Source organism: Anomaloglossus baeobatrachus (genome assembly GCF_048569485.1).
Source record: "Anomaloglossus baeobatrachus isolate aAnoBae1 chromosome 7 unlocalized genomic scaffold, aAnoBae1.hap1 SUPER_7_unloc_3, whole genome shotgun sequence".
Classification (NCBI taxonomy): Eukaryota; Metazoa; Chordata; class Amphibia; order Anura; family Aromobatidae; genus Anomaloglossus; species Anomaloglossus baeobatrachus.
In genome coordinates, this window is record NW_027441817.1 from 394,118 (window position 1) to 538,296 (window position 144,179).

Genomic DNA, 144,179 nt, shown 5'->3' on the forward strand with positions numbered 1-144,179 from the left:
TCAGGAACATACAAGTAAGGACTCGAGTTGCCTGTCAGGTCGGTACCTAGGAGCAGAGCAGAGCAGAGCCAGCTGCATAGTTCACACCGCAGCAGGGCCACAGACACACAGTGCAGGCAAGGAAGCCAAAACGGCCCGGCTGGGTGGGAGAAACCCTGAACCCCTCACAGACTCCGTGGACAGTACTCTGCTGAATACCATCATCAGTAAAGGACAAAGAAACTGCAAAACCGTGAGTCTGCCTGTTTATTGTGCTCGTGTCCTGCACTCCCCCCATAGACTAACACACTGCCCCGGGGAAAAGGCTCTACCCGTGGGGAGCCGTCCCATCTCAAGCTGCCTTCCATCACCCCGGAGGTTCTGCAGCAGCGGTGGTCATCTCTGATCACATTCCACGGGTGGCGTCACGAACATAACCCCCCTTTTTATTGTGGAACCAGGGAGCACAGACTGGGTCACGACACCGTGATCCCCTTTCCAGAAGCGACCCCTTGGCCCGGTTCTGGGTATCCCCTTAACCCCTGGCGACACATGAAGTCTCTTTTGGACCATGTTTGGAGAATTCTTCTCAGTACAGCTTCTCCTCGCTGGTCCCGGCTCTAGTTCAGGCAGCTAGGACTATTATTCTCAGAGTGCCTCTAGAGCTGGCCTTCAACCACGTCATTAGTGGTGTTATATCTGTATCATTCACCAAGGACCAGATAAGCAAGACTTTCTTATGGGTCTAAAGGCCCATTTACATGCAACAACATCGCTAACGAGATGTCGTTGGGGTCACGGAATTCGTGCCGCACATCCGGCCTCGTTAGGTACGTCGTTGCGTGTGACATGTATGAACGACCATTAACGATCGAAAATACTCACCTTATTGTTGATCGTTGACACGTCGACCATTTCCCAAATATCGTTGCTGTTGCAGGACGCAGGTTGTTCGTCGTTCCTGAGGCAGCACACATCGCTACTAGTGACACCCCAGGAACGACGAATAACAGCTTACCTGCGTCCTCCGGCAATGAGGTGGGCGAGTCCTTCGGCTGCTCTCCTCCCCTCCGCTTCTATTGGCCACCTGGCGTGTGACGTCGCTGTGACGCCGCACGAATCGCCCCCTTAGAAAAGAGGCAGTTCGCCGGCCACAGCGATGTCGCTGGGTAGGTAACTATAGTATGCTGGGGCCTAGCGATATTGTGCGCGATTTGCCCGTGACGCACAAACGACGGGGGCGGGTACGATCGGCAGCGACATTGCTAGCGATGTCGTTGCGTGTAAAGCCCCCTTTAGTTGTGTGTTGTCCAACAACTGGGTTTATTCTTCTAATTGTGGAAAGCCCCAGGCTTCAAAGTAGACTCCTAGGACATGGGGAACCTTCTGTATTGGGAAGTCTTTGAAGTTTGATCTTCTGAGATGGGACTCACCTAGGACACCATGTCTTCATGAAGAATATTGAAAAATCATTCCCTGGACAATACGTGAAATACCTTCGCTTCTTCATATCTACATATTCACTGGTTACACATTAGTACAAGTACAAATCATCTTACATTTAGAGAAGTTTTCTACCTATATTTCCAAAATAGGCTTGAAAAATGAGTAAGTTGTGAAGAGCGACCGGCCTCTCTGATTGTTACTCATCCAACGCCGCTGCAGAAGCGGAAATGATGATATTCTGCCATCAGTCACCTCACTCTGCAGACAATCACTGGCTTCAGTGGTCAGGCAATTGTGTGAACAGGATATCATCAGCTCTAGTCTGGGAGGAGAGAGGTTTAGAGAGGTAAATTACAATTATTTCCCAATTTTATAGCAATCCTTTATAATGGACAAATTTAGGCAGAAAACCCCATTAAGGCCATTTTCACATATTGCATAAAAAAGCACTTGTTTTGCGTTAAAGTTTAGGAGCTTTTTTTCTTCATTGGTTAGCTGAGGCGAGGCGAGCACTCGGTATTCCCTCCTGACCGTGGAGATCTGCTCATAATCTGCAATGACCAAGAACCTGTCAGGATTGAGCCAAGAGTCCTGCTAAAGATCTGTCTGCAAATAGGGCACCATAATATTAATAGAAACCAGAAATGTCACTGTCAGGTCCCTGTACACCGGGCACCATAAGACCATTAATAACAGACATTGGAGACTGTGGCCTCCAGCACAGCGAAGTCTGCACCACCAGGAAGAGCAGAGTCTTCTTCTCAGATGTCTGTGCTGATTATTTATCGGATTGTTATCTTGTTTCTCTATAAATATAAGTGATGACATCAGTAATCAATGTCCATAATTATTTATTTCTATATTATATTTCTTCCTATGATTGCAATATTCATTAACAGACCATAAAGAGTCCTCAAGACACAATAAAAATTGTAAATGTGGATGATAGGAGGAGATAAAGTATTCCTGTCATTCACAAAAAACCTGTAGGAAAATAGGGGCCCAGTTAGAAAAGCAACCTGAAAATTCTGTAAAGAAGCAAATACTCAGCCCAACTGCTTATAAAGACAGGAAAATCAACCATCACTTCCTGTGGAGCGACAAAAACTCACCCCCTCTGCCTATAAAGAGATAAGGACCCGCCCAACTTCCTGTAGAGAGGTAAATAGCTTCCTCCTCTTCCTGTAGAGAGGTAAATAGCTTCCTCCTCTTCCTGTAGAGAGATAAATACCTGCCTCCTCTTCCTGTAGAGAGATAAAGACCTGCCTCCTCTTCCTGTAGAGAGATAAAGACCTGCCTCCTCTTCCTGTAGATAGAGAAAGACCTGCCTCCTCTTCCTGTAGAGAGATAAAGACTTGCTTCCTCTTCCTGTAGAGAGATAAATACCTGCATCCTCTTCCTGTAGAGAGATAAGGACCTGCCCAACTTCCTGTAGAGAGATAAGGACCTGTTCCCCTTCCTATAAACAGATAAAATAAAGCAATAGAGAAGGGTGTTCAATTGCCGCGCCAACAGATCACTCCTTCAGATGATGAAGACCAATGTCACTTTATTTGCATATAGGTCTAAGCGTTTCAGGAGCACCTGCTCCCTTCCTCAGGACCGTCAGGTTAAAAATAACATCAAATCAGATTTGATGTTATTTTTAACCTGACGGTCCTGAGGAAGGGAGCAGGTGCTCCTGAAACGCGTAGACCTATATGCAAATAAAGTGACATTGGTCTTCATCATCTGAACGAGTGATCTGTTGGCGCGGCAATTGAACACCCTTCTCTATTGCTTTCTGTTATCTGCCACTGGGTGGCTGCAGCCGTGGATCGTGTTGTACATGCACATATAGTAGTTGTGACTGTCACAACTACATCAGGTGAGTAGGATTACTCCCCCGTCCCCACCCCACACATATTGGGGTAAGACCCTATTTGCGCTTGTTTGTCCACAGCTCTTTTCTATAAACAGATAAAGACACTCCCCTTCTTCCTGTAGAGAGATAAAGACCTGTTCCCCTTCCTGTAAAGAGATAAAGACCCACTTCTCCCTCCCTATAGAGACATAAAGACCTGCCCCCTCTTTCTTTCTGTAGATAGATAAGGACCCACTCCCCTTCCTGTAGAACAATAAGGAATCGTCCCCACTTCTTGTAGACAGATAAAGACCCACCTCGTCTTCCTGTAGAGAGACAAGGACCTGCCTCTTCTTTCTGTAGAGAGACAAGGACCCACCTCTTCTTTCTGTAGAGAGACAAGGACCCACCTCTTCTTTCTGTAGAGAGACAAGGACCCACCTCTTCTTTCTGTAGAGAGATAAAGACCCGCCCCTTTTCCCGTAGACAGATAAAGACTATAGACCCACCCCTTTTCCTGAAGGGATAAAGCCATATCCCCTCTTCCTGTTGAGGGATATAGACCCACCCCTTTTCCTGAAGGGATAAAGCCATATCCCCTCTTCCTGTTGAGGGATATAGACCCGCCCCCTCTTCCTGTAGAGGGATATAGACCTGACCCCTCTTCCTGTAGAGGGATATAGACCCGTCCCCTCTTCCTGTAGAGGGATAATGGCCCGCTTCCTCTTCCTGTAATCTATCTCTCCATTTCTTCTCCTGCAGACGGTTCACATCTGACAGATTGTGGGCATGGAGTAGAGACACCTCATAGTTTTGCACGTCTCAGGGCTTTTCCCAAGGATAAGATAACATGGTTTTTAAAGTAAAGTGATTTGCAGATTTCCTATTTATTACAATATCTATCAAAATAAGATCACGTTGTCTGAAAGGTCATGGAACATTCCCCAATAATCAGTCGTGGTTACTTGTGCTACTCATGAACAGTGACGCACAGAGTGCTGAGCTGGGAGATGGTCACCCACTGTCTTACAAGCTGAACCCCGATAAATGTCATCAGTGCTCTCTAAATGAGGCCACCAGGAGTGTTGGATACGACCGTCACATGAGAAAGTCCCTGATGACTTTATTTTCGTTTGATAGGATATTGGTAGAGGATGAGATTGGACCAAGGAGGAGATTTTTATTCCATGGTAAGGGCCGGGGGTGGACAAGGCTGAGATAAAACAATTCTATGTGAACGAGAGGGAAGGAGCCGGAGTCGGAGAGGTTCAGTCCTATTGAGCGTTGTTATTTTACATTCCAGGAAATGTTTGGGATCCACCTTTCTAAAACTAGAAAACCCCTTTATTAAGGGATGGGGAGTAGGATAACCCTGCACATGGCCATCTGTACATTCAGCCTGATAGTGCAGGATGGTGTGAGCACCAACAGTGCCTCAAGCAGCGTGAGCTCTATATATAGGGTCCTGGCACCGATACCAGGAGGCAGATCAGGCATTACATCTTGTTTGGACAGTCAAATCTAGTTGTTTTTGCAGTGGAAAGTAATATTAGTCAATGTCCTCCTGCTACCTCCAGAGGCTTGATCCTTATACACTTATTATTGGCACAGATCATTCCATGGATGTAAATGATAAGACTGTAAAATCAACACCTATCAAATGAAGGGTCAGATGAAGGGCAGAAGCCTGGGTAGATGAAGCTATAAAGCTGCACAGTGGTAGACGTCCTCCGCCACCCCTCATATAGGGGAAACGTCCGATGGACACATATTTACTGCTGCTTCTCTAGTTTCTACGGACGATCTTCTTGTTGCAGCAGAATTCATAGGATTGAACACAATGATTTCAGCTCTGAGGGTAATCAGGTTAATCCTCATGATACTCACTGGGATGTCGGGGACCCTCCTAAACTCAACAGCTGCGGTTTTGTATTTTGGCCTCTGGAGGAGGATGAGTGATTGGTGCAATTACAATGGCATCCTGCTGGTTATCAGCCTCGTAAACCTTTTCTACCAATGGTGTCTGACTGTCGATAATGTTTTCAAATATTCTGAGATATATGAAATGTTTGACGAGAGATTGTGCCTGATCCTCTTCAGCCTCCAGTTCACACTGGTCGGATTCAGTCTGTGGAATACCACTTGGCTGTCTGTACTCTACTGCGCCCGGCTGGTCAGTTCCCCTCACTGGTTGTTCCTCCGGATAAAAGAGAAGTTCTTTTCCTTTCTTCCACAGCTGATGGCAGGGTCGGCGGTGTGGTCGGTAGTCATTACTATGCCACTATTCTGGGCCACCAATATGGAAACTGCTGAGAATCAATCTGAGGAGGTGACCATATGCAGCAGGAGCGTGGATGTGGACTACATCATCTCCAGCCCCGTGCTCGGATTCTGCATTCCGGTCTCTATGACTTGTCTCTCCATCGGCCTCAGCGTCAAGACTCTGGTGAGACACATCCACACCATGCGTAATTCCCACATTTCATCCCCCCAGGTCCAGGGCCATGTTCAGGCCATCAGGATCATGATCATCCGCGTTTATTTTGAGATATCGTTCTTCATGGTTATTATGCTCGGGACGTTCACATCATTGAGCTCTAATTCTACCATGATGGCCATCCGCTGGCTCAACGCCCTGAGCTACCCAACTTCTCAGGCTCTATTATTAATTTTTGGAAATCCCAAATTAAAGAAGAAGCTATGTGATTGTCTTACATTATGGAAATGACGGCAGAATATATTGTACTGGATTATTAATGATAGAACAGGAGTCCGAGCTATGTCTGGAGACTATTAGTTTTCCAATACTATGGACCACCACTCTTGAAATTCCTCATCATGCAAAAGACAACTCAATGTGATAGCTTTATTGTAGACTATTGCAGAATTATCTGTGTATATCTTCTAACCATTCCTTGTCTATTAGGCTCCTTATTCTATTACTATTGGGCTTATTATCATTACTCAGGGCACATTTGAAGAATGGGGCTGAGTGATTCCCGTCTGTCATCTCCGTAGCTGCTGGGACATTACCAACAATGGCCTTATATGTTATTGTAGACATCTTATTGACTGCCATAGTGTCATAGTTTTAAGGTTCGAAGAGGACACAAGTCCATAAAGTCCAACCTATAACCTGACATGTGGATCCAGGAGAAGAAAAAACCCCATGGGATGGACAGTAAGCTACATATTAGAGAACAACTCCTTCCCAACTCCACACACATCTATATATATATAGACCACTGCGCAACCAGCTCCGTCCTCACCTATTGTACCATCACCCATTCCCTGTAGACTGTGAGCCCTCGCGGGCAGGGTCCTCTCTCCTCCTGTAGACTGTAAGCCCTCGCGGGCAGGTCCTCTCTCCTCCTATACCAGTCTGTCTTGTACTGTTAATGATTGTTGTACGTATACCCTCTCTCACTTGTAAAGCGCCATGGAATAAATGGCGCTATAATAATAAATAATAATAATATATAATTGTGCCTTTGGGTCTCAGCTCAGTGCGTACTTTGCTTTGTGTCTTAGGGTTAGAGTTATATTGCACTTTTATAGTGGCTCTAATGACCCTCAGGAGATAGAGCGGGTTGGGACGAGGGCCTTCTAGTTGTCTTCGGCACTATTGAGCTGGGCTCTGTGGTTATGTTGGCACAAAATGTTGCGTTGGATTGTCTTGATTGGTGGAAAATATGAGACTTTATACCATGACTGGTGGTAAGTTGGTGCCAGATCCTTTGTTCCTCTTTGATGTGGTCTAATGTAATTCAGAAGAAATACTGAATCGGAAAAGTGAGCAGAGGACTCACAGATCAGAGACATTGCTGTGGGAATCAGGAGAGTGCAGGGAACTGAACCAGTCACTGAGACATTGGCAGGTGATTGAGGAAAACCTCTTTCCAGTGAGAGTGACCTCCAACCTGAGAAGTAGCCCCTCCACATGTCCCAGCCATTCCTGTATGATGTGCAGTAATTGTAGCCATTGTGCCGATGCCCCGACAGAAACAACATTTCCTTCACAGAAGACTGAGACAGTGACCATAACCGGCCAGGGGATCTCGCGCCATGTTCCCGGTGAGATCGGCACATGTTGTGATGGGACTGATTTGTTCCCAGTGCACCAGGCATGGATTCTGTTTCTCGATATGTGACTCCATCATAGAAACATTTGTGTTACTGGATTAATTAACCTCTGCTGTTTAATACCGTAGAAGTGCCAGTGCCTCAGCTGAGTATAACCATGGAGCTTTGCGACTTGTCTGCATTGGACTCTGTGTCCGTGACCATTCCTGATGGATTTTCATCGGCCTTCACAACCCTTCACCTGGGGCATCATATGTCCAATATAGGATTTAAGACCAGAGCGAATAACTTATACTGCTTGAAGAGATATTAACAGATCAAACCAAAAGAAAAACCTCTAAAACTCAAAAATATTAAAAAGTCAAAACGCAAAAGAAAAATAGTGGTGTAGCGGGAAGTGAATGTGGCGCCCTGGACAAGCCAGGGGCCACAGAGAACAACACCACCACACCCCACACTCCCAGTCAGGCACACCAAAGTCAAACAAAACCCTTGTTGCCTTCCTCCAGGGGCTGATGTTCACACCAGGGGGTGGGCCAGGTGGTTGGCCCCGCCCACCGAGGAGTTCACAGTCCTGGAGGCGGGAAGAGTAGTGGAAGTTTAGAGAGATAGAGTTTGGAAGTGAAAGTGGAAGGAAGGAAAGTGGTAGTAGAGCAGACTGAAGTGGGTCCGGATATGTGGCCCGGACGGATCAGCAAGGTTGTCAGACGGTGGTGACCGTCTGCAGGAGTGGCCTATTGGAGCTAACCGCAAGGACCGTGGACGGGCGGTGGCCCGGCGGTACCGGACCGGTACGCAAAGAGAAGCCAGCACCATCCGGCAGGGGCTTACGGACCCCGGCAAGGCTAGGAGTCGCCGTGAATTTGCCAAATCCGTTAGCGAAGGGAACCTCCTGGGTTTCCCAGCAGCCAAGTCCCGACAGAAGGCAACCGTCCAACCTAGAGAGGGAAACACAGTCACCGCCAAGGCTAAAGTTCCCAGGGCCAGAGCCTGCGGGCAAAAGGGGCTCCTTCAGCCCATATCCAAGCTGGGGAGCAGGTTACTGGTGGGAACCCATTGGAACCGTTACACTACATAGGTGCAGGGAAAGGCAGTCACCATCAACCTGCCGGGAGAAACAACACCGCAGCCGTCTGTGGGACCCGTCCATCCAGCCGTGTGTTTTACCAAGAACTGTGTCCTCATCATTGGCTGAGTGAGTACCACCGTGCCGTGCGGCACAGCACTGCCCCCGCGACCCTGCACCTCACCAGGCCCCGTAACCCGCCTGCCATCCATCCCTACCCCATCACCGGGCCCCGGGACAACCAACCCCCTACCCACGGAGGGGAGAACTAACATCCAAGCTGCTCCCTGTCACCGCTCCCGGGATCCCTGTCCAGAGCAGCGGTGGTGTCACCAATATCACCACAACCGTGGGTGGCGTCACGGACAATAACCAACTCCCCACAATCAAAACCCCCTTTTCACTCACGGGTGAGGAATGCCGCTCGAGTCCCCGGGATCCGGCCTACCGCTCGAGCCACCACCGAGCAGCAGCAGCAGCCGGACCCGAGCAGTGGGAGAGCGCAGCGTCCCCTCCTCCGCCCGCGACATGAACACAATGTAAAGGTAGATAGGTCAAACATGCAGTGATGGCCCCAAAATAGGCGGTGTGACCCAAATATTAATAGCAGAGGTAATAAGGCTCACCCTCCACGGAGGTTAGACATCCTAACGTTTGTGTTGCCCCCATTCCACTGCGCTTAGATGCCCCTGCCTGCCACACAAAATAGTACCGACCACCAGGATACCTCAATAAAGTGCTACTGCAAAAAAAAAATGGAAAAATGGTCCAGTATGAGATGAATCACCGAGTATCTGGTCAGTGCTAAAATAATATGCTGAACCGACAATAGCCCAACAATATGCAGCAGTCCCAATGCCTAAAATTAGTCCCCCAGAGAACTCAACGCAGCAGACCCAAATTGTTGCAGAAAAGACAGAGACCATTAAAGCCACCAATCACCAGAATTCTCCTATATAACCTAAAGCCAGTGCTATACTGGCACTACCAGGCTGATTCTATACATACCTGTAGTGGTCAGCTCGGATGTTTAGGTTTTGAAACACAAGCAAGTAAAGTTTGTAAAATGAACAGTTTTTTGATTGACAGCAGCTGCCGATCAGCTGATAGCTGTGGTGGGTATTCATAGTGATTCCTGCCCCCGGCCTGTCCGTCCTGCCCCTATCTGTTATACTGTATATGCTATTTCTATTATAGAATCGTTTTACTAAGTGCTAGAAGGACCTGTGCTGATGTCATACCCATGTGACCGGAATAGGCGGGGCCTCAACTAACAAAAATAATGTTGCTTCCTGGTATCATCTATGTTGCCTGAGGCCCCACCCCTTCTGGTCACATGGTTATGACATCAGCACAGGTCCTTCTAGTCCATTAGTAAAATGAGTCAATAATAGAATTAGCATATATAACAGGGGTAGGAGGACAAGCAGGGGGCGGGGATAACTATGAATGTCACGCCCAGGGAAGGGGGTACTCAGTCCCGGGCGGTAGCAAATGGGAATGTCACTCTGGTGGCCGTTGCCCGGTTCCGTGCCCTGGGGTTTCTTTTGTAAAAGGGGGTATTTACAGTAGGGGTGAAAGTTAGTGTACGTGATGCCACCTGCGGGTTGCGGTTACGAGTGTAGAACCGCCACTGCTGAATGTGGGTATTCCGAAGGATGGTGGTGGTTGCAGCAAAGGTGTTAGGCCCTCCGTAGGTAGGGCCGTGCCTGGGAGATGTGAAAGGCAATAACGGAGACCACACCAGGTTGTCTTGAACAGTCTCTACTCACTCAGACCCTTGGATTACTGGTTCAGGTCCACTGGAGTATCAGTGCCAATGGCCAATGTAGTGACCCAGGTTGCTCTGTCCCCGGAACTCTCTGTTGGTTTGGTCACCATAGCATGGAGCGTCCCTTTCTGGGTACAGTCTCCTTCTCCATACAGCGGGCAGTGCGGACCCTATGGGGAGGTAAGTGTCCGAATCCCGATCCTAGTTTACTACTGATGCCCCCGGATTATTTGGTTCGGTGAAGCCCATGAAGGTGCCCTCACCGTGCAGGTGATTATCAAGCCGTGTAGAACTGGCGCCTGACCTAGGGCCCTGTGCCCCGTGCATGCTCCGGTCCCAGCGGTATCTGTCCGTACCCGCCCTGGCGACCTCTCTCTCGTGCCCCCGGGTCACCGTTGCACGGACCCAGCTCAGGCACGTCCGCACACCTCACTATGTGCCACTCTTTTCTCTCACTGCTGACGCCTCCCACTAGGCTAGCTAATCCCGGGACTCGTTCCTAAAATAGGCAACCATCCCCTTTCATGTTTAACCCTCTATGCCCGGTGTGGAGTGGAGAACTAGTACTCCAGGTCGAACCAGGGGTTAGGTCCTGCATTCCCAAGAGGATGCAGTTCCTTGTAGTGCCCTGAGTGGCTCAGGGGCGCTACATGAATATGCACCCAAGCTATTAGCTGATCGGCAGCTGCCGTCACTCAAGAAGCTACTCATTTTACAAACTTTACTTTCTTGTGTTTCAAAACCTACACATCCGAGCTGACCACTACAGGTATGTATAGAATCAGCATGACCTTGGCGTCATTAACTATTTATTTATTTTATTTTTCTCTCCCCTTTTTAATATTATATTTAACCCCATCACAAAGCCTGTCGCACGTGCTCAGTATGGCCACATCACTACTCGGAAGGCGTTACCCACCACCGTGACATCAGAGACCTATCGGGTGTGGCAGAGCTCCACTTCCAAAGCTCAAATCTGCTGTCAGATGACTTCATATTGTGTTCACAGATTGCCCCATGTCCACACCGTAGATAACGTACTTGACGGTGCTGAGACTGGAGATCACAGATGCCCATAAGGACTGACCTCTGTCCAATTGGAGACTATATAGTCTACCGGTGCTGAGGATGGGGATCACAGCTGCATATAATTACTGACCCCTGTCCATACCGCAGACCACGTACTTGACTGTTGTTGAGACTGGAGACCATTTGACAGTTGCCCATAATAACTGACCCCTATTCACACCGGAGACCATATACTCAACCGGTGCTGAGACTGGAGATCATATCTGCCCATAATGACTGACCCCTGTGTACACCGGAAACCATATAATATACCAGTGCTGAGGTGGAGACCACAACTGCCCATAAAGACTGACTCCTGCCCACACCGGAGACCACGTACTCAACTGTTGCCGAGGCTGGAGACCATAACTGTCCATAATAAATGACCACTCTCCACATTGGAGACAACATACTCGATAAGTGCTGAGGCTGAAGACTACAGCTGCCAATAATGAATGACCCCTGTCCATATCAGAGACAGCATACTTGACCAGTGATAAGGCTGAAGACCACATGACAGCTGCCCATAATGACTGACTCCTGTCCATACTGGAGACCACGTGCTCGTCCTCTGCTGAGGTTGTAGACCACAGCTGCCCATAGTGACTGACTTCTGTCCATACCAGAGACCACATGCTTGACCAGTGCTGAGGCTGGAGACCATAGCTGCCCATAATGACTGACCCTAGTCCATGCCATAGACCATGTGATTGACTGGTGCAGAGGCTGGAGATCACGTCACTGCTGCCGATGATAATTGACTGCTGTCCATATCAGAGATCATGTACTTGAACGATGCTGAAGCTGAGGACCACAGCTGCCCATGATGACTGACCCTTGTCTATACCAGAGACTATGTACTCGACTGGTGCTAAAGCTGGAGACCAAAGCTGCACAAAATGACTGATCCCTGTCCATACCGGAGACCACGTACTCCACCGGTGCAGAGTATGGAGACCACAGCTGCACAGTATGATTGATACCAGGCCTTACCGTGACCACGTACTCCACCGGTGCAGAGGTTGGAGACCACAGCTGCCCATAATGACACGTTCATATGTGGATAAACCTGAGCTGGGAGGAAATAAATGACACATGAAGAATAAAGCTGGGTGGCTGCTTTACATGTGGGGGTCATATTATTGTACTGGATTGCTGATCCCTACAGACTGACCAGAGTGTGTCCTCACACTTGACCGAGGAAAAGGCGACAGGTGATTTACGTGAAAGGTAAAGAAATGTGTTTGCATCGTTTTAGCCTATTTGTTCTTACAAAGGGCTGCAGAAATTCCATGCTCCGGCAATTTGCATATATTAAAATCCAGGTCCTCTTTTGGGATGTCAATTTCTGACCCTGATAAAAAGTGAGAGTCGTCCATAACTCCATGAACCATTTCTCTCTACAGCTACATGTGCACATCGAGGCGGCCGGGACGTGGGATCAGAAGCTTCTACTGGATCCATGAGTGGTGGAGGAAAGCCTCCTACCCTGGACAATAACAGAAAGAGGATTAGGTGGAGGAGACGAGTTTGCTAAGTGTTTTATTTTTGGAATTTTTCCTTGATCCTTTCCTCGTGTTGTGAAATCTGGAGAAGGCGGTGACCTTGTACTGTACAAGGGAACATGACAGGTGATCGTCTGATGGAGATGATGGAGCTCTTCAACATGAATGAGGTGGCTTCTGTCATTACTGTAGCTCTGGAGATTATTATTGGATTAGTCTTCAACATGTTTATTGTTTCCGTCATCGTCTATGACTTGTACTGGCAGAAGATCATGAGCAGCAGCAGTAAAATCCTGGTGTGCCTCGGTGTGTTGAACATGACTTACAATGCTCTGATAGCTGCCGGCATCATGGATGACTGTATTCAGACCTCGTCCACATTAGACCTGTCCTATCTGTACATCATCTTACTGCTCTGCAGCATCAGCTCTTGTGCGTGGCTGACCGCCGGCCTCGGGGCCTTCTATTTTATAAAGATTTCCCAGGCCAGACTGCTTTCTTGGGTGAAGTTCCACCTTAGCTCCATGGTTTCTTGGATGTTGTTGGTGCTTCTGGTTGTGTCCTTCATCATCAGCTTCTTTAGCAGTTTACTGCTGCTTTCTCCTAATACCAGTTCTCGAAACATTACAGAAAGTCCTCCATCTGTCCTGAAGGTGCTGGCCGGGCAGCGGTCAGGATTTATGAATGCGGTTCTGATTGTTACCTCCATACCTTTCATGGTAATACTGATGTCCAGCATCTGCACCGTATGGACACTAAATCGACACAGTCAGAAGATGGTGAGAGGTGTGGAGTCAGAGGACAGTAGACGGCGGAGGTCATATGAAGCTGTGGTTTGTAGAATGATGCATTTCCTCATTTTCTATGGTGTCTTTTACACTTTACAGTTGATTGTCTATTTTTCTATTATTGCATTCCTTCAGTCGGGATTCTGGGAGGCGTTGATGCTGATGTCGTCCTTCACTCCTGTCCAGTCTGTGCTCCTGGTTCTCGGTAACCCCAGACTTAGAGGGGTCTGTAAGATGATGTTACCCTCTCCTGCCGCTCTCAGTTTCTCCTGGGGAAGTAACGAGGGATGAATGTGAGCAGGTCGGGCAGAAGACATCCTACCAGTGGTTGTACTGGAGGAGAATCGGAAGCTGGTGGTGTAGAAGGTGTATACAATGGACACCGGGGTCACTGGTTGTTGGGATCATCTTTCTGCTATATTATCTATGGCGTTAAGGATCACTTATTGAATACTAAATATTGGGGATGTCTTTAAGACTATAGTGGAGTCTTTTAACCAAAACATGAGAGCAACGTCCATCAGTGTGGCCAGGACTAAACCCTGGACCCGGAGACGTCTTCAAGACTATAGTGGAGTCCTCTGACCAAAATGTGAGAGTGACGTCCATCATTGTGGGCAGGACTAAACCCTGGACCCGGAGACGTCTTCAAGACTATAGTGGAGTCCTCTGACCAAAATGTGAGAGTGACGTCTATCATTGTGGGCAGGACTAAACCCTGGACCCGGAGACGTCTTCAAGACTATAGTGGAGTCCTTTAACCAAAACATGAGAGCAACGTCCATCAGTGTGGCCAGGACTAAACCCTGGACTCGGAGACGTCTTCAAGACTATAGTGGAGTCCTCTGACCAAAATGTGAGAGTGACGTCTATCATTGTGGGCAGGACTAAACCCTGGACCCGAAGACGTCTTCAAGACTATAGTGGAGTCCTCTGACCAAAATGTGAGAGTGACGTCCATCATTGTGGGCAGAACTAAACCCTGGACCCTGAGACGTCTTCAAGACTATAGTGGAGTCCTCTGACCAAAATGTGAGAGTGACGTCCATCATTGTGGGCAGGACTAAACCCTGGACCCGGAGATGTCTTCAAGACTATAGTGGAGTCCTCTGACCAAAACGTGAGAACAACGTCCATCAGTGTGGGCAGGATTAAACCCTGGACCTGGAGACATCTTCAAGACTATAGTGGAGTCCGGTGACCAAGACGTGAGAGCAATGTCCATCAGTGTGGGCAGGACTAAACCCTAGACCCGGCGACGTCTTCTGTCCTCTCCTTACTTCTGCCTTTAGGAAGTTTCCTGTTTTCTGTTTGTTTAGTTTGTAATTTTAATTTCCTCTCACTGATGACAATGACATTTGTAGTTTCAGTCAAACTGAAAGTTGTAAAAGTAAAAAGCAGCAGCAATTGTGGCCTTCCTCCTCCTCCTCCTCCTCCTCCTCCTCGTCCTCCTCTTAAATTTTCACTGTCTAATTTCTTCTCACGTTTTATTGAAAAGTTAAAAGATTTTTCTTTCTTTTGGTGCCCTGGAGATCCCTGTTACCAAATCTGTTTGGGCCCATCTCATCGACTACAAATGTATTACATGTAGGGTAAATGGAGAACACAAGGAGAAAAATGTTTCACTTTTTTTTAACATGTTTTGCTTCATCAGGGAGTGTCTTCAAGATCTCTCCCTGATAAAGCAAGACATTTAAAGGCCCCGTTACACGCTACGATTTATCTGACGATATGTCGTTGGGGTCACGGTTTCCGTGACGCACTTCCGTAGTCATTAGCAACGTTGTTGCGTGTGACACCTACGTGCGACTCCGAACAATCGTAAATAGGGTGAAAATCGTTGATCGCTGACACGTCGTTCAGTTTCAAAATATTGTTCGCTGTTTGGAACGCAGCAGACATATTGCTACAAGTGACACCCTGCCAACGACGAACAACATCCACACGACCGCCTTGGTCAAACAATATATCGCTGAACGATGTTGCGTCGTTTGTGAGATGTGTACGTGTGACCGCTACAAAACTACCTATGAGCGATCACCGCAAATCGTAAAAACGATCTGGGCATGTCACATCGCTAGCGAGATCACAAGTGATGTCACTGCGTGTAACGGGGCCTTTACAATGTGAAATCTTATCATGTTTAAGCATTTAACTCCTCGTGTTCTCCACTTATCCTAATGTTTTTGGACTTGCTTTGTCCATTTAAGCCCAGTTCACACTTGCTGATTGGCTTGTTTCTTTTCCTACCTATGTATTTAATGGATCTAATTCAATAAATGTATCACATGTACAGGATCGGTATGAATTTGATCATCTGGTGCAGTCCCACTCAGGCCACACACGGCTTCATGTTGGGGGCCACAGACCATCATTGTTCTCCACCAGGACAGGTTAGATGGTAGAATGGACAATTTCTGGATTTTCCATCACCAAACCTTTGATACATGAAGACTTGGTGCCCCTTCACCATATAATATGACTCACAAAGCCTCACATTGTGGATGACTGGACAAGGCATGGAAAATATCCTGACATGCAATGTGGAAACCTGGAAATATAACAATTAGTGACAATTTAACGCTTTTTGCAGAATGGCGGAGCTGGAGGCTGATGTGTGAATTCTTCTGGAGGCATGTATGATGCATCCAAGTATAGTTCACCTACATGAATAGGGTCATAGAGCATGCATCCAATCCCAGTGCATCCAACTCCTTGGCATCCAATCCCAATCTCACTGCATCCAGTCGCAATGCATCCAATCCCACTACATCCAATCCCACTACATCCAATCCCAGCGCATTGAATCCCAAAGCATCCAGTCCCAATGCATCTAATCCCAGTGCATCCAGTCCCAATGCATCCAATCCCCCTGCATCCAATCCCAGTGCATCCAATCCCACTGCATCCAATCCCAATGCATTGAATCCCAAAGCATCCAATCCCAATGCATCTAATCCCAGTGCATCCAATCCCAGATTCAATCCCAATGCATCCAATCCCAGTACATCCAATCCCAGTGCATCTAATCCCACCGCATCCAATCCCAATGCATCTAATCCCAATGCATCCAATCCCAGTGCAACTAATCCCACTGCATCCAATCTCAGTGCATCTATTCAGATATAAAGGTTACTCCTGGCCATAGTGTCAGAATACTAAGTCCCCCTACAATAGAATATCTCCGGAATGTTCCGCACTGTTTGAATATATGTATACACCTTCACCGTATACATTGGTTTCCTGTAGCCAGATATATTTATTTATAGAAGAACTATATTTTAATCTTGACTCCGCCACCAGACATACCAATGTTCTGCCAAGATACTGCTATACCATAGCCAAGAGCTGGTGCATGAGGTTAGCAGGGCCGGAATCTGTAAAAGACCCTAAGGGATCGGGACCCTGCACTTATGGCCAAGGTTACGGGGACCATGTAGACTGTGCAGGATCCGACCTTTCTGGCCATCATTCTACCACTCACAAACTAATGGCTTCATAGAAACAATTGCAAAGCCCATAAAACCACATCAAGAAAAGTGGTCAGTAATGACAGCAAAGACTGGGGCAGCTTATCTGTACTTAACCCTCGCAGGTCTGGTGGCAGCACAATTCTCCACTGGATTATGGCTTTTTATATTCCTCCATAGCAGAAACCAGAGGGACTAGAAAAGCCACCAGTTATAGGAGCGTCATGGAGTATATATCTCCGAATCAAGGTGGCCATGTCACTAGCTGGGAACACAAACAACAAATCAAACGGTCTCACAGTAAAATATAGAGCAGGCGAGGTATCGGGGGCCGGGGACTTGTACTGATCCCCACACTAAAGAGAAAAGCGTGGCCACTGATGAGGACCCTGCCCAGACCAACCACCAAACTGCAAGTGTCACAGTCTCTCCATAAAACTGCTGCTTCGTGGGGTGAAATAAGTATTGAACACGTCACCAATTTTCTAAGTAAATATATTTCTCAAGATGCTATTGACATGAATTTCTCACTAGATGTTGGTAACAACCCATCCAATCCACACAGGCCAAGAGATCACCATAGATGTCCATAAATTATGTGTAATAATGAGAAATGACACCGGGAAAAAGTATTGAACCTGGTACTGAAATGTGTTTAATACCTGGTTGTGGTCGGTTTTTGGTGAAATGAAGTTCTTTCCACTTTCGAATTATGGCCTCAAGACTGCTCACTAGAACTGTCAGGAGTTTAGAACTTCTGTAACCAATGCCAGCAGTATGTTCTGCAACAATAAGGTTGTGAAGGTCTTGAGATAGCTCACTGGTTTTACACATCATGAGATGTTTCTTGTGTGACACATTGGTAATGAGACAACGTTTTATCATCAATTGAACCAGCTAATATTTTTTTTCCTTTCTAATTACCGATAGATTTCAGCTGGTTTCAGGACATTCTGTGGTTTTTGCACCTTTCTTTATGTGTTGAATACTAACTCCTGGCATTATTTCTCATTATACACATAATTTATGGGCATCTATGATTTGATTTTTTTGTCTGTGTGGATTGGATGGGTTGCTACTGATATCTGGTCAGAAATGCATGTCAATAACATCTTGGAAATCTATTTAGTTAGAAAATTGGTTGCATATGGTCTTTGTGATCATTACTTCCATTTCATGACTTCTTTAGTTTTTGAAGAACGCACGTCAACATTTAGTGCAGGAACGAGAAGGAAATCCTCACAATATTTATAACAGATAAGAGGTTTGGTAGGTTTTTAAAAACTCATCCAAAATATCACATCTGATAACACAATGGAGGAAACCAGTCCAAGGCTCTTAGATGTTCTCCTGCATCTCAGTTTTCGTTCGCCTTGTCTTGATGTCAACCATTAGTAGAGTTTGGGGAGTAAACAAGGGCCTTCTAGCCCCAGAGGAGGACCATTTTCAATGGAGACTTCTCTGGAAATGATGGGGCCCCTACAGAAATAAGATAAAATGTGTCCATGAGAAAGACAATTATTGAAGCCGCCCCCACAGCTGCCATCTCATCTCAAGGACTATGCTGTGATTGAGCCCAAGGGCTCCTGTCCATGATCTCTACCAGGTGATGGAAACTGAGTATTACTCACAGCAAGTTGGGCTGCAGTGTGTACATCGCCCTGGCCAAAAACTGATGCTCTAGCAGGATACAGCTAAACCCCCACTAAGTGGAGACACCACAGGTGCAGGAGAAGCAGATCACACACACACCTTCATGGAATGGAGGGGAGGTGACTGCTAGATGATAAAACTGCACACAAGTGGCTTGCATAGAGCGCTGTTCACATGCAGATGACACAGTCACAAACCCGCAGCCTATTAGGTAACGCCCTTCTATTAGATCAGGCGGGCTGCCAAGCCGTACTCCACTGTATATCATGCACGGACAGACACTCTACATTGCAAGGCCCAACAGAAAGGGGCCTGGCTGTATCCTGTACAAACAAAAAAATATGAGGTTTTTGTTGGTATTTATGGCCATAAAACGTAAGCCTACACCCTCGTCACGGGACCTCATGTCTGTAGGTCCCTACACTAAATATAAAAAAAGCAACAATAAGAGGATAATGTCCTCCAAAAATCAAGTATTACTCACAGCAAGTTGGGCTGCAGTGTGTACATCGCCCTGGCCAAAAACTGATGCTCTAGCAGGATACAGCTAAACCCCCACTAAGTGGAGACATCACAGGTGCAGGAGAAGCAGATCACACACACACCTTCATGGAATGGAGGGGAGGTGACTGCTAGATGATAAAACTGCACACAAGTGGCTGGCCATAAATACCAACAAAAACCTCATATTTTTTTGTTTGTACAGGATACAGCCAGGCCCCTTTCTGTTGGGCCTTGCATTGTAGAGTGTCTGTCCGTGCATGATATACAGTGGAGTACGGCTTGGCAGCCCGCCTGATCTAATAGAAGGGCGTTACCTAATAGGCTGCGGGTTTGTGACTGTGTCATCTGCATGTGAACAGCGCTCTATGCAAGCCACTTGTGTGCAGTTTTATCATCTAGCAGTCACCTCCCCTCCATTCCATGAAGGTGTGTGTGTGATCTGCTTCTCCTGCACCTGTGGTGCCTCCACTTAGTGGGGGTTTAGCTGTATCCTGCTAGAGCATCAGTTTTTGGCCAGGGCGATGTACACACTGCAGCCCAACTTGCTGTGAGTAATACTTGATTTTTGGAGGACATTATCCTCTTATTGTTGCTTTTTTTATATTATGTGATGGAAACTGAGGAACATCTGTTGACACCAGTAGGACGCAGGTGATTGTGATGATCTCCTCCATGATTTGCCTAGTTTATTTTTATCGATTGCGGAGCAGATAAAATGTCTTATGTAAATCCTTCATGCACGGAGGTCAGATACCTGAACCCGGCAATACGACACGTTGTTATTGTTCTCCGATGCCCGAGTAAATCTATCTCTTCACGATTTGCATTTATCGTCAACCAGGTGGAGAGACTGATCGTCGTGTCTGAGCGCCATTATTCCTAGCACCACCCTACATGCCGAATGTGAGCTCCATACAACACCCGTGGCTGCGGCCATTATATTGGACTGTTGTCACAAAGCAAAATGGTAAAATGCCGGAATTCTCATATTTTGTAAGTAAAAACAAGTAAATGTCAGAATAAATGTTACCTGATATTGGGAAATTATAAGTAAGAACCAGCAAATTGTGTCTAAACTAACTTTTTCAAATTAATTTAGAATTTCTCAAAATTTTAGGATTCTAGTAAGTTTGAAACTTTGGGAATTCATTTTGCGCAAATCCAGCAGAATGACGGCTCACCAGCAGCCACTTTCTAATGTCATATTAGTAAAAAACCAATAGGATGTCATACACACCTAGCCCCTCACCTGTCCCCCCTGAGGCAGCTCCAGTCTGGTGCTCCACCGGATTCCTGAGACAACAGTTCTGGTTCCAGCTCATCTTCACGTTTCTGGTGCTTCCCGTGTCTTGATGCACGTTCTAAAGTCATGTCTTCATAATGAGAATCGGCCCATGGGACACGGGGTGGCACACATGATGACATCATGACTAGCATCAAGGTCCATCCAGCATGGAAAGCACAGGTGAGGAGGTGACCAGAGCTGCAGTTGCTGCCATACAAAGCAAATCAAATTTCCCAGCCAAATTCCAGTGAACATGCCAAATTCACTTTTTACCAATTTGCCCATCTCTAGTCTGTAGACAGGTCTGTATTTGATTTTCTGACCTCATTGAGGCCCAGTGATATTCCAAAAGGTTAAATAAAGCATCGGACAGTCAAGGGTGGGTGGTAGGATGCATTTGTGGCGCCCCTGCGACTCCAGTCGCCACAGAGTATTGCACCTCATTTATGGTGCAGTATTCACCTCGGATAAGGAGGGGGTTAATCACCGGTGTTCCACATTCACACTTACATACAGCTTAGGAGATTTCTCACTAGGGAGCCGGACTAGGGTAGGCAGGGGGTTGGCTATCACGAAGCTTGGGACTTTCCGGTCACTAGGATAACCACCTGGGGGGCGGGTTCCACTTGGGGTAAAGGTAGGAGCAACTCAAACACACCCGGCAGTTAAGTCGGGATGTCAGTTCTGGCGACACGACACCACTTCTTCTCCTTTTTCTTTTCACGGGGCCTGAGGCGGGGAGCGGTACGCATAGCCCACGTTCCCCCTCTCCTGAAGGGACACCCCTTGGATAGAACACTTTCCAAACACCGGTGGCTTCCTCCAACTTATCAGAGGTCGATGGGGCCCAGCACAGCGGTGATCGGTGCCTCCGGAGCATTACAAGGACACCTTGAACCGCAGCAGCCGACTCGGGCTCTTATTACTGGCACCGGCGCCACACACTTCAGCGCCAATGGCCACTGCCACTTCTAAACCCCTCATCATCCTCCCCGGGGCCTGCTCCACCTGTGGGGAGCGATATCTTTTGCTGATACTACCATCAGCCCCGGAGGACAGCGACAGCAGCTAATCCCTGGCCACGTACCGCAGGTGGCGTCACGACAATTATCCCCATCCATCCCCCGTTCCGTGAACCCCTCAGGGTCATGAAACCGGGCAGGCCACCCGTGACATCCACTTGACCCTTCACTGGCCCGGCGACAATTGGCCCCCTCAGGCCCCGTGGGGTGCTCCACATCTCCATAATATTTTGTCTCTGTAGCTTCATCTTACAAAGTACAATGTTAATGAAAAAGCCAATGAACTGCCAGCGAGGGCGAGGATGGGGTGACTTAAATGACTTCTGTGAGGACAATGCTTCCTGCTGTGATGATAAGATATTGACAAACTTAAAGACCGCAAAGGGACCATTCTGTTAAAAGAGGAAGGCATCCTCTGAGCACCCACGAAAAAGAGGTGGCCACCCACAACTAAAGAACCCATTCCACCCAAAATGGCAGTTAAAAGCCGTATGCAGCCCCCGGCCATTGGCTTTGTTCACCCGCAGACCTTCTACATCCTCCAAAACAGGACTCAGATTCCAGTTTTGCATATAGTCAAACTTAGACTTGGAAAAGGAGGCAACTACAGAAAGGACATTACTGAGAGCAAAGCAGAAATCTCTTATTTGGAAACAGGAAAGTGGAATTTCCAAGACGACGTACTGTAGACGATCATAGGGGTCTTCAGCCAGAACAAAAAAGTCTTGGCACTCGACGAGCAGCCACCACCTTCAGGACAGACTGTGAAGACCTTCTCTTGTAGCTTCTCCGCGACACCATAACTCCTGACATGTTTTCCAGCAGTGAAGAAGTTTTTCTGGTGCTTATACTTCTGGAGGCTACAACCGGCTTAGTCTCCTGCTTCTTTATGTTACTTTGCCTCTCTGTTAAGGAATTTAGAAGTAAAAATATGAAGAGCTACTGCAGGATCCTGATTTTCCTGAACATGTCCAACATCTGTTACACTTCTTCCTTAGGTATAAACTATGCAGTCAGTCTCGTGAGGCCAGACCTCTTCTCCAAGACTTTTGTGGCCTTCACCATCTCGTATACGACCTTGTACAGCATCACATCCAGTCTGTGGCTGTCGGCTATCCTTTGTGTCTTCTACTTCATGAAGATCATGCCATCCCAGCCTGGACTGCTCGCCACATTGAAGAGGAGGATCGATGCCATAGTCTGGTGGATGATAATAATGGCAGAAGTTGTGGCACTTGGGGGAAGCTTACTAATAATGCTAATTTCCATTCCACCAAGAAACCAAGGGAATTCATCAGTAATTTCATCTGAAATGGTAGAAGGGACCAATGGTCAGAGTGCGACATTCATGAGCATTGTCCTCAGTCTCAACAGTCTGCCGATCCTGATAATCATGATGGCAACCATTGGCAGCACTTTGTTCCTCAGACTCTACAACTATCAGATTCAGAAGAAGTTGTCGATATCAGGAAACACCCGTGTGAGAGACTATCGGGGGTCCATCCACACCATGATTGGACTCCTGGTTTTGTACACCCTACTCCTACTCTTTGCCATACTGTTGACGTTGAATGTATTTTTATACCTGAGCCTGGGTTACTTCATCTGTGCAATGTTCCTGTTCTCATTCACCACATTACTGTCCGCTCTCCTCATCTATGGCAATCCCAAACTGAAGGAGGCCGCTAAACAGATATTTACTCTCTAATTATTGATATAGCCGGATTCTGGTCTGGAAAGTCGTCAAAGAATGGGGAACAGAAATGTTCCTGTTTTATCACTTCTGGCCCTTAAATATCAATGCTGCATCTTGTTCCCTAGATTTTTAGTTGTTTTATACCTTGGGTTAGTGATTTTATGGGGGGAAGAATTGGATGATGGAGACGTGAAGGTGTCGGAGTGACGATTACGGTGGAAGGCCACAGCTTTCTAGGCTGTTAGGTGTAGAAACCCATAGTGTCCAATATTATACTGAATATCAATGTTCCTGACCCTGATGGATCCCGGTCATCTCCTGAGCAATCTCCATAAATGCCATCTCCACATGTGGGAAAGCTCTTCTCGGGTGGCTCGCCTTCTACCATTTATATTACCAAACAGAATGTATAGGAGAATTCAGATCTTTAAGGTCTTTTAAATGTAAAAATTGTGTCATCTCCCTGATTAAATAATTTTGACAAAGTGTCTGTCGTCCATCAGCGTTCCTGGCCTCGTCGCTCTGGTGGAGTCCCGTTGTTACGATGGAAGGGATCTGCTCTACAGAAATAGAGGCTATAAAGAGTCATTTCACATAAGAATAATTACATTCATCCTTATATTCTGTTTCCGCCGTTGCACACTTAACAATGTAGCATATAAATATATAGAAGTGTAGAATTACTATACTGTAATGTTAACATCGCAATGAAAGAGGCTTTACATCTGTTCATATCTGGACAATCAGCGGATTATCCAGGGGATGGATATGAGACCGTTCCTACCTTTATTTCTTTGTAGGAGGAAGAAGACACAGAGATATTACAGAGACCCAATGATTGTGCAGCCTACCCCTGATAACAGGAGCTCCTGAACCATGGATGCTCCTCATGGGCGGGTCCTTGTCTCTCCTCCAGGCTTCTGCCTCTGTGCTCATGACTTGTACAAGGTGGTGGCCTGAGCTCATAGCATCGGGCATCATAAATCCTCTAATACTGGACTGTTCATTAGATGTTGTATCTCCAATTTCATTATGGTTCTGTGGTCCTGGATTCATTCGCTGGACTAAAAGCTTAACATTAGCCATGACACCGTTACCTCCAGCTCATACAGCATTACGGGGCTCAATCTTTACTTCTTTACTGGAATTGTTACTATAACAAGAACATAAACATCTTCTATATCTAAATTTTATTCCTTATTATCCCTACAAAATATATAAATATGGATTCCCTGCCTGATTTATACACAACACGGATCTCCTGGTAATAGCAAAATGACCAACGGATTCTGGTTTACCTGAAAATATCATGACTTAATAGTGATTTAAGTAATAGTTTAAGTTGTAAACATAAGCAAACAGCATGTAAACTTCAAGAATGATTTGCATACGTCTATGATGCACCTTCCACCTTCTGCCACATAAGGTCCCAGCTTCCAATACCCAGCACTTATCATCCAGAACCCGGCATCCACCACGTAGCGTCAGCATCTAACAAGAGGCATCAGCATCTAACAAGAAGCATCAGCATCTAACAAGAGGCATCAGCATCTAACAAGAAGCATCAACATCTAACGAGAAGCATCAGCATCTAACGAGAGGCATCAGCATCTAACGAGAGGCATCAGCATCTAACGAGAAGTAAAAGCATCTAACGAGAAGCATCAGCATCTAACGAGAAGTAAAAGCATCTAACGAGAATCATCAGCATCTAACAAGAGGCATCAGCATCTAACAAGAGGCATCAGCATCTAACAAGAAGCATCAACATCTAACAAGAGGCATCAGCATCTAATGAGAGGCATCAGCATCTAACGAGAAGCATCAACATCTAACGAGAGGCATCAACATCTAACGAGAGGCATCAGCATCTAACGAAAAGCATCAACATCTAACAAGAAGCATCAACATCTAACGAGAAGCATCAGGATCTAACGAGAAGCATCAACATCTAACAAGAAGCATCAGCATCTAACGAGAAGCATCAACATCTAACGAGAAGCATCAACATCTAACGAGAAGCATCAACATCTAACAAGAAGCAACAGCATCTAACGAGAAGCATCAGCATCTAACGAGAATCATCAGCATCTAACAAGAAGCATCAGCATCTAACGAGAATCATCAGCATCTAACGAGAGGCATCAGCATCTAACGAGAGGCATCAGCATCTAACGAGAGGCATCAGCATCTAACGAGAGGCATCAGCATCTAACGAGAGGCATCAGCATCTAACAAGAAGCAACAGCATCTAACGAGAAGCATCAACATCTAACGAGAAGCATCAGCATCTAACGAGAGGCATCAACATCTAACGAGAGGCATCAACATCTAACGAGAAGCATCAACATCTAACGAGAATCATCAGCATCTAACGAGAGGCATCAGCATCTAACGAGAGGCATCAGCATCTAACGAGAATCATCAACATCTAACGAGAATCATCAGCATCTAACGAGAGGCATCAGCATCTAACGAGAGGCATCAGCATCTAACGAGAGGCATCAACATCTAACGAGAATCATCAACATCTAACGAGAATCATCAGCATCTAACGAGAGGCATCAGCATCTAACGAGAGGCATCGGCATCTAACGAGAGGCATCAGCATCTAACGAGAGGCATCAACATCTAACGAGAAGCATCAACATCTAACGAGAATCATCAACATCTAACGAGAGGCATCAACATCTAACGAGAGGCATCAGCATCTAACGAGAGGCATCAGGAGCTAAGAAGCAACAGCATCTAACGAGAATCATCAACATCTAACAAGAAGCATCAACATCTAACAAGAAGCATCAGCATCTAACGAGAGGCATCAGCATCTAACAAGAAGCATCAGCATCTAACGAGAGGCATCAGCATCTAACGAGAGGCATCAGCATCTAACGAGAAGCATCAGCATCTAACGAGAGGCATCAGCATCTAACAAGAATCATCAACATCTAACGAGAGGCATCAGCATCTAACAAGAAGCATCAGCATCTAACAAGAAGCATCAGCATCTAACAAGAAGCATCAGCATCTAACGAGAGGCATCAGCATCTAACGAGAATCATCAACATCTAACGAGAGGCATCAACATCTAACGAGAGGCATCAGCATCTAACGAGAGGCATCAGGAGCTAATAAGAAGCAACAGCATCTAACGAGAATCATCAACATCTAACGAGAAGCATCAGCATCTAACGAGAGGCATCAACATCTAACGAGAGGCATCAACATCTAACGAGAAGCATCGGCATCTAACGAGAAACATCAGGAGCTAATAAGAAGCAACAGCATCTAACGAGAATCATCAGCATCTAACGAGACGCATCAGCATCTAACGAGAGGCATCAACATCTAACGAGAAGCATCAGCATCTAACGAGAGGCATCAACATCTAACGAGAGGCATCAGCATCTAACGAGAGGCATCAGGAGCTAATAAGAAGCAACAGCATCTAACGAGAATCATCAGCATCTAACGAGAGGCATCAGCATCTAACGAGAGGCATCAACATCTAACGAGAAGCATCGGCATCTAACGAGAAGCATCGGCATCTAACAAGAGGCATCAGCATCTAACGAGAAGCATCAACATCTAACGAGAAGCATCAGCATCTAACGAGAAGCATCAGCATCTAACAAGAAACATCAGGAGCTAATAAGAAGCATCAACATCTAACGAGAATCATCAGCATCTAACGAGAATCATCAACATCTAACGAGAAGCATCAGGAGCTAATAAGAAGCATCAGCATCTAACGAGAAGCATCAGCATCTAACGAGAAGCATCAGCATCTAACGAGAGGCAACAGCATCTAACGAGAGGCATCAGCATCTAACAAGAGGCATCAGCATCTAACGAGAAGCATCAGCATCTAACGAGAGGCAACAGCATCTAACGAGAGGCATCAGCATCTAACAAGAGGCATCAGTGTGTCGCCCTGGGCAAGCCAGGGGACACAGGTCAAACACCACCACACCCCACACTCCAGGTAGGCACATCACAGCTAACCACAAATCCTTGTTGCCTTCCTCCAGAGGTTGATGATGCACACCAGGGGGTGGGCCAGGCGGTTGGCTCCGCCCACCAAGGAGCTCACAACACTGGAGGCAGGAAGAGACCAGGCAGATAGCTCCGGGACGAGCTTGAGTAAACAACAGAGTCTAGTCAGGGAGGAGGAAGTGGAAGGAGTGGAGGAGTAGTCTAGACAGGGTGAAAGTGAAAGTAGAAAAGGAGGAAAAGCAAGTAAAGTAACAGAAGAGAAAGACAGCCTGAAGGGTCCAGCTTTGTGAGGGCCAGAACAGCAAGGTCAGCAACGGCGGTGACTGTCTGGAGGGGGACCGTTTGGAAGTTCCTGGAAGGACCCCGTTGGCTGTGTGCCCGGTGGTCTGGAGCAGTGTTCCGAAGGACAGTCAGCACCAGGGCAGGGGCCTCTCGGACCCCGGCAAGGCTAGGAGTCGCCAGATTTGCCAAATCCGTCAGTGACGGGGACGTAGATCCCCCAACAACCAAGTCCCGATTGAAGGCAACAGCCCAACCCGTATTGGAGAGACACCGCCACCGCCACGGCACCAGTTTCTCAGGGCCAGCGCCTGCGGGCAAAGTGTAGAGCTCCTCCGGCCCAGATTGCAGCCGGGGAGCGGGTAACCGGAGGGAATCCACCGCTACCACAAGTCAAACAAAGGTGCAAGGAAGAGGGACATCACCGTCACCTACCGGGAGTGCAGGTGCAGCCGTCTGTGGGACCGTCCTACCAGCTGTTGGTTTACCGTACAAACTGTGTCCGTGTGTCAGGCTGAGTGAGTACCATAGTGCCGCAAGGCACAGCGCTGCCCCCGCGTCCCTGCGCCCTCCAGGCCCTACACTCTACATCTCATCACCGGGCCCCGGGATCACCAGCCCCTACCCACGGAGGGGCAACACAACACCTGGCTGCTCCGCATTACCATCCCCGGGACCCCCACACTGAGCAGCGGTGGTGCAATCACCACAACCGTGGGTGGCGTCACGAACTATAACAATCCCCACACCCAACAAACACCCCCTTTCACTCACGGGCGAGGAGTGTCGCTCGAGAAACCCCGGGATCCGGCCCACAGCTCGAGCCACCAGGAGCGGCTGCCGGACCCGAGCAGAAGGGGTGAGCGCGGTGTGCTGACACCCTCCTCCCCGCCCGCGACAACTTGGCGTCACGAACAGGATCTTACCGCTCTGCCGTCAGGTAGAGGTGCGCCTTGTTACCGCCGGAGGTATCCGGCAGAAAAATTTCAGAAGCCGCCATCTTTGGCGCGAAAAGTTCCCGCTCGAGCGTCTTCTCGAGCAGTAGAAGCGCGAAGGCCAAAACCCCGCCCCGAGAGAGGAGGGGCCGGAAAGAGCTAAGGGGGACGAAATGGCGGCTGGCCGCATGTAAGCGCGGCTATGGAAGCAGGGACGCCAGGACCCTGCGGCCATTTACTGGTTCCTGGAAGAGGCCGCTGCTAAAGATGCTGAGTCCGACCAGCAACACCGTGGTCCCCGCGCCTGACATGGCGGCGTGGGTGGAAGTCCGGACCGTCCAGCTAAGCAGCCGTCTGCAGGTCCACAGGCGGCTCCTCCTGGAGGAGCGGGAGGCCGACATGGCGGACGTGGTGGCTGCTATGCGGAGATGCGAGGTGGAGGAAGATTTGGAGGAACGGGTAAGAGACCCACGTCCCTGTATTCCCGAGGGATCGGCCGCTGCGGCTGAGGGGCCCGGCCTACACCCGTTCACCCTGCTGCCTCCCCCGCTACCCGCGTTAGCTGCTGCTGCCCCGCCACTAGGCCCGCTACCACCACCACCGGTAGCGGTACCCTGCCAATCCGCCCCGGCGGACCGACCTGCAGCAGAAGCCCGTAACCCCCCTGAATTGCTTCTATGGAAGAAGCCGAAGGCTGAAGCCGTCAGCAAAGATGCACCGGAGGCACGGCGGGGATGCGGCTGCCAGGAGGCAGAGCAGGCCATGTCACAGCAGGGTCCCTCATTACTGAAGGTGCCGGTCGTAGCCGACACGGAGGGACTCTGGCTGGGCCCGTCCCCCGCACACGCTGAACCGGAGCAAACAGAAAGTACTCCCGGCTGGGAGCGACGGCAACAGCAGCTGCGCAGGGAGATCGATGCCCGAGAGGGGTGTAGAGCGAATGTGCATGCCCGCACGAATATGGAGGAAGATGACCCGCAGCTAGCTACCATCGGGGTCCACGGCGGTGCACCATGTGAAGGTGGCACTAGAGCCCCGCGATTGAGGATGGACTGCTAAGCCGGCGGTCCTCCGCCTAAAAGTTGTCCCCGTTGGGACCAGAAATCAGTGTGTTTGAAAGTTTAAAAAGTTTGAACGAATGATAAGAAAAATGACCGAGTACATAACCTGATTGTCTGCAGTGATTGAACCGGCTGGAGCCGGCACCGTTGTCCCCGTGGGGACCGTTTAAAGTTTAAAAAGCATGGGAACTATCCATGGACAAGCCCGTGAACTTGCAGGGCACCACAAACGTTAAGTGGCTTGTAAATATGTTGGGTACCGTTACCGTTTCCGCCATACCGCCTCCGGAGAGGCAGGTTGGAGGGAGGGCCCTGAGCAGAGCAGGCTAGGGCCCAGCCACCAAAGGAACCGGTGGCCACCCTCTGGAGGGGAAGGACAGATCCCGCTCGGGTAACTTGTGCTGGACTGTGGGTCAAGGGGTGCTGCCTGGGTTTTAGGGGCAGCATCAGGGCCAGGTTGCTTGGGTGGGAGAGAGCGGAAACCGTGACCGTATACCGTTGCAACGTTAAAAGTAAATGTGCCTCCCGTCTTGGGAAGAGTTTTGATTAAAAATGTTATTTATGTTTTTGCTTAACCCTGTTATGCCCTTTTTACAGAAAAATAAAACCGGTGTAGGACGGCAGCCCGCGGACGGTCTGCATTTTGCTAAGGGGGAATGTGTCGCCCTGGGCAAGCCAGGGGACACAGGTCAAACACCACCACACCCCACACTCCAGGTAGGCACATCACAGCTAACCACAAATCCTTGTTGCCTTCCTCCAGAGGTTGATGATGCACACCAGGGGGTGGGCCAGGCGGTTGGCTCCGCCCACCAAGGAGCTCACAACACTGGAGGCAGGAAGAGACCAGGCAGATAGCTCCGGGACGAGCTTGAGTAAACAACAGAGTCTAGTCAGGGAGGAGGAAGTGGAAGGAGTGGAGGAGTAGTCTAGACAGGGTGAAAGTGAAAGTAGAAAAGGAGGAAAAGCAAGTAAAGTAACAGAAGAGAAAGACAGCCTGAAGGGTCCAGCTTTGTGAGGGCCAGAACAGCAAGGTCAGCAACGGCGGTGACTGTCTGGAGGGGGACCGTTTGGAAGTTCCTGGAAGGACCCCGTTGGCTGTGTGCCCGGTGGTCTGGAACAGTGTTCCGAAGGACAGTCAGCACCAGGGCAGGGGCCTCTCGGACCCCGGCAAGGCTAGGAGTCGCCAGATTTGCCAAATCCGTCAGTGACGGGGACGTAGATCCCCCAACAACCAAGTCCCGATTGAAGGCAACAGCCCAACCCGTATTGGAGAGACACCGCCACCGCCACGGCACCAGTTTCTCAGGGCCAGCGCCTGCGGGCAAAGTGTAGAGCTCCTCCGGCCCAGATTGCAGCCGGGGAGCGGGTAACCGGAGGGAATCCACCGCTACCACAAGTCAAACAAAGGTGCAAGGAAGAGGGACATCACCGTCACCTACCGGGAGTGCAGGTGCAGCCGTCTGTGGGACCGTCCTACCAGCCGTTGGTTTACCGTACAAACTGTGTCCGTGTGTCAGGCTGAGTGAGTACCATAGTGCCGCAAGGCACAGCGCTGCCCCCGCGTCCCTGCGCCCTCCAGGCCCTACACTCTACATATCATCACCGGGCCCCGGGATCACCAGCCCCTACCCACGGAGGGGCAACATAACACCTGGCTGCTCCGCATCACCATCCCCGGGACCCCCACACTGAGCAGCGGTGGTGCAATCACCACAACCGTGGGTGGTGTCACGAACTATAACAATCCCCACACCCAACAAACACCCCCTTTCACTCACGGGCGAGGAGTGTCGCTCGAGAAACCCCGGGATCCGGCCCACAGCTCGAGCCACCAGGAGCAGCTGCCGGACCCGAGCAGAAGGGGTGAGCGCGGTGTGCTGACACCCTCCTCCCCGCCCGCGACATCAGCATCTAACGAGAAGCATCAGCATCTAACAAGAAACATCAGGAGCTAATAAGAAGCATCAACATCTAACGAGAATCATCAGCATCTAACGAGAATCATCAACATCTAACGAGAAGCATCAGGAGCTAATAAGAAGCATCAGCATCTAACGAGAAGCATCAGCATCTAACGAGAAGCATAAACATCTAACGAGAAGCATCAGGAGCTAATAAGAAGCATCAGCATCTAACGAGAAGCAACAGCATCTAACGAGAGGCATCAGCATCTAACGAGAGGCATCAGCATCTAACGAGAGGCATCAGCATATAACGAGAAGCATCAGCATCTAACGAGAATCATCAACATTTAACGAGAAGCATCAGCATCTAACGAGAAACATCAGCATCTAACGAGAATCATCAACATCTAACGAGAAGCATCAGCATCTAACGAGAATCATCAACATCTAACGAGAAGCATCAACATCTAACGAGAAGCATCAGCATCTAACGAGAATCATCAACATCTAACGAGAAGCATCAGCATCTAACGAGAATCATCAACATCTAACGAGAAGCATCAGCATCTAACGAGAAGCAACAGCATCTAACGAGAAGTAACAGCATCTAACGAGAGGCATCAGCATCTAACGAGAAGCATCAGCATCTAACGAGAAGCATCAGCATCTAACGAGAAGTAACAGCATCTAACGAGAAGTAACAGCATCTAACGAGAGGCATCAGCATCTAACGAGAAGCAACAGCATCTAACGAGAAGTAACAGCATCTAACGAGAAGCATCAGCATCTAACGAGAAGCAACAGCATCTAACGAGAAGCATCAGCATCTAACGAGAAGCATCAGCATCTAACGAGAGGCATCAGCATCTAACGAGAAGCATCAACATCTAACGAGAAGCATCAGCATCTAACGAGAAGCAACAGCATCTAACGAGAAGCATCAGCATCTAACGAGAAGCATCAGCATCTAACGAGAAGCAACAGCATCTAACGAGAAGTAACAGCATCTAACGAGAGGCATCAGCATCTAACGAGAGGCATCAGCATCTAACGAGAATCATCAACATCTAACGAGAAGCATCAGGAGCTAATAAGAAGCATCAGCATCTAACAAGAAGGATCAGCATCTAACGAGAAGCATCAGGAGCTAATAAGAAGCATCAGCATCTAACGAGAAGCAACAGCATCTAACGAGAGGCATCAGCATCTAACGAGAGGCATCAGCATCTAACGAGAAGCATCAGCATCTAACGAGAAGCATCAGCATCTAACGAGAAGCATCAGCATCTAACGAGAGGCATCAACATCTAACGAGAATCATCAGCATCTAACGAGAATCATCAACATCTAACGAGAAGCATCAGCATCTAACGAGAAACATCAGGAGCTAATAAGAAGCATCAGCATCTAACGAGAAGCATCAGCATCTAACGAGAACCATCAGCATCTGAGAGGCATCAGCATCTAACGAGAATCATCAACATCTAACAAGAGGCATCAGCATCTAACGAGAAGCATCAGCATCTAACGAGAAGCATCAGCATCTAACGAGAGGCATCAACATCTAACGAGAATCATCAGCATCTAACGAGAATCATCAACATCTAACGAGAAGCATCAGCATCTAACGAGAAGCATCAGCATCTACCGAGAATCATCAACATCTAACAAGAGGCATCAGCATCTAACGAGAAGCATCAGCATCTAACGAGAGGCATCAGCATCTAACGAGAATCATCAACATCTAACGAGAAGCATCAGCATCTAACGAGAAGCATCAGCATCTAACGAGAAGCATCAGCATCTAACGAGAAGCATCAGCATCTAACGAGAGGCATCAGCATCTAACGAGAGGCATCAGCACTTGACATCCAGCATTCGGGGATCAGAGGAAACCTATCTGAAGATGACCATGAATATTCCTTTGTGGCTCTCCTTCACTCTCTTCGGGTTCCTGGAGAATCTGGTTGGGATTATTTTAAACACTTTTATTGTAGTTGTGAATATAAACATCTTGAGAATTGGAAATGAACTGAACCCGTCCGCTTTACTCCACTTGCTCATGGGTGTGATAAACATATTTGTCATGACGGTGATTATCATCCAGGGTCTGGCCTTTTTAGTCTTCAGTCAAATCTTTTTTATCAAAGGAGTGCAGGAATTTTTCTTGACCCTCATAACTGTCCTCATGTACTTCCAGTACTGGCTCATCGCCTGGCTCTGCCTCTTCTACTTCTCCAGCACAACAACCTTCAGCCATAAGTTCATCGTTTGGCTAAAGAGACATATTCGGCGGCTCCTACCATATCTTCTCCTAGTATCAGCAGCTTTGTCGTTTGCTGTAAGCATCCTATTTATCCCAGAAGGAATTACACAACCACAACCTTCTGTGAACGTCACCCTGGACTCTGGATTCCCTGATTACACGCTCAATACTGTGCACATGATGCTGTTCACCTTCCTTTGTTGCTGGCCTCCCTTCATCATTAGTTTGGTCTCTGCTGGATTCACGGCTTCTTCTCTGATAACACATATTAGGAACATGAAGCGCGGAGTGTTGGGCTTCACCCGCCCTCAGCTGAAGATTTACATCAATGCTGTGAGGACCATGACGCTGCTTATTCTGCTTTCTGTGTCCTATTATTTGATGGTCATATGGTGTTTAGCAATCCCTTATAGATTGGATGATCTGCATTTGCTCAACGGGTTTTTTGGTGTGTCCTTCCCAACCGTAGAAGCTGCCATCATTATCCAGTCCAACTCAAAGCTTAGGAAGACGCTCCGGAGCTGGAGCTCCTCTACATGTAGGAGGATAAGAAAGGTGAATCTAGGATGTGTCCGATGAGTCAGAATGGGGAATAATAATAGGAGAGGGTAGATGACCCTACCGGCTGTAATGCCACGCCGGGAATAGTGGAAAGCCACCGGGTGGAGACCACTTGTCTACATGAAGCTGATGAGACAATATTGTGTGCAGGAGAGAATATATCTGCCACCTACATCATTGTGTGATCCCAACCTGCTCCATCCTTGTAGGAGGCCTCATGTTCTCAGCCTTGTTGGTGGAGGGTCGGATTGGGGCTTTCTTGTAAGATGCATTCCTCAGACATGACGAGGTCCATGCATGCGGGGTCTCCAGGCTTTCAGTTACTTCAGGAACAGTTCTTTTACTTTCTGTGCTATAATAGATGTGAAGATGAAAGAATAAATGGATTCACACTGGATAATGAACTGACTGAAATAATACAATTTACTAAAGTGATAAAATACAGAACAAAAAGACATAAAAAAGCAAAAGATGTAGAATAAACCATCAGCTAGCCAGAATATAAATATATATTATAGTGAGCGTCCACCACCCCCCATACAGAAGCTTTACAACCCCTATAAAGAGGCTCCACTCCTATACAGAGGCTCCACCACCCCCATACAGAGGCTTCACAACCCCTATACAGAGGCTTCACCACCCCTATAAAGAGGCTCCACCCCTATACAGAGGCTGCACCCCTATACAGAGGCTTCACCACCCCTATAAAGAGGCTCCACCCCTATACAGAGGCTGCACCCCCATACAGAGGCTGCACCCCCATACAGAGGCTTTACAACCCCTATACAGAGGCTTCACCACCCCTATAAAGAGGCTCCACCGCTATATAGAGGCTCCACCATACCCTATACAGAGGCTTCACAACCCCTATACAGAGGCTCCACCCCTATACAGAGGCTTCACCAGCCCCTATACAGAGGCTCCACCATACCCTATACAGAGGCTTCACCACGCGTTATACAGAGGCTTCACAACCCCTATACAGAGGCTTCACAACCCCTATACAGAGGCTCCACCCCTATACAGAGGCTTCACCAGCCCCTATACAGAGGCTCCACCATACCCTATACAGAGGCTTCACCACCCCTTATACAGAGGCTTCACAACCCCTATACAGAGGCTTCACAACCCCTATAAAGAGGCTCCACCCCTATACAGAGGCTTCACCAGCTCCTATACAGAGGCTCCACCATACCCTATACAGAGGCTTCACCACCCCCTTTACAGATGCTCCACTCCCTATACAGAGGCTCCACCATCCTCTATATGGAGGCCCAGATAGACCAGAGAGAAGGCTCCATTCCACGGCTCCACATGGCCTCCACCATTCTTGGTCTAGTCTAATTTTATTTCAGCCTCATAACCTCTCTGATGTCTCTGGGCAGAAAGCCAAGCCGAGTTTAGACATTTCTACAATTAGAACGTGAGTCCTAATGCCACTAATTGGGAATTTGGCTTGGTAGCTGGTTTTCCGTGATACCTTCTACTCTACGCTCTAAATTCGAACATTCCTGAGTTTCTCCATGGTAGATCCTTATGTACAGTATATCTTGTGCCATCATTGAAAAAGGTAAGGATTGCACATCCAAAGCTCATACATTGATCGATACTGTGGTACCATGTCACAGTGAACGTCTTACCATGTCCCTAACCTAAAAAGTGCAGCGCCATGCACCAACCACTGCCGAGGCCACAGCGCACCAACAAAGGGAATGACCTGGTGCCCCAAGGCTTCCATGCTGCAAGGCAAAGCCCCCATGGCTCCAGACCAGCGCCCCCCAACAGGCACGCCACCACAGCACCAACACTTATGTATAAAGGGAAAGACCAGGTGCCCCATGACCTCTATGCTGCATGGCAAAGCCCCCATGGCTCCATACCAGCGCCACTCAACAGGCACGCCATGACAGCACTAACACCTATATATGGGGAACAACCTGATGCCTCATGGCAATCATACTGCAAGGCAAAGCCCCCATTGATCTGGGCCAGCGCCCCCCACAGGCACACCATCACAGTGCCAAGGCCTATGTATAGGCAGAACGATCTGGTGCCCCACAGCTTCCATGCTACAACATAAAGCCCCCATTGATCTGGGCCAGTGTGTCCCACAGGCACAAGATCACAGCACCAACTTCTATGTATAAAGGGTGTGACCTGGTGCCCCAAAACATCCATGCTGCATTGGGTGATAGGGCAGGGTGGATTACAGTATGGAAACACCTGTCGGCAGAAAGGCAATGAACACAAGCAAAGACAATCAGAACCAGGTCAGCAACCGAACCTGACTGTGGCTCAGTGGAGAGATACATGAAGCAGAACACACAGGACCTCTGGATCAGATCCGAGGCGTGACATTGGTGTCACAGAACTGTGAGAAAAAAGTGACTCTTGTGGTTTATCGCCACTTGGTTATCAATGTCCAATCATAGTGGAGGACAACATACGAGGCAATGAATATAATGATTTATGGTCCCTTCTACCTTATGCTATAGAGCATGTTGCTAAAAGTGACCAGTAGTGATGAGCAAGAACTACCATGCTCGGGTGCTCGGGAATCATTAAGAGCTGTTGAATGCTCGGGAAAAACTGGAGTACTGGAGTATGATGGAAGTCAATGGGGGACTTGAGCATTTTTCCCAAGAACTCTTGTTAAAAACTGGTCAAGACCCTATTGACTTCTGTTATACTCGATACATGAGGTCTGCGGGGAAAACATTTCTCCTTGCGGAGACTGACACACCAATCTGTCTGCCAGTGAGGAGACTTATAGCTGATGTATATAGTAGATATATAGTAGATGAACTCTAGTGCCACCTATTGGAAGAAACAATCCTAAAAGTCAAAAGTGACCCTCCAAGGAGCCTTGTCAATTCATTAAAGGGCCACTTTTGACTTTCAGGATTGCTACTTCCAATAGGTGGCGCTAGAGTTCATCTACTTCCTTCATGAAGAGACAATTTGCATTCGGTACATGAGCCGCACCCATCTGAGCATTACCTGCACGTTACAAGCACCTGAGCATGGTAATACTCGGTCTTCACCGGTGACCACAAATCTGCTGCTAACGACGAGGAGAGGAAGCCTTCTGTGGCCTGTTCTTTTCATGGCCGGATCCAGCCTTTTTGTACACACTCCGCTGTATTACCTGTCGCCTAATAACTGCTCAGCATTTCAGGATCATTTTGGAGCCATGTCGCACTTTTGGCGGATTGTTATGGTTCCATCATGATGACGAGTCACCAAATATTAGCAGTGCAACCAGAGATGAAGTGGGGATCAAAGGATGTGGGGCCATGGCTCGGTTTTATGCTTCCTCAAAGGAATTCATCTTTTGACAAGATCACATGTTGTGGGAGACCTATCACAGTAACGCCACACCTTTTTAAGATGGTGGAGCCTGTCCTCCCAAGCAAACTATAGCATTTTACTAAACCAGTTTGTGTGCTGCTGTATCCCGGTCCTGCTGGTGATTGTACCACTTTGTGCTTGGAGTTGTACAGTTCTACTATTGTCTTGTTGCTTCCTCCCTGCTCTTATTTTCCTCCTAATCTCTTTTGACTTATACGTGTGTGTGTGTGTGTGTGTGTGTGTGTGTGTGTGTGTGCGCTATGAGACAGAGATTTGGATTTCCCCTATTTATCTATTTCTGTTACTTTTATCATTCCTGCCCCAGCCCTCCCCAGGGGTTGAAGGTGGGGGTATTAGATCAAAGCTGGTCAGGAGCTAGGGCAAGGAAGGCGGCCCAAATATCCTCGCCATCAGAGGTAAATCTGGGATTAGGGATAGCTATGGTCCACTAGCCTGAGTGCCAGGCTAGGAGCCCCCTGTCCCCTGCTCTCCACCCACACCCTTACAGGTGCATTATATTATATGGATAACTACTGGGAGTACATTGTACTATATGGAGGACTAGGTCGGACTCCTTATACCATAGGGAAGGGCTATGGAAGATGCATTATACTATATGTAAGGAAATGTGGGGGCCATTATACTATATCTAAGGCTATGTTGGACTATATATTTGGAGGGCTATTTGGGAGCCATTATGGTATTTGGAGGGCTATGAGTGGGACTTTACACTTTATGGAGGCCTATTTGAGGGCCATTATACTGTATGCAAGTAATAACACAGTGTGAAGGATTGTGTGAGGTCCATCATACTGTGCGGAGGGCTAGTGGGGGCCATTATACTGTTTGGAGGGCTAGTGGGGGCCAGTATACTGTTTGGAGGGCTAGTGGGGGCCATTAAACTGTATGGAGGGCTAGTGGGGGCCATTATACTGTGCGGAGGGCTAGTGGGGGCCATTATATGTTTGGAGGGCTAGTGGGGGCCATTATATGTTTGGAGGGCTAGTGGGGGCAATTATACTGTTTGGAGGGCTAATGGGGGCCTGTAATACTATTGTATGTACTGAGGATTTCGATTGCGTTAGGGCAATGACAACCAGAGACGAGTTCTTGGTGCAAGATGTTTATAATATGTAACCAACAAGATGTACATAAACGGAACAAAACCACAGTAGAACATACACACAGGAAATACCTTCCAGGGTCGGAGCGAAAGGGAATTCCCGGGACCGCGCACCGGACTCCCCCAGGGAGACCACCAAGAGCGAACCCCTATACAGGGACTGTCTGGCAATCACCCCAGAAGCCCTAAATGCGCAGCAGCCGGGACACAAAAGGGCAATAGGTAAGTCCAAAAATGTCCGTACGGTATGAGTCCAGAGCGGTTAAGAAACGGAAGGAACCGGGCAGAAGTGCCGACCAAAGACGGCAAACGGAGTCCGGGCACAGCTAGATGAGACCAGATGAAGTCCAGAGTCGGTGTCGGTTGTTTTTCAAGGGGATCCAAATAACAATCAGGCACCAAGAGCAGCAGGGCAGGAGCACACAGGAAACAGTATACTCGGGCACTGGACTAAGCTTTAGGGGCGGCTTTTATGCAGATGGACAGGAAGTAGGGCAACAGAACAGAAAACTCCATGTTAACAAAGGGCAAGCTCTTTCAAAAGAAAACTGGAAAACCCGGAACTCTGACAGTACTCCCCCCCCAGAAATGGCCTCAGGACGGTTCAGGGCCCGGCTTGTCCGGGTACCGCCGATGAAACTGAGCAACCTTCCGGGGCGCTCGAATGTTACCCACAGGTTCCCAGGAATCGTCCTCGGGGGAGTACCCCTGCCAACGTACCAGATACTGAAGCCGATGCCGATGGAGCCGGGAGTCAATAATGTCCTCAACCACGAACTGCTCCTCGCCGTCAACCATCACAGGCGGAGGAGGAGGCACGATACGACCATGAAACGTATTAGGGGAAACGGGTTTGAGTAGAGAAACATGAAAGACCGGGTGTACCTTTAAATGGTGCGGCAACCTCAGCCGACAGGCCACAGGGCTCACGATTCCGATGATCTTAAACGGACCGATGAATTTCTGCCCCAGCTTCTGCGAAGGAACACCCAATCTCAGGTTTTTGGTGGATAACCACACCGAGTCCCCTACCTTATACATGGGTGCCTGTTTCCGGTGAGTGTCTGCCGACTTCTTGTAACGTTCCTGAGCCTCCACTCGGGTTTGCAAATCCTGAATAGCCGGACCCAGTACCTGGTGATCATGGCCCAGCTGTACCTCCACATCTCTAAGCTTAGTTTGTACCGCCTCCATCTCCTGCTGCAATGAGTTAATCATGGAGAAGAGCTGATCTACTCGTGTCTCAGTCATTGCCCCAGCGAAATCCTTTTTATGGCCTGAGTATAATGTAATACTATTGTATGTACTGAGGATTTCGATTGCGTTAGGGCAATGACAACCAGAGACGAGTTCTTGGTGCAAGATGTTTATAATATGCAACCAACAAGATGTACATAAACGGAACAAAAACACAGTAGAACATACACACAGGAAATACCTTCCAGGGTCGGAGCAAAAGGGAATTCCCGGGACCGCGCACCGGACTCCCCCAGGGAGACCACCAAGAGCGAACCCCTATACAGGGACTGTCTGGCAATCACCCCGGAAGACCTAAATGCGCAGCAGCCGGGACACAAAAGGGCAATAGGTAAGTCCAAAAATGTCCGTACGGTATGAGTCCAGAGCGGTTAAGAAACGGAAGGAACCGGGCAGAAGTACCGACCAAAGACGGCAAACGGAGTCCGGGCACAGCTAGATGAGACCAGATGAAGTCCAGAGTCGGTGTCGGTTGTTTTTCAAGGGGATCCAAATAACAATCAGGCACCAAGAGCAGCAGGGCAGGAGCACACAGGAAACAGTATACTCAGGCACTGGACTAAGCTTTAGGGGCGGCTTTTATGCAGATGGACAGGAAGTAGGGCAACAGAACAGAAAACTCCATGTTAACAAAGGGCAAGCTCTTTCAAAAGAAAACTGGAAAACCCGGAACTCTGACAGGGCCATTATACTGTATGGAGGGCTAATGGGGGCCATTATACTGTATGGAGGGCTAGTGGGGGCCATTATACTGTTTGGGGGGCTAATGGGGGCCATTATACTGTATGGAGGGCTAGTGGGGGCCATTATACTGTGCGGAAGTCTAGTGGGGGCCATTATATGTTTGGAGGGCTAGTGGGGGCCATTATACTGTTTGGAGGGCTAGCGGGGTCCATTATACTGTGCGGAGGGCTAGTGGGGGCCATTATACTGTGCGGAAGTCTAGTGGGGGCCATTATATGTTTGGAGGGCTAGTGGGGGCCATTATACTGTTTGGAGGGCTAGTGGGGGCCATTATACTGTATGGAGGGCTAGTGGGGGCCATTATACTGTGCGGAGGGCTAGTGGGGGCCATTATATGTTTGGAGGGCTAGTGGGGGCCATTATACTGTTTGGAGGGCTAGTGGGGGCCATTATACTGTTTGGAGGGCTAGTGGGGGCCATTATACTGTTTGGAGGGCTAGTGGGGGCCATTATACTGTTTGGAGGGCTAGTGGGGGCCATTATACAGTGTGAGGAGTTATTGAGGCTATTATACTGCATGAAGTGAGGTGTGGGGGTCACAGTTGGGGATCATACTATTTTAGGGTCACCATAGTTTGCCGGGGCAGTTGAGGGGGGTACAGTAGTAAGGGTATAATTCATCGTTTTAGGAACACTTTTGCGGGCATCATACTTTATGGGCTCAATGAAAGGGGAAAAGGTGCGGCATATGATATTATGGGACTCAGCTGAATATTTTTTTTTGGGGGGGGTGGGAGCCAATTTGAACTTCTGCTATGAGGCCCTATGATTTCTATGTACACCCCTGTGTGCTCCCCTGTCTATAGGTGTGTACATTCGATTGCTCTGATATTCCTATGTGATTTGATTACTGGGCTGTAGGTCCACCATTGGCTATGTTCTCACACAGGTCCTGACCCTCTTCAGCTCGCGGCTCATTACTGGGATGTAGGTCCACCATTGGCTATGTTCTCACACAGGTCCTGACCCTCTTCAGCTCGCGGCTCATTACTGGGCTGTAGGTCCACCATTAGCTATGTTCTCACACAGGTCCTGACCCTCTTCAGCTCGCGGCTCATTACTGGGCTGTAGGTCCACCATTAGCTATGTTCTCACACAGGTCCTGACCCTCTTCAGCTCGCGGCTCATTACTGGGCTGTAGGTCCACCATTAGCTATGTTCTCACACAGGTCCTGACCCTCTTCAGCTCGCGGCTCATTACTGGGCTGTAGGTCCACCATTAGCTATGTTCTCACACAGGTCCTGACCCTCTTCAGCTCGCGGCTCATTACTGGGCTGTAGGTCCACCATTAGCTATGTTCTCACACAGGTCCTGACCCTCTTCAGCTCGCGGCTCATTACTGGGCTGTAGGTCCACCATTGGCTATGCTCTGACACAGGTCCTGACCCTCTTCAGCTCGCGGCTCATTACTGGGATGTAGGTCCACCATTGGCTATGCTCTCACACAGGTCCTGACCCTCTTCAGCTCGCGGCTAATTACTGGGCTGTAGGTCCACCATTGGCTATGCTCTGACACAGGTCCTGACCCTCTTCAGCTCGCGGCTCATTACTGGGCTGTAGATCCACCATTGGCTATGCTCTCACACAGGTCCTGACCCTCTTCAGCTCGCGGCTCATTACTGGGCTGTAGGTCCACCATTAGCTATGTTCTCACACAGGTCCTGACACTCTTCAGCTCGCGGCTCATTACTGGGCTGTAGGTCCACCATTGGCTATGCTCTGACACAGGTCCTGACCCTCTTCAGCTCGCGGCTCATTACTGGGATGTAGGTCCACCATTGGCTATGCTCTCACACAGGTCCTGACCCTCTTCAGCTCGCGGCTAATTACTGGGCTGTAGGTCCACCATTGGCTATGCTCTGACACAGGTCCTGACCCTCTTCAGCTCGCGGCTCATTACTGGGCTGTAGATCCACCATTGGCTATGCTCTCACACAGGTCCTGACCCCCTTCAGCTCGCGGCTCATTACTGGGCGGTAGGTCCACCATTAGCTATGTTCTCATACAGGTCCTGACCCTCTTCAGCTCGTGTCTCATTACTGGGCGGCAGGTCCACGATTAGCTATGTTCTCACACAGTTCCTGACCCTGACCAGCTCGTGTCTCATTATTGGGCTGTAGGTCCACCATTGGCTATGCTCTGACACAGGTGCTGACCCTCTTCATGTCGCAGCTCATTACTGGGCTGTAGGTCCACCATTGGCTATGCTCTCACACAGTTCCTGACCCTCTACAGCTCGCGTCTCATTACTGGGCTGTAGGTCCACCATTGGGCTATGCTCTCACACAGTTCCTGACCCTGACCAGCTCGCAGCTCATTACTACGCTGTAGGTCCACCATTGGCTATGCTCTCACACAGGTCCTGACCCTCTACAGCTCATTTCTTGGATCCTTATTTACTTCTTTGCTGAGATCATTAATGGGATCCTAACACACCAATCTAATCCTAGACAGCCCCGCGACGCTTGAGACTTTGCGCCTATGATATGTCCACTTACGACACGTGTCCCCATGCACAATGCTGATGTCCTGGAAGGTCGTGAAGTCACTGCCCCATCAGGCACCAGCACACTACGTTACTGTAATGTTATTCCATCCATATCTCCACCACTGCCTGTGAATAATCCGAATACAAATATATGACGGTCAATCTCATCTTCACTCTCTATGCACAGAACCTCGGGTGTATGTAACTTACACCATAAGCAAATAGCATGTAAACCGGCATGTAAAGCATGATTAGCAGAAGTCAGTACACCCTGCCTTCCACCTGCTGACCCCAATGTCCAGCCTCCTATCCCCAGCACTAGTCAGCCAGCACCCAGCACCCAACACGTGGCATCCAGCAACCAGAATCCACTACATAGTGTCTAGAATCCAACACACGGGACCTAGCCTCCAACTCAACGCACCAAGTAACCAGCACTCAGCACCCACCACCCGGAACCAAGCACTCAGCACCCACTACCCGAAATCCAGCATTCAGCACCCACCACCCGGAATCCAGCACTCAGCACCCACCACCCGGAACCAAGCACTCAGCACCCACCACCCGGAACCAAGCACTCAGCACCCACCACCCAGAATCCAGCACTCAGCACCCACCACCCGGAATCCAGCACTCAGCACCCACCACCCAGAATCCAGCACCCACCACCCAGAATCCAGCATTCAGCACCCACCACCCGGAATCCAGCATTCAGCACCCACCACCCGGAATCCAGCACTCAGCACCCACCACCCGGAACCAAGCACTCAGCACCCACCACCCAGAATCCAGCACCCACCACCCAGAATCCAGCACTCAGCACCCACCACCCAGAATCCAGCACTCAGCACCCACCACCCGGAATCCAGCACTCAGCACCCACCACCCGGAATCCAGCACTCAGCACCCACCACCCGGAACCAAGCACTCAGCACCCACCACCCGGAACCAAGCACTCAGCACCCACCACCCAGAATCCAGCACTCAGCACCCACCACCCGGAATCCAGCACTCAGCACCCACCACCCGGAATCCAGCACTCAGCACCCACCACCCAGAATCCAGCACCCACCACCCAGAATCCAGCATTCAGCACCCACCACCCGGAATCCAGCATTCAGCACCCACCACCCGGAATCCAGCACTCAGCACCCACCACCCGGAACCAAGCACTCAGCACCCACCACCCAGAATCCAGCACCCACCACCCAGAATCCAGCACTCAGCACCCACCACCCGGAATCCAGCATTCTGCACCCACCACCCGGAACCAAGCACTCAGCACCCACCACCCGAAATCCAGCACTCAGCACCCACTACCCGGAATCCAGCACTCAGCACCCACCACCCGGAACCAAGCACTCAGCACCCACCACCCGGAACCAAGCACTCAGCACCCACCACCCGGAACCAAGCACTCAGCACCCACCACCCGGAATCCAGCACTCAGCACCCACCACCCGGAATCCAGCACTCAGCACCCACCACCCGGAACCAAGCACTCAGCACCCACCACCCGGAACCAAGCACTCAGCACCCACCACCCAGAATCCAGCACTCAGCACCCACCACCCGGAACCAAGCACTCAGCACCCACCACCCGGAATCCAGTACTCAGCACCCACCACCCGGAACCAAGCACTCAGCACCCACCACCCAGAATCCAGCACTCAGCACCCACCACCCGGAACCAAGCACTCAGCACCCACCACCCGGAACCAAGCACTCAGCACCCACCACCCAGAATCCAGCACTCAGCACCCACCACCCGGAACCACGCACTCAGCACCCACCACCCGGAATCCAGCACTCAGCACCCACCACCCGGAATCCAGCACTCAGCACCCACCACCCGGAATCCAGCACTCAGCACCCACCACCCGGAACCAAGCACTCAGCACCCACCACCCAGAATCCAGCACTCAGCACCCACCACCCGGAACCAAGCACTCAGCACCCACCACCCAGAATCCAGCACTCAGCACCCACCACCCGGAACCACGCACTCAGCACCCACCACCCGGAATCCAGCACTCAACACCCACCACCCGGAATCCAGCACTCAGCACCCACCACCCGGAATCCAGCACTCAGCAACCACCACCCGGAATCCAGCACTCAGCACCCACCACCCGGAATCCAGCACTCAGCACCCACCACCCGGAACCAAGCACTCAGCACCCACCACCCAGAATCCAGCACTCAGCACCCACCACCCGGAATCCAGCACTCAGCACCCACCACCCGGAATCCAGCACTCAGCACCCACCACCCAAAATCCAGCACTCAGCACCCACCACCCGGAATCCAGCATTCTGCACCCACCACCCAGAATCCAGAACCCAACACTTGGCATCAAGCAACCAGAATTCAGTACATAGTGTCAAGAATCTAACTCAACAGACCCAGCCTCCAATACAAAGCACCAAGAAACCAGCCTCCAACACCTAGTATCCAGCACTCAGCATCCAGCATCCAGATTCCAGCATATAGAAGCCAGCAGTCAGCATCCAGCACTCAGCATCCAGCACTCAGCATCCAGCACTCAGCACTCAGCATCCAGATTCCAGCATATAGAAGCCAGCATTCAGCATCTGACGTCCAGCACTCAGCATCCAGCACTCAGCACCCAGCACTCAGCATCCAGCACTCAGCATCCAGCACTCAGCATCCAGCACTCAGCACCCAGCACTCAGCACCCAGCACTCAGCACCCAGCACTCAGCATCCAGCACTCAGCACTCAGCATCCAGCACTCAGCATCCAGCACTCAGCATCCAGCACTCAGCACTCAGCATCCAGATTCCAGCATATAGAAGCCAGCATTCAGCATCTGACGTCCAGCACTCAGCATCCAGCACTCAGCATCCAGCACTCAGCATCCAGCACTCAGCACCCAGCACTCAGCATCCAGCACTCAGCATCCAGCACTCAGCATCCAGCACTCAGCACCCAGCACTCAGCACCCAGCACTCAGCATCCAGCACTCAGCACTCAGCATCCAGCACCCAGCACTCAGCATCCAGCACTCAGCATCCAGCACTCAGCACCCAGCACTCAGCATCCAGCACTCAGCATCCAGCACTCAGCACCCAGCACTCAGCACCCAGCACTCAGCATCCAGCACTCAGCATCCAGCACTCAGCATCCAGCACTCAGCACCCAGCATCCAGCACTCAGCATCCAGCACTCAGCACTCAGCATCCAGCACTCAGCATCCAGCACTCAGCATCCAGCACTCAGCACCCAGCACTCAGCACCCAGCACTCAGCATCCAGCACTCAGCACTCAGCATCCAGCACCCAGCACTCAGCATCCAGCACTCAGCATCCAGCACTCAGCATCCAGCACTCAGCACCCAGCACTCAGCATCCAGCACTCAGCACCCAGCACTCAGCACCCAGCACTCAGCATCCAGCACTCAGCATCCAGCACTCAGCACCCAGCACTCAGCACCCAGCACTCAGCATCCAGCACTCAGCATCTAGCACCCAGCACCCAGATTCCAGCATATAGAAGCCAGCACTCAGCATCTGACGTCCAGCACTCAGGAATATCAGGAGGAGCCTACCTGAGGCTGACCATGAATATTCCTTTGTGGCTCTCCTTCACTCTCTTAGGGTTCCTGGAGAATCTGGTTGGGATTCCTTTGAACACTTTCCTTGTAGTTGAGAATATAAACGTCTTGAGATTTGGAAGTGAAGGGAACCCGTCGGCTTTACTCCACTTCCTCATCGCTATGGTGAACATATTTCTGCACGTTATGATGATCTCTGAGGAGCTGCTCTTTGTGGTCTGCGGACAAGTCTTCTTCATCAAGGGCGTGGCAGGGTTTTACCTGACCCTCATTACTGCCCTCATGTACTTCCAGTACTGGCTCATCGCCTGGCTCTGCCTCCTCTACTTCTCCAGCACAACAACCTTCAGCCATAAGTTCATCGTTTGGCTAAAGAGACATATTCGGCGGCTCCTACCATATCTTCTCCTAGTATCAGCAGCTGTGTCGTTTGCTGTAAGCATCCTATTTATCCCAGAAGGAATTACAGAACCATTTGTGAACGTCACCCTGGACTCTGGATTCCCTGATTACACGCTCAATACTGTGTTCATGATGCTGTTCACCTTCCTTTGTTGCTGGCCTCCCTTCATCATTAGTTTGGTCTCTGCTGGATTCACGGCTTCTTCTCTGGTAACACATATTAGGAACATGAAGCGCGGAGTGTTGGGCTTCACCCGCCCTCAGCTGAAGATTTACATCAATGCTGTGAGGACCATGACGCTGCTTATTCTGCTTTCTGTGTCCTATTATTTGATAGCAATATTTGGTTTCGCAATCCATTATAGATTGGATGATCTGCATTTGTTGGACTGGTTTTTTGGGGTGTCCTTCCCAACCATAGAAGCCGCCATCATTATCCAGTCCAACTCGAAGCTTAGGAAGACGCTCCGGAGCTGGAGCTCCTCTACATGTAGGAGGATAAGAAACTAAAGGTGAATCTAGGATGGGGGGAGGGGGACAAAATCTAAGAGAAGTTTCAGAATGGGAAAAGACATAGATGAGCAAAAGCGAAGCTCCTCCCCCTGTACTGCTGAAGGCCCCGTGTCCACATGAACCCCAAAATGCTGCGTAGGAGCTGAGAACGTATGGCATATACAGTATATACCGTAGTATGAATGATTCCACGTATCGGAGGCATCACACGAGATTCTCAGCCTGGAGAGCAGAGCTTGGGATCAGGACTCCTGCTTTATTGTAACTGATGCTTGATAATGATATATGTGATATTTTTTTTCCAAAATACAATAAGAAAGCAAAAAAAGTGTATAATTATCAATACTTGTGTGATTTTTACTGACTTCGCCAACTGTCATGGCGGCGTTGGCATCTGTTCAGACTACAGATTTGTTTTTTGTTGCTAACTTCCTGCTCTTGTTTTTCTCCAGAGTTTTAGTTTTCCTTTGTCTGTCTTTATCTCTGTTTCCTTCTCACTTCTGCCTCTTCCTTCAGTGGTGAGAGGAATCAGAATTCAACTGGTCAGGAGTATAGCCATGGACGTGACTCAGGCATCTCCACCACCAGGAGTAACCCTGAGGTTAGGGATAACCTAGGGTCCCCTAGTGTAAGGAACAGCATAGGAGCCCCTGTCCCTCGTTATCCTACAGTCACATTGGGACAAGATGTGGTATAGTCAGGATCCCTCACCTGGGTGCTACTTGTTCTGTTTCTTCAGGAATAGAAAGAGTAACTTAAGCTCATGTATAAAGGAATTGAAGATGTAGGGATCAGTGGATTCAGACTCAGCGGCTGATTGGTGTAATGCAAATGATAATGAAAAACAGCTGCAATAGAAGAGATGTACAATATATCACAAGACAATATGTTATAATCAGCACATGTGCTATGTATATCCTCCATATCTGCGGCAGAACATCTGCCACCCCCTATACAGAGGCTCCACCCCCTATACAGAGGCTGCACCCCTATACAGAGGCTCCACCCCCTATACAGAGGCTCCACCCCTATACAGAGGCTGCACCCCTATACAGAGGCTCCACCCCCTATACAGAGGCTCCACCCCTATACAGAGGCTCCACCCCTATACAGAGGCTCCACCCCCTATACAGAGGCTCCACCCCTATACAGAGGCTCCACCCCTATATACAAATGTATAATCTGTAGGTTGTTCGGGCCGTGTGTAGTGGGTGACTCGTGGCAGGAACAAGAAAAGAGTTGGCTGGGTGGTGGAGCCTCTGTATAGAGGGGTGGAGCCTCTGTATAGGGACAGAGGCTCCACCCCTCTATACAGAGGCTCCACCACCCTATACAGAGCCTCCACCCCCCTATACAGAGGGTCCACCCCCTATACAGAGGCTCCACCCCTATACAGAGGCTCCACCACCCATATACAGAGTCTCCACCCCCTATACAGATGTTCATTTCCCCTATACAGAGGCTCCACCCCCTATACAGAGGCTCCACCCCCTATAGAGTCTCCACCACCCATATAAAGAGCCTCCACCCCCATATAAAGAGGCTCCACCCCCCTATACGGAGGCTCCACCCCCCTATACAGAGCCTCCACCCCCATATACAGAGGTTCCACCTCCCCTATACAGAATCTCCACCCCCCTATACAGAGCCTCCACCCCCATATACAGAGGCTCCACCTCCCCATACACAGAGCCTCCCCCACCCCTATACAGAATCTCCAGCCCCCATATACAGAGACTCCACCACCCCTATACAGAGGCTCCATCACCCCTATAAAGAAGCTCAACCAACCCTTCTCGTAGAGTAGAGGCTAAGGGGGTTTTGCCACTATGGCGGAGCAGAGACTAGGCTCTTTAGACGCTTGAGGGAGATTCCACCACGGTAAGCTGAATCCAGTCACACGCCAGTTGGGATTAACCTATTGCCCTGACGGATTAGATCCTGGCCACTAGAGTCCTATCGGGCTCCTTCAGTTTGGGGCCACTCTGTTTGAGGCTCTGTCTCTAGCCTCACTGTTGTCGATGCTCGATGTCCCAGCCAACTCTTCTCTTGTTCCTGCCACGAGTCACCCACTACACGCGGCCCGAACAACCTACAGATTATACAGTTAGGTCCAGAAATATTTGGACAGTGACACAAGTTTTGTTAGCTGTTTACAAAAACATGTTCAGAAATACAATTATATATATAATATGGGCTGAAAGTGCACACTCCCAGCTGCAATATGAGAGTTTTCACATCCAAATCGGAGAAAGGGTTTAGGAATCATAGCTCTGTAATGCATAGCCTCCTCTTTTTCAAGGGACCAAAAGTAATTGGACAAGGGACTCTAAGGGCTGCAATTAACTCTGAAGGTGTCTCCCTCGTTAACCTGTAATCAATGAAGTAGTTAAAAGGTCTGGGGTTGATTACAGGTGTGTGGTTTTGCATTTGGAAGCTGTTGCTGTGACCAGACAACATGCGGTCTAAGGAACTCTCAATTGAGGTGAAGCAGAACATCCTGAGGCTGAAAAAAAAGAAAAAATCCATCAGAGAGATAGCAGACATGCTTGGAGTAGCAAAATCAACAGTCGGGTACATTCTGAGAAAAAAGGAATTGACTGGTGAGCTTGGGAACTCAAAAAGGCCTGGGCGTCCACGGATGACAACAGTGGTGGATGATCGCCGCATACTTTCTTTGGTGAAGAAGAACCCGTTCACAACATCAACTGAAGTCCAGAACACTCTCAGTGAAGTAGGTGTATCTGTCTCTAAGTCAACAGTAAAGAGAAGACTCCATGAAAGTAAATACAAAGGGATCACATCTAGATGCAAACCATTCATCAATTCCAAAAATAGACAGGCCAGAGTTACATTTGCTGAAAAACACCTCATGAAGCCAGCTCAGTTCTGGAAAAGTATTCTATGGACAGATGAGACCAAGATCAACCTGTACCAGAATGATGGGAAGAAAAAAGTCTGGAGAAGAAAGGGAACGGCACATGATCCAAGGCACACCACATCCTCTGTAAAACATGGTGGAGGCAACGTGATGGCATGGGCATGCATGGCTTTCAATGGCACTGGGTCACTTGTGTTTATTGATGACATAACAGCAGACAAGAGTAGCCGGATGAATTCTGAAGTGTACCGGGATATACTTTCAGCCCAGATTCAGCCAAATGCCGCAAAGTTGATCGGACGGCGCTTCATAGTACAGATGGACAATGACCCCAAGCATACAGCCAAAGCTACCCAGGAGTTCATGAGTGCAAAAAAGTGGAACATTCTGCATGGCCAAGTCAATCACCAGATCTTAACCCAATTGAGCATGCATTTCACTTGCTCAAATCCAGACTTAAGACGGAAAGACCCACAAACAAGCAAGACCTGAAGGCTGCGGCTGTAAAGGCCTGGCAAAGCATTAAGAAGGAGGAAACCCAGCGTTTGGTGATGTCCATGGGTTCCAGACTTAAGGCAGTGATTGCCTCCAAAGGATTCGCAACAAAATATTGAAAATAAAAATATTTTGTTTGGGTTTGGTTTATTTGTCCAATTACTTTTGACCTCCTAAAATGTGGAGTGTTTGTAAAGAAATGTGACAATTCCTACAATTTCTATCAGATATTTTTGTTCAAACCTTCAAATTAAACGTTACAATCTGCACTTGAATTCTGTTGTAGAGGTTTCATTTCAAATCCAATGTGGTGGCATGCAGAGCCCAACTCGCCAAAATTGTGTCACTGTCCAAATATTTCTGGACCTAACTGTACATCTGTCTCTGTTACACACGGCCCGAACAACCTACAGATTATACATCTGTCTCTGTTACACGCGGCCCGAACAACCTACAGATTATACATCTGTCTCTGTTACACGCGGCCCGAACAACCTACAGATTATACATCTGTCTCTGTTACACGCGGCCCGAACAACCTACAGATTATACATCTGTCTCTGTTACACGCGGCCCGAACAACCTACAGATTATACATCTGTCTCTGTTACACGCGGCCCGAACAACCTACAGATTATACATCTGTCTCTGTTACACGCGGCCCGAACAACCTACAGATTATACATCTGTCTCTGTTACACGCGGCCCGAACAACCTACAGATTATACATCTGTCTCTGTTACACGCGGCCCGAACAACCTACAGATTATACATCTGTCTCTGTTACACACGGCCCGAACAACCTACAGATTATACATCTGTCTCTGTTACACGCGGCCCGAACAACCTACAGATTATACATCTGTCTCTGTTACACACGGCCCGAACAACCTACAGATTATACATCTGTCTCTGTTACACACGGCCCGAACAACCTACAGATTATACATCTGTCTCTGTTACACACGGCCCGAACAACCTACAGATTATACATCTGTCTCTGTTACACACGGCCCGAACAACCTACAGATTATACATCTGTCTCTGTTACACGCGGCCCGAACAACCTACAGATTATACATCTGTCTCTGTTACACACTGGGCTTCACTAACTTTCTAAAAGGAACTGTTTCTTTCCCTATCAGCTAACCCCTCCCATTGTGCGCTAGTCCCAACACTTAACCTTAACAGGACAGTGCACATCCTAAAAATGAATACTGCTATACATTATACGTTACATAACATTACCACCACCGCATATCCCAGGATACACTATACACTGCTCAGGAACACATTGCAATATATCACTGTCACAAGGATCAATGTCTACAAAAGACGCAAGACCTTATTCACATTACACTACACAATGCAATGTCTTCAGGGGCAGAGCAACAGCCCACCGCTCTTACATTGCTCCCCTCTTTAACAATGGTCATCCTCAATCATTCAGACTCCTAGAAGACACCAATACACAGCACAAAAACATAAATAACAGTCTCTTTTTTTATGTCCTTTTTCCTTGTTGGCAAAATGGACCTAGTCCCTCTAGGTTGGGACCCTGGAACCAAGAGTTCTACAGCTTTACAAACAGAGGCCATTGGGCTAACACAACAGCAACCCAAACAGTCCATCTGCCTTCAACCCATTTGGGACATCAGGTCTCCATCCCCTCACCCTCCCAACATAGATGCTCAGACAAGTACACAGGTTATAAGGGGCAATATTTGGGATTAAATTAACAGAGTCCATAAAGGGACTGGGCAAAGTCCATGGCTGGTTGGGCAAAGTCCATAGCGGATTAAGGGAAAGTCCATGGCTGTTTGGGCAAAGTCCATAGGGGATTAAAGGAAAGTCCATGGCTGGTTGGGCACAGTCCAGGCTGAAAGGTGTAGGACCCTCTTATTGCTCAAAGTCCCTCAATCAAACAAGGGAATGCGTAACTTGCGCAACTAAACTAGAGGAAGAAGCAACAGACTTTGGCTCTCCGTGGCCAACAACAAGGGGTCCCAGATTCATCTGGTTCGTTAGATCATTCAAAAAAGCCTTCCCTGTCTGGGGACACAACTGGCACAGCAGGGACCCCCAGATATCTGACTTTCTTCTCTTCATAGGTGGGTCCATGAATCGGCCAGGCCCTGGTGCAGATAAAAGACCAGCCCCACAGACAGAGGCCACAGACTCCTATGCCATCTGGACCACTTCAGTCCCTTGAGTGATTGAAAGCGCCTCGAGGACTGTCTCCAGCATCACAGCTGTTCAAACATCCAATCTGCAATTTCAACATTCCCATTGCTGACTATAGCCACACACCAGTTGGAATTAACTCTTTATCTTGATGGTTAAGGGCCTGGCAACTAAAGTCCTGTTCTCCAGCTCCTTCAGTCTATGGCCACTCCATTCAAGGGTTGGTCTAAAACCTCACTGTTGTCCCACTCGATGTCCCAGCCAACACTCAAGGATCATGTTATCTGCATTCTGGTCTCAAAATCTTACTAACGTTAACCCAATCCCAGTCTGTCAGAGCAGCGTCAGGGTCACCCGGCTTCTGGTCACAGTGTTCTCTTTTGCAAATAAACTCAAGATTTACATATCTTCACTGTACACTAAACTTGCCATGGCTGAAATACAATTTACTACACCACCGGTCTAATTTCAGTAACTGACTTTACTTTCTTAGTACCGTATGCTAAAGCAGGAAGAATGGCCCGGTTCAGTCGGAGTCTGCACTGGAGTGAATTTTCTGTTCCTGGTCCCGGGTCTTTGGTAATCAGCTATTGGTACTTGACCACTAAGTCTGGTCTTCCTCTGGAACCAATATTGATGTTCGGTCTTCAGTGCTTCACCATGAAGACTGGTGTCCCTCTGGAGACGGTATTTGGTATTCTGTCTTCGGGTTCCTCTGGGGACGGTATATGGTCATCGGGTTCCCCTGGGGACAGTATTCAGTATTTGATCATCAGGTTCCTTTTTGGGATGGTATTCAGTATTTGGTCATCGGGTTCCTCTGGGGACAGTATATGGTCATTGGGTTCCTCTGGGGACAGTATTCAGTAATTGGTCATCAGGTTCCTCGGGGGATGGTATTTGGTATTCGGTCATTGGGTTCTTCTGGTGATGGTATTTGGTTATCGTATTCCCCTGTGAGAGGTATTCAGTATTTTGTCATCAGGCTCCTTTGGGGACGGTATTCGGTCATTGGGTTCCTCTAGGGCCAGTATTCAGTATTTGGTTGTCAGGTACCTTTGGGGACGATATTTGGTCTTCGGGTTCCTCTAGTGCAGTTGACATGGGTCCATCTGCTTCCCTGCCAGTCATGGTGCCACTCCTCCTCTGCTGTTTGCCGTGCTCTTATCATCATATACATTACTACTGCTATACAGTATACCTTACATAACATTACCAACACCACATATCACAGGTTACACTGTACATTACACATTACATCACTGTACATTATCATTCACATATCCCTATATTCACAAAGGACGCAGGACATTATTCACATTACACTACACCATGTGATGGGGGTCTTCAGGGCAGAAATGTGGCAGCTACAGTCCACTACTCTTATAAAATGAATGAAGGAATGGAAAAACGTTTTCTGTACTTAAAGTGAATGAAGAATTAGAAGATCATCTTTAAGACTTATCACAAGTAATTACAAAAAGGGTCTCGGGAAGTGTCAGCAGAGGTCATCACGGGCGCCCAGGAGCCGGGAAACCTGTCAACTGTTAACAACAGGTTTCTTGTTGCTTTAAGCTCAGGGTTGATGGACAGAGGATAAATCGTGTGGTGTCTGTCTGTCTGTCTGGAGGTGGGCTTCCATCTACATGTCTAGGCATCTCTGGAGCAGATGGAGGAAGATCCGGCACAGGAGTCTCTGAAGACGTATATCAGATATTTGTCTCCGAGGCTCCAATCCTGATCCTAATCCATCTACAAGCAGAAAATAAAGTGGCAATCACCAGTATCCGAAATCTACAGTCCTGAACATATAATTCTGGGAGAGAAGGCTTGTGCTGTGAAATAGTCCTCTGCCCAATATAGATGCAAATATCTATGTAAATGCAGGTGCCGGCAATAGCTGGTGATAACTACTTATCAGAGAAGAAGGTGTCCTGCCATTAGGCTCTGCTGGACCTCAGAAGACGTCAGGATCTCCTCTCACCGATGGCTCTGGAGACCGAGTCCATGGCTGCCCTCACTGTAGCCCTCCTCGAAGCTGTGGTCGGGATCGTCACCAGCTCTTTCATTCTTTTTGTCATTTTGAGAAGCATTTTTAATGGACAATCCTTGAGCACCAGAGATAAAATCCTGCTTGCACTGAGTTTCTCCAACATGGCGTCTCCTATTGTTCTGTTCACCTCTGTTCTTTGTATGGTGGCCTCGTTGACGCTCGATGAGTACACGTCTGTTCTGGAATACACGCTGGTTTTGTACTGTATGAGCTCCAGCTCTTGGCTCACCTTGTGTCTCTGCTTCTTCTATTACATTAAGATCATGCACTTCAAGGCCAGTTATTTCTCCTTCTTGAAGACCAACATTGATCAGTTGGTGCCATGGGCCATCCTGGTGGTGGAGGTCATATCCTTGTGTGCTGGCTTCCTGAATGCCATGATAGAGTTACTTTCAGAAAACTCTGTGAAGAACACTTCCACCAACATCACAGGAGATAACGTATCTTCCAAACCCTTCTATGAAGTCATGTACGTCAGTAACTTTGTATCGTATCCGCTTATGATAGTCACCAGCACGTGTATCATGGTCTCGGTCACCGTGCACATCCACAGGATGAGGAGAAGCATGTCCACCTCTGACACCACCAGTCTGGACTCTCTTCAGCGAGTTGTCAGGACCATGCAGCATCTGGTGGCTTTCTATCTGCTGTTTTTTCTCCTGCTCCTCACTGAATATTGGGCAGAACTTCCACTTCTCTGGCGTAAATGCTCTTATCTGATCGTTCTGCTCACATTCAGCCCCGGACAGTCTTGTATCTTAATTCATGGAAACCCAAGACTTCAAGACTCCTGGATTGGGATGTGGCAGTGCGGCGGGGTGAAGGCGTAGGTCAGGCCCTTGTTCTCTCGTCTTTATCACATAATTGTCTTCTTCTGAATCTCAATAAAGAATTCATTGATGGAAAGACTGGGATTTTTTATTTCTTTAAAGTCTTCTTTTCAAGGGGGTTGTCCCCTGACCTTCGCCACGAGCGCACGGCTCCTCCCAGCTCCCTCCTGCCTGTATGAGCGGCAGTGCTGAGCGCTCTCCAGTGCTGCTGAATGGGCTGCAGAGGTGGTCGGTAACCTAGGAAACGAGCCATAGAAACAATAAAATAAAAAAGGAGTTACTTGTTTAGTAGATTTAGGAAATAAACACATGGGAATAACTATCATTGTGTCTTTGTGTCCTGCAGCTTTATGTATACAGTTACCTACAGACTTAATGACCGCTAAGAACGGCTGCACCAACCTCATCACACATGAATTCCTTGTCATAACCACCCCATCATACCCATCCTCCATCACCCCGTCATACCCATCCTCCATCACCCCGTCATACCCGTCCTCCATCACCCCGTCATACCCATCCTCCATCACCCCGTCATACCCATCCTCCATCAGCCTGTCATACCCGTCCTCCATCACCCCGTCATACCCGTCCTCCATCACCCGTCATACCCGTCCTCCATCACCCCGTCATACCCATCCTCCATCACCCCGTCATACCCGTCCTCCATCAGCCTGTAATACCCATCCTCTATCACCCATCATACCCATCCTCCATCAGCCCGTCATACCCGTCCTCCATCAGCCCGTCATACCCGTCCTCCATCAGCCCGTCATACCCGTCCTCCATCAGCCTGTCATACCCGACCTCCATCACCCATCATACCCATCCTCCATCAACCCGTCATACCCGTCCTCCATCACCCCGTCATAGCCATCCTCCATCACCCCGTCATACCTGTCCTCCATCACCCCGTCATACCCATCCTCCATCACCCCGTCATACCTGTCCTCCATCACCCCATCATACCCATCCTCCATCACCCCATCATAGCCATCCTCCATCACCCCGTCATACCCGTCCTCCATCACCCATCATACCCGTCCTCCATCACCCATCATACCCGTCCTCCATCAGCCCGTCATACCCATCCTCCATCACCCCGTCATACCCGTCCTCCATCAGCCTGTCATACCCGTCCTCCATCAGCCCGTCATACCCGTCCTCCATCACCCTGTCATACCCATCCTCCATCACCCCATCATACCCATCCTCCATCAGCCCGTCATAGCCATCCTCCATCACCCCGTCATACCCATCCTCCATCACCCTGTCATACCCATCCTCCATCACCCCATCATACCCATCCTCCATCACCCTGTCATACCCATCCTCCATCACCCCATCATACCCATCCTCCATCACCCCGTCATACCCATCCTCCATCACCCCATCATACCCATCCTCCATCACCCCGTCATACCCGTCCTCCATCACCCCGTCATACCCGTCCTCCATCAGCCCGTCATACCCATCCTCCATCAGCCCGTCATACCCGTCCTCCATCACCCTGTCATACCCATCCTCCATCACCCCATCATACCCATCCTCCATCACCCCGTCATACCCATCCTCCATCACCCCATCATACCCATCCTCCATCACCCCGTCATACCCGTCCTCCATCACCCCGTCATACCCGTCCTCCATCAGCCCGTCATACCCGTCCTCCATCAGCCCGTCATACCCGACCTCCATCACCCCGTCATACCCATCCTCCATCAGCCCGTCATACCCATCCTCCATCACCCCGTCATACCCATCCTCCATCACCCATCATACCCATCCTCCATCACCCCGTCATACCCATCCTCCATCACCCATCATACCCATCCTCCATCACCCCGTCATACCCGTCCTCCATCACCCCGTCATACCCATCCTCCATCACCCATCATACCCATCCTCCATCACCCTGTCATACCCATCCTCCATCACCCTGTCATACCAATCCTCCATCACCAATCATACCCATCCTCCATCACCCATCATACCCATCCTCCATCACCCCGTCATACCCATCCTCCATCACCCCATCATACCCATCCTCCATCACCCCATCATACCCATCCTCCATCACCCATCATACCCATCCTCCATCACCCATCATACCCATCCTCCATCACCCTGTCATAGCCATCCTCCATCACCCCGTAATACCCATCCTCCATCACCCCGTAATACCCATCCTCCATCACCCTGTCATACCCATCCTCCATCACCCCGTCATACCCATCCTCCATCACCCATCATACCCATCCTCCATCACCCTGTCATACCAATCCTCCATCACCCATCATACCCATCCTCCATCACCCATCATACCCATCCTCCATCACCCCGTCATACCCATCCTCCATCACCCCATCATACCCATCCTCCATCACCCCATCATACCCATCCTCCATCACCCATCATACCCGTCCTCCATCACCCCATCATACCCATCCTCCATCACCCTGTCATAGCCATCCTCCATCACCCCGTAATACCCATCCTCCATCACCCCGTAATACCCATCCTCCATCACCCTGTCATACCCATCCTCCATCACCCCGTCATACCCATCCTCCATCACCCATCATACCCATCCTCCATCAGCCCGTCATACCCATCCTCCATCACCCATCATACCCATCCTCCATCACCCCGTCATACCCATCCTCCATCACCCATCATACCCATCCTCCATCACCCCGTCATACCCATCCTCCATCACCCCGTCATACCCATCCTCCATCACCCATCATACCCATCCTCCATCACCCTGTCATACCCATCCTCCATCACCCGTCATACCCATCCTCCATCACCCATCATACCCATCCTCCATCACCCCGTCATACCCATCCTCCATCACCCATCATACCCATCCTCCATCACCCCATCATACCCGTCCTCCATCACCCCATCATACCCATCCTCCATCACCCTGTCATAGCCATCCTCCATCACCCCGTAATACCCATCCTCCATCACCCCGTAATACCCATCCTCCATCACCCATAATACCCATCCTCCATCACCCCGTCATACCCATCCTCCATCACCCATCATACCCATCCTCCATCACCCCATCATACCCGTCCTCCATCACCCCGTCATACCCATCCTCCATCTCCCATCATACCCATCCTCCATCACCCCATCATACCCGTCCTCCATCACCCCATCATACCCATCCTCCATCACCCTGTCATAGCCATCCTCCATCACCCCGTAATACCCATCCTCCATCACCCCGTAATACCCATCCTCCATCACCCCGTAATACCCATCCTCCATCACCCATCATACCCATCCTCCATCACCCCGTCATACCCATCCTCCATCACCCATCATACCCATCCTCCATCACCCATCATACCCATCCTCCATCACCCCGTCATACCCATCCTCCATCACCTATCATACCCATCCTCCATCACCCCATCATACCCGTCCTCCATCACCCCATCATACCCATCCTCCATCACCCTGTCATAGCCATCCTCCATCACCCCGTAATACCCATCCTCCATCACCCCGTAATACCCATCCTCCATCACCCATCATACCCATCCTCCATCACCCCGTCATACCCATCCTCCATCACCCCATCATACCCGTCCTCCATCACCCCATCATACCCATCCTCCATCACCCTGTCATAGCCATCCTCCATCACCCCGTAATACCCATCCTCCATCACCCCATAATACCCATCCTCCATCACCCCGTAATACCCATCCTCCATCACCCATCATACCCATCCTCCATCACCCCATCATACCCATCCTCCATCACCCTGTCATACCCATCCTCCATCACCCTGTCATACCCATCCTCCATCACCCCGTCATACCCATCCTCCATCACCCTGTCATACCCATCCTCCATCACCCCGTCATACCCATCCTCCATCACCCCGTCATACCCATCCTCCATCACCCTGTCATAGCCATCCTCCATCACCCCGTCATAGCCATCCTACATCACGTCGTCATAGCCATCCTCCATCACCCTGTCATACCCATCCTCCATCACCCCATCATATCCATCCTCCATCACCCCGTCATAGCCATCCTCCATCACCCCATCATACCCATCCTCCATCACCTCGTAATACCCATCCTCCATCACCCCATCATACCCATCCTCCATCACCCTGTCATAGCCATCCTCCATCACCCCGTAATACCCATTCTCCATCACCCCATCATACCCGTCCTCCATCACCCATCATACCCATCCTCCATCACCCTGTCATAGCCATCCTCCATCACCCCGTCATAGCGATCCTCCATCACCCCATCATCACAATCCTCCATCACCCCATCATAGCGATCCTCCATCACCCCGTCATAGCCATCCTCCATCACCCCATCATAGCCATCCTACATCACCTCGTCATAGCCATCCTCCATCACCCTGTCATACCCATCCTCCAGTACCCGTCATACCCATCCTCCATCACCCGTCATACCCGTCCTCCATCACCCTGTCATATCCATCCTCCGTCACCCCATCATACCCATCCTCCATCACCCTGTCATATCCATCCTCCAGTACCTGTCATACCCGTCCTCCATCACCCCGTCATACCCGTCCTCCATCACCCCGTCATATCCATCCTCCATCACCCCGTCATACCCGTCCTCCATCACCCGTCATACCCGTCCTCCATCACCCCGTCATACCCGTCCTCCATCACCCGTCATACCCGTCCTCCATTACCCCGTCATACCCGTCCTCCATCACCCGATCAGCTTGTTACAAGGCCATTGCTTCTTCTCTAACAGTGAACATGTTACTGATACCAAAATAGAAGTAATTTTTGCAAGTTACTTTCCAAAAGGGATTATTGTTTCCACACTCCTTATGGATTAACAATGGCTCTTCTGTGTGCATCACCTGTATGGTAACACCTGAAAGGCAAATAAGTTCTCCAAAAAATTGATAGTTTTTTGACTGTTCTTACAATAAAAATAAAAGCCTTCACTGTCGGTGAGAGCAGTGTGTCGTTTTGTGACGCTCTGGCCTATCAGGTCGTCACAAGGGTGCCGTGCAATCTGCCCTTCTGCATGGTACCCGCTCCTCCTTGGTTATGGGTCCTGTCAATTTGGTGTTGCTACCAACAGGTATACAAAAATCCTGAGGAACACTCTGCACCACACCCACCAGACACCCATTGGGCAGCCTGAGGGGAATAGGGCCACCCTGTTGGGGGGATGGAAGAGGGAGGGAAGAGATGTTAGTAGTTGAGTAGAGTTGAGTAGTGAGACAGCAGTGACAGTGCAGGTCACGCTGTGGAGCGGGGCTCCTGTACCCGTCCCAAGTCCCAGACGGTGGCCTGGCCAGAAGGAGCTGGAACCCCAGTCGCAGGGGGTAGTGACAGGGGGTATGGTGCTGGTGCTGCTACAGAAAGCAGGCCGGCTGCCTTGTGCTACAACCGGGCAGAGGCCAGGGCACGGCGGGGTACGCGGACCCTAGGCTGGGAAGTAGCTTCACGCAGCCCAGTAATTCACCCGACGGAAACGGAATCTTCAGGAACCGTTCCCCACCCGCTCCAGAATCTGGGTACTAGCGCAATGAGGGGGATAGGACTTCCCACAAGTGTCCAGAAAATCCCAAGCGTGAACCCTGTGAGCCACGCAGGTGAGCAGGACCCGAGTAGTATTAGGCAAAAGGGATCCACCAAGTTACACACAGTGCCAAGGGACAAGACTTCAGACCAACCAGCAACACCAAAGAGGCACGGACCCAGCGTGCTCAACTAAGAGAAACAGAGCATTCAAGAGTTTGGTTTACCTGGTGTCAGCGTTAGTGACTTTGGACTGTGTGAGTACCTGATATCCCTTCACCCCCGATGGGTTCCCCACTCCATCCATCACCGGGCCCCAGGACACCAAACCCCCTACCCACGGAGGGGTTAACATCTCGAGCTGCTTCAACATCGTCACCGGGTTCCCCAACCGCAGCGGTGGTCTCTCCCATTACCATACACCATGGGTGGCGTCATGAACATTATCCCATTCACCACCCAAAACACATTTCCCCCTTTTTATTTCCGAGGTAGCTGCGCGACCCGCCTCCGATCCGGAGACCCCTCAAGCCACTGTGGATCCGAGTCTGAGCAGCCCGTCGGCTGTCGTGGGGGCGGCACAGTTTAATGTGCTGTTGGTTACCCGGTATGTAGCCAGATATGTTGGGGTAACTTTGATGTTTTCATGTTGCAATGTATTTGCAATAAAGAGCTTAGAAGGGTTCGATCCCGTCCCAGGAGACCTGTGAGGGCCACACGACTGCTCTGCAATAAAGTCTCAGCAGAACTTGTGATCTACAAGGATCCGACTCTGAGACTTTCTAAGGAATCGCGTCTGTAAAGTCTTTACTGATAATGACCCCCGGACGCTATAATGAAGGCTCATCGGGAAGACACGCTGGGGAGATGTTTCTCTTTTTACCGTCATTTCCATAAGATAAATGTATTTGCAGAAGTAAAATAAGCAGTAAGTAACATATGTAAATCCGCTCTTCTCCGGGTGATTATTTGTAGAGTTCGGCAGATTCATTACATGGACGTTATCATTTCCATTGCAAATCACAGTTGTTGGCGCCCAACAGTCGAGAGTCGCGGTCCATCCACCGAGCCGCCACATGATACACGGGTATTACATGTAACTCTAGAACAGCACCATTTACATATTTCCTACACCAGTGGAAGAAACAGAAGATCTTCCCGCCATCAAATCCTCAGGTCCAAAGACAGCAGAGTCCTGATGAGTAATAATCTATAGTATGATACCAAATTCTGGAGACCTGAGAGCCAGGGACAGCAGAGGCGATTTCTGCTCTTCATGGTGGTCTTAGTATTGGATTCTATTGTGGAGTCCCTGTAAATGGGGTGGGACTTGTGTACACATGCTGGGGGTAGGTGCCGTGGTCACACAAGCCTGAGCTGCATATATTGATCTGTGGTCCCAGGTCCGGTCACACAAGTCTGACCTCCATATATTCATCTGAGGTCCCAGGTCCGGTCACACAAGTCTGACCTCCATATTATTCATCTGAAGTCCCAGGTCCGGTCACACAAGCCTGACCTGCATATATTCATCTGAGGTCCCAGATCCAGTCACACAAGTCTGAGCTGCATATATTGATCTGTGGTCCCAGGTCCGGTCACACAGGTCTGACCTCCATATATTCATCTGAGGTCCCAGATCTGGTCACACAAGTCTGACCTCCATATATTCATCTGAGGTCCCAGGTCCGGTCACACAAGTCTGACCTGCATATATTCATCTGAGGTCCCAGGTCCAGTCACACAAGTCTGACCTCCATATATTCATCTGAGGTCCCAGGTCCAGTCACTCAAATCTGACCTCCATATATTCATCTCAGGTCCCAGGTCCGATCACACAAGTCTGACCTCCATATATTCATCTCAGGTCCCAGATCCAGTCACACAAGCCTGACCTCCATATATTCATCTGAGGTCCCAGGTCCGGTCACACAAGCCTGACCTGCATATATTCATCTGAGGTCCCAGGTCCGGTCACACAAGTCTGACCTGCATATATTCATCTGAGGTCCCAGGTCCAGTCACACAAGTCTGACCTCCATATATTCATCTCAGGTCCCAGATCCGGTCACACAAGTCTGACCTGCATATATTCATCTGAGGTCCCAGGTCCGGTCACACAAGTCTGACCTGCATATATTCATCTCAGGTCCCAGATCCAGTCACACAAGCCTGACCTCCATATATTCATCTGAGGTCCCAGGTCCGGTCACACAAGCCTGACCTGCATATATTCATCTGAGGTCCCAGGTCCGGTCACACAAGTCTGACCTGCATATATTCATCTGAGGTCCCAGGTCCAGTCACACAAGTCTGACCTCCATATATTCATCTCAGGTCCCAGATCCGGTCACACAAGTCTGACCTGCATATATTCATCTGAGGTCCCAGGTCCGGTCACACAAGTCTGACCTGCATATATTCATCTCAGGTCCCAGGTCCGGTCACACAAGTCTGACCTCCATATATTCATCTCAGGTCCCAGATCCGGTCACACAAGTCTGACCTGCATATATTCATCTGAGGTCCCAGGTCCGGTCACACAAGCCTGACCTGCATATATTCATCTGAGGTCCCAGGTCCGGTCACACAAGTCTGACCTGCATATATTCATCTGAGGTCCCAGGTCCGGTCACACAAGTCTGACCTCCATATATTCATCTCAGGTCCCAGGTCCGATCACACAAGTCTGACCTCCATATATTCATCTCAGGTCCCAGATCCGGTCACACAAGTCTGACCTGCATATATTCATCTGAGGTCCCAGGTCCGGTCACACAAGTCTGACCTGCATATATTCATCTGAGGTCCCAGGTCCGGTCACACAAGTCTGACCTCCATATATTCATCTCAGGTCCCAGGTCCGATCACACAAGTCTGACCTCCATATATTCATCTCAGGTCCCAGATCCGGTCACACAAGTCTGACCTGCATATATTCATCTGAGGTCCCAGGTCCGGTCACACAAGTCTGACCTGCATATATTCATCTGAGGTCCCAGGTCCGGTCACACAAGTCTGACCTGCATATATTCATCTGAGGTCCCAGGTCCGGTCACACAAGTCTGACCTGCATATATTCATCTGAGGTCCCAGGTCCGGTCACACAAGTCTGACCTGCATATATTCATCTGAGGTCCCAGGTCCGGTCACACAAGTCTGACCTGCATATATTCATCTGAGGTCCCAGGTCCGGTCACACAAGTCTGACCTGCATATATTCATCTGAGGTCCCAGGTCCGGTCACACAAGTCTGACCTCCATATATTCATCTGAGGTCCCAGGTCCGGTCACACAAGTCTGACCTCCATATATTCATCTGAGGTCCCAGGTCCAGTCACACAAGTCTGACCTGCATATATTCATCTGAGGTCCCAGGTCTGGTCACACAAGTCTGACCTCCATATATTCATCTAAGGTCCCAGGTCCAGTCACTCAAATCTGACCTCCATATATTCATCTCAGGTCCCAGGTCCGATCACACAAGTATGACCTGCATATATTCATCTGAGGTCCCAGGTCCGGTCACACAAGTCTGACCTGCATATATTCATCTGAGGTCCCAGGTCCAGTCACACAAGTCTGACCTGCATATATTCATCTGAGGTCCCAGGTCCGGTCACACAAGTCTGACCTGCATATATTCATCTGAGATCCCAGGTCCGGTCACCCAAGCCTGAAATGTATATATTCATTTGAGATCCCAGGTCCAGTCACACAAGTCTGACCTGCATATATTCATCTGAGGTCCCAGGTCCAGTCACACAAGCCTGACCTGCATATATTCATCTGAGGTCCCAGGTCCGATCACACAAGCCTGACCTGCATATATTCATCTGAGGTCCCAGGTCCAGTCACACAAGTCTGACCTACATATATTCATCTGAGGTCCCAGGTCCGGTCACACAAGTCTGACCTGCATATATTCATCTGAGGTCCCAGGTCCAGTCACACAAGTCTGACCTGCATATATTCATCTGAGGTCCCAGGTCCGATCACACAAGCCTGACCTGCATATATTCATCTGAGGTCCCAGGTCCAGTCACACAAGTCTGACCTACATATATTCATCTGAGGTCCCAGGTCCGGTCACACAAGTCTGACCTGCATATATTCATTTGAGATCCCAGGTCCGGTCACACAAGTCTGACCTGCACATATTCATCTGAGGTCCCAGATCCGGTCACACAAGTCTGACCTGCATATATTCATCTGAGGTCCCAGATCCGGTCACACAAGTCTGACCTGCATATATTCATCTGAGGTCCCAGGTCCAGTCACACAAGTCTGACCTGCATATATTCATCTGAGATCCCAGGTCTGGTCACCCAAGCCTGAAATGTATATATTCATTTGAGATCCCAGGTCCAGTCACACAAGTTTGACCTGCATATATTCATCTGAGGTCCCAGGTCCGGTCACACAAGTCTGACCACCATATATTCATCTGAGGTCCCAGGTCCAGTCACACAAGTCTGACCTGCATATATTCATCTGAGGTCCCAGATCCGGTCACACAAGCCTGACCTGCATATATTCATCTGAGGTCCCAGGTCCAGTCACACAAGTCTGACCTGCATATATTCATCTGAGGTCCCAGGTCCAGTCACACAAGTCTGACCTCCATATATTCATCTGAGGTCTCAGGTCCGGTCACACAAGTCTGACCAGCATATATTCATCTGAGGTCCCAGGTCCAGTCACACAAGTCTGACCTGCATATATTCATCTGAGGTCCCAGGTCCAGTCACACAAGTCTGACCTGCATATATTCATCTGAGGTCCCAGATCCGGTCACACAAGTCTGACCTGACCTGCATATATTCATCTGAGGTCCCAGGTCCAGTCACACAAATCTGACCTCCATATATTCATCTGAGGTCCCAGGTCCGGTCACACAAGTCTGACCTGCATATATTCATTTGAGATCCCAGATCCGGTCACACAAGTCTGACCTGACCTGCATATATTCATCTGAGGTCCTAGGTCCAGTCACACAAGTCTGACCTGCATATATTCATCTGAGGTCCCAGGTCTGGTCACACAAGTCTGACCTGCATATATTCATCTGAGGTCCCAGGTCCGGTCACACAAGTCTGACCTGCATATATTCATTTGAGATCCCAGGTCCGGTCACACAAGTCTGACCTGCATATATTCATCTGAGGTCCCAGGTCCAGTCACACAAGTCTGACCTGCATATATTCATCTGAGGTCCCAGGTCCGGTCACACAAGTCTGACCTGCATATATTCATTTGAGATCCCAGGTCCGGTCACACAAGTCTGACCTGCATATATTCATCTGAGGTCCCAGGTCCGGTTACACAAGTCTGACCTGCATATATTCATCTGAGGTCCCAGGTCTGGTCACACAAGTCTGACCTGCATATATTCATCTGAGGTCCCAGGTCCGGTCACACAAGTCTGACCTGCATATATTCATCTGAGGTCCTAGGTCCAGTCACACAAGTCTGACCTGCATATATTCATCTGAGGTCCCAGGTCCGGTCACACAAGTCTGACCTCCATATATTCATCTGAGGTCCCAGGTCCGGTCACACAAGTCTGACCTGCATATATTCATCTGAGGTCTCAGGTCCGGTCACACAAGTCTGACCTGCATATATTCATCTGAGGTCCCAGGTCCAGTCACACAAATCTGACCTCCATATATTCATCTGAGGTCCCAGGTCCGGTCACACAAGTCTGACCTGCATATATTCATTTGAGATCCCAGGTCCGGTCACACAAGTCTGACCTGCACATATTCATCTGAGGTCCCAGATCCGGTCACACAAGTCTGACCTGCACATATTCATTTGAGGTCCCAGGTCCGGTCACACAAGTCTGACCTCCATATATTCATCTGAGGTCCCAGGTCCGGTCACACAAGTCTGACCACCATATATTCATCTGAGGTCCCAGGTCCGGTCACACAAGCCTGACCTGCACATATTCATCTGAGGTCCCAGGTCCGGTCACACAAGTCTGACCTCCATATATTCATCTGAGGTCCCAGGTCCAGTCACACAAGTCTGACCTGCATATATTCATCTGAGGTCCCAGGTCCAGATACTCCTGTCTGACCTCCATATATTGATCTGAGGTCCCATGGATGTGAAGTCTGTGGTGGGTCTCATCCTTTTGACTCTAATAACATAGACTGGAGTAGGCATACTGTGATTTACCTTATTGACCGTTTCCTGTTGATGGTTTGTTTCTGGAGAAGATAGAATATGGAGACAAGAAACATCATTATACAACCCCTGGCAAAAATTCTGGCCTCCCCCGGCTCTGAGGATGTTCATTCAGTTGTTTACTTTTGTTTATAAAAAGCAGATCACAGACGGCACCAAACTAAAGTCATTTCAAATGGCAACTTTCTGGCTTGAAGAAACACTCAAAAAAAATCATGAAAACATAATGTGCAGCCAGTAACGGTTACTTTTGAAGACCAAACAGGGGGAAAAATTATGGAATCACTCTATTCTAAGGTAAAAATAATGAAATCACCCTGTAAATTTTCATTCCCAGAACTAATACCTGAATCAAATAAAATCTGCTTGTTAGTCTGCATCTAAAAAGGAGTGATCACACCTTGGAGAGCTGCTGCACCAAGTGGACTGACATGAATCATGGCTCCAACACGAGAGATGTCAATTGAAACAAAGGAGAGGATTATCCATCTCTTAAAAGAGGGTAAATCATCACGCAATGTTGTAAAATGTTGGTTGTTCACAGTCAGCTGTGTCTAAAATCTGGACCAAATACAAACAACATGGGGAGGTGGTTAAAGGCAAACATACTGGTAGACCAAGGAAGACATCAAAGTGCCAAGATAGGAAACTTAAAGCAATATGTCTCCAAAACAGGAAATGCAAAACAAAACAAATGAGGAACGAATGGGAGGAAACTGGAGTCAATGTCTGTGACCAAACTGTAAGAAACCACCTAAAGGAAATGGGATTTAGATACAGAAAAGCTAAACAATAAAAAGATGACTGCCTGAAGAGAACATGTAAATTTCCAAGGTCATTGATGATATAGGGCTGCATGTCAGGTAAAGGCACTGGGGAGATGGCTGTCATTACTTCTTCAATAAATGGCCAAGTTTACATTGAAATTTTGGACACTTTTCTTATCCCATCAATTGAAAGGATGTTTGGGGATGATGAAATCATTTATCAAGATGATAATGCATCCTGACATAGAGCAAAAACTGTGACAACATTCCTTGAAAGAAGACACATAAGGTCAATGACATGGCCTGCAAATAGTCCGGATCTCAATCCAATTGAAAATCTTTGGTGGAAGTTAAAAAAAATGGTCCATGACAAGATCCAACCTGCAAAGCTGATCTGCAACAGCAATCAGAGAACGCTGAAGCCAGATTGATGAAGATACTGTTTGTCACTCATTAAGTCCATGCCTCAGAGACTTCAAGCTGTTATATAAGCCAGAGGTGGTGCCACAACCTACCAGTGATGTATTGGACTGTTCTTTTGTTTGTTTGTTTTTCATGATTCCATTATTTTTACCTCATAATTGAGTGATTCCACAATTTCCCCCCCCTGTTTGGTGTTGAAAAGTAACCGTTACTGACTGCACATTGTGTTTTCTTGAATTTTTACTGTGTCTTAAAGCCAGAAAGTCGCCATGTGAAATGACTTTAGTTTTGTGCCGTCTGTGATCCTCTTTTTATAAACAAAAGTAAACAACTGAATGAATGTCCTCAGAGCCACTGGAGGCCAGAATTTTTGCCAGGGGTTGTATCTGCTCTGAGTTTCTCCAACTTCTGATTCTCCATCTTGATGCCCACCCAAATCAAGATGTTGTTCTTGAATCTTCATATGTTCTGGCATGGTGTCATAACATCATTGACTCGTCCTGCTCATGGTTGTCCTCCTGCCTCTTCTTCTATTTCTTACTGTATCACATCTGATATTCCTTTTCTTTCTCATCTCCTAGAAACATTTCCTTGGGATGGCTGCATTGTCAACAAGTGCATCTTGTCGCTTGTACACAACATTTAGGGCTGAAAAGTCCTCTCCTAATCCATCTGTAGGATCAGTGGACATTGCTCTCCGGTGCAGACCAATGACATGGGAGATTGGCTTATTATGAAGGTTCATGTTCCATCCATTGTGTTCAGGCTGAATATATTTATGGATTCTTCTTCTTCTGTAACCTGTGACTCTTCAGTTCATCTCCAGCCAGGATTGGGGCATTGGATCCCTCTCTGTCCCCGTTGTCCACCCTGTAGGGTGATGGGTGCTTGAGGCCTGTGCACCGTCTATTGGTCATCACAACAGCAGGATCTCTGAGTGAAATAAGATAGACATCCCCGTTAACTTTCCTCATACTCTCATCCTACCCCTCTTATAACCATAAATCTTCCTGCCGATGGCGGGAACACAGAAGTCGATTCTTTACAAACTGTATTTAGGATGGTTTGATTCTCACTCAGTAAAGGACAGATCAATAAATGGTAAACTTTTGATGACCCTTGTGGCACGTCTTCACGCCTTTGTCCTGGGACCTTTCTTCAGTTTGGCCTGATGGCTTTATTAGCCCCAATAACAATTGTTTTTCTGTTTTGTCACATTCCTATTGACACTGACCACATTAAAGCAATTCTAAGGACACAAGAAAGTCTACATCTGCAAGTCAGTATGCAAATCCAGTGCCTGGAAACAAAATTGTAATGGTTTCTAGTTTACTAGCGCTCAACCACTGACAATACAACAACCACCAGCACCTCCCGATGGAGCTGGGACTCCTAGCCCTGGGGGACTTCATATTTTTGGATTTATCTGTCGGATTGTTCTCCAATGTGCTGATCACATATATGAGCTGTAGAGGCTGGAGAAGCGGAGGACAGCAGAGTCCGGCAGACACAATCCTCCTCAGTCTGGGGCTGTGTAACCTCCTCATGCAGAGTCTTCTGATGGGCAGCATCATGATCTATCACTTCTGGATTCAGATCTTCCTATCAGATCATTTCTTTCAGTGGTTGTATGGGGTGTACACCCCGATAGCTGCATGTAGCTCCTGGATGACCTCCTGGCTCTGCATCTTCTACTGCATCAAAATTACAACCTTCCAGTTCCAGTTCTTTGTGTGGATGAAGTCCCGGTTTTCAGCTGCTCTTCCTTGGCTAATCATTACGTCAATTGCTTTGTCTTTTGTGGTCATTTCTCCATTATCTTCAAATTTAACCACAAGTCCAAGTTGTGGTAATAGCACAGAATGGAGGAGTAATTCTTTCCTCCTAGTTGTGGAGACCAGCACGTTTCTGCCCATCATTGTCCTGTGGTGCTGCCTGCCATGTCTTCTGATCTTCATGTCCTTAGGTTTGACATTGGCTTCCCTGGTTCTTCATGTCCTTAGAATGAAGAAATCGTCCAGCTTCAGGGATTCACAGATCTCCGCTCATGTTAATAGCATAAAGACCATGGCTTCTCTCCTAGCGCTCTACATTACCTTCTACTCATCCCAACTCATCCTACTGCTGAACGTCTTCACTTTCGCCTCCACAGGATTCTGGTTCTTCCTCCTCTTGCATTATTCTTTCTGCACCCTGCAAGGAATTATCCTGATACTGGGGAATCCAAAACTGTACAACACCTTGCTGAATGTTTACAATCGCATGAAAATAATAAGGAAATGATGGGAAATAAGGGCAAAAAGACACGTAAGTCACAAAATGATTCACAGATCTAAGGAGCTTCAATGATGGAACAACTAGAAAGCTGAACGACCGGGAAATTGTACAATTGTCCTCAGTGAGATAGAAGACATCTTGTATTTGTACAGGTCTTCTCATTTATCTCATCTTTTTCTTCTCATTCCTGTGATTCTTCTCTTTTTTCCTTTCATTGCTTTGAACGGTCTTCTCCATTTTCTTCTTCTTCTTCCTTACGTTTTTAGATTCAATTACTTGGCCTCCTCAGTCTTTAGCTTTTGTTGATTCTTCTGTTTCTCCACTTTCGGCCTCTGATTCTTCGCTTTCTTCTTGTTGTTTCTTACGTTTTTAGATTGAATTATTTGGCCTCTCAGTCTTTAGCTTCTTTTGATTCTTCTGTTCCTCCACATTGGGCCTCTGATTCTTCTTCTACTTCTTCTTGTTCCTTACATTTTTAGATTGAATTATTTGTCCTCCTCAGTCTTTGGCTTCTTTTGATTATTTTTCTGTTCCTCCACATTGGGCCTCTGATTCTTCTTCTACTTCTTGTTCCTTACGTTTTTAGATTGAATTACTTGGCCTCCTCAGTCTTTAGATTCTTTTGATTCTTCTGTTCCTCCACATTCGACTCTGATTCTTCTCCTTCTTGTTCCTTACGTTTTTAGATTGAATTACTTGGCCTCCTCAGTCTTTAGCTTCTTTGATTCTTCTGTTCCTCCACATTCGACTCTGATTCTTCTTCTTCTTGTTCCTTACGTTTTTAGATTGAATTTCTTGGCCTCCTCAGTCTTTAGCTTCTTTTGATTCTTCTGTTCCTCCACATTCGACTCTGATTCTTCTCCTTCTTCTTGTTCCTTACGTTTTTAGATTGAATTACTTGGCCTTCTCAGTCTTTAGCTTCTTTTAATTATTCTCCTGTTCCTCCACATTCGGCCTCTGATTCTTCTTCTCCTTTCTTCATTTTCTTATTTTTTTCCATCTTCTTTATTATGACATGTGCGGTTCATCTTCATAGTGAATTGTTTTGTTTATTCCTTGTAATCTTGTTCCTATCTAGTACAGCCCAAGCCGACAATGTAATGGGGGGATAGAGCCTAAATATCCTTCACATTCTTTTTTAACCCTGTCCATTCTCCAGAAAAGAACTTTTTTTCTTGTTACACTAATTCCGGTGTTGCCGACACTGCAATAGCCGAGCTACTTTGCATTAGTCAAATTCCAGACATTATATAGTAAGAGACTGTAATGATGAGCAAGAAGCGGCAGATCTCCACCTCAATATGTGGGTCCTGATGTATTTAGTCTTTTTTAGTCTTGAAGGAGCAGTATCTATTTCTTTGAATGCATGGATAGTCATTATCAATGTGAAAAGCCTCAGAGGCGGCTGGAGGCTGCCCCCATCAGACGTCATCCATATGGTTACGGGAATGGTGAACATCACTCTGCGGGCTTTTCTGTTTGGAAACTTTTTTGGCTTGTGGTTCTCGGCTTCCTACATGACGTTGGCGTTCAGTGTGACCATTATCCCTCTGCCCTTCCTGATGTTCTACACATTTTGGCTGACCGCCTTTCTCTGTGCCCATTACTGTACCACCATCACCAATTTCAGCCATACCTGTTTTCCTTGGATGAAGAGATGTCTGACAACGTTCTTTCCTTACCTCATCGTATTCTCTGGATTTGGTTCATTGATCATCAGTATTCCAGCAATTTGGATTCTTTTTCTTAAAATTCAGGAACAACATTTAGGGAATACGACACTGACCAGTGTGGTGATAGCATCTAAAAGCATTGAGTACACTGTGATGTCCAACGTGCTGGGATGTTTTCTGCCCTTCATGGTGGTTCTCATCTCGCTCATCATCTCTGTTTCATCCCTTCTAAGACACATATGGAACATAAAGCAGAACAATCCGGAGTCTCTTCATCCTAATCTCCGGCCCTACGTCAATGCTATAATAACAATGATTCTGTTAATAACATTGTCAGGAATATTCTACACGGCAGAGACCATTGTCTTCTACTCCAAGTCAATGAGTGACATGAGTTCCATAGTTAGCTGGTCTCTAATAGTTGTCTTTCCTACAGCAAAAGCCATCATCATGATCCAGGCTAGCCTCAAACTGAGGACAACAATCCTGAGGGCAATCTGTCCAAGCAAACTGGTGAAGAACACAAAAATTCTGGGAACCCTGAACTTAACCCAACAGGCAGAACACTGATCCTAGAGGGTTCACCTAGGAGGAGCACTGTAGCATGCCCTCACTTACATGGAGCCCCTTATTAGTTAGCCACATAGACTGTTACATAGTCAGTCCTCGTACTCCACACATTCATATACTGGGATTGAGCTTCAGGTGTGACTGGTACCATTCCAGATAAACATTACACATATCCTACGAGGAGGCCATGAGGCTCATAGTGTTTGTAGAATGATATGTTCTGGATCCGTAGACATGATCCCAGGATTCCTTATATTATGTTAATTCATGATCATTGTTTCTGATTTTTGTTGCCCTTCCATCCCCCGGCTCCCCCTGTATAGTAGCCCGTCTATAGTGGGCTTTATCAGCAGTTCATCTTCTACTAAAGAAGCTCCCACCAAACCTGTTATTGCCTAAACCTGTGAGAGTGTGCGTGCAGTGCTAGTGCGGTCATGTACTCACCGATCGCATCCTCGCCAGTTCCCAGGTTCTCTTCTTCTGTCTCCCCGGACTACACTGTGCTCTATCGGTGAGCCGGTAGAGGCTTTTACAATGTAAGTCTATGGAGCCTCAGAACCAGGCTGAGAACGAGACTCCATAGACTTACATTGTAAAAGAGACATATAGTCTGGACTTCTCATATTTTACATATACATTAAAGTTTTATATAGGAAGTGCCTGCAAGGACTGAGCCTTTCAAAGAGACCTGATCACACCATATATCCTTCAAAGGTAGATAGAAGGCCGCATTAGATGGATGGAGCCAGCTGCCCTGTATAGATTATTATTATTATTATTTATTTATAGAGCAGCATTGATTCCATGGAGCTGTACATGAGAAGGGGGTTACATACAAAATACATATACAAGTTACAGTAGACAGACTAGTACAGAGGGAAGAGGGCCCTGCCCTTGCGGGCTTACATTCTATAGGATTATGGGGAGGAGACAATAGGTGGGGTGTAGGTCAGGTGGCAGCTCCGCACGGTGGTGGGGCGGCAGCTCCGCACGGTGGTGGGGCGGCAGCTCCGCACGGTGGTCGGGCGGCAGCGAGTTCATTGTAGATTGTAGGCATTTCTGAACAGGTGGGTTTTCAGGTTCCGTTTGAAGTTTGCAAGGGTAGGGGATAGTCTGACGTGTTGAGGCAGCGAGTTCCAGGAGACTGGGGATGCTCGGGAGAAGTCTTGAAGTCGGTTGCGTGAGGAGCGAATGAGAGAGGAGGAGAGAAGGAGATCTTGGGAGGACCGGAGGTGACGTGTTGCAGTGTAGTGGGAGAGTAGTTCAGAGATATACAGAGGAGACAGATTATGGATGGTTTTGTAGGTCAGCGGTAGTAGTTTGAATTGGATACGGTGGAAGATTGGAAGCCAGTGGAGGGACATGCAGAGAGGAGAAGTGGGGTGGTAGTGAGGCGAGAGGTGGATCAGTCGGGCAGCAGAGTTAAGGATGGACTGGAGAGGGGCGAGCGTGTTGGCAGGGAGACCACAGAGGAGGATGTTACAGTAGTCGAGGCGGGAGATTATGAGGGCATGCACTAGCATTTTAGTAGATTGCAATTTAGTAGATGATCCCATACTGCTGTCTATACCCTCTAGATGGAGACATGAACCCATTATATACACCCGATGCACCAGCTCTACCATACAGTGTGCACCGTAGTTGTCTCATCCCCCGGTTGCCCGATGTGGTTAGGACTGTATTCACATCATCCACATCTGGGGTGACAAAAATAGAAACAAAATGATCCAACGAATGGGGATGGAATAGTCTTAAAATATCTCCGTTTCCCTCTTTTCTACCTGCAATCTGTTTTTTAGCTGGATCAAAAATATCTGCGTAACTTATTTGTCTGGTCAAAAAAAAACTTCAGTAACTGAAGCTGCTTTTTCTTTTTTTAATACTTAAGCCGTTGGGAAATGGACACTAACCGATGGTCGTCCATTATGTCCTCCATTATCGGATCCGTTTCTCAAGCACCGCTCATCCCCAGAACTCGTGACAGAGACGTCGCCAGTAAAAACAAGTCCAAAACAAACAACAAATATGGATGAAAAGCAGAAACTAAGGTGGGCTTCCATATTTGCTCTAATTGTATCAGATCTAGTTTATGTAACACTGGACGTGTCACATGAGGAAGACAAGTGGACATCTGAAGTATCTGTCATGGGTCAGTAATGGAGCTTGTTATGGTCCCTTCTCCACGAGTCTTGATGTTGTATGGCAGAGTAACTCATCATCATCATGGTTCTCATCATCATCGCTCTGTTGGCTTCTGCTTGCAGTTATCACCAATGATTGGGTGATTAGAAATGATGAGATCTGTTGTCAGACTTAATTTTAGACCTCGTCATCTTCCACCAGGAAAGCCAAATGAACATGGAAACCAGACACCTCCCAACTTACATTGTTAATCTTACCCATTAACGTCCGTGGACAGTTCAGATGACACATTGTGCTCTCGGCAGCCGTGACACGATCTTCTCATGTCGTCTGCTCGGGATATATCTCGAGTGATTGTTGGCTTTGTTACAGGGTTCACCGGGATCTGCCTGAACTCGATGATCATAGGGGTGAATTTCAGGGACTGGCACCAGGGCATCCACCTGAGTTCCTGTGATTTACTTCTCAGTTTGATCGGGATTATTAATGTCCTTTTCCAGACGGATTTAGTCTTGGATATGATCTTCAGGGGCTTTGAAACTTACATAATGTTGGCCAGAGAGATTCATTTAAGGGTCCTCCACGTCCTGGTATTTTTGGCTTCCTGTAACTACTGGTCCACAGTCTGGCTCTGCAACTACTATTGCCTAAGAATCGTCAGCTTCAGCAATGGCCTCCTGCTCCTCCTGAAGATGAGAATCTCCACATATCTGCCCAAGCTGCTGGTCATATCGGCTGCACTGTCTGTCTGCGTGGCAGTGCCGGCCGTCTGGACTATGTACCTGGTGCCTCCTCAAGAGCTTGAGCTGAACACTTCTTCATCTCACAAGATTATCGCCATAACGTTCCCCTATAAAGTGATTCTTATGTGTGGGACAATTACACCTTTAATTTTGACCCTCATACCCACAGTATTGACTCTGAACTCTCTCTGGAGACACATCATCATAATGAAGAAGAACATGCTAGGGTCAAGCAAAGCTCGAACATGTGCCCACGTCACAGCCACAAGGACCATGGTGCTTCTCCATACTCTCCATATGGTCTTCTACATCTCTTCCATCTCCATCATATTGCACGCATTCAATGTAGAGGACATCTCCCAGCACGTCAGCTGGCTCTTCATATTCTCCCACTCTACATTGCAGGCCATTATAATCATACATGGAAACTCCAAACTGAGGACATCTGGGAATCAAATCATCAAGAAAATTGGAAACTGGTGTTGGACAATTCATGGAGACCACGCTGGATCAGAACTTCACGAATCAACCAGCAAATTTCCAAGTTTTCCTAAACATCCCTGAAGAGATGGGACAAATAATACTTAAAGGGGCCGTCCACATTTGGGGACAACGTTCTTTTACTTTAGATACATGTTTGTGGTTAATAATCATTGATGGAGTTGGGTTTCATTACATGTTTTGCAGTTTGTCTTTTAGTCTTTGTTTCCTGCACATTCTACATTGATGTGGTCTGTGGTGAGAGAAGCTCCGGAGACGTCAGATGTCACCACAGACTGTCCGACAGTCACAGCTCACGCCCCGGACATGTACTCACCGGCGGCTACAGGAGGAAAGGCTCAAAATCCAGAGGGAAAACGGATCCTGGACCTAATTACAAAACAAATATCTCCAAAGATGGAGAACGGCTGTAATGGATGAAGGGAAATGTGTCACTAATGTCCTAATAAATATCCAGAGGTCACATCACACATGGACAAGCGAAGCTGCAAGACTGATGGGGAGAGGATGATGGTAATGATGATGATGATGATAGTGGTGATGATGGTGATGAAGATGAAGTTTATGACAATGATCATGTTAATGATTATGGTGATGATGATGTTTTTCATGATGTTGGTGATGATGATGCTGATGTTATTGATCATGATGATGATGTTTTTCATGATGTTGGTGATGATGACGATGTTATGGATGTTGGTGACGCTGTAATTCATGATGTTGGTGATGATGCTGATGTTATGGATGTTGGTGACGCTGTAATTCATGATGTTGGGGATGATGATATTACTGATGATGTTTGTGGTGATGATGATGATGATGATGATGATTGTATTGATCGTATTAGTGGTGTGATGATGTTATTGATGATGTTGGTGATGATGATGATGTGGAGACACCAGGGTCTGCTTTCCTGGCTGTCTTTCTAAAGACCGCACAGACCAGGGTTCATCCCACTGACCGCTCGCTCTCCTTCCCCGTGGGCAGAGCACTACACAGACAACACAGGGTGCGGGAGCCCGCCATTGGTAAGACTTTATTAATCACCAGTAGAGATGAGTGAACAGATTTGGTTCAATTTCACCAATCTCAGATTCGGTACGAGCATTGGCCGGTTAATTTTGGCTCGGCTACCCGAACACTTTGCTCAAAAGTCAGCAATGTTCAGTAACTGTTCATTTGCACAAAAGACCACTCCCAACCTTATCACAGCCATGTGACGTATTAGCATACCTGTGATTGGCCAGGGAAATGACTGTAAAAAAAGGAAGCAAAAGGGTTAAAGCATGCCATACTTACCAAGTCTCCCCGAGGCTGTAACTGCTCCTGCGGCTGTATCTGCTCCTGCGGCTGTAACTGCTCCTGCGGCTGTAACTGCTCCCGCGGCTGTATCTGCTCCTGCGGCTGTATCTGCTCCTGCGGCTGTATCTGCTCCTGCGGCTGTAACTGCTCTTGCAGCTGTAACTGCTCCCGCGGCTGTATCTGCTCCTGTGGCTGTAACTGCTCCTGCGGCTGTAACTGCTCCTGCGGCTGTAACTGCTCCCGCGGCTGTATCTGCTCCTGTGGCTGTAACTGCTCCTGCGGCTGTAACTGCTCCTGCGGCTGTAACTGCTCCCGCGGCTGTATTTGCTCCTGCGGCTGTATCTGCTCCTGTGGCTGTAACGGATACTGCGTGTGTAACTGCTCATGTGGTTGTAACTGCTCCCGTGGCTGTAACTGCTTCCGCGGCTGTACCTGCTCCTGCGGCTGTAACTGCTCCTGCGGCTGTAACTGCTCCCGCGGCTGTAACTGCTCCTGCGGCTGTATCTGCTCCTGCGGCTGTAACTGCTCCCGCGGCTGTAACTGCTCCTGCAGCTGTATCTGCGGCTGTAACTGCTCCTGCGGCTGTAACTGCTCCCATGGCTGTAACGGATACTGCGGCTGTAACTGCTCCCGTGGCTATATCTGCTCCTGCCACTGTATCTGCTCCTGTCGCTGTAACTGCTCCTGCCACTGTAACTGCTCCCGCGGCTGCAACTGCTCCTGCGGCTGTAACTGCTCCCGCGGCTGTATCTGCTCCTAAGGCTGTAACTGCTCCTGCCGCTGTAACTGCTCCCGCGGCTGTATCTGCTCCCGCAGCTGTATCTGCTCCTGCGGCTGTATCTGCTCCTGTGGCTGTAACGGATACTGCGTGTGTAAGTGCTCATGTGGCTGTAACTGCTCATGTGGTTGTAACTGCTCCCGCGGCTGTATCTGCTCCTAAGGCTGTAACTGCTCCTGCCGCTGTAACTGCTCCCGCGGCTGTATCTGCTCCCACAGCTGTATCTGCTCCTGCGGCTGTATCTGCTCCTGCGGCTGTAACGGATACTGCGTGTGTAAGTGCTCATGTGGCTGTAACTGCTCATGTGGTTGTAACTGCTCCCGTGGCTGTATCTGCTCCTGCGGCTGTAACTGCTCCTGCGGCTGTAACTGCTCCCGTGGCTGTATCTGCTCCTGCGGCTGTATCTGCTCCTGCGGCTGTAACTGCTCCCGCGGCTGTATCTGCTCCCGCGGCTGTATCTGCTCCAGCGGCTGTATCTGCTCCAGCGGCTGTATCTGCTCCTGCGGCTGTAACTGCTCCTGCGGCTGTAACTGCTCCTGCGGCTGTAACTGCTCCCGTGGCTGTATCTGCTCCTGTGGCTGTAACTGCTCTTGCGGCTGTAACTGCTCCTGCGGCTGTAACTGCTCCCGCGGCTGTATCTGCTCCTGTGGCTGTAACTGCTCCCGTGGCTGTAACTGCTCCCGCGGCTGTATCTGCTCCTGCGGCTGTAACTGCTCCTGCGGCTGTAACTGCTCCCGTGGCTGTATCTGCTCCTGCGGCTGTAACTGCTCCTGCGGCTGTAACTGCTCCCGCGGCTGTATCTGCTCCCGCGGCTGTATCTGCTCCAGCGGCTGTATCTGCTCCTGCGGCTGTAACTGCTCCTGCGGCTGTATCTGCTCCTGTGGCTGTAACTGCTCTTGCGGCTGTAACTGCTCCTGCGGCTGTAACTGCTCCCGTGGCTGTATCTGCTCCTGTGGCTGTAACTGCTCCTGCGGCTGTAACTGCTCCCGCGGCTGTATCTGCTCCTGCGGCTGTAACTGCTCCTGCGGCTGTAACTGCTCCCGTGGCTGTAACTGCTCCTGCGGCTGTAACTGCTCCCGGGGCTGTATCTGCTCCCGCGGCTGTAACTGCTCCCGCGGCTGTAACTGCTCCTGCCGCTGTAACTTCTCCCGCGGCTGTAACTGCTCCCGCGGCTGTAACTGCTCTTGCAGCTGTATCTGCTTCTGTGGCTGTAACTGCTCCTGCAGCTGTATCTGCTCCTGCGGCTGTATCTGCTCCTGTGGCTGTAACGGATACTGCGTGTGTAACTGCTCATGTAGCTGTAACTGCTCATGTGGTTGTAACTGCTCCCGTGGCTGTAACTGCTTCCGCAGCTGTAACTGCTCCCGGGGCTGTATCTGCTCCCGCGGCTGTAACTGCTCCCGCGGCTGTAACTGCTCCCGCGGCTGTAACTGCTCTCGCGGCTGTAACTGCTCTTGCAGCTGTATCTGCTCCTGTGGCTGTAACTGCTCCTGCGGCTGTATCTGCTCCTGCGGCTGTATCTGCTCCTGTGGCTGTAACGGATACTGCGTGTGTAACTGCTCATGTGGCTGTAACTGCTCATGTGGTTGTAACTGCTCCCGTGGCTGTAACTGCTTCCGCGGCTGTACCTGCTCCTGCGGCTGTAACTGCTCCTGCGGCTGTAACTGCTCCCGCGGCTGTAACTGCTCCTGCGGCTGTATCTGCTCCTGCGGCTGTAACTGCTCCTGCGGCTGTAACTGCTCCCGTGGCTGTAACGGATACTGCGGCTGTAACTGCTCCCGTGGCTATATCTGCTCCTGCGGCTGTATCTGCTCCTGTCGCTGTAACTGCTCCTGCCACTGTAACTGCTCCCGCGGCTGTAACTGCTCCCGCGGCTGTAACTGCTCCCGCAGCTGTATCTGCTCCTAAGGCTGTATCTGCTCCTGCGGCTGTAACTGCTCCTGCGGCTGTAACTGCTCCTGCGGCTGTATCTGCTCCTGCGGCTGTATCTGCTCCTGTGGCTGTAACGGATACTGCGTGTGTAACTGCTCATGTGGCTGTAACTGCTCATGTGGTTGTAACTGCTCCCGTGGCTGTAACTGCTTCCGCGGCTGTACCTGCTCCTGCGGCTGTAACTGCTCCCGCGGCTGTAACTGCTCCCGCGGCTGTAACTGCTCCTGCGGCTGTATCTGCTCCTGCGGCTGTAACTGCTCCTGCGGCTGTAACTGCTCCCGTGGCTGTAACGGATACTGCGGCTGTAACTGCTCCCGTGGCTATATCTGCTCCTGCGGCTGTATCTGCTCCTGTCGCTGTAACTGCTCCTGCCACTGTAACTGCTCCCGCGGCTGTAACTGCTCCCGCGGCTGTAACTGCTCCCGCAGCTGTATCTGCTCCTAAGGCTGTATCTGCTCCTGCGGCTGTAACTGCTCCCGCGGCTGTAACTGCTCCCGCGGCTGTATCTCCTCCTGCGGCTGTAACTGCTCCCATGGCTGTAACTGCTCCTGCAGCTGTATCTGCTCCTGCGGCTGTAACTGCTCCCACGGCTGTAACTGCTCCCGCAGCTGTATCTGCTCCTGCGGCTGTAACTGCTCCCACGGCTGTAACTGCTCCCGGGGCTGTAACTGCTCCCACGGCTGTATATGCTCCCACAGCTGTAACTGCTCTTGCGGCTGTAACTGCTCCTGCAGCTGTAACTGCTCCTGTGGCTGTAACTGCTCCTGCAGCTGTAACTGCTCCTGCGGCTGTAACTGCTCCCACGGCTGTAACTGCTCCTGCGGCTGTAACTGCTCCTGCGGCTATAACTGCTCCTGCGGCTGTAACTGCTCCTGTGGCTGTATCTGCTCCTGCGGCTGTAACTGCTCCTGCAGCTGTAACTTCTCCTGTGGCTGTAACTGCTCCTGTAACTGCTCCCGTGGCTGTAACTGCTCCTGTAACTGCTCCTGCGGCTGTAACTGCTCCTGTGGCTGTAACTGCTCCTGCGGCTGTAACTGCTCCTGCTCCTGTAACTGCTCCTGCTCCTGTAACTGCTCCTGTGGCTGTAACTGCTCCTGTAAACTGCTCCCGCAGCTGTAACTGCTCCTGTGGCTGTAACTGCTCCTGTGGCTGTAACTGTTCCCACGGCTGTAACTGCTCCTGTGGCTGTAACTGCTCCTGCGGCTGTAACTGTTCCCGCGGCTGTAACTGGTCCCGTGGCTGTAACTGGTCCCGTGGCTGTAACTGCTCCCGTGGCTGTAACTGCTCCTGCGGCTGTAACTGCTCCTGTAACTGCTCCTGTAGCTGTAACTGCTCCTGTAACTGCTCCCGCAGCTGTAACTGCTCCTGTGGCTGTAACTGCTCCTGTGGCTGTAACTGCTCCTGCGGCTGTAACTGCTCCTGCGGCTGTAACTGCTCCTGCGGCTGTAACTGCTCCCGTGGCTGTAACTGCTCCCGCGGCTGTAACTGCTCCTGCGGCTGTAACTGCTCCCGCGGCTGTAACTGCTCCTGCGGCTGTAACTGCTCCCGCGGCTGTAACTGCTCCTGTGGCTGTAACTGCTCCCGCGGCTGTAACTGCTCCCGCGGCTCTAACTGCTCCCGCGGCTGTAACTGCTCCTGTGGCTGTAACTGATCCCGTGGCTGTAACTGCTCCTGTGGCTGTAACTGCTCCCACGGCTGTAACTGCTCCCGCGGCTCTAACTACTCCCGCGGCTGTAACTGCTCCTGTGGCTGTAACTGCTCCTGTAACTGCTCCCGCAGCTGTAACTGCTCCTGTGGCTGTAACTGCTCCTGTGGCTGTAACTGCTCCTGCGGCTGTAACTGCTCCTGCGGCTGTAACTGCTCCTGCGGCTGTAACTGCTCCCGTGGCTGTAACTGCTCCCGCGGCTGTAACTGCTCCTGCGGCTGTAACTGCTCCCGCGGCTGTAACTGCTCCTGCGGCTGTAACTGCTCCCGCGGCTGTAACTGCTCCTGTGGCTGTAACTGCTCCCGCGGCTGTAACTGCTCCCGCGGCTCTAACTGCTCCCGCGGCTGTAACTGCTCCTGTGGCTGTAACTGATCCCGTGGCTGTAACTGCTCCTGTGGCTGTAACTGCTCCCGCGGCTGTAACTGCTCCCGCGGCTCTAACTACTCCCGCGGCTGTAACTGCTCCTGTGGCTGTAACTGATCCCGTGGCTGTAACTGCTCCTGTGGCTGTAACTGATCCCGTGGCTGTAACTGCTCCTGCGGCTGTAACTGCTCCCGCGGCTGTAACTGCTCCTGTGGCTGTAACTGCTCCCGCGGCTGTAACTGCTCCCGCGGCTCTAACTGCTCCCGCGGCTGTAACTGCTCCTGTGGCTGTAACTGATCCCGTGGCTGTAACTGCTCCCGTGGCTGTAACTGCTCCTGTGGCTGTAACTGCTCCTGCGGCTGTAACTGCTCCTGTGGCTGTAACTGCTCCTGTGGCTGTAACTGTTCCCGCGGCTGTATCTGACTTGGCGTCTATACTTCCAGGGCCAATAATTATTGGTGAACCAAACATTGAATGGTTTGCTCATCACTAATCACCAACAGGCAAAAACATTGTACATTTACTGCAAGAACATATGGTGGTACAAGCAACAGGGTCTCCGCGTTCCACTGGCCCACCACCACTGTCCCAGTCCAGCGCACCCTACTTTTGGTGGGAAGCCACTGAGAAGAGATAGCGGCAAGCTTGTGAAGCTGACTGGTATGTGGCCAGGTGACCGGATTATTCCAACCTGGCTTCTCCAAGCAGATTTGTGGGCTCAGGGTTGGAAATTGAAGCAGTTCTGTGATCCTCCTGCTGTAACCATGGAACCTAAGCTGAAGTCCTGTATAATTACATATGGTGACAGGAGAAAGGCCCTTTTATATCTCTCAGCTCCCATTTTAGGGCATTGTGTCCAACAGGATTGGGGAGAAGACAATTATGGCTTGCCTCTCATTATTCACTGATTCAATTAGACTGCATAATTCTCCTCCAAATGCAAAAAAATCACAAATTACACAGAAAAAGGCCCCGAACCTTCAACATATCACATCAGACTATGGGTAAGTGGATGGAAGCCGCTCCTCACTGCGGAGCCGTCGCACTATTTGTGCAGCTTCTTCAAGGCTTTATAGTTTCATAGTGTATAAGGTTGAAGGTAGACTAAAGTCCATCAAAGTCATCCCGTGACCTCACCTAATATGCTGATCCAGAGGAAGCAAAAACCCCAGGGGCAGAGAAATAGCTCCAGATTAGGGGGAAAACTCCCTCCTGACTCCACATACGACAGTCAGACTCGTTCCCTGGATCAGCGTCCATCACAGGATCAACTGCACATAACCTGTAATGTTATATGATCTAGAAAGGCCTCTCTAACATATTAGTAATGAATAATCTATTACAACATCATGCGGCAGAGAGTTCCATAGTCTCACTGCTCGTACAGTAAAGAATCCATAGTCTCACTGCTCTTACAGTAAAAAATCCATAGTCTCACTGCTCGTACAGTAAAGAATCCATAGTCTCACTGCTCTTACAGTAAAGAATCCATAGTCTCACTGCTCGTACAGTAAGGAATCCATAGCCTCACTGATCTTACAGTAAAGAATCCATAGTCTCACTGCTCGTACAGTAAAGAATCCATAGTCTCACTGCTCGTACAGTAAAGAATCCATAGTCTCACTGCTCTTACAGTAAAGAATCCATAGTCTCACTGCTCGTACAGTAAAGAATCCATAGTCTCACTGCTCGTACAGTAAAGAATCCATAGCCTCACTGCTCTTACAGTAAAGAGTCTGTGATTATGATTAACTCTCCTTTCCTAATGATCATTAGAGAGCGATCTCTGTACTGTGCTCTCATAAATCTATACATTGTAATAAGATCGCCCCTAAGCCAATCACGGTGCAGCAAACATCCACAAGGTTCAGACACAAGGGCTTGTGCCATTGGCTGCCTAAGTCCCATGTCTGTCTGCATATAAATTGTGGACATGCGGTGTCGGTGCCATTTTGTGAATGTTAAACATTAGGGAAGCTGCTGCCTCCGGGGCTGCTGGACAGTGGGCTTAGCTAGGGGTTTAGTGATAGGTGAGATAGATAGGGGAGCGATAGTGTAGAATAGGGGCGTGCAGTTCAGGGGAAGCTGCTGCCTCCGGGGCTGCTGGACAGTGAGCTCAGCTAGGGGTTTAGTGATAGGTAGGTGAGATAGATAGGGGAGCGATAGTGTAGAATAGGGGCGTGCAGTGCAGGGAAGCTGCTGCCTCCGGGGCTGCTGGACAGTGAGCTCAGCTAGGGGTTTAGTGATAGGTAGGTGAGATAGATAGGGGAGCGATAGTGTAGAATAGGGGCGTGCAGTGCAGGGGAAGCTGCTGCCTCCGGGGCTGCTGGACAGTGGGCTTAGCTAGGGGTTTAGTGATAGGTGAGATAGATAGGGGAGCGATAGTGTAGAATAGGGGCGTGCAGTGCAGGGGAAGCTGTTGCCTCCGGGGCTGCTGGACAGTGGGCTTAGCTAGGGGTTTAGTGATAGGTGAGAGAGATAGGGGAGCGATAGTGTAGAATAGGGGCGTGCAGTGCAGGGGAAGCTGTTGCCTCCGGGGCTGCTGGACAGTGGGCTTAGCTAGGGGTTTAGTGATAGGTGAGATAGATAGGGGAGCGATAGTGTAGAATAGGGGCGTGCAGTGCAGGGGAAGCTGTTGCCTCCGGGGCTGCTGGACAGTGAGCTTAGCTAGGGGTTTAGTGATAGGTGAGAGAGATAGGGGAGTGATAGTGTAGAATAGGGGCGTGCAGTGCAGGGGAAGCTGCTGCCTCCGGGGCTGCTGGACAGTGAGCTTAGCTAGGGGTTTAGTGATAGGTGAGATAGATAGGGGAGCGATAGTGTAGAATAGGGGCGTGCAGTGCAGGGGAAGCTGCTGCCTCCGGGGCTGCTGGACAGTGAGCTTAGCTAGGGGTTTAGTGATAGGTGAGATAGATAGGGGAGCGATAGTGTAGAATAGGGGCGTGCAGTTCAGGGGAAGCTGCTGCCTCCGGGGCTGCTGGACAGTGAGCTTAGCTAGGGGTTTAGTGATAGGTAGGTGAGAGAGATAGGGGAACGATAGTGTAGAATAGGGGCGTGCAGTTCAGGGGAAGCTGCTGCCTCCGGGGCTGCTGGACAGTGAGCTTATCTAGGGGTTTAGTGATAGGTAGGTGAGATAGATAGGGGAGTGATAGTGTAGAATAGGGGCGTGCAGTGCAGGGGAAGCTGCTGCCTCCGGGGCTGCTGGACAGTGAGCTGAGCTAGGGGTTTAGTGATAGGTAGGTGAGAGAGATAGGGGAGCGATAGTGTAGAATAGGGGCGTGCAGTTCAGGGGAAGCTGCTGCCTCCGGGGCTGCTGGACAGTGAGCTGAGCTAGGGGTTTAGTGATAGGTGAGATAGATAGGGGAGCGATAGTGTAGAATAGGGGCGTGCAGTGCAGGGGAAGCTGCTGCCTCCGGGGCTGCTGGACAGTGAGCTGAGCTAGGGGTTTAGTGATAGGTGAGATAGATAGGGGAGCGATAGTGTAGAATAGGGGTGTGCAGTGCAGGGGAAGCTGAGTGTCACAAATCAGCATTTCATGATAGAGATAGCGATTGGTACTTGCAGTGCTGCTAAAGAATTACCAGTGAATGATCTGAATAGGTATTGCTATTACTTATTATTATTATTACTTATTATTATTTATTATTATATCCTTATTACTGCCTGTTCAAAACTAGCCAGTGAAACATATTTCTAGGTATTGCTACATATTACTGCCTGCTCCCAATTAGCCAGTGAAACACATTTCTAGGCATTGCTACATATTACTGGATGCTCCCAATTAGCTATTGAAACCCATTTCTAGGTATTGCTACGTATTACTGCCTGCTCCCAATTAGCCAGTGAAACACATTTCTAGGCATTGCTACATATTACTGGATGCTTCCAATTAGCTATTGAAACCCATTTCTAGGTATTGCTACGTATTACTGCCTGCTCCCAATTAGCCAGTGAAACACATTTCTAGGTATTGCTGCGTATTAATGCCTGCTCCCAATTAGCCAGTGAAACACATTTCTAGGCATTGCTACATATTATTGGATGCTTCCAATTAGCCAGTGAAACACATTTCTAGGTATTGCTACGTATTACTGCCTGCTCCCAATTAGCCAGTGAAACACATTTCTAGGTATTGCTACGTATTACTGCCTGCTCCCAATTAACCAGAGAAACACATTTCTAAGTATTGCTACACATTACTGGCTGCTTGGCTGCTTCAATTAGCCAGTGAAACACATTTCTAGATATTTCTACATATTACTCGATGCTTCCAATTAGCTATTGAAACACATTTCTAGGTACCACTACGTATTACAGCCTGCTCTCATTTAGCCAGTGAAACACATTTCTAGGTACCACTACGTATTACAGCCTGCTCTCATTTAGCCAGTGAAACACATTTCTAGGTACCACTACGTATTACAGCCTGCTCTCATTTAGCCAGTGAAACACATTTCTAGGTATTGCTGCGTATTACTGCCTGCTCCCAATTAACCAGTGAAACACATTTCTAAGTATTGCTACGTATTACTGGCTGCTTCCAATTATCCAGTCAATCACATTTCTAGGTATTGCTACATATTACAGCCTGCTCCCATTTAGCCAGTGAAACACATTTCTAGGTACTACTACGTATTACTGCCTGCTCCCAATTAACCAGTCAATCACATTTCTAGGTATTGCTACGTATTACAGCCTGCTCCCATTTAGCCAGTGAAAGACATTTCTAGGTATTGTCAGTTAGTACTGCCTGCTCCCATTTAGCCAGTGAAAGACATTTCTAGGTATTGTCAGTTAGTACTGCCTGCTCCCATTTAGCCAGTGAAAGACATTTCTAGGTATTGTCAGTTAGTAATGCCTGCTGTAAATTCTCTAGTGAACTAGCTAAATGCGTCTTGGCAGTTTTCAGTGTCTGCTCAAAATTACGCAGTGAAACACATTTCAAGTTATTGGTATTTTTAAGTGCCTTCACAATATTGCCAACTCAGGCAGAAAATAAAGAATTAATACTTTCTGTCGTGTCTGACAAGTGTGGGCGTAGGGTTGTAAAAAAATCTGTTTGAAAGGGGAAGGATACATCAACCATGAATGGTAAATCACGACCAGGTTGTGGTGGAAGAGTGAATAGGCGGGGTCTTGTAGATGTATGTGTGGGAAGTTCTGTTAGTCAAAGGCCTAGTGAGCAAACACCGGCTCATCCAATCCCAAAAGAAATGAGAACAACTTCCATTACTGGACAGCCGAATACACTAGATTTCTTTGGCGATCACACATCGATTCAACTTCAAAATAGGCTGATAAACAGCAGGTGCTGGAGTGGATGGCAAGCGCTGCATCGAGTGGCCTCTCCTCCTCTTCCTGCACTTCAACATCACACAGATCATTCCTCAGAGGTGCCATCACAATTACACTTGTTTCCCCCCGCGTCACAAATCTCCAACCGGCGAACTGACTGTGGGGAACCAGACATGGGCGAGTCTGCAGAGCTGTCCACACATTCTATCCCATGGGCATCACAGGTCCGCTCCAAATATTCTCAGACTCAAGACGAGGAAAGCCTCTGCACCTGATACCGGAGGCGCACGCGTACTGTTATGTCAGGTCAGGAAAAGGAGGAGTGGGACAACATAGAGCCTGACAAGTATGTTGTAGATCCCACTTGGTGTAAACCCAGAGGGATGCAGCTGAGTAGCTCAGCAGATGACGAGGAGGAGGAGCGGAGGAGGAAGCCAAGGAGGTTACGTTGGTAATTCCCATACAAACACATACTGATGCAACTATGACAAGCCCTGCATCCTCAGCCACAACTCTGGCTGTAGCCAGCAGCGGTCACGGCTCTCCAGTTTGCAGGAAGGGTTGCCTAACCTGGGTCTTTTTTGAGACTGCAAAAGATGACCCAACTTCCATTATCTGCCACGATTGTAAACAACAACTAAAGCCCGCTTTACACGCTGCAATGAATCTTACAATGTGTCGGCGGGGTCACGTCGTAAGTGACGCACATCCGGCATCGTAAGGTACATTGCAGTGTGTGACAGGTACGTGTGATTGCGATTGAACGGTAAAACATTCATCGCATGCACGTCGTACCTTTCTCTAGAATTGAACGTCAGATTGTTCATCGTACCCGGGGCAGCGCACATTGCAGAGTGTGACACCCCGGGAACGATGAACAGATCTTACCTGTGTCCTGCGGCTCCCGGCCATCAATGCGGAAGGAAGGAGGTGGGCGGGATGTTTACGTCCTGCTCAGCTCCGCCCCTCCGCATCGATTGGCCGGCTGCTGCGTGACGTCGATGTGACGCGGAACGTCCCTCCCACTCCAGGAAGTGGATGTTCGCCGCCCACATCGAGGTCGTATGGAAGGTAAGTATGTGTGACGGGGGTTAATCGTTTGTGCGGTACATTCAACAAATTGACCGTGCTGCACATACGATGGGGGCGTTGCAAATCGTATACGATATCGTATGCGAAATTGCAACGTGTAAAGCAGGCTTTAGTAGAGGCAACATTTAAAATTATTTGACTACTACATGCATGTACCGGCACATGCGCAAGCAACATGCATTACTGTGGGAATCTTACTGCGCTAAAATGCGGACTATTGGGCCTACCCAACCACCGGCCACCAAATCAACCGCATCTGCTGCTTCTTCCTCCTCCTGCATCACCATCGAAACTATCCTCACACAGGTCTCCGATCATAGAACCTCCTCTTGTTTGCCTGCTAGAGTCAGGGTGAGTGAGAGCCAGTCAGCTGTTACATAAGTGACTATGCCTGGTGTTTTTGACATATGTGGGACATGGCGGTAACATCCTGTGTGTTGCTGTGCAAACACACTATGGAGAAATTGGGGGGGCCACAATTGATGCCACTGTCCTGCTGTCTGCCCAAAAGGTTTTTAATCTTAAGACTCCAAGATGGGTCTCCAAATTGTCTTTTGTCTGTATTGCCAGGGTTCTGGGAGCAAGAGCCCTATGCCTGTCACTCATGCATCTCTTGATTTTTAAAATGAAAATGGCACCCCACATCTTGTGTGTTGCATGGACCATACCTGGTCTGCAAACACATTATGGGGAAATGGAGGGGGGGAATTGATGCCACTGTCCTGGTGTTGCCTGAATGGTGTTTAAATATCAAGACTCCAAGATGGGTCTGCAAGTTGGGTCTTGTGTGTAGTGGCAGGGTTCTAGGAGCAAGAGGCCTACGCCTGACACTCATGCATCTCTTGATTTTAAAATGAAAATGCCAGCTCACATCCTGTGTGTTACATCCTGTATGGGGAGTGCAGTGAGGCAAGTGTAATGGGGAGTGCAGTGAGGCAGGTGTTATGGGGAGTGCAGTGAGGCAGGTGTTATGGGGAGTGCAGTGAGGCAAGTGTAATGGGGAGTACAGTGAGGCAGGTGTTATGGGGAGTGCAGTGAGGAAAGTGTTATGGGGAGGGCAGTGAGGCAGGTGTTATGGGGAGTGCAGTGAGGCAGGTGTTATGGGGAGTGACGTGAGGCAGGTGTTATGGGGAGTTACGTGAGGCAGGTGTTATGGGGAGTGACGTGAGGCAGGTGTTATGGGGAGTGACGTGAGGCAGGTGTTATGGGGAGTGACGTGAGGCAGGTGTTATGGGGAGTGACGTGAGGCAGGTGTTATGGGGAGTGCAGTGAGGCAGGTGTTATGGGGAGTGCAGTGAGGCAGGTGTTATGGGGAGTGCAGTGAGGCAGGTGTTATGGGGAGTGCAGTGAGGCAGGTGTTATGGGGAGTGCAGTGAGGCAAGTGTAATGGGGAGTACAGTGAGGCAGGTGTTATGGGGAGTGCAGTGAGGAAAGTGTTATGGGGAGGGCAGTGAGGCAGGTGTTATGGGGAGTGCAGTGAGGCAAGTGTTATGGGGAGTGCAGTGAGGCAGGTGTTATGGGGAGTGACGTGAGGCAGGTGTTATGGGGAGTGACGTGAGGCAGGTGTTATGGGGAGTGACGTGAGGCGGGTGTTATGGGGAGTGACGTGAGGCGGGTGTTATGGGGAGTGCAGTGAGGCGGGTGTTATGGGGAGTGCAGTGAGGCAGGTATTATGGGGAGTGCAGTGAGGCAGGTGTTATGGGGAGTGCAGTGAGGCAGGTGTTATGGGGAGTGCATTGAGGCAGGTGTTATGGGGAGTGCAGTGAGGCAGGTGTTATGGGGAGTGCAGTGAGGCAGGTGTTATGGGGAGTGCAGTGAGGCAGGTGTTATGGGGAGTGCAGTGAGGCAGGTATTATGGGGAGTGCAGTGAGGCAGGTGTTATGGGGAGTGCAGTGAGGCAGGTGTTATGGGGAGTGCAGTGAGGCAGGTGTTATGGGGAGTGCAGTGAGGCAGGTGTTATGGGGAGTGCAGTGAGGCAGGTGTTATGGGGAGTGACGTGAGGCAGGTGTTATGGGGAGTGCAGTGAGGCAGGTGTTATGGGGAGTGCAGTGAGGCAGGTGTTATGGGGAGTGCAGTGAGGCAGGTGTTATGGGGAGTGACGTGAGGCAGGTGTTATGGGGAGTGATGTGAGGCAGGTGTTATGAGGAGTGCAGTGAGGCAGGTGTTATGGGGAGTGACGTGAGGCAGGTGTTATGGGGAGTGCAGTGAGGCAGGTGTTATGGGGAGTGACGTGAGGCAGGTGTTATGGGGAGTGACGTGAGGCAGGTGTTATTGTGACACCCTGGACTTGCCAGGTAGTCACAGTTAGACCCCTGCATTACACCTATCCCCAAATAAGGTGACAGCAGCCACCCATTAAAACCCTGGTTACCTCCCTCTGGGTTTGATGTACACACCATGGGGGCGGAGCCTGGTGGTTGGCCATGCCCCCCCTTCCCCCAGGAGTTCACATGCCCAGAGGCAGGAAGTTCAAGAGCAGATCAGTTTAGGAGGAGAGTGGAGTAGTGGTGAAGTGGAGTGGAGTGTAAAATCTGTCAGTGCCCTGGGTAGGAGCCCAGGCACTTTAGCCAGGAGGCAGACGGTGGTGGCCATTTGCAGGAGTCGGGAAGACAGCCCGGTGGAACCGTAGGTAGCCGGGACAGGGTAGTGGCCCGCCGGTACCGAACCGGGGAACCAGCTTGAAACCACAGCATAGTGGGGGTACTCAGACCCTGAAACGCGGTCCCGAATCTACCAGACCCTGTTAATTAACTGATTGAGGTCTGGACTTTAGGTCCTTTCCCACCCAAAGTCCCGAAAGAAGGCAACAGCCCACCGATTCCGGATAATGGCCACCGCCAAGGGCCAAAGATCCACCGGGCCAGCGACTGCGGGCAACGGGCTCTCCCAACGTACACGCCGGGGTGCGGGACTCCCATCGCTGAAGCGCGGTTGTCCAAAATCTACAAAAAGGTACAGGAGAAGACGGACACCACCAACCGTTTGGGGACCGAAGCGACCGGCTGCGGGCACCGACTATCCACCGTTTGGTTTACCAGAGACTCCCGTGTGTTTGTCCGAGTGAGTACTACTGGGCCCGCGGGCCGCGCACCGACACTGCACCACATCATCCGGGTCCCGGGGCCACCATCCCTTGCCCACGGAGGGGTTAACATCACAAGCTGCCCCCAACATCTTCCCCGGGGTGCCCAGTAACCGGCAGCGGTGGTGCCTACATTCACCACAACCCATGGGTGGCGTCACGAACTCTTAATCTAATCCAAAAACCCCACTCGACACGCCAGCACCCTTTACAGATTGACGTGACCTAAGGTCCGGAGGCGCTCGAGCCACCGACACATGAGCCCGGATCCGAGCGGCTCGGCTGCGGCCGAGCGCGGGGCGGTACACATCAACCTCTTCTGGCGTCATGAACAGGATCGAGCCAGTCCACTTACCTGTGGAAGTGCGCCTTGAATTCAGCGGTGATCCGCTTGAAAAATTGAAGAATCCGCCATCTTGCCGCCATATTGTGGCGTGAAGTTTCCTACTTAAGCCGTCTTCCCCACAGAAAGGGTGCAAAAGCGAAGCCCCGCCCCTTGGGAACAGTGAGTGTAGGAGAGCGCGCGGCTGCAAAAGAAGCCGTGCAGAGAGAGGGCTGTGAAAAGACCAAGGGTGAGCGGGATGGAGGATGTCCGCTTCCAAGCCTGATGCCAGCCCCGGGCCAACCGCTGGAGCGGCAGCACCTGCGGGAGCAAAGGATGGCGAGGAGGCTACAGCTCCCGCTCCGGTCGCAGGAGCGGCGGGCCTCGAGACCGCGGTGGTGAGTCCCTGCGTGGCAGCCGGCGGTCACCTGCCTGTTGCCGGAAGAATGCTGGCTCCGGTGGAGACTCCCCTTGCGACAGCTGGCGGCGACCCGCCTGCCGCAGGAAGGATGTCGGCCCCGGCAGCCCACCCAGCCGCGACGGGACCAGAGCCTGGCCTGGAAGACCCCGTAGCCAGCAACACGGAACCGGAGACTACAGATGGCAGCAGCTCAGATGACGACATGGAGTTCGTCTCAGAGGATGAGGCCCCGCTTGTCATCGGTGTCTTCGGAGATACGATGATGGCGCTCTGCAGGTACTGTCAGCAGCTAGGGCACTTTGCAGGCATGTGCCCTGAAAATGGCCGGCCTTAAAGGAGCCGGAACCCGCCGCAAGTTCAAGTTTTAAAGTTGGTGTTCCTGAGGTGTTAGAAATGTTTTAAAATGGACCACCTTCTGTCTTACAGTCTCCGGAGAGGCTGGTTGGAGGAAGGGCCTGCGGCAGGGTTGGCCGAGGCCCTGTCACCACTGGAACCGGTGACAACCCTCCGGGTCTGGGGTCCCCTGGACGTGGGGCCTCTGAGAGACTGCCGGGTATGGAACTCTGTACCCGGCCCGTTGTGGGCAATACCTGGACTTGGGCCTGATTCCTGGACTGGGGAAAAGGGGTGCTGACCTATGTTTTTAGAGGCAGCATCAAGGCAAGGTTTGCTTGGGTGTGCAAACAGAAGGACCCGGTCCAGTTCCCGTTAATAAAAATGTTCGTAATGTTTAAGAAACCTGCCTCCCATAAAGGGATGATTACTAAAGCGTGCTTATGTAAATAATGTTAGTATAATTGTATTATGTTCTCTTCTTTCTTATCTTTTCAGTTACAAAAATAAACCGGTGGTGGTCGGGCAGCCCACGGATGGTCTGCATTCAACCAAGGGGGAGTGTGACGCCCTGGACTAGCCAGGTAGTCACAGTTAGACCCCTGCATTACACATATCCCCAAATAAGGTGACAGCAGCCAACCCATTAAAACACTGGTTACCTCCCTCTGGGTTTGATGTCCCCACCATGGGGGTGGAGCCTGGCTGTTGGCCACGCCCCCAGGAGTTCACATGCCCACAGGTAGGAAGTTCAAGAGCAGATCAGTTTAGGAGGAGAGTGGAGTAGTGGTGAAGTGGAGTGAGGAGTGTAAAATCTGTCTGTGCCCTGGGTAGGAGCCCGGGCACTTTAGCCAGGAGGCAGATGGTGGTGGCCATCTGCAGGAGTCGGGAAGACAGTCCTGGTGGAACCGTAGGTAGCCAGGACAGGGTAGTGGCCCGCCGGTACCAAACCGGGGAACCAGCTTGAAACCACAGCATAGTGGGGGTACTCAGACCCTGAAACGCAGTCCCGAATCTACCGGACCCTGTTAATTAACTGATTGAGGTCTGGACTTTAGGTCCTTTCCCACCCAAAGTCCCGAAAGAAGGCAACAGCCCACCGATTCCGGATAACGGCCACCGCCAAGGGCCAAAGATCCACCGGGCCAGCGGATGCAGGCAACGGGCTCTCCCGACGTACACGCCGGGGAGCGAGACTCCCGTCGCTGAAGCGCGGTTGTCCAAAATCTACAAAAAGGTGCAGGAGAAGACGGACACCACCAACTGTTTGGGGACCGAAGCGAACGGCTGCGGGCACCGACTATCCACCGTTTGGTTTACCAGAGGCTCCCATGTGTTTGTCCGAGTGAGTACTACTGGGCCCGCGGGCCGCACACCGACACTGCACCGCACCAACCGGGTCCCGGGGCCACCATCCCCTGCCCACGGAGGGGTTAACATCACAAGCTGCCCCCAACATCTTCCCCGGGGTGCCTAGTAACCGGCAGCGGTGGTGCCTACATTCACCACAACCATCACGAACTCTAAATCTAATCCAAAAACCCCACTCGACACGTCAGCCCCCTTTACAGAGTGGCGTGACCCCCGGTCCAGGGGCGCTCGAGCCACCGACACATGAGCCCGGATCCGAGCGGCTCGGCTGCGGCCGAGCGCGGGGCGGTACATTATGGGGAGTGAACTGAGGCAGATGTTATGGGGAGTGCAGTGAGGCAGGTGTTATGGGGAGTGCAGTGAGGCAAGTATTATGGGGAGTGCAGTGAGGCAGTATGTCTGAACACACTTGTGAGGTTGACCGTATTCCAATGTTTGCTGTGTTGACCAGAAGTTAATGCCCTCATCTCTATTGATCAGTTTCAGGTAGTGGAGGGGCTGGGGTCAGGAGCTCCATTGTGGCTTAAATCTTTCAGATGCTGATGTAGATGGAGTTCCCGGAGGATTGTTCTTGTATTTTGTCAGAACTTTAATTATTTAGTGATTAGAACATTTTGAGCTTTTCTGACCATGGATGGACATCGATGTGGTCAGAGCTGCTACATAGATATGCTATATGGCACCAAGTTGATAGTGAATCTAGGTTGACTGACTTCTGGAATTGACGTTCTAGTGGATGGCACAAAGCAAAATCAGAAGTGTGGGGCATTTTCGGAGGTAGGGTTGGTTTGTAGATAAGTGTCTGATTCCGGCACTTTTATCTCATTTTCGGAGGTAGGGTTGGTTGTGGACAGGTGTCTGATTCCGGCAGTTTCTTCTAATTTTCAGAGGTAGGGTTGGTTGTGGACAGGTGTCTGATTCCGGCAGTTTCTTCTAATTTTCAGAGGTAGGGTTGGTTGTGGACAGGTGTCTGATTCCGGCAGTTTCTTCTAATTTTCAGAGGTAGGGTTGGTTGTGGACAGGTGTCTGATTCCGGCAGTTTCTTCTAATTTTCAGAGGTAGGGTTGGTTGTGGACAGGTGTCTGATTTCGGCAGTTTCTTCTAATTTTCAGAGGTAGGGTTGGTTGTGGACAGGTGTCTGATTATGGCAGTTTCTTCTAATTTTCGGAGGTAGGGTTGTCTTGCGGACAGGTGTCTGGTCTGATCCTACAGTTTTATCTCATCTTGTAAGATCTTGTCAGGATGAATCAGCTCTGAGCCTGATGCAGATGGAGTAGAGCTTTGTTTTCCCTTTTCTTTCTCCACCAGAATAAGATCTTGATGAATTTGATTCAGTGATATTTGCATGGCTCACGTCTTTACACTCGCATTGGTCCGACCATTTCTCCTCATTATTGGCTGAGAGCAGTTATACGTCCAGGTCGTCTGAGCTCCTCAGTGAGACAGAGGCATCCAGCCAGTATGGTGACTGCCCCCAATGTCTTCCTGCTAGTCACCATGATCATCTCTGGGATCTCAGGGATCATTCTCTGCTCCTCCATAATCATTGTTTATATCTTTGAGTGGAAGAAGACTCAACAAATTGGTGTTTACGATAAGATCTTTATCTACTTGGCCATCTCCAACCTTCTTCTCCAGTGTTCCACATCCATGGATAGTCTTATGTACAGCTTCTGGTTTTACCAGATGATGAGTAAACCAGGATCTATACTGGTGTTTGTCTTAATTTCTTCCTTATCTACGACAATATCTGGCACACGGCTTGGCTGTCTGTTCACTACTGCCTGAAGCTGGTGAACTCTTCCCATCGTCTCATCCTCAGATGAAGAGGAGCTTGTCCACTTTCATCGTGCCGCTGCTCCTAGTGACATCTGTTGGGATGGTCCTCATTAACCTTCCATGTATCTGGACTGTAAGAATTGAATTTTTTCTTAATGAGACAAACCATTTTGAGAGGAGTTACGTCATTCACCAAGACAACATGGTCATCCTGTGCAACGTGTTCATCGGCTGCTGTCTGCCATTTCTGGTGACTGTCATCTGTATCCGGCTCAGTGTGAGGTCTCTGGTGAGACACATGTGGAGGATGAGGAGCAGTACTCATCAGTTCAGCTCTTCTCCTCAGCTCCAGGGTCACGTCCGAGCCGCCATGACCATGATCCTACAACTGCTCCTTAACCTGTTCCTGTATCTTTGTGTCATCGGTGTGTACATATCTTCAGTCTACCCCCATGTGTTTTGGGAAGTCATTTGTTGGTGCTTCATCCTGTGTTATCCGTCTGCTCAAACCCTCACATTGATTTTACGAAATCCAAAATTAAAAAAGAAATTATTTGGCCACAAAAAGTCACGCAGTAGTTTCTGTCTACAATCGGTCTTCACGAGGTGGTGGCTGAGCCGTCTGTTCCTACACATCGCCTGCTTCCATTGCCGTTCTTACATTTCCTACTTCAGGGAACATTTTACTTGTAATTCTAGAATAGAATCTTCAAAAATTAATGTATTTCTCAATTTAAGCTGGAGATATGATGGAGATAAGATGGAGGTATGATGGTGAGATGTTGGAGATATGACGGAGGTATGATGGTGAGATGTTGGAGATATGATGAAGATATGAAGGTGATATGACAGTGATATGATCATGATATAATGGAGATAGAATGGAGATATGGTGATATGATGGAGATACAATGGTGATATGATGGAGATACAATGGAGATATAATGGTGACATGATCATGATATCATGGAGATACGACGGAGATACGAGGGAAATACGAGGGAGACATGATGGAGATATGATGGAGATATGATGGAGATATGATGAAGATATAGATGGAGATAAGATGGAGATATTATGGTGATATTATGGTGATATGATGGTGATGTGATGGAGATATGATGGAGATACGAGGGAGATACGATGAAGATATGATGGTGATATGATGGAGACATGATGGAGACATGATGGAGACATGATGGAGATATGATGGTGATGTAATGGAGATATGATGGAGATATGATGGTGATGTGATGAAGATATGATGGAGATAAGATGGAGATAAGATGGTGATATGATGGTGATATGATGGTGATATGATGGTGATGTGATGGAGATATGATGGTGATATGATGAAGATATGATGGAGATATGATGGTGATATGATGGTGATATGATGGTGATATTATGGTGATATGATGGAGATATGATGGAGATATGATGGAGATATGTGGTGATATGATGGTGATATGATGGTGATATGATGGTGATATTATGGTGATATGATGGTGATATGATGGTGATGTAATGAAGATATGATGGAGATAAGATGCGAGATAAAATGGTGATATGATGGTGATATGATGGTGATGTGATGGAGATATGATGGCGATATGATGGTGATGTGATGAAGATATGATGGAGATAAGATGGAGATAAGATGGTGATATGATGGTGATATGATGGTGATGTGATGGAGATATGATGGTGATATGATGAAGATATGATGGAGATATGATTGGTGATATGATGGTGATGTGATGGAGATATGATGAAGATATGATGGTGATATGATGGAGATATGATGGTGATATTATGGTGATATTATGGTGATGTGATGGAGATATGATGGAGATATGATGGTGATATTATGGGTGATAGGATGGTGATATGATGGTGATATGATGGTGATGTGATGGAGATATGATGGTGATGTGATGAAGATATGATGGGATAAGATGGAGATATTATGGTGGATATTATGGTGATAGGATGGTGATATGATGGTGATGTGATGGAGATATGATGGTGATATGATGGAGATATGATGGTGATATGATGAAGATATGATGGTGATATGATGAAGATATGATGGAGATATTATGGAGATATTATGGAGATATTATGGTGATATTATGGTGATATGATGGTGATATGATGGTGATGTGATGGAGATATGATGGTGATATGATGGAGATATGATGGAGATATTATGGTGATATTATGGTGATATGATGGTGATATGATGGAGATATGATGGAGATATGATGGAGATATTATGGAGATATTATGGTGATATGATGGTGATATGATGGTTGATATGATGGTGATATGATGGGAGATATGATGGAGATATGTAGATATGATGGTGATATTATGGTGATATGATGGTGATGTGATGGAGATATGATGGAGATATGATGGAGAGAATTATGGTGATATTATGGTGATATTATGGTGATATGATGGTGATGTGATGGAGATATGATGGAGATATGATGGAGATATTATGGTGATATTATGGTGATATGATGGTGATATGATGGTGATGTGATGGAGATATGATGGAGATATGATGGAGATATTATGGTGATATTATGGTGATATGATGGTGATATGATGGTGATGTGATGGAGATATGATGAAGATATGATGGAGATATGATGGAGATAAAATGGTGATATGATGGTGATGTGATGGAGATATGATGGAGATATGATGGAGATATTATGGTGATATGATGGAGATATGATGGAGATATTATGGTGATATTATGGTGATATGATGGTGATGTGACGGAGATATGACGGAGATATGATGGAGATATGATGGTGATATTATGGTGATATTATGGTGATATGATGGTGATATGATGGTGATGTGATGTGATGTGACGGAGATATGATGGAGATATGATGGTGCGCAATATTTAGCAATCGGTAACATCTGAATCTCAGAAGGTCTATTATTGGATTTTTTGCTATTAATCGAAACACATCTGAGAATGTCAGGATTGTAATAAGGAATTTATTTAAGCAAATATCTTATGTGATTATTCACACTGGAGCACATAATAGGCGAACAGCTAAATGATTCCTGCTTTACTGTGTAGCTGAGGCTCAGCAGAGCCATCTCATTATAATTACAGGGTGGGATCAGCAGAGTTATCTCATCATTAGAGGGCAGGGTAAGCAGGAGAGAAGAGGACCCCACTGACCATAAGAGCTTACACTCTACAGGAGAGAGAGGACCCCACTGACCACAAGAGCTTACACTCTACAGGAGAGAGAGAGAGGACCCCACTGACCATAAGAGCTTACACTCTACAGGAGAGAGAGGACCCCACTGACCACAAGAGCTTACACTCTACAGGAGAGAGAGAGGACCCCACTGACCATAAGAGCTTACACTCTACAGGGAGAGAGAGGACCCCACTGACCATAAGAGCTTACACTCTACAGAAGAGAGAGAACCCCACTGACCATAAGAGCTTACACTCTACAGGAGAGAGAACCCCACTGACCATACGAGCTTACACTCTACAGGAGAGAGGACCCCACTGACCATAAGAGCTTATACTCTACAGGAGAGAGAGGACCCCACTGACCATAAGAGCTTACACTCTACAGGAGAAAGAGGACCCCACTAACCATAAGAGCTTATACTCTACAGGAGAGAGAAGACCCCACTAACCATAAGAGCTTACACTCTACAGGAGAGAGAGAGGACCCTGCTGACCATAAGAGCTTACACTCTACAGGAGAGAGAGGACCCCACTGACAATAAGAGCTTACACTCTACAGGATGAGAGAGGACCCCACTGACCATAAGAGCTTATACTCTACAGGAGAGAGAAGACCCCAACTGACCATAAGAGCTTACACTCTACAGGAGAGAGAGGATCCCACTGACCATAAGAGCTTACACTCTACAGGACGAGAGAGAACTCCACTGACCATAAGAGCTTACACTCTACAGGAGAGAGGACCCCACTGACCATAAGAGCTTACACTCTACAGGAGAGAGAGGATCCCACTGACCATAAGAGCTTATACTCTACAGGATAGATAGAGAGGACCCCACTGACCATAAAGAGCTTACACTCTACAGGAGAGAGAGGACCCCACTGACCATAAGAGCTTACACTCTACAGGAGAGTGAGGACCCCTCTGACCATAAGAGCTTACACTCTACAGGAGAGAGAGGACCCCACTGACCATAAGAGCTTACACTCTACAGGAGAGAGAAGACCCCACTGACCATAAGAGCTTACACTCTACAGGAGAGAGAGGACCCTGCTGACCATAAGCGCTAACACTCTATAGGAGAGAGAAGACCCCACTGACCATAAGAGCTTACACTCTACAGGAGAGAGGACCCCACTGACCATAAGAGCTTACACTCTACAGGAGAGAGAGGATCCCACTGACCATAAGAGCTTATACTCTACATGAGAGAGAGGACCCCCCTGACCATAAGAGCTTACACTCTACAGGAGAGAGAGGACCCCACTGACCATAAGAGCTTACACTCTACAGGAGAGAGAGGACCCCACTGACCATAAGAGCTTACACTCTACAGGAGAGAGAAGACCCCACTGACCATAAGAGCTTACACTCTACAGGAGAGAGAGGACCCTGCTGACCATAAGAGCTAACACTCTATAGGAGAGAGAAGACCCCACTGACCATAAGAGCTTACACTCTACAGGAGAGAGAGGACCCCACTGACCATAAGAGCTTACACTGTACAGGAGAGAGAGAGGACCCCACTGACCATACGAGCTTACACTCTACAGGAGAGAGAGGACCCCACTGACCATAAGAGCTTACACTCTACAGGAGAGAGAGGACCCTGCTGACCATAAGAGCCAACACTCTATAGGAGAGAGAAGACCCCACTGACCATAAGAGCTTACACTCTACAGGAGAGAGGGGACCCCACTGACCATAAAAGCTTACACTCTACAGGAGAGAGAGAAGACCCCACTGACTATAAGAGCTTATACTCTACAGGAGAGAGAGGACCCCACTGACCATAAGAGCTTACACTCTACAGGAGAGAGAAAGAACCTCACTGACCATAAGAGCTTACACTCTACAGGAGAGAGAGGACCCCACTGACCATAAGAGCTTATACTCTACAGGAGAGAGAGATAATCCCACTGACCATAAGAGCTTACACTCTACAGGAGAGAGGACCCCACTGACCATAAGAGCTTACATTCTACAGGAGAGAGAGGACCCCACTGACCATAAGAGCTTATACTCTACAGGAGAGAGAAGACCCCACTGACCATAAGAGCTTATACTCTACAGGAGAGAGAGAGAATCCCACTGACCATAAGAGCTTACACTCTACAGGAGAGAGGACCCCACTGACCATAAGAGCTTACACTCTACAGGAGAGAGAGGACCCCACTGACCATAAGAGCTTATACTCTACAGGAGAGAGAAAGAACCTCACTGACCATAAGAGCTTACACTCTACAGGAGAGAGAGGACCCCACTGACCATAAGAGCTTACACTCTACAGGAGAGAGAGGACCCCACTGACCATAAGAGCTTATACTCTACAGGAGAGAGAGAGAATCCCACTGACCATAAGAGCTTACCCTCTACAGGAGAGAGGACCCCACTGACCATAAGAGCTTACACTCTACAGGAGAGAGAGGACCCCACTGACCATAAGAGCTTATACTCTACAGGAGAGAGAAAGAACCTCACTGACCATAAGAGCTTACACTCTACAGGAGAGAGAGGACCCGACTGACCATAAGAGCTTACACTCTACAGGAGAGAGAGGATCCCACTGACCATAAGAGCTTACACTCTACAGGAGAGAGAGGACCCCACTGACCATAAAAGCTTACACTCTACAGGAGAGAGAGAAGACCCCACTGACCATAAGAGCTTACACTCTACAGGAGAGAGAGAACCCCACTGACCATAAGAGCTTATACTCTACAGGAGAGAGAAGACCCCACTGACCATAAGAGCTTACACTCTACAGGAGAGAGAGGACCCCACTGACCATAAGAGCTTACACTCTACAGTAGAGAGAGGACCCCACTGACCATAAGAGCTTACACTCTACAGGAGAGAGAGGACCCCTCTCACCATAAGAGCTTACACTCTACAGGAGAGAGAGGACCCCCCTGACCATAAGAGCTTACACTCTACAGGAGAGAGAGGACCCCCCTGACCATAAGAGCTTACACTCTACAGGAGAGAGAGGACCCTGCTGACCATAGGAGCTTACACTTTATAGGAGAGAGAGGACCCCGCTGACTATAAGAGCTATAAGGTATATATTTTTATTTTTTTTAAAAGCTGCACGCGTTTCTTCTTAGTTTGATACACAACCAAGATAAGCGCAGGGCTGGGGGCTGCAGCCTGTAGCCGTATACTTTATCTGTGCTGGCTATGATAATATGGGGACCCTACGCCAATTTTTATTTATTTATTTTTACAGTATGTTATAGACCCGCAGACAGTGTCTGTGATTGAAAGCGTTAGGCTGTCACACAGGCTGGGGGCGCTGTCTGACTGCAACCAATCACAGACACCAGGTGGTGGAGGAAGCAGTGAATATGCATGAGTCTAATGAGCGGCCCCGGAAGAAGGATGAGCACCTGCAGGAGCAGATAACAGCCATGCAGGAGGCTTGGTAAGTACCGTATATCTCTCCATTCAAAAGTTTGTTCTCCTCCAGAAAATTGTCTTTTCCATGAGTCTCCTCCTGTTATTTCTCAGACGAGTGTATAATGAATAGAGAATATCAGACAGTGACGAGGTCAGGAATAATGATTGTACGTGTAATAATAATCTTCTCCTCACACTTGGCTTTCAGCACAGATCGCTTCTTTGCACAATTCCAGCTTTGCAGAGCTTTGGCATTCTAGCTGGTAATTTGCGGGGGTAATCTGGAGATATTTCCCCCCATGCTTCCCCCCTCCACAAGTTGGATTGGTTGATGGGCACTTTTTGGCACCATACGGTCAAGCTGCTCCCACAACAGCTCTATAGGGCTGAGGTCTGGTGACTGGGCCCCTCCATTACAAGATAGATACCAGCTGCCGGCTTCTTCACTAAATAGTTCATGCATAATTTGGAGGTTGCTTGGGTCATTGTCCTGTTGTAGGATGAAATTGGCTCCAATCAAGCGCTGTCCACAGGGTATGGCATGGCGTTGTAAAATGGAGTGATAGCCTTCCTGATTCAAAATCCCTTTTACCTTGAAGCAACCCCAGACAATCTCATGACCTCCACCATGCTTGACAGAAGGCGTCAGGCATCTTCCAGCATCTTTTCAGTAGTTCTGCGTCTCACAAATGTTCTTCTGCGAGATCCAAACACCTCAATCTTTGATTCGTCTGCCCATAACACTTTTCTCCAATCTTCCTCTGTCCAATGTCTGTTCTTTTGCCCATATTAATCTTTTCCTGTTATTAGCCAGTCTCAGATATGGCTTTTTCTTTGCCCCTCTGCCCTGAAGACCGGCATCCCGGAGTCGCCTCTTCACTGTAAACGGTGACACTGGTGTTGTGCGGGTGCTATGTAATGAAGCTGCCAGGTGAGGACCTGTGAGGCGTGGATTTCTCACACTAGAGACTGTAATGTGCTTGTCTTGTTGCTCAGTTGTGCAGCGCGGCCTCCACTTCTCTCTACTCTGGTTACAGCCTGTTTGTGCTCTCCGCAGTTGTGCAGCGCGGCCTCCACTTCTCTCTACTCTGGTTACAGCCTGTTTGTGCTCTCCTCAGTTGTGCAGCGCGGCCTCCACTTCTCTCTACTCTGGTTACAGCCTGTTTGAGCTCTCCTCAGTTGTGCAGCGCGGCCTCCACTTCTCTCTACTCTGGTTACAGGCTGTTTGTGCTCTCCTCAGTTGTGCAGTACGGCCTCCACTTCTCTCTACTCTGGTTACAGCCTGTTTGTGCTCTCCTCAGTTGTGCAGCGCGGCCTCCACTTCTCTCCACTCTGGTTACAACCTGTTTGTGCTCTCCTCTGTTGTGCAGCGCGGCCTCCACTTCTCTCTACTCTGGTTACAGCCTGTTTGTGCTCTCCTCAGTTGTGCAGCGCGGCTCCACTTCTCTCTACTCTGGTTACAGCCTGTTTGTGCTCTCCTCAGTTGTGCAGCGCGGCTCCACTTCTCTCTACTCTGGTTACAGCCTGTTTGTGCTCTCCTCAGTTGTGCAGCGCGGCCTCCACTTCTCTCTACTCTGGTTAAAGCCTGTTTGTGCTCTCCTCTGTTGTGCAGCGCGGCCTCCACTTCTCTCTACTCTGGTTACAGCCTGTTTGTGCTCTCCTCAGTTGTGCAGCGCGGTTCCACTTCTCTCTACTCTGGTTACAGCCTGTTTGTGCTCTCCTCAGTTGTGCAGCGCGGCTCCACTTCTCTCTACTCTGGTTACAGCCTGTTTGTGCTCTCCTCAGTTGTGCAGCGCGGCCTCCACTTCTCTCTACTCTGGTTACAGCCTGTTTGTGCTCTCCTCAGTTGTGCAGCGCGGCCTCCACTTCTCTCTACTCTGGTTACAGCCTGTTTGTGCTCTCCTCAGTTGTGCAGCGCGGCCTCCACTTCTCTCTACTCTGGTTACAGGCTGTTTGTGCTCTCCTCAGTTGTGCAGTGCGGCCTCCACTTCTCTCTACTCTGGTTACAGCCTGTTTGTGCTCTCCTCAGTTGTGCAGCGCGGCCTCCACTTCTCTCCACTCTGGTTACAACCTGTTTGTGCTCTCCTCTGTTGTGCAGCGCGGCCTCCACTTCTCTCTACTCTGGTTACAGCCTGTTTGTGCTCTCCTCAGTTGTGCAGCGCGGCTCCACTTCTCTCTACTCTGGTTACAGCCTGTTTGTGCTCTCCTCAGTTGTGCAGCTCGGCCTCCACTTCTCTCCACTCTGGTTACAACCTGTTTGTGCTCTCCTCTGTTGTGCAGCGCGGCCTCCACTTCTCTCTACTCTGGTTACAGCCTGTTTGTGCTCTCCTCAGTTGTGCAGCGCGGCTCCACTTCTCTCTACTCTGGTTACAGCCTGTTTGTGCTCTCCTCAGTTGTGCAGCTCGGCCTCCACTTCTCTCTACTCTGGTTAAAGCCTGTTTGTGCTCTCCTCTGTTGTGCAGCGCGGCCTCCACTTCTCTCTACTCTGGTTACAGCCTGTTTGTGCTCTCCTCAGTTGTGCAGCGCGGCTCCACTTCTCTCTACTCTGGTTACAGCCTGTTTGTGCTCTCCTCAGTTGTGCAGCGCGGCTCCACTTCTCTCTACTCTGGTTACAGCCTGTTTGTGCTCTCCTCAGTTGTGCAGCGCGGCCTCCACTTCTCTCTACTCTGGTTACAGCCTGTTTGTGCTCTCCTCAGTTGTGCAGCGCGGCCTCCAGTTCCCTCTACTCTGGTTACAGCCTGTTTGTGCTCTCCTCAGTTGTGCAGCGCGGTCTCCACTTCTCTCTACTCTGGTTACAGCCTGTTTGTGCTTTCCTCTGAAGGGAGTAGTACACACCGTTGTAGGAAATCTTCAGTTTCTTGGCAATTTCTCGCATGGAATATCCTTCATTTCTAAGAACAAGAATAGACTGTCGAGTTTCACAGGAAAGTTCTCTTTTTCTGGCCATTTTGAGAGTTTAATGGAACCAACAAATGTAATGCTCCAGATTCTCAACTACCTCAAAGGAAGGTCAGTGTTATAGCTTCTCTAATCAGCAAAATTGTTTTCAGCTGTGCTAACATACCTGCACAAGGGTTTTCAAGGGATTTCTAAACATCTATTAGCCTTCTAACACAGCAAACACAATGTACCATTAGAACATTGAACTGGTGGTTGTTGGAAATGGACCTCTGTACACCTATGTAGATATTGCATTAAAACACCAGACGTTTGCAGCTACCGTAGTATAGTCATTTACCACATAACACTGTATAGAGGGGATTTCTGTGTAATTTAATGTTAGCTTCATTGAAGTGACCCCCAAACTTTTCAACAGTAATATATATATATACACATATACAAATACATACGTATGAATATGAAAAGCTGTGGGAATCTCCTGTTCCGTGTCACATTTCAGGGTTTCGCAGCCGCAATTTCCCTTTTCTACTCAAACAACAAAACCGTGAAACTGGAGCTTCTGCAGATTTACATCAGTCACGAATCTACGGAGTGCGGCTAAAGCCGATCACCAGCGCCTCTCCCCAGAGCAGAATGTAGGACAGCGCCTCACCCCAGAGCAGAATGTAGGACAGCGCCTCACCCCAGAGCAGAATGTAGGACAGCGCCTCACCCCAGAGCAGATGATAGGACAGCGCCTCACCCCAGAGCAGATGATAGGACAGCGCCTCACCCCAGAGCAGATGATAGGACAGCGCCTCACCCCAGAGCAGAATGTAGGACAGCGCCTCACCCCAGAGCAGAATATAGGACAGCGCCTCACCCCAGAGCAGAATAAAGGACAGCGCCTCACCCCAGAGCAGAATGTAGGACAGCACCTCACCCCAGAGCAGAATGTAGGACAGCGCCTCACCCCAGAGCAGAATGTAGGACAGCGCCTCACCCCAGAGCAGAATGTAGGACAGCGCCTCACCCCAGAGCAGAATGTAGGACAGCGCCTCACCCTAGAGCAGAATGTAGAACAGCGCCTCACCCCAGAGGAGAATATAGGACAGCGCCTCACCCCAGAGCAGAATGTAGGACAGCGCCTCACCCCAGAGTAGAATGTAGGACAGCACCTCACCCCAGAGCAGAATATAGGACAGCGCCTCACCCCAGAGCAGAATGTAGGACAGCGCCTCACCCCAGAGCAGATGATAGGACAGCGCCTCACCCCAGAGCAGAATGTAGGACAGCGCCTCACCCCAGAGCAGAATATAGGACAGCGCCTCACCCCAGAGCAGAATATAGGACAGCGCCTCACCCCAGAGCAGAATGTAGGACAGCGCCTCACCCCAGAGCAGAATATAGGACAGCGCCTCACCCCAGAGCAGAATGTAGGACAGCGCCTCACCCCAGAGCAGAATGTAGGACAGCGCCTCACCCCAGAGCAGAATGTAGGACAGCGCCTCACCCCAGAGCAGAATGTAGGACAGCACCTCACCCCAGAGCAGAATATAGGACAGCGCCTCACCCCAGAGCAGATGATAGGACAGCGCCTCACCCCAGAGCAGATGATAGGACAGCGCCTCACCCCAGAGCAGAATATAGGACAGCGCCTCACCCCAGAGCAGAATGTAGGACAGCGCCTCACCCCAGAGCAGAATGTAGGACAGCGCCTCACCCCAGAGCAGAATGTAGGACAGCGCCTCACCCCAGAGCAGATGATAGGACAGCGCCTCACCCCAGAGCAGAATATAGGACAGCGCCTCACCCCAGAGCAGAATGTAGGACAGCGCCTCACCCCAGAGCAGAATATAGGACAGCGTCTCACCCCAGAGCACAATGTAGGACAGCACCTCACCCCAGAGCAGATGATAGGACAGCGCCTCACCCCAGAGCAGAATAAAGGACAGCGCCTCACCCCAGAGCAGAATGTAGGACAGCGCCTCACCCCAGAGCAGAATAAAGGACAGCGCCTCACCCCAGAGCAGAATGTAGGACAGCGCCTCTCCCCAGAGCAGAATGTAGGACAGCGCCTCACCCCAGAGCAGAATATAGGACAGCGCCTCACCCCAGAGCAGAATAAAGGACAGCGCCTCACCCCAGAGCAGAATGTAGGACAGCACCTCACCCCAGAGCAGAATGTAGGACAGCGCCTCACCCCAGAGCAGAATGTAGGACAGCGCCTCACCCCAGAGCAGAATGTAGGACAGCGCCTCACCCCAGAGCAGAATGTAGGACAGCGCCTCACCCTAGAGCAGAATGTAGAACAGCGCCTCACCCCAGAGGAGAATATAGGACAGCGCCTCACCCCAGAGCAGAATGTAGGACAGCGCCTCACCCCAGAGTAGAATGTAGGACAGCACCTCACCCCAGAGCAGAATATAGGACAGCGCCTCACCCCAGAGCAGAATGTAGGACAGCACCTCACCCCAGAGCAGAATAAAGGACAGCGCCTCACCCCAGAGCAGAATGTAGGACAGCGCCTCACCCCAGAGCAGAATATAGGACAGCGCCTCACCCCAGAGCAGAATATAGGACAGCGCCTCACCCCAGAGCAGAATGTAGGACAGCGCCTCACCCCAGAGCAGATGATAGGACAGCGCCTCACCCCAGAGCAGAATGTAGGACAGCGCCTCACCCCAGAGCAGAATGTAGGACAGCGCCTCACCCCAGAGCAGAATGTAGGACAGCGCCTCACCCCAGAGCAGAATGTAGGACAGCGCCTCACCCCAGAGCAGAATGTAGGACAGCGCCTCACCCCAGAGCAGAATGTAGGACAGCGCCTCACCCCAGAGCAGAATATAGGACAGCGCCTCACCCCCAGAGCACAATGTAGGACAGCGCCTCACCCCAGAGCAGAATATAGGACAGCGCCTCACCCCAGAGCAGAATGTAGGACAGCGCCTCACCCCAGAGCAGAATGTAGGACAGCGCCTCACCCCAGAGCAGAATGTAGGACAGCACCTCACCCCAGAGCAGAATGTAGGACAGCGCCTCACCCCAGAGCAGAATGTAGGACAGCGCCTCACCCCAGAGCAGAATATAGGACAGCGCCTCACCCCAGAGCAGAATGTAGGACAGCGCCTCACCCCAGAGCAGAATGTAGGACAGCGCCTCACCCCAGAGCAGAATATAGGACAGCGTCTCACCCCAGAGCAGAATGTAGGACAGCACCTCACCCCAGAGCAGATGATAGGACAGCGCCTCACCCCAGAGCAGAATGTAGGACAGCGCCTCACCCCAGAGCAGAATGTAGGACAGCGCCTCACCCCAGAGCAGAATGTAGGAGAGCGCCTCACCCCAGAGCAGAATGTAGGACAGCGCCTCACCCCAGAGCAGAATGTAGGACAGCACCTCACCCCAGAGCAGAATGTAGGACAGCGCCTCACCCCAGAGCACAATGTAGGACAGCGCCTCACCCCAGAGCAGAATGTAGGACAGCGCCTCACCCCAGAGCAGAATGTAGGACAGCGCCTCACCCCAGAGCAGAATGTAGGACAGCGCCTCACCCCAGAGCAGAATGTAGGACAGCGCCTCACCCCAGAGCAGAATGTAGGACAGCGCCTCACCCCAGAGCAGAATGTAGGACAGCACCTCACCCCAGAGCAGAATGTAGGACAGCGCCTCACCCCAGAGCACAATGTAGGACAGCGCCTCACCCCAGAGCAGAATGTAGGACAGCGCCTCACCCCAGAGCAGAATGTAGGACAGCGCCTCACCCCAGAGCAGAATGTAGGACAGCGCCTCACCCCAGAGCAGAATGTAGGACAGCGCCTCACCCCAGAGCAGAATGTAGGACAGCGCCTCACCCCAGAGCAGAATGTAGGAGAGCGCCTCACCCCAGAGCAGAATGTAGGACAGCGCCTCACCCCAGAGCAGATGATAGGACAGCGCCTCACCCCAGAGCAGAATGTAGGACAGCGCCTCACCTCAGAGGAGAATGTAGGACAATGCCTCGCCCCAGAGCAGAATGTAGGAGAGCGCCTCACCCCAGAGCAGAATGTAGGAGAGCGCCTCACCCCAGAGGAGAATGCAGGACAATGCCTCGCCCAAGAGCAGAATGCAGCACAGCGCCTCACCTCAGAGCAGAATGCAGCACAGCGCCTCATCCCAGAGCAGAATGTAGCACAGCGCCTCATCCCAGAGCAGAATGTAGGACAGCGCCTCACCCCAGAGCAGAATGTAGGACAGCGCCTCACCCCAGAGCAGAATGTAGGACAGCACCTCACCCCAGAGCAGAATATAGGACAGCGCCTCACCCCAGAGCAGAATGTAGGACAGCGCCTCACCCCAGAGCAGAATGTAGGACAGCGCCTCACCCCAGAGCAGAATGTAGCACAGCGCCTCATCCCAGAGCAGAATGTAGGACAGCGCCTCACCCCAGAGCAGAATGTAGCACAGCGCCTCATCCCAGAGCAGAATGTAGGACAGCGCCTCACCCCAGAGCAGAATGTAGGACAGCGCCTCACCCCAGAGCAGAATGTAGGACAGCGCCTCACCCCAGAGCAGAATGTAGGACAGCGCCTCACCCCAGAGCAGAATGTAGGACAGCGCCTCACCCCAGAGCAGAATATAGGACAGCGCCTCATCCCAGAGCAGAATATAGGACAGCGCCTCACCCCAGAGCAGATGATAGGACAGCGCCTCACCCCAGAGCAGAATATAGGACAGCGCCTCACCCCAGAGCAGATGATAGGACAGCGCCTCACCCCAGAGCAGAATATAGGACAGCACCTCACCCCAGAGCAGAATATAGGACAGTGCCTCACCCCAGAGCAGAATATAGGACAGCGCCTCACCCCAGAGCAGAATGTAGGACAGCACCTCACCCCAGAGCAGAATATAGGACAGCGCCTCACCCCAGAGCAGAATATAGGACAGCGCCTCACCCCAGAGCAGAATGTAGGACACCGCCTCACCCCAGAGCAGATGATAGGCAGCGCCTCACCCCAGAGCAGAATGTAGGACAGCACCTCACCCCAGAGCAGAATGTAGGACACCGCCTCACCCCAGAGCAGATGATAGGACAGCGCCTCACCCCAGAGCAGAATGTAGCACAGCGCCTCATCCCAGAGGAGAATGTAGGACAGCGCCTCACCCCAGAGCAGATGATAGGACAGTGCCTCACCCCAGAGCAGATGATAGGACAGCGCCTCACCCCAGAGCAGAATATAAGACAGCGCCTCACCCCAGAGCAGAATATAAGACAGCGCCTCACCCCAGAGCAGAATGTAGGACAGCGCCTCATCCCAGAGCAGAATGTAGGACAGCGCCTCACCCCAGAGCAGAATATAAGACAGCGCCTCACCCCAGAGCAGAATATAAGACAGCGCCTCACCCCAGAGCAGAATATAAGACAGCGCCTCACCCCAGAGCAGAATGTAGGACAGCGCCTCATCCCAGAGCAGAATGCAGCACAGCGCCTCATCCCAGAGCAGAATGCAGCACAGCGCCTCATCCCAGAGCAGAATCCAGCACAGTGCCTCATCCCAGAGCAGAATGCAGCATGGCGCCTCGTCCCAGAGTAGAATGTAGGACAGTGCTTCGTCCCAGAGCAGAATGTAGGACAGTGCTTCGTCCCAGAGCCACCATACCGCCATGTGCTGCACTTCTCTTCTACATACCTATAAGTCGTTCAATCTGTCCTAAATGTCCCATTTTTGTATGGACGTGCAATAAACAGAACTGCTTTGCAATTTGGAAGGCGTGCTGAGTTCTTGTTATGCTCGCCGGGCGACCCTGAGATGTTAGTAAACCAACTGGGACACAGTACACAGAAAACCTAGAGAGGCTTGACTACGAACCTACACCTGGTTTCCCCAGAGCCCTTGATGGTGAGGGTGTTATGCTACAGGTGTGTGTCCAGGTGCCACTTGGAATGACTGGTACTAACACAGCTCTGATAATAGGTTACAGCAGCACCACATGTTTAGGTTCCGTCTGGAATGGATGGATGGAGGAATGGATGGATGAACAGCACCAGCTGGTGATGATACCACGTGGCAGCGAGTATCGTGGTAGGTGGCCAGTGTAGCGGCTCGCAACAGCAGCTGCAGGTAGATGTAACAGCAGCACTCTGTAATATAAACAGGTATGAGCAGCAGGACTAGCACAATGCATTAGCGGCAGCAGCACAGTGCTATGGGACCTGAGAACCAGCAACGTATGAACTTGTTGCCCAGGCACCTCCCATAGGACAGGGGTGCCTTAAGTACCTGCAGCCTCCCAGGTGACCTGGGAGGCACTTCTGGGTTAGTAGGACTCTGGCCCTTTAAGAAAGGGCCCATGGTCGTGGGCGCACCCTACAGTCAGAAGCCAGAAGCCTGCAAGGTGTATAGACACTCCGGGAGGCAGCAGCATAGGAGAGGGACAGTACCGACGCCACAGGACGTCTTGACAGGTAGGAATGTGTAGGAAGGCCAGGAGCTTCCATTTGTAGGACACTTCATTAATCTGTGGAGCATCTCAAAGGGACCGATAAAGTGGGGACCAGATATGTAGGATGGCAACTTGAGATGGACGTATCTGGAAGAGAGCCATACCTGGTCTCCGGGCCGGAACGGATGAGGGTCTAGGCGTCTCTTGTCCGCATGCCTCTTCATGCGATTGGAGGACTGCTCCTGGGAGGACTTGGTCTCCGATCAGATGTTGAAGAACATCTTAAAGAGGGAATCAGCCGCAGGATTGCCGTAGGTGAGTGCCACTGGGAACGAGATTCTGGGTCACTGTCCATACACAGTCTGAAAAGAAGACTTGGCAGAGGAATCACTTACATGGTAAGTATACGAAAATTCTGCCCAAGGGAGGAGCTTGACTCAGTCACTATGATGCTCACTGACGAAGTGTCGCAGAAAGTTCATCAGAATCTGGTTCACCCGTTCCACTTGGCCATTGGATTGCAGATGGTAGGCCTGACGAGAAGCCCAGAGTAACATGCAGAAGCTTGCAGGTTTTTCTCCAGAATCGAGACGTAAACTGGACACCTGTGTCGGATACGATGTAAGTGGTAGACCATGCAGCAGGAATATGTGATGGATGAAATGCTCAGCGAGCACTGGCGTGGAGGGCAAACCGGTCAGCGGCATAAAATGGGACATTTTAGAGAATCTGTTTACCTCCCAGATGACGGAGGACTTTGGCAGATCTGTCATAAAGTCCATCCCGATGTGCTGCCAGGGGGCAGATGGCACCAGCAAAGGGAGCAGTGGACCAGCAGGAAACGTCTTTGGTGTCTTGTTACGGGCATACGAGTGACAGGCTGACACAAACTCCAGGACATCTTGTCACAATGTAGGCCACCAATAATACCGCTACATCAGCTGCAACAACTTCTTATGTCCAGTGTGACCAGCCAGCCAAGAGGAATGACCCCACTGAAGAACACATTTCCGGTCTGCTACAGCAATAAACATCTTACTGGGAAGAATCTGGGACATGTCTATGGGAGCCACTGTCACCATCTTGGATGGCTCCATTATATGTTGAGGCTCTTCCTCCTGAACGGTCTACAGAAACAACCATGACAGTGCATCAGCTTTGACGTTCTTTTCTGCAGAGCGGAAATGCCGTACGAAGTTGAACCGAGCAAAGAATAGCGACCACAGGGCTTGGCATGGGTTCAACCTCTGAGCCACCTGTAGGTAGGCCAAGTTCTTGTGGTCAGTGTAGATGATGACAGGGTGCATCGCTCCTTCTAGTATTAACGCCATTCCTCCAGAGCCATCTTGATCAACAATAGTTCCTGATCACCAGTCGAGTAGTTGCATTCAGCTTTAGAGAAAGCTCTGGAAAAGAAACCGCACGTTACAGTTTTACCCGTAGCAGTGTGAGAACTGCACCAGCACTAGAAGACGAAGCATTCACTTGAGGGTAAACTGCTTGAGGGTAAAAGACTCTGGTCTACGTATTGCCGGAGCCAAAGCGAGGGCCGTATTAATAGACATAAAGGCATCTTCTGCTTCTGGAGTCCATGCCTTTGGATTTGCCCCTTTGCAGGTCAAGGCTGAGATGGGAAGAGCCAAGGACGAGAACAGCGGGATGAACTGCCTATAATAGTTGGTGAACCTGAGGAACCGCTGGATAGCCTTCAGACTCAGGACGTGGCCACTTCAATACTACTGACAACTTGTCTGGATCCATCCTCAGGCTGGTATCCGAGAGGATGTAACCTAAGAAAGGCAGGGACTACTGCTTGAACAGACACTTCTCGTATTTGGCTTATAGTCGGTTCTCCCTTAACCTCTGCAGCACCTGCTGAACGTTTCTTCTGTGCTAGGAAGATCCGGTGAGAATATGAGAATGTTGTCCAAGTACACCACTACACATGTACAGCAGATCTCGGAAGATATTGTTCACAAATTCCTGAAAGACCACCGGGGTATTGTTGAGCCTGAATGGCATCACCCAATGGAGGATCAGATCTAGTGGTGGATCTGATCTATGGTGGATCTGATTTAGTGGTGAATCTGATCTATGGTGGATTTCATCTATGGTGGATCTAATCTATAGGGGATCTGATCTAGTAGCGGATCTGATCGAGTTGTGGATCTGATCTATGGTGGATCTGATCTATGGTGGATCTGATCTTTGATGGATTTGATCTATGGTGTATCTGATCTATGGTGGATCTCCTCTAGTGGTGGATCTGATCTATGGTGGATCTGATTTATTGGGGATCTGATCTATGGTGGATCTGATTTAGTCGTGGATCTGATCTATGGGGGATCGGATTGGATCTGATCTAGTGGTGAATTTGACCTATTGTGGCTCTGATTTATGGTGGATTTGATCTAGTGGAGGATTTTATCTAGTGGTTGATCTGAGCTAAGGCTAATTTGATCTATGGTGGATCTCATCTAGTGGTGGATGTGATCTATAGTGCATGTGATCTATAGTGGATCTGATCTACACTTAGGTCCAGAAATCTTTGGCCAGTGACACAATTTTGGCGAGTTGGGCTCTGCATGCCACCACATTGGATTTGAAATGAAACCTCTACAACAGAATTCAAGTGCAGATTGTAACGTTTAATTTGAAGGTTTGAACAAAAATATCTGATAGAAATTGTAGGAATTGTCCCATTTCTTTACAAACACTCCACATTTTAGGAGGTCAAAAGTAATTGGACAAATAAACCAAACCCAAACAAAATATTTTTATTTTCAATATTTTGTTGCGAATCCTTTGGAGGCAATCACTGCCTTAAGTCTGGAACCCATGGACATCACCAAACGCTGGGTTTCCTCCTTCTTAATGCTTTGCAAGGCCTTTACAGCCGCAGCCTTCAGGTCTTGCTTGTTTGTGGCTCTTTCCGTCTTAAGTCTGGATTTGAGCAAGTGAAATGCATGCTCAATTGGGTTAAGATCTGGTGATTGACTTGGCCATTGCAGAATGTTCCACTTTTTTGCACTCATGAACTCCTGGGTAGCTTTGGCTGTATGCTTGGGGTCATTGTCCATCTGTACTATGAAGCGCTGTCCGATCAACTTTGCGGCATTTGGCTGAATCTGGGCTGAAAGTATATCCCGGTACACTTCAGAATTCATCCGGCTACTCTTGTCTGCTGTTATGTCATCAATAAACACAAGTGACCCAGTGCCATTGAAAGCCATGCATGCCCATGCCATCACGTTGCCTCCACCATGTTTTACAGAGGATGTGGTGTGCCTTGGATCATGTGCCGTTCCCTTTCTTCTCCAGACTTTTTTCTTCCCATCATTCTGGTACAGGTTGATCTTGGTCTCATCTGTCCATAGAATACTTTTCCAGAACTGAGCTGGCTTCATGAGGTGTTTTTCGGCAAATGTAACTCTGGCCTGTCTATTTTTGGAATTGATGAATGGTTTGCATCTAGATGTGAACCCTTTGTATTTACTTTCATGGAGTCTTCTCTTTACTGGTGACTTAGAGACAGATACACCTACTTCACTGAGAGTGTTCTGGACTTCAGTTGATGTTGTGAACGGGCTCTTCTTCACCAAAGAAAGTATGCGGCGATCATCCACCACTGTTGTCATCCGTGGACGCCCAGGCCTTTTTGAGTTCCCAAGCTCACCAGTCAATTCCTTTTTTCTCAGAATGTACCCGACTGTTGATTTTGCTACTCCAAGCATGTCTGCTATCTCTGATGGATTTTTTTCTTTTTTTTCAGCCTCAGGATGTTCTGCTTCACCTCAATTGAGAGTTCCTTAGACCGCATGTTGTCTGGTCACAGCAACAGCTTCCAAATGCAAAACCACACACCTGTAATCAACCCCACACCTTTTAACTACTTCATTGATTACAGGTTAACGAGGGAGACGCCTTCAGAGTTAATTGCAGCCCTTAGAGTCCCTTGTCCAATTACTTTTGGTCCCTTGAAAGAGAGGAGGCTATGCATTACAGAGCTATGATTCCTAAACCCTTTCTCCGATTTGGATGTGAAAACTCTCATATTGCAGCTGGGAGTGTGCACTTTCAGCCCATATTATATATAGAATTGTATTTCTGAACATGTTTTTGTAAACAGCTAAAATAACAAAACTTGTGTCACTGTCCAAATATTTCTGGACCTAACTGTATGGTGGATACGATCTATGGTGGATCTGATTTAGTGGTGGATCTGATCTATGGGGGATCTGATTTAGTGGTGGATCTGATCTATGGGGGATCTGATTTAAAGTAGATCTGATCTAGTGGTAGATATGACCTAGCGCAGGGTTCCCCAACTCCAGTCCTCGAGGGCCGCCAACAGTGCATGTTTTCAGCATTTCCTTAGCATTGCATGGGTGTTGGAATCATCAACTGTGCAGGTGATTAAATTATCACATGTGCAATACTAAGGAAATCCTGAAAACCTGCACTGTTGGCGGCCCTTGAGGACTGGAATTGGGGACCCATGACCTAGTGGATTTGATCTATGGTGGCTCTGATCTATAGTGGATCTGATCTAGTGGTGGATCTGATCTAGTGGATTTCACCTCTGGTGGATCTGATCTAGTGGTAGATATGTTCTAGTGGATTTGATCTATGGTGGCTCTGATCTATAGTGGATCTGATCTAGTGGTGGATCTGATCTAGTGGATTTCACCTCTGGTGGATCTGATCTAGTGGATTTCATCTCTGGTTAATCTGATCTAGTGGTAGATATGTTCTAGTGGATTTGATCTATGGTGGCTCTGATCTATAGTGGATCTGATCTAGTGGTGGATCTGATCTAGTGGATTTCACCTCTGGTGGATCTGATCTAGTGGATTTCATCTCTGGTGAATCTGATCTAGTGGTAGATCTGTTCTAGTGGATTTAATCTCTGGTGGCTCTGATCTATATTGGATCTTATCTAGTCTAATTTCTTCTCATTTTCATTTATCTGCAGCAAATGTAATTGAAAGGCTCTGGAAATATCCCGTTACACCTATTACACAAATCGGGGTTTCACCATTAGCAATTTCCATTTTCCACTCCTTCCTATAATAAAATAACTGAGAAATTGGAGCTTGTGGCCATTTGCATGGGTTACTCTATCTCTCCACTGAAGCTGAAGCCATTTATCATCATTATCTGCACAGAGCAGAAGTCCAGCTTCAGGTAAGGACTGACCACGTGTGATGGGGATGTGGACGGCTCTAGATCTATTCTAGACCATCGCTGTGGTCCTCACATGCATCTCAGGGACTATTCTCAGCTCCTCCATAATCATCATTTATATCATTAAATGGAAGGAGAAACGACAGCTCAATGTCTGTGTTGGGTCTTTGTCTTCATGGCTGTCGCCACCTTTCTTCATCAGTTGGCCATCCCCGTCACCAGCCTCATATAGAGCTATAGCTGGGTATAGGTGATGCAGTGTTATCACTATCTGCTTTATCTATGGCAATCTGTCATGGCTATCAATTTACTATCGTCGGAAGGCAGTCTTTACATCCTCGGTCATAGCCCTCTCGTGACTGCACACCCATCCCAGAATCCAATTATCTCACTGAAAACCAATCAGATCCCAAGACTCGAATCAAACATCCTAATTTCTCCAGTATCCAAACAGCAGATCATCTCCCCAAACTGTGAGAGGCACACACATGTAACACAGATCACAACACTAAGACGAGTACCTAACAGCAGCCTGCTCCTCACTACAGGAACCCAACTAAGGCCCCTTTCACACATCTGGTTTTTGCCATCAGTCACAATCCATCGAAATATGAAAAAACCAGATCCAGTGGCCTCAGGTTACATGCGTCGTACAACGGATCCGTCGGCAAATGTGACATACACAACGTCAATAGTAAAGTTTTTTCTGTGCGGAAAAAACACCGCGACGGATCCGTCACCACCCGTTGTTTGTTGTAATGGAAGCCTATGGGCGCAGGATCCGTCGTTTGTTGTAATGGAAGTGTAGCGCCCCTGAGACCATCAGAGTGCTACAAGGTTCTGCATCCCCACCAGGATGCAGGGCCCTACCTGTGGCGCCCTGGACAAGCCAGGACGTCACAGGTACTGCAACAACACACCCCACAACCCAGTTAGGCACATCAGTCACACACAAATCCTTGTTGCCTCCCTGCAGGGGCTGATGTCCACACCAGGTGGGGTGGAGCCAGGCGGTTGGCCCCACCCACTGAGGAGTTCACAGTCCTGGTGGCGGGAAAGGAGTGGAGTTGAGTTTAGGGAAGTGGTAGGAGAGGAGCAGACTAACCGTGTCCGGGTACGTGGCCCGGGCACATACAGCAAGGTTGGCAGACGGTGGTGACCGTCTGCAGGAGGGGCCGATCGACGCGGAACCGTAGGACCGGGGACGGGCGGTGGCCCGCCGGTACCGAACCGGGGAGCGAAGAGAAGCCAGCACCATTCGGCAGGGCCTACGGACCCCGACCAGGCTTGGAGTCGCCGTAAAACCGGTCAAATCCGTGAGCGACGGGAACCTCCGGGGTTTCCCAGCAGCAAAGACCCGATTGAAGGCAACCGCTCAACCGTGAAGGGAAATACAGTCACCACCAAGGCTACAATTCCCAGGGCCAGAGCCTGCGGGCAGAAGGGGCTCCCTCGGCATCTATCCACGCTGGGGAGCGGGTTACCAGTGGGAAGCCATCGGGGCCGAAAACACACTACAGGTGCACGGAAAGGCAGTCACCGCCAACCTAACGGGAGTGACCACCGCAGCCGATTGCGGGACCCGTCCATCCAGCCGTTTGTTTTACCAGAGACTCCGTATACGTTATTGGCTGCACCTCACCAAACCCCGCCATCCACTTTCCAGTTACCCTCACGGGCCCCCGAGACCACCAAAACCCCCCTAACCAAGGAGGGGAGAGAAACATCTTGGCTGCTCCCCGTCCAGAACAGCGGTGGTGTCCCAACCTCACCACAAACCGTGGGTGGCGTCACGGACCGACTACCCAAACCCCAAAAACTATCCCCTTTTCACTCACGGGCGAGGAGCGCCGCTCGAGTCCCCGGATCCGGCCCACCGCTCGAGCCACCGAGCAGCAGCAGCAGCGCCGGACCCGAGCGTTAGTGAGAGCGCAGAGGCGGCGGCCTCCTCCCCGCCGGCGACAACTTGGCGTCACGAACAGGATCTTACCGTTCTACCGTCTGGTAGAGGTGCGCCTTGTGACTCGCTGGAGGTGTCCGGCTGAAAAATTTCAGAATCCGCCATCTTGGGCGCGAAAAGTTCCCCGCTCGAGCGTCTTCCCGAGCAGTGGAAGCGTGAAAGCCGAAGCTCCGCCCCTGAAGAGGAGGTGCTGAGAGAAAACCAAGGGGGGACGGATGGCGTCTGGCCGCATGTAAGCCGCGGCTATAAAAGCAAGGACGCCAGGACTCTGCAGCCATCTTTGGTTTCTGGAAGAGGCCGCTGCAACGATGCATAGTCCGTCCGTCAACACCGTAGTCCCCGCGCCCACGCCTGGTACCGCGGCGTGGGTGGAAGTCCAGACCGTCCAGCTAAGCAGCCGTCTGCAGGTCCGTGTGCAGCTCCTCCTGGAGGAGTGGGAGGCCGACATGGCGGACGTGTTGGCGGCTATACGGAGACGCGAGGTGGAGGAAGATTTGGAGGAGCGGGTAAGAGACCCACGCCCCTGTATTCCTAAGGGATCGGCCGTTGTGGCTGAGGGGCCCGGCTTGCACCCGCTCAGCCTGCTGCCTCCCCCGCTACCCGCGTTAGTCGCTACCACCTACCACTAGGCCCGCTACACGCCCAACCGGTAGTGGTACCCTGCCCGTCCGCCCAAGTGGACCGACCTGCAGCAGAAGCCCGTAACCGTCCCGAGCTGCTTCCCTGGAAGCTACCGAAGACCGTGCCTAGTCCCGTACCGGCTCCGGCAGTCCGTTCCGTGCAGGAGGAAGCGGAGGTCAAGCGGGAGAGAAACCCTGTACCCATCCCCCACGCCTCGGCTGAGGCCGCGCCGGGTCGTTGCTGCGAGGCAGCGCTACAGGCCATGACACCGCGGGATCTTCCACAGAGGGTGCCAGTGGTGGGCAGCGTGGTGGAAGTCTCGCGGGGCCCGACCCGCACGCAGGGGCAAGCAGTAGCCCCTTACTGGGACAGGGAACCGATCCCGCTGGGCCGAGAAATTGCAGAGAGGGAAAGGCGGAAGGCTGCACTGGTAGCCCGCACCATCCAAGAAAAAGAAAGCCTCTGCAGAGCCACCTTCCGGGTACGGGGCCCGATCCATGAGGGGCAAGTGAGAAGATTTGATGTCCGTCGGGGATACGGGTTTATCTTCGAGCCGGGCCTGGAGGGCGAAGTTTTTGTGGCCCGCCGGGACGTTAATGCCCACTTACCGGAGGACCACCCGGGCCGTAACCTGCTCCCAGGGGATCTGGTCCAGTACACGCGACATTGCGGAGAGAGGGGCTGGTTTGCCCTGGACGCCAAACTGAGGGGCAGTCAGGAGAGGCCCAAGCACCGGCCCAGCCCCCTCCTCCGGCCGCTGTGGTAGATTTGAAGTAAGTCAGCAGTCCCTCCGCTGCAAGTTGTCCCCGTTGGGACCACCAGTACCGTTGTTAAGTGAGTAAATGAAAAGTAATCAACCGAACTGTTACCAGATTTGCAACCGTGATTGAACCGGCCGTTGCCGGCAAGTTGTCCCTGAAGGGACCCTTTGCACCGTTGGCATAAGGAACTACTTACGGACACGCCCGAGAACTTGCGAGGGAACCATAAACTTTTGGCATGTAAATAATTTTTGGCCTTATTCCATGGCCGCCTCCAGAGAGGCAGATTGGAGGAAGGGCCCGCAGCAGAGTAGGCTGGGGCCCGGTCACCACCTGGACCGGTGGCCATCCTCCGGGGGTCAGGGGTCCCCCATGGACGTGGGTCCCCTGAAAGAGACCGTACCCGCTCAGGCAGCTTGGTGATGGACTGTGGTCAAGGGGTGCTGCCCACTTCTCAGGGGCAGCATCAGGGCCAGGTTGTTTGGGTGGGAGAGAGCGGAAGCCGTTACCGTTAATAAAAATATACCATTAGTAACGTTAAAAGTACCGTGCCTCCCGTTAAGGGAAGTTTCATGAAAAAATATGCTTAATGTTTGGTGTTTAATATGTGTTTTCTACCTTTTTACAGTTTTGCAAAATAAAACCGGTGATCGACGGGCAGCCCGCGGACGGTCTGCGTTTAACCAAGGGGGAATGTGGCGCCCTGGACAAGCCAGGTCATCACAGGTACTGCAACAACACACCCCACACCCCGGTTAGGCACATCAGTCACACACAAATCCTTGTTGCCTCCCTCCAGGGGCTGATGTCCACACCAGGTGGGGTGGAGCCAGGCGGTTGGCCCCACCCACTGAGGAGTTCACAGTCCTGGAGGCGGGAAAGTAGTGGAGTTGAGTTTAGGGAAGTGGTAGGAGAGGAGCAGACTGACCGTGTCCGGGTACGTGGCCCGGGCACATACAGCAAGGTTGGCAGACAGTGGTGACCGTCTGAAGGAGGGGCTGATCGACGCGGAACCGTAGGACCGGGGACGGGCGGTGGCCCGCCGGTACCGAACCGGGGAGCGAAGAGAAGCCAGCACCATTCGGCAGGGCCTACGGACCCCGACCAGGCTTGGAGTCGCCGTAAAACCGGTCAAATCCGTGAGCGACGGGAACCTCCGGGGTTTCCCAGCAGCAAAGACCCGATTGAAGGCAACCGCTCAACCGTGAAGGGAAATACGGTCACCGCCAAGGCTACAATTCCCAGGGCCAGAGCCTGCGGGCAGAAGGGGCTCCCTTGGCATCTATCCACGCTGGGGAGCGGGTTACCGGTGGGAAGCCATCGGGGCCGAAAACACACTACAGGTGCAGGGAAAGGCAGTCACCGCCAACCTATCGGGAGTGACCACCGCTGCCGGCTGCGGGACCCGTCCATCCAGCCGTTTGTTTAACCAGAGACTCCGTATACGTTATTGGCTGAGTGAGTACCACCGTGCCGTCTGGCACCGCGCTGCCCCCGCGACCCTGCACCTCACCAAACCCTGCCATCCACTTTCCAGTTACCCTCACCGGGCCCCGGGACCACCAAAACCCCCCTACCCACGGAGGGGAGAGAAACATCTCAGCTGCTCCCTGTCATCGCTCCCGGGATCCCCGTCCAGAGCAGCGGTGGTGTCCCAACCTCACCACAAACCGTGGGTGGCGTCACGGACCGACTACCCAAACCGCAAAAACTATCCCCTTTTCACTCACGGGCGAGGAGCGCCGCTCGAGTCCCCGGATCCGGCTCACCGCTCGAGCCACCGAGCAGCAGCAGCAGCGCCGGACCCGCGCGTTAGCGAGAGCGCAGCGGCGGCCTCCTCCCCGCCCGCAACACTACCCCCTTAAGGACCCAGAACCCCAGTGCCGGTAACACCAAAAACCCAGGTAATCCCAGTTTTCCCCAACAATCTCCCATACAATGGTACTTAGCTAGGGTGGGACCAATGGATGGCCGCCTAGAGGTGGAGCCACTCCAGTCTACTAGTTGACCGTGTGAGAGTGGCAGACTGTGGAGAGTAGTTAGAACAGAGTTGACAGTTGAGGTGTAAAGGTGTGACTGAGCAACGTCCTGACTCGGGTTGACGGTGACCTGGTACCCAGGAGAAGTGGTTGCTGGTGGAGTACAGTGGAGTATTCCCGGAACTACGCACCATCGGGGTACAAGACCCTAGGACAGGAAAGAGCTTCAAGCCAGCCTGTTAACACCTGCACAGCAAAGGGGACCATCAAGGACCTTGTTGACCCTAAAGAATCTGAAAACTCAGTAGCAAAGGGAGAACCGGGGACAGGTCCAGAGACTCCAAACTCACAGGGTTCACACTACCGACAGGCGGACAGAAGTGGACAAACCACAGAACGGGGACCCCCAGTGTTCTATACCATGGGGATCCACTTACCAGAGACAGGTGCAGGGGAAGAAGGTACCAGAGAACCAGAGTGGCATTGGGACGAAGGGGACCTGGAGGCGAATCCAGCCGGCCTCGGGCAACCAGTTAACATCCAAAGTGAGTAAACCAGTTGCACTGAATACCTGTCTGGACTCCTTCTTCCGACGCCCACCGCACTATACAACCACTGGGGCAATACCCTACTTGCGGAGGGACTACCATACTAGCTGCTAATACCACCAGCCCCAGTGGAGAAAACCTGCAGCGGCGGCTCCCCACACTTAGCCGCAACACCGCAAGTGGCATCACAAATAAACTTTATTCACCAATCCCCTGTAAATATCCCATTACAAAAAGGGCCCAGGGCATGGAACCGGGTAATGGCCACCACCGTGACATTCCCAAGGCGTACACTGCCCGGAACCGAGTAAAAGAGGCCTAATACAAAACGATTGATAATGGATAGCTATTTTTGATGTGTATACACAGTCACGTGACAAAGCATAGTTATAGCCCCCATTACACAGATATGGATCCCATCCAAATAAACTCATGGACAAATAGCATAGTATGGGAACGAGACCTAAATTCTACTGTCCATAAAAATACTAAACATCACTGTCCCATCAGTCACAAAAAGTATCCACAGACAAGAACGTCTGTGTGTGGGGCAATAGCCACAATAACTGTCTATGAACGACACAAAGAAATTGCATCAGTCAGAATTCACTTTGGAGTTCAATACCGTTAATATGATGTTTGCCTGCGGTCTACCAGTTAGGGTGACGCTCATCTGTATCGTGCTCAGTGTGAGGTCTCTGATGAGAAACATGGAGGATGAGGAGCAGTACTCATCAGTTCAGCTCCTCTCCTCAGCTCCAGGGTTTTGTTTCAACCAGAGGACAATGATGTTTCCTATTCTTATGAACCTGCACCTTTAAATCATTGGGATTTATTCATCACAGAGGTGTTACTTGGAACAGTTTTCTTTGGTCTTATCCCAACATCCAAATTATGATTCTGATTACTGGTTCAGGACATCTCCTGTCTGCCAGCCATTTCCAATATCACACCCACCTGTCTGTGGTCTTCAGGACATCTCCTGCCTGCCAGCCATTTCCAATATCACACCCACCTGTCTGTGGTCTTCAGGACATCTCCTGCCTGCCAGCCATTTCCAATATCACACCCACCTGTCTGTGGTCTTCAGGACATCTCCTGCCTGCCAGCCATTTCCAATATCACACCCACCTGTCTGTGGTCTTCAGGATGTCTCCTGCCTGCCAGCCATTTCCAATATCACACCCACCTGTCTGTGGTCTTCAGGACATCTCCTGCCTGCCAGCCATTTCCAATATCACACCCACCTGTCTGTGGTCTTCAGTACGTGTCCTGCCTGCCAGCCATTTCCAATATCACACCCACCTGTCTGTGGTCTTCAGGACATCTCCTGCCTGCCAGCAATTTCCAATATCACACCCACCTGTCTTTGGTTTTCAGGATGTATCCTGCCTGCCAGCCATTTCCAATATCACACCTACCTGTCTGTGGTCTTCAGGACATCTCCTGCCTGCCAGCCATTTCCAATATCACACCCACCTGTCTGTGGTCTTCAGGATGTCTCCTGCCTGCCAGCCATTTCCAATATCACACCTACCTGTCTGTGGTCTTCAGGACATCTCCTGCCTGCCAGCCATTTCCAATATCACACCCACCTGTCTTTGGTTTTCAGGATGTCTCCTGCCTGCCAGCCATTTCCAATATCACACCCACCTGTCTGTGGTCTTCAGGATGTCTCCTGCCTGCCAGCCATTTCCAATATCGCACCCACCTGTCTTTGGTTTTCAGGATGTCTCCTGCCTGCCAGCCATTTCCAATATCACACCTACCTGTCTGTGGTCTTCAGGACATCTCCTGCCTGCCAGCCATTTCCAATATCACACCCACCTGTCTGTGGTCTTCAGGACATCTCCTGCCTGCCAGCCATTTCCAATATCACACCCACCTGTCTGTGGTCTTCAGGAGATCTCCTGCCTGCCAGCCATTTCCAATATCACACCCACCTGTCTGTGGTCTTCAGGATGTCTCCTGCCTGCCAGCCATTTCCAATATCACACCCACCTGTCTGTGGTCTTCAGGATGTCTCCTGCCTGCCAGCCATTTCCAATATCACACCCACGTGTCTGTGGTCTTCAGGATGTCTCCTGCCTGCCAGCCATTTCCAATATCACACCCACCTGTCTGTGGTCTTCAGGATGTCTCCTGCCTGCCAGCCATTTCCAATATCACACCCACCTGTCTGTGGTCTTCAGGACGTGTCCTGTCTGCCAGCCATTTCCAATATCACACCCACGTGTCTGTGGTCTTCAGGACATCGCCTGCCTGCCAGCCATTTCCAATATCACACCCACCTGTCTGTGGTCTTCAGGATATCTCATGCCTGCCAGCCATTTCCAATATCACACCCACCTGTCTGTGGTGTTCAGGACGTGTCCTGCCTGCCAGCCATTTCCAATATCACACCCACCTGTCTGTGGTCTTCAGGACATCGCCTGCCTGCCAGCCATTTCCAATATCACACCCACCTGTCTGTGGTCTTCAGGATGTCTCCTGCCTGACAGCCATTTCCAATATCACACCCACCTGTCTGTGGTCTTCAGGATGTCTCCTGCCTGCCAGCCATTTCCAATATCACACCCACCTGTCTGTGGTCTTCAGGATGTATCCTGTCTGCCAGCCATTTCCAATATCACACCTACCTGTCTGTGGTCTTCAGGACATCTCCTGCCTGCCAGCCATTTCCAATATCACACCCACCTGTCTGTGGTCTTCAGGATGTCTCCTGCCTGACAGCCATTTCCAATATCATACCCACCTGTCTGTGGTCTTCAGGATGTCTCCTGCCTGCCAGCCATTTCCAATATCACACCCACCTGTCTGTGGTCTTCAGGACATCTCCTGCCTGCCAGCCATTTCCAATATCACACCCACCTGTCTGTCGTCTTCAGGATGTCTCCTGCCTGACAGCCATTTCCAATATCACACCTACCTGTCTGTGGTCTTCAGGATGTCTCCTGCCTGCCAGCCATTTCCAATATCACACCCACTTGTCTGTGGTCTCCTGGACGTGTCCTGCCTGCCAGCCATTTCCAATATCGCACCCACCTGTCTGTGGTCTTCAGGACATCTCCTGCCTGCCAGCCATTTCCAATATCACACCCACCTGTCTGTCGTCTTCAGGATGTCTCCTGCCTGACAGCCATTTCCAATATCACACCTACCTGTCTGTGGTCTTCAGGATGTCTCCTGCCTGCCAGCCATTTCCAATATCACACCCACTTGTCTGTGGTCTCCTGGACGTGTCCTGCCTGCCAGCCATTTCCAATATCGCACCCACCTGTCTGTGGTCTTCAGGACATCTCCTGCCTGCCAGCCATTTCCAATATCACACCCACCTGTCTGTCGTCTTCAGGATGTCTCCTGCCTGACAGCCATTTCCAATATCACACCCACCTGTCTGTGGTCTTCAGGATGTCTCCTGCATTCCAGCCATTTCCAATATCACACCCACCTGTCTGTCGTCTTCAGGATGTCTCCTGCCTGCCAGCCATTTCCAATATCACACCCACCTGTCTGTGGTCTTCAGGACATCTCCTGCCTGCCAGCCATTTCCAATATCACACCCACCTGTCTGTCGTCTTCAGGATGTCTCCTGCCTGACAGCCATTTCCAATATCATACCTACCTGTCTGTGGTCTTCAGGATGTCTCCTGCCTGCCAGCCATTTCCAATATCACACCCACCTGTCTGTGGTCTTCAGGATGTCTCCTGCATTCCAGCCATTTCCAATATCACACCCACCTGTCTGTGGTCTTCAGGATGTCTCCTGCCTGCCAGCCATTTCCAATATCACACCCACCTGTCTGTGGTCTTCAGGATGTCTCCTGCCTGCTAGCCATTTCCAATATCAGACCCACTTGTCTTTGGTCTTCTGGACATCTACTGCCTGTGAGCGGTTTCCAATATCACACCCACCTCTTGGTGGTCTTCTGTATGTCTACTGCTTGCCAGCAATTTCCAATATAATACCACACCCACCTGTCTGTGGTCTTCAGGACATTTTCCTATCTGCCTGTGATCTCCAATCCCTCAGCTATCCATGCATGTCTCACCCGTCTTCTTCACCAACGCCTGTGTCCTTAGGCTTGGAGGTTCCACCTCACCAGGTGATCCTAACAGCATGAGCCAAACAGAGACAATGAGAGCTTCTTTTTAGTCACCATTTAGCCGCTATCCTTAGGAATAGCTGTAGTAGTACAGTAGATTACTCTGCCTCAAACAGTATGCAGTAAGAAATATACCCGTGTGTCCCCGAAAATAAGACAGGCTCTTATATTATTTTTTTGCTCTGAAAGATCGCGGGAGGCTTATTTACAGGGGACATCTTCTTTAACAAAAAAAAAAATCAACAGTTATTCAAATATAATCATATTGTATTCTGGCAATATCATAATTCAAAGCCATGAGTGTAACACGTGTGTGTGTGTGTATCTATCAATCTATCCATCCATCATGTGTCCATCCACACACACACACCAGCCTGTCTGCTCTCCAGCTTTAGATTCCTGCAATTAAGAGACAGTTTGGTAACAACTTAAGGCCGCTTTACACGCTAAAGCGATGTCATTGGGGTCACGGAATTCATGACGCACATCCGGCCGCGCTAGCGATGTCGTTGCGTGTGACACCTACGTGCGATTGAAAATCGTCGCAAACACGTGCAAAATCGCTAATCAGTGACATGCCCCCCCTATTCCCAATTATCATTGGTGCTGCAGGTACGATGTAGCTCGTCATTCCTGCGGCACCACACATCGTTATGTGTGACACCGCAGGAACGAGGAACCTCACCTTACCTGTGGCCGCCGACAATGCAGAAGGAAGGAGGTGGGCGGGATGTTACGTCCCACTCATCTCCGCCCCTCCGCTTCGATTGGGTGGCCGCTTAGTGACGTTGCTGTGACGCCGAGCTAACCGCCCCCTTAGAAAGGAGGCGGTTCGCCGGTCACAGCGACGTCGCTAGGCAGGTAAGTAGTGTGACGGGTCCGCGTCACCGCGTAACCCTAACCTTTCTCCTCTATGGTCCCTTATTAAGGCTTCTCCTTTCTTCCTATCCCTGTTACTGTTTTTATTTCTTATTCAGCAGTGAAGAAGCAAAAATTATACAAAACATCCTGAGCAGTAAAACCCGGCAGCTGGCGGCAGGAACATTTGCTTAGTAAATTAATGAAAGGCGGCCTTCTTCCCGTCAGTTTCAGACGTTGCACAGATTTGCACAGATTTCCATTGGTCTCGTGGTGGTAACTCTTCCCCATCCTCCGATCAGTGTGGTTGCACATTGTGGAGCTCCTGTGCTTCGCTCTGCATAGAAGTAGGCAAATCAGAACAGCACCTGTGAGTGTGAACATGGACTCCATGTACCAGTTGGTGCTTGACGTCATCTCATGGCTCTCCGGAGTCTTCCTAAACTCTTCCGTAGTCACTATGTACTTCAGAGACTGGAGAATGAAGGAGCGCTTCAGTGTGTGTGATCGAATGTTCCTCTTCATGGCCCTCAACAACATCACCCTCCAATGTTACCTTTGTTATGACACTTCATTGTTCCTTTTTCTGAGATGTAACCAGGTTAATAATTATATTTATCAACTTATTTTTGGCTATGTTTTTATTTATGGCAATTTTTGGCACACGGCTTGGCTGTCGTTGTACTATTGCCTGAAAGTGGTCAACCCAACACATGACCTCATATCTCAGTTCAGGAAGAAGTTGTCCTCGGCTGTCATCCACGTGCTCGTAGCTACGCTGGTGGGATTAGTCTTCATCAATCTGCCATTTATTTGGACAATGTCGTTCAGAAAACCTCAGAATGGGACCAGTGCGAAAACGTGTTTCTTCCTGATGAATTTTCAGTACATTTACTTCAATGTTGGTCTTGGCTGCTACCTCCCATTTATCATGAATGTCATCTGCATTCAGATCACTGTGGGGTCTCTCTTGAGGCACATGTGGAGGATGAGGCGCAATGCTTCCCACTCCATCACATCCCCTCACCTCCAGGGATACGTCCGAGCTTCCAGGACAATGATCTTACAGCTTCTACTCAACAGCTTCATCTTCCCGTCAGTGGCGGGCATGTTCCTCTCATCATTTGACTTTAGTTATGTTAGTAATATCATTTTCTGGATCGCCCTCCTGCTCTATCCCACTGCCCAGGCTTTCACTTTAATCCTGGGAAATTCCAAATTACATAGAAGATTCTTTAGACAATGCACCTCCTCAAAAGAATAACACTTTACACCTTGTGGAGTGAAGCCACCAAGATACCAATCAGCTCCAGACCATAGATGGAACCACATGGAGATAGTGGGACAAGAGGCTGAAACAGAAACATTCCAGAGACTTTTATAATGTCCATGGTTTGGTGGTAATAACGTGTAATCGCGATGTGGATGGTGGCTTGGCCTTCTCATGTTGCATGTCTGTCTCATCCATGTTCCTCAGAGCGGTGGCTTTGTCTCCTCTTTGACTATGTAAGATTTGTGTCCCTGACGCTGAAAGCAATGTTTTTAATTTCCATAGAGCAAAGTTTTATAATTACCTCCCTGTGGTTCCAACAGACATAGTCTCGGATCCATCAGCGCTGTCGGATTGGAGACGTTTCTCTTTATATATATATATATATATATATATATATATATATATATATATATATATATATATATAGGGGAGTGCGGCCCCTACTAAGGATGTTACTTCACTGTGACTTTCACATTGTGTTGTACTGTGGCTTTAATAGATTGGCTCACAAGCAGAGCATAGTGGTATGGCCCAGATCTCCCCCGGCTGCTGGAGCTGACTTAGTCAGATCGGTGAGAAGTGGGAGAGAAGCGGGAAGTGGCACAGTGTGGATTCCAGGACGTGCTGAGGAATGGAGATATAGGAGAGTCGGTATCCGGCCTGCAGAGTTCCTTGCCTGAGGAGCCCAGCTGTAGAGCAAATTGGGGAAACGAAATCCTGCTTCGCCCTCCTGGAGTGAAGTGCGCCCCACCATACCGACAAGCCCCAGAGCGGACCAGTCCTGCGGACAGAGCCGGGAATGAGTACCCGGGTATGGCAGTGAGGGAACCAGTACAGGCCTCCATAGTGAGAGTGCAGTATCCGCACAGTTCCTTTAGAGGAGGCCAGCCAGGTTAGTGGATAGAGTAGGATTGATTAATGTTGTATATGTGCATATATTGCTATTTGAACTTGTATTGCTTACTGTACTAGTTGTGGCGACCTGGGCCGCCCTAGCTATAATATATACTGTTGTATCTGGAGTTGTCCCTTTTGCCCCTATCCCACCACTGCTCTGCAGCTTACATTTGTTACCCTGATAAATAAACTTCTTTCTTGGTTTACTCGTTAAAGCCTGCTTTACATGTTACGATTCCGCATACGATATCGTATGCGATGTGACCCGCCCCCATCGTATGTGCGGCACGGTCAATTTGTTGAATGTGCCGCACATACGAGTAACCCCCGTCACACGCACTTACCCGTCCATACGACCTCGATGTGGGCGGCGGACGTCCACTTCCTGGAGTGGGAGGGACGTTCGTTGTGACATCGACATCACGCGGCAGCCGGCCAATAGAAGCGGAGGGGCGGAGATGAGCAGGACGTAAACATCCCGCCCACCTCCTTCCTTCCGCCTTGCCGGCCAGGAGCCGCAGGACGCAGGTAAGATCTGTTCATCGTTCCCACGGTGTCACACACAGCGATGTGCGCTATCCCGGGTACGATGAACAACCTGACGTTCAATTCCTCAGGAATGAACGACGTGCGTGCGAGGAACGTTTTACCGTTCAATCGCATGTAGCTGTCACACACTGCAATGTACCCTACAATGCCGGATGTGCGTCACTTACGACGTGACCCCGCCGACACATCGTAAGGTACATTGCTGCGTGTAAAGCCCGCTTTAGTCTGTCTGATCCCGTGACTTTCTCTGCAGAGTGGAAGGCCCTTGCTCCATCGCTTCATATATACGATATCCAATATAGATGTCATGTGCCACCAGCCTGGAATCAAATCAATCCAGTGGTGTCTTTATGACTTGCCCACCAGGGCCGTTGGTGGGGGGGCGCTCGGAACCGGGCCGCGGTTCTGCTTTGGGAGGTTACGGCGGCTGGGCCTGACTCCGTGACCCTGGCGGTGTCGTTTAAATGAGCGATATTTACAGGGGGAAAACAAGCTAAGGAGGTCCTGTCAGCAGGTTATAAACAGTGCTGAGGTCAAGCTAAAACGCACTGGTGAGCTGGGAACTGACAAATGACTGGACGTCCTAAAAAACTGTTTAAAAGAACTGAAGTCCTCAGTGGTTGATACCTTTTAATGGCAACTGAATACCTGTATCAAAATGGACGTCCTATGAAGACACCAGTGATGAATCATTGCAGAATCCTTTCCATTTTGAAGAAAGCCATTCACAACATCCTCCAAGTGAGGACCTCTCTCCAGGAAGTCAGTGCATCAGGATCTAAGCCCACCATAAAGAGAAGATGTCATGAGACCAAATGCCAAGGGGTCACCACAAGGAGCAAATACAGAGGAGTCACCACAAGGAGCAAATACAGAGGAGACACCACAAGGAGCAAATACAGAGGAGTCCCCACAAGGAGCAAATACAGAGGAGTCACCACAAGGAGCAAATACAGAGGAGTCACCACAAGGAGCAAATACAGAGGAGTCACCACAAGGAGCAAATACAGAGGAGTCACCACAAGGAGCAAATACAGAGGGGTCACCACAAGGAGCAAATACAGAGGAGTCACCACAAGGAGCAAATACAGAGGAGACACCACAAGGAGCAAATACAGAGGAGTCCCCACAAGGAGCAAATACAGAGGAGTCACCACAAGGAGCAAATACAGAGGAGTCACCACAAGAAGCAAATACAGAGGAGACACCACAAGGAGCAAATACAGAGGAGTCACCACAAGGAGCAAATACAGAGGAGTCACCACAAGGAGCAAATACAGAGGAGTCACCACAAGGAGCAAATACAGAGGAGTCACCACAAGAAGCAAATACAGAGGAGACACCACAAGGAGCAAATACAGAGGAGTCACCACAAGGAGCAAATACAGAGGAGTCACCACAAGGAGCAAATACAGAGGAGTCACCACAAGGGGCAAATACAGAGGAGTCACCACAAGGAGCAAATACAGAGGAGTCACCACAAGGAGCAAATACAGAGGGGTCACCACAAGGAGCAAATACAGAGGAGTCACCACAAGGAGCAAATACAGAGGAGTCACCACAAGGAGCAAATACAGGAGTCACCACAAGGAGCAAATACAGAGGAGTCACCACAAGGTGCAAATACAGAGGAGTCACCACAAGGGGCAAATACAGAGGAGTCACCACAAGGAGCAAATACAGAGGAGTCACCACAAGGTGCAAATACAGAGGGGTCACCACAAGGAGCAAATACAGAGGAGTCACCACAAGGAGCAAATACAGAGGAGTCACCACAAGGTGCAAATACAGAGGAGTCACCACAAGGAGCAAATACAGAGGAGTCACCACAAGGAGCAAATACAGAGGAGTCACCACAAGGAGCAAATACAGAGGAGTCACCACAAGGAGCAAATACAGAGGAGTCACCACAAGGAGCAAATACAGAGGGGTCACCACAAGGAGAAAATACAGAGGGGTCACCACAAGGAGGAAATACAGAGGGGTCACCACAAGGAGCAAATACAGAGGAGTCACCTCAAGGTGCAAATACAGAGGAGTCACCTCAAGGTGCAAATACAGAGGAGTCACCACAAGGAGCAAATACAGAGGAGTCACCACAAGGAGCAAATACAGAGGAGTCACCACAAGGAGCAAATACAGAGGAGTCACCACAAGGGGCAAATACAGAGGAGTCACCACAAGGGGCAAATACAGAGGAGTCACCACAAGAAGCAAATACAGAGGGGTCACCACAAGGTGCAAATACAGAAGAGTCACCACAAGGAGCAAATACAGAGGAGTCACCACAAGGAGCAAATACAGAGGAGTCACCACAAGGAGCAAATACAGAGGAGACACCACAAGGAGCAAATACAGAGGAGTCACCACAAGGAGCAAATACAGAGGAGTCACCACAAGGAGCAAATACAGAGGGGTCACCACAAGGAGCAAATACAGAGGAGTCACCACAAGGAGCAAATACAGAGGAGTCACCTCAAGGTGCAAATACAGAGGAGTCACCACAAGGAGCAAATACAGAGGGGTCACCACAAGGGGCAAATACAGAGGGGTCACCACAAGGAGCAAATACAGAGGGGTCACCACAAGGAGCAAATACAGAGGGGTCACCACAAGGAGCAAATACAGAGGGGTCACCACAAGGAGCAAATACAGAGGGGTCACCACAAGGAGCAAATACAGAGGGGTCACCACAAGGTGCAAATACAGAGGAGTCACCACAAGGAGCAAATACAGAGGAGTCACCACAAGGTGCAAATACAAAGAGTCACCACAAGGTGCAATTACAGAGGAGTCACCACAAGGTGCAAATACAGAGGGGTCACCACAAGGAGCAAATACAGAGGAGTCACCACAAGGAGCAAATACAGAGGGGTCACCACAAGGAGCAAATACAGAGGGGTCACCACAAGGTGCAAATACAGAGGAGTCACCACAAGGAGCAAATACAGAGGGGTCACCACAAGGAGCAAATACAGAGGAGTCACCTCAAGGTGCAAATACAGAGGAGTCACCACAAGGAGCAAATACAGAGGGGTCACCACAAGGAGCAAATACAGAGGAGTCACCACAAGGAGCAAATACAGAGGGGTCACCACAAGGAGCAAATACAGAGGGGTCACCACAAGGTGCAAATACAGAGGAGTCACCACAAGGAGCAAATACAGAGGAGTCCCCACAAGGAGGAAATACAGAGGAGTCACTACAAGGAGCATATACAGAGGAGTCACCACAAGGAGCAAATACAGAGGAGTCACCACAAGGAGCAAATACAGAGGGGTCACCACAAGGAGCAAATACAGAGGGGTCACCACAAGGAGCAAATACAGAGGGGTCACCACAAGGAGCAAATACAGAGGGGTCACCACAAGGTGCAAATACAGAGGAGTCACCACAAGGAGCAAATACAGAGGGGTCACCACAAGGAGCAAATACAGAGGAGTCACCACAAGGAGCAAATACAGAGGAGTCACCTCAAGGTGCAAATACAGAGGAGTCACCACAAGGAGCAAATACAGAGGGGTCACCACAAGGGGCAAATACAGAGGGGTCACCACAAGGGGCAAATACAGAGGAGTCACCACAAGGAGCAAATACAGAGGGGTCACCACAAGGTGCAAATACAGAGGAGTCACCACAAGGAGCAAATACAGAGGGGTCACCACAAGGAGCAAATACAGAGGGGTCACCACAAGGAGCAAATACAGAGGGGTCACCACAAGGTGCAAATACAGAGGAGTCACCACAAGGAGCAAATACAGAGGGGTCACCACAAGGAGCAAATACAGAGGGGTCACCACAAGAAGCAAATACAGAGGGGTCACCACAAGCAAACAAAAAAGAAACAACTGAAGTCACCGCAGTTAAGGCGATAAAACTTCACACCGCAGGAGACCAGCAATAGAGACGTCCTTGGCCACGTGTTCCCTACTCAAGGAATTTCTATGGTTTGAAGGTATAAGGCGGCTTTCACACTATGTTTTTTTAACATGCGTCGTGAACGTTTTTTTTAACGCAAAAACGGATCCAGTACAAATGCGTTTTCATTTCAATGCATTTGCAAAGGACTCGCGTCAACATGCGTTCATATGCATTTGCGTGCGTTATAGTAAGGATCCAGCGACTTGCAGTTTTTTTTACTTTTTTCAAAAACTCTACTTGTAGCGTTTTGAGCTGCGTCCAAATACTGCAAATTGCTGGATCCTGACTATACTGCACGCAAACGCATGTGAACGCTGGCATGCTGATAGACAGGATCCTGCTTGCTCTATTGAGCATGCCCAGAAACCAGCCTCGGGTGATCAGTCCCTCTCTCCCCCTCCCTCTCTCCCCCTCCCTCCCTCTCTCTCTCTCTCCCCCCCTCTCTCTCCTCTCTCCCGTGCCTGAGAGCGGCGGACGCTCGTAAGCAAAGTAAATATCGGGTAACCAAGCAAAGCGCTTCGCTTAGTTACCCGATGTTTACCTTGGTTACGTGTGCAGGGAGCAGGCAGCCCGGCTCCTAGCAGCTGCGGAGGCTCGTAACCAAGGTAAATATCGGGTAGCCAAGCACAAGCAAAGCGCTTCGCTTAGTTACCCGATGTTTACCTTGGTTACGAGCCTCCATAGCTGTCAGATGCCGGCTCCCAGTCTCTCGTGTTTAGTTCCCCTCACTCCCAATCACATGACTCCAATGCCCGCCCATAAACTTCAAGTGACAGGATCCTGCAAAATAACACATGCGTTTTTGTTTGTAAAACAGGATCCACTTTTACAGCAAAAAACGTTCATGACGCATGTTAGGCTGGTTTCACACTACGTCTTTTTAACATCCGCTGAAAACGTTTTTTTAGCGGAAGTACGGATCCCGCTTTTATAGCAAATAACGTATGCAAACGCATATGTTATTTTGCAGGATCCTGCACTGGAGTCATGTGATCGGGAGTGAGGGGAACTAGACTGGGAGGAGAGAGAGAGAGAGAGAGAGAGAGACCCAAGACTGGTTCTGGGCATGCTCAGTATAAAAGCAGGATCCTGTCTATCAGCATGCAGCGTTCAACCGGGTTTGCGTGCGTTATAGTCAGGATCCAGCAATTTGAAGTATTCCGACGGAGCTCAAAAACGCTACATGTTGCGTTTTTGAAACATGTCAAAATAACGCAAAAGGACGGATCCTGCGTCTAACGGACGCAAACGCATGCAAACGCAGGTGGACGCGAGTCCATTGAAAATGCATTGCAGTGAAAACGGATTTGCACAGGATCCGTACTTCCGTTAAAAAAACGTTTTTAACGGATGTTAAAAAGACGTAGTGTGAAACCAGCCTAAAAAAAAACTTAGTGTGAAAGCCGCTTAACTCATTTGTTGGTCATTGACAAAGGCCATGTTCTGGGCCAAAACGTCTGATGCACTAAGACTGAATGTTTAATACATTTTACAGGTTTTTCACTTTAATCTGGGAGAGTCCACGAAGTCCACGAAGACGAAGGAGACTTCAGTTGTTGCTGCAAAGGATTCTCTACAAAAGGTTAAAATCGCCATTTTATTTATGGGAAAGTCACTTTCTCCAGTTACTTCTGAGCCCTGAAATGAGGAGACTTTGTAGAGAAATGGCTGCAATTCTTACACGTTTCACGGGAGATTCTTGGTTTACTCTTATAATCAGACCTGAAGTCTCCACTTCAATTGCATCTCAGTTGTTTCATTTTAAATCTAATATATAAAGCTGAATGTGTGTGTGTGTGTGTGTGTGTGTATGTGTGTATATATATATATATATATATGTGTGTGTGTGTGTGTGTGTGTATGTGTATATATATATATGTGTGTGTGTGTGTGTGTGTGTGTGTATGTGTGTATATATATATATATATATATATGTGTGTGTGTGTGTGTGTGTGTGTGTGTGTGTATGTGTATATATATATATGTGTGTGTGTGTGTGTGTGTGTGTGTCCGGGATTGGTATCTGCACCGTCGCAGCTACAGCCACAGAATTTTGCACACTCACACTTTTGGACCCCAAGAGCGTCATAGGCTTTGTTTTGAGGGGAAATTTTAACCCCGCGCTTTACAGTTATTCACCAAAAAACCTGCCTCATTAAAGCGAATGGAGCTGGGAGCCACAGTGCAGCCAGAACTTCAGAAGAATGCGCAGCCACGCCCTTAAATGGAATGTTGGCATGTCACAATGCAGCCAGGGAAAGAGACAGACACAGACAGGGAAAGAGGCAGACACAGACAGCGTAAGAGACAGACACAGACAAAGAGGCAATGGGGAGATAAGGTATGCACACCAGTGACTATGTAAGGGGAATACATGGAATAGCAGAAACTGCTGTGTGAATACTGACTTGAAAAATCCAATAGCTATATGAAGAGTGAAAATGTGAAAAAGGAAATCTGCATTACTGCCATGAACATATGAATCAAGAGAAATTTAGCTACTGAATTGATCAATGCAATAGAGCCCCAACACTACGCCAAAGTATTTCTCTACGTTGGGGTCCCTAGCTTGTGTGTGTCCTCTCATGCAGTTAAAAAACTTACCGTGTATGGGAAGCTGAGACCCAGGCTATTTATGCGTATGATATGGATTGGCAATAGGTGTGCGTGGGGAGGGTTCACAAACGAAAAACTACTAACAATAATGAATAACGTTTGGAACACCATTCTAAGTCTGAACTGGGTGCAAAAAACCTAAAAAAACATCACTATGGGGAGATAAGGTATGCACACCAGTGACTATGTAAGGGGAATACATGGAATAGCAGAAACTGCTGTGTGAATACTGACTTGAAAAATCCAATAGCTATATGAAGAGTGAAAATGTGAAAAATGGAATCTGCATTACTGCCATGAACATATGAATCAAATAGCCTGGGTCTCAGCTTCCCATACACGGTAAGTTTTTTAACTGCATGAGAGGACACACACTAGCTCGGGACCCCAACGTAGAGAAATACTTTGGCGTAGTGTTGGGGCTCTATTGCATTGATCAATTCAGTAGCTAAATTTCTCTTGATTCATATGTTCATGGCAGTAATGCAGATTCCATTTTTCACATTCTCACTCTTACATATAGCTATTGGATTTTTCAAGTCAGTATTCACACAGCAGTTTCTGCTATTCCATGTATTCCCCTTACATAGTCACTGGTGTGCATACCTTATCTCCCCATAGTGATGTTTTTTTAGTTTTTTTGCACCCAGTTCAGACTTAGAATGGTGTTCCAAACGTTATTCGTTATTGACAGACAAAGAGGCAGACTGACAGGGAAAGAGAGGGAAAGAGAGAGACAGGTTAAGAGACAGACACAGACAGGTAAAGAGACAAACACAGACAAAGAGACGGAGACAGACACAGGGAAACAGACAGGGTAAGAAAGGGAAAGAGACAGACAGGGTAAGAGACAGACAAAGACAGGTAAAGAGACGGACAAAGAGACAGACATAGGGAAAGAGACAGACAGGGAAAGAGAGGGAAAGAGACAGACAGAGTAAAAGGGAGACAAAGACAGTTAAAGAGACAGACACAGGGAAAGAGACAGACAGGGAAAGAGAGGGAAAGAGACAGACAGGGAAAGTGACAGAGATATACAGACAGGGAAAGAGATAGACAGAAAGGGAAAGAGATTGAGACAGACGGAGAAAGAGACAGAGACAGTTGGAGACAGACAGGGAAAGAGACAGACAGACAAAGAGATAGAGAGAGAGACAGAGAGATATATACAGAGGGGGAGACAGACATTATAATTACATTTATATCTATTTGTTTTGTGGTGTTTGTGTGCAGAATACATTTTTGTTAATACATTCTATTTTGTTAACAGCAGTTATTAACCCGGGCGAAGCCGGGTAGTACAGCTAGTAAAAAATAAAGACCTGCAGAGCTGAAATCATGAAGATTTGTTCACTGGCCAAAAATTTCTGACCGCAACAGTACAAATATATATTATGTAGGGGGACGGGTGCAGACATTCGCTTTGGGGATGTCCCTCTGATCCTCTCAGACTCTAGTAATGCCCCTGGAAGCAGACAATATCTGCTTTCAGTCTTCGTTCTGCGCCACCTTCTGAATTGTCTGGATGGGGTACAATATGTCAACATTTACCCTTTTTTGTCTTCCAGCTCCAGTAATTAATGAATCTCTTTGTATTCTGTGAAGAATCCCTGTCCCTTTCTTCCATGTGATATGTGATGGTGAGGCGTCACAGCTCTTGTCATGCAGCAGTAATCAGATACGTCTCACATTTGCATCGCTTACCCGATCCATCCTCATTGCTGTACACCATTAATCGTTATGATCTGTTCCATCACAACACAGGTGTCCACAGCTCCTATCACCTCAGGCCAGGACAGACCGTGTCATAGCTACTCTCACCTCAGGCCGGGGCAAACCGTGTCATAGCTACTCTCACCTCAGGTCGAGGCAGATCGTGTCCACAGCTCCTCTCACTTCAGGCTGGGACAAACCGTGTATACAGCTCGGAGCTCCTCTCACCTAAGACTGTGTCCACAGCTCTTCTCACCTTAGTTCGGGACAGACCGTGTCCACAGCTCTTCTCACCTCAGGCCGGGACAAACAGTGTCTACAGGTCCTCTTCCCTCAGGCCGGGACAAACAGTGTCCACAGCTCCTCTCACCTCAGGCTGGGACCAACCTTGTCCACAGCTCCTCTCACTTCAGACCGGGGCAGATCGTGTTCACAGCTCCTCTCACCTCAGACCAGAGTAGATCGTGTCTACAGCTCCTCTCACTTCAGGCTGGGGCAGACCGTGTCCAAAGCTTCTCTCACCTCAGGCCGAGACAGACCGTGTCCACAGCTTCTCTCAAGTCAGGCCAGGACAAACTGTGTCCACATCTTCTCTCACCTCAGACCGGAGTAGACCGTGTTCACAGCTCCTGTCACATCAAGCCAGGGCAGACCTCATCCACAGCTCCTTTCACCTCCGGCCGTGGCAGAACGTGAAAGGGCAGAATGCCATTTCTGGAGATATTACATATTCTCATCACCATCGTTATGTTAATTCCAGGAACCGCTCTGAACTCCTTCATTGCCTCCATGTATGTTACTCACTCAAGAAAGAAACAACGCCTGACTACCTGTGAGCAGATCGTCCTGTCCACGGCTCTCACTGACCTGGTCCTCCAGTGGTTCTCCGTTTTCATCAATCTAATGTTTTCTGTGTTTTCTAGACTTCCACACATCGGGATCATCTATTTGTATTTATCTGTGTTCTTCTTCTGTATGAGCTACTTCTTCTTCTGGAACACAGCCTGGCTCTCCATCCAATACTGTCTGAAGCTCTCCAACTTCTCCACTCCTTTGACGAATTGGGTGAAGGTCCAGTTTTCCTCTTCTATAACACAAATCATCTCTGCCTCATTAATTTGGGTCTTTGTTGTCAGTTTTCCAGTTTGTTGTACAGTAACCTTGGTTATCGACAGCACGACTAATTCCACAAGTCCAGAGGTAAACTACTATTGCCTGACACTGAACATCCTTCTCGGCTGTGTTCTCCCATTCATTAGTACTCTCGTCTGTATCGGGCTCAGTGTAATATATCTCATAAGACACGTGTGGAGGATCAAAACAAGTGAGTCCAACGTCAGTTATTCTCCTCGTGTCAGTGGCCATGTCCGAGCGATCAGGTCCATGGTCCTTCAAGTGATCCTGAACACGGTCCTACAGATGGCCATTACTGGCAACATTGCCTCCTCCTTCAACCTGGCCTTATTCAGACCCAAGGACATCTTTAGTGTCCTCTTTAAGCTGACCATTCTGACATATCCATCTGTGGAAGCGCTAACCTTAATCCTAGGGAATCCGACATTAAAGAAGAGATTTTTGCAAAAGCTAGCCGTCCTCTCCTAAGATAGGAACAATTTATCTATTAATCTATTATCTATCTATTATCTACAGAACCTGTTTCCCCCTAAAAAAGACCTACCCTGAAAATAAGCTCTAGTAGGATTTGGGGGGCTTTTTTTGAGTATGCTTAAAATATCAGTCAAATAAAGGGGAAATGGTAGGCTGACCACTCCTGGAAATGGAACCACAGACCGGGACTGGTGGCTGGCAACCACCAATGAGAGTCCAAAAGGAAGAAAAGAGAAAACATCAGAAGAATGGACCACAGGATTTTTTTCTCTTTTCTTCCCTTTGGACTTAAAATATAAGACGTACTCTAAAAATAAGCCATAGTTGGTGGTCCATAAACGATCAGGTGCACAGCGGAGATTGCGGGCAAACAGTGCGATCCCATGATGTAAAGGTGTGTAATTGTGCAGGAGACACATAAATGTCTATATATCGAGTAGTTAGAACAGACCATAATATATAGTAATGTGTATATAACAAGTATCCCTACATTATATATAGATCAATTGAGAGAGAATGAAATTTATATCCCCCCCCAAAAATCTAATCTAAATATATAAATATCTTTCACAGACATGACGTTATCACGGCATCTAAAGGGAACATAAATCTCCATTCGTACAGGCAGACAGGAGCTTATTAGGTGGATGGCTTGCATGTGGGCAGTGACACACTATTGCTGACAGGGGACGAGACCCTGTACACCAATATTATACATGGTGATGGTCTCTGCGCCACAAACATTTTGTCAACACAACCAGCAGTCCACCTGCGGTTAGTGAATTAGTATTGCGTCTACTGAGCTTTCTTTAACCCATAATTTTTTTTATTTTCAAGGGGTCCTTTTACCTGCATCTCCAGGGCACTGCAATGGGGGTATCCTTTGCCCCATCATATGCTGTGGGAGAAGGACCTCTTGTCAGATCGGGAGTTGTCGATGAACTATGTCCTATTCTGGGCACGATACATCGATGATATATTCCTGATCTGGCAGGGATCAGAAAACAGTCTCCATAGGTTCTCTGTCAATTCATCTATCTATAATGTAGGGATACTTGTTATATACACATTACTATATATATTATGGTCTGTTCTAACTAACAAATATACAGCTCTGGCAAACATTCAGAGACCGCTGCAAAATGTTCAGTTTTTCTGATTTTCCTCTTTATATTTTTGAGTAAAATGTAAATTATTCTTTTATTCTATAATCTACTGACGACGTCTCTGAATTTCCAAGCAATAAATGTTGTACTTATTTTCTGACAATGAGGAATGGTGAAAATAACAGAACAATGCACAGAATGCACAGGATGCACAGTACTTTCACAACTCAAATAATGCAAGAAAACAAGTCCATCATCATTTACACACAACAATATAATAATGTTTTACCTCAGGAAGATTCAGAAATCAATATTTTGTGGAATATCCATGATTATTAATCCCAGCTTTCATGCGTCTCGGCTGCTTTCCACCAGTCTTCACACGGCTTTTGGGTGATTTTATGCCACTCCTGGTGCAAAAATCTAAGCAGTTCTTCTTTGTTTGATGGCTTGTGAATATCCATCTTCCTCTTGATTACATTCTAGAGGTTTTCAATGGGGTTCAGGTCTGGAGATTGGGCTGGCCATGACAGGGTTTTGATGTGGTGGTCCTTCATCCACACATTGATTGACCTAGCTGTGTGGTATGGCGCATTGTCCTTCTGGAAAAACCAGTCCTCAGAGTTGGGGAACATTGCCAGAGCAGAAGGAAGCAGCTGTTTTTCCAGGATAACCTTGTATGCTGCTTGATTCATACGTCCTTCCCAAAGTGAAATCTGCCCAATTCCAGCCTTGCTGAAGCATCCCCAGATCATCACCGATCCTCCACCAAATTTCACAGTGGGTGCAGGACACTGTGGCTTGTCGCCTCTCCAGGTCTCCGTCTAACCATTAGATGACCAGGTGTTGGGCAAAGCTAAAAATTAGACTTATTAGACAAGATTACCTTACTCCAGTCCTCTACGGTCCAATCCTTATGGTTTTGAAAAACTTCAGCCTGGCTCTCTTTTGCTTCTCATTAATGAAAGGCTTTTTTCTAGCTTTACATGACTTGTGCCCTGCCTCTAGGAGCCTGTTACGAACTGTTCTTGTCGTACACTTCACCTCAGCTGCCATTTGCCATTTCTTTTGAAGGTCACTGTCATGGCCAGCCCAATCTCCCGACCTGAACCTCATTGAAAACCTCTGGAATGTAATCAACAGAAAGATGGATAATCACAAGCCATCAAAGAACTGCTTACAGTTCTGCACCAAGAGTGGCATAAGGTCACCCAAAAGCCGTGTGAAGACTGGAGGAAAGCGGCCAAGATGCAGGAAAGCTGGGATTACACATCATGGTTATTCCACAAAATATTGATTCCTGAATCCTCCTGAGGTAAATCATTATTATATTGTTGTGTGTAAATGATGAGGAACTTGTTTTCTTTGCATTATTTGAGGTGAAAGCCATGCATTGTTCTGTTATTTTCCCCATTTCTCATTGTCAGAAAATAAATACAAAATGTATTGCTTGGAAATTCGGAGACGTCGTCAGTAGATTATAGAATAAAGAACAATTTACATTTTACTCAAAAATAGAAAGAAGAAAATCAGAAAAACTGACAATTGGGCAGTGGTCTCTTCCTTTTTGCCAGAGCTGTATAGACATTGTGTCTCCTGTACAATTATATACCTTTATATTATAGGATCACACTAAGTGTTTACCTGCAGTCTCCGCTGTGCACCTATACGCATGCGTGTCATTGGTTCCCTGGCATCCCACTGGTCCCCTGTATCAATACGGGTCTGGTGTTTCCAGATCATGTGATTCCCTGGATCACCTCACCAGTGACGCAGTGGCCAGCTGGGTGTCGGGGAAGTGTTGCAACAATGTGTGCA

At 49.3% G+C, this 144,179-nt stretch overlaps 10 protein-coding genes across 10 annotated transcripts; all 10 read left to right on the top strand.

The window, feature by feature from the left end:
• Positions 1 to 5,108: 5,108 nt before the first annotated feature.
• LOC142259415 (taste receptor type 2 member 40-like) lies at positions 5,109 to 5,996 on the top strand. The gene has a single exon (XM_075331828.1). The coding sequence runs from the start codon at positions 5,109 to 5,111 to the stop codon at positions 5,994 to 5,996; it is 888 nt and encodes a 295-aa protein (XP_075187943.1).
• A 6,884-nt stretch (positions 5,997 to 12,880) lies between these two features.
• On the top strand, positions 12,881 to 13,840 carry LOC142259416 (taste receptor type 2 member 39-like). The gene has a single exon (XM_075331829.1). The coding sequence runs from the start codon at positions 12,881 to 12,883 to the stop codon at positions 13,838 to 13,840; it is 960 nt and encodes a 319-aa protein (XP_075187944.1).
• An 8,116-nt stretch (positions 13,841 to 21,956) lies between these two features.
• On the top strand, positions 21,957 to 23,191 carry LOC142259417 (taste receptor type 2 member 40-like). Its single transcript, XM_075331830.1, has 2 exons — positions 21,957 to 22,163; positions 22,268 to 23,191. The coding sequence occupies exons 1-2, from the start codon at positions 21,957 to 21,959 to the stop codon at positions 23,189 to 23,191; spliced, it is 1,131 nt and encodes a 376-aa protein (XP_075187945.1).
• A 10,072-nt stretch (positions 23,192 to 33,263) lies between these two features.
• Positions 33,264 to 34,202, top strand: LOC142259418 (taste receptor type 2 member 2-like). Its single transcript, XM_075331831.1, has one exon. It carries the CDS (start codon positions 33,264 to 33,266, stop codon positions 34,200 to 34,202), a length of 939 nt encoding a protein of 312 aa, XP_075187946.1.
• A 20,983-nt stretch (positions 34,203 to 55,185) lies between these two features.
• LOC142259419 (taste receptor type 2 member 129-like) lies at positions 55,186 to 56,082 on the top strand. The gene has a single exon (XM_075331832.1). The coding sequence runs from the start codon at positions 55,186 to 55,188 to the stop codon at positions 56,080 to 56,082; it is 897 nt and encodes a 298-aa protein (XP_075187947.1).
• Positions 56,083 to 70,410: 14,328 nt separating this feature from the next.
• Positions 70,411 to 71,316, top strand: LOC142259421 (taste receptor type 2 member 41-like). Its single transcript, XM_075331833.1, has one exon. The coding sequence runs from the start codon at positions 70,411 to 70,413 to the stop codon at positions 71,314 to 71,316; it is 906 nt and encodes a 301-aa protein (XP_075187948.1).
• Positions 71,317 to 72,758: 1,442 nt separating this feature from the next.
• Positions 72,759 to 73,553, top strand: LOC142259422 (taste receptor type 2 member 2-like). Its single transcript, XM_075331834.1, has one exon. It carries the CDS (start codon positions 72,759 to 72,761, stop codon positions 73,551 to 73,553), a length of 795 nt encoding a protein of 264 aa, XP_075187949.1.
• Positions 73,554 to 76,018: 2,465 nt separating this feature from the next.
• On the top strand, positions 76,019 to 77,002 carry LOC142259423 (taste receptor type 2 member 4-like). Its single transcript, XM_075331835.1, has one exon. The coding sequence runs from the start codon at positions 76,019 to 76,021 to the stop codon at positions 77,000 to 77,002; it is 984 nt and encodes a 327-aa protein (XP_075187950.1).
• Positions 77,003 to 129,060: 52,058 nt separating this feature from the next.
• Positions 129,061 to 129,942, top strand: LOC142259424 (taste receptor type 2 member 40-like). Its single transcript, XM_075331836.1, has one exon. It carries the CDS (start codon positions 129,061 to 129,063, stop codon positions 129,940 to 129,942), a length of 882 nt encoding a protein of 293 aa, XP_075187951.1.
• A 10,410-nt stretch (positions 129,943 to 140,352) lies between these two features.
• On the top strand, positions 140,353 to 141,249 carry LOC142259425 (taste receptor type 2 member 140-like). The gene has a single exon (XM_075331837.1). The coding sequence runs from the start codon at positions 140,353 to 140,355 to the stop codon at positions 141,247 to 141,249; it is 897 nt and encodes a 298-aa protein (XP_075187952.1).
• Positions 141,250 to 144,179: the final 2,930 nt, after the last annotated feature.

Excerpts from the sequence above, each read along its gene's own strand:
- LOC142259419 (XM_075331832.1), top strand. The coding sequence starts at position 55,186 with ATGGCTCTGGAGACCGAGTCCATGGCTGCCCTCACTGTAGCCCTCCTC.
- LOC142259417 (XM_075331830.1), top strand. The coding sequence starts at position 21,957 with ATGGCAGTTAAAAGCCGTATGCAGCCCCCGGCCATTGGCTTTGTTCAC. Across the intron at positions 22,164-22,267 it reads AGTGGAATTTCCAAGACGAC|CTTCTCCGCGACACCATAAC; the intron begins GTACTGTAGACG and ends CTTCTCTTGTAG.
- LOC142259422 (XM_075331834.1), top strand. The coding sequence starts at position 72,759 with ATGGTGAACATCACTCTGCGGGCTTTTCTGTTTGGAAACTTTTTTGGC.
- LOC142259423 (XM_075331835.1), top strand. The coding sequence starts at position 76,019 with ATGTCGTCTGCTCGGGATATATCTCGAGTGATTGTTGGCTTTGTTACA.
- LOC142259416 (XM_075331829.1), top strand. The coding sequence starts at position 12,881 with ATGACAGGTGATCGTCTGATGGAGATGATGGAGCTCTTCAACATGAAT.
- LOC142259418 (XM_075331831.1), top strand. The coding sequence starts at position 33,264 with ATGACCATGAATATTCCTTTGTGGCTCTCCTTCACTCTCTTCGGGTTC.
- LOC142259421 (XM_075331833.1), top strand. The coding sequence starts at position 70,411 with ATGGAGCTGGGACTCCTAGCCCTGGGGGACTTCATATTTTTGGATTTA.
- LOC142259415 (XM_075331828.1), top strand. The coding sequence starts at position 5,109 with ATGATTTCAGCTCTGAGGGTAATCAGGTTAATCCTCATGATACTCACT.
- LOC142259425 (XM_075331837.1), top strand. The coding sequence starts at position 140,353 with ATGCCATTTCTGGAGATATTACATATTCTCATCACCATCGTTATGTTA.
- LOC142259424 (XM_075331836.1), top strand. The coding sequence starts at position 129,061 with ATGGACTCCATGTACCAGTTGGTGCTTGACGTCATCTCATGGCTCTCC.